General features: G+C 46.6%; 1 protein-coding gene across 1 annotated transcript; it reads left to right on the top strand.

Moving 5' to 3' along the window:
* Window positions 1–43125: 43125 nt before the first annotated feature.
* FSTL1 (follistatin like 1) lies at window positions 43126–123510 on the top strand. The gene is made up of 11 exons (XM_073309556.1): window positions 43126–43286; window positions 43446–43502; window positions 104047–104151; window positions 105619–105748; window positions 106852–106884; window positions 110618–110748; window positions 114516–114634; window positions 115840–115952; window positions 117629–117739; window positions 119431–119528; window positions 119852–123510. Exons 1-11 carry the CDS (start codon window positions 43284–43286, stop codon window positions 119894–119896), a joined length of 945 nt encoding a protein of 314 aa, XP_073165657.1. The 5' UTR covers window positions 43126–43283; the 3' UTR covers window positions 119897–123510.
* Window positions 123511–125483: the final 1973 nt, after the last annotated feature.

The following is a 125483-nucleotide window of genomic DNA, read 5'->3' as shown; positions in this document are numbered from 1 at the left end:
GCGTGTGTGTGTGCGCTATATGGAGTCATGTACATTAAGATTAAACAAACCATAGCAGCTTCCAAGAGACAAAGCTTAAGGGGCTTGAAAGCTTTGTGACAAAATGAATATAGCAGAAGGTCCTAGGTTATGATTTTTATTAAAATGCATGTAAACACGATGTGTGCGTATTGGTGATTTGAGTTTGCAGAGGTAAGTTTTGGTTTTGGGTGTGGGTTTTTTTTTTCCTGGTGGGGTCAGGAGCCCCCCTAAGGAAAGGAGCTTTGTGGAAGTGCATATTGGTTAATCTGGGCCTATGGATGGGGAGACTGGAAGTGGCAGGACCCTCACCTGTGATTAACAATCCAAAGGCCTTGGATTTGGTCTCCTCAGTCAGCTGCTTCGTCTTAATCAGAAAGCACAGGACAGAGATATTGGGAATGAGCATGGCCACATTCTGCTCCTCACAGGTGAAGGGCATCTAGAAAGCTGATGCAGGTTCTGGGTGGCTGTGCCAAGAATATTGCCTGTGGAAGGGGAGAGACAAAGTGTGAGTGCTGCTCAGAGCATACACCAGATGTAAATATCACAGCTCCATTGAAGTCAATGGTATCTAGACAACACCAGTGTTCAAAGGCTCTGAGACTTGTGGTGGCCAGGAATCCCAGGCTGAAGGGGCCTTTTCATGGAAGCAGAGTTATGTGGATACTTCTCCTTCATATAAGGAACTTGTGAGCAAGACGTGCTGCTTTGTGGAGACACTCTGTCCCAGCCATTCAAGACTTTGTGAACACACCACCTTCCCAATGAGACACTTGATGTCTTGAGGTGTCAGAACCTTCTTTTGCCCCTTGTGACAGGGTCAGGCCAGATGGCTACAGGAGAGTGTTAGAAGGCAGATATATTAGTCCCAGATTAAGCAGGTCCATTTTCCCTGAGTAAGGTAACGGGGCAGTTCCAGAACAAGAAGGAACTTGCTGGAATAAATTCAGGCAAGCAGGCTAATTAGGACACCTGGAGCCAATTAAGAAGCTGCTAGAATCAATTAGGGCAGGCTGGCTAATCAGGGCACCTGAGTTTAAAAAGGACCTCACTTCAGTTTGTGGCGTGCATGCGAGGAGCTGGGAGCAAGAGGCACTAGGAGCTGAGAGTGAGAAGGCATACTACTGGAGGACTGAGGAGTACAAGCATTATCAGGCACCAGGAGGAAGATCCTGTGGTGAGGATAAAGAAGGTGTTGGGAGGAGGCCATGGGGAAGTAGCCCAGGGAGTTGTAGCTGTCACGCAGCTGTTCCAGGAGGCACTGTAGACCAGTGCTTCTCAAACTATCTAATGTGGTGGACCAGCAATTTTTTTCCAATGTGCCAGGGACCAGTACTATATTTGTGCCATATTATTATCGTATTCGCATAGGCACGTAGCACATCAGATCAGAAAAACTAACATTCTTCACTGTATTAATTGGAATGGGAGTGAGCATACAAAGTGTAGTGCACTCGTGGAGATGTTCCCATTTAAATATATTGAAGACTGACTGAAAGGCTGTGCATCTGTGCAGATAGTATAAAATGACTATTATTCATTTACGATCCAAGAAAATATTATTTGAACATTCGTAGTAATATTAATTTATATCGGAAACGATATAATGAATATAATAAAAGTTGGCAGACATTTTTATTTTATGTTTATTTTGTAAACAAATAATACATTACAATACAAATAAAAAAAATTAAAAAATCAAACCAGCAAAGTCTCCTAACAAAGATATTATTAAAATAATTATATATAAGTAATAAAATCAAAAATTATAATGAATAAAGCAAAGGTTAAAAAAATTTTAAAAAATAAGATTGAAAGGAATAGGTAACATTAAATTGAAGACATAATAATTTTGAAAATGTGTCATAAACCTTAACCTTTACTAATGTGAAAGGTGAGCCTGCTTCTTCTTTGTCAGCTTATCCAGTCGTGGTTCAAATGAGGACAGTGCCACGCACAATGGAGAATGAATATCCATACTATTCCTGTACTTTGTCTTAATGACACTCATGGTTGAGAAGCCAGTCTCACAGAAGTATGTTGAAGGAAATGGGAGAAGAGTTTTCAGAGCAATTTCAGTAAGCTCAGGATATTCTGCTTTCACTTTTATCCAAAAGGAAGCAAGTGATGTTGTAGTTTCGAAACTCATCTTCAATCCTTCGTCAGCAGCCAGCTCCAACAATTTATCCTCCATAGTGACAGTTAAGTCATCTTTCAATGGAATAAACGGATTTCGGATCCATCCAGTCCCTTTCTGTGGATCTTCTTCTGCTGGAAAGTAAAATTCAAAACGTTCTGCCAAATTTGTCAGGTGTTCACTGGTGACCTTTTGTAGAGATGTAACATTAACGTCTTCGCCTGCATCGGCGATGATTGGCGCTAATTTGTGAAACATGTCATAACAATCTCTTGACACTCGACTCTTCCATGCTTCTAGCTTTTGTTTTTGTCCGTCGATCTTGTCTATCATTGTAAGACACAAAGCCATCGTTCCCTGCATGGAGGTGTTGAGATCATTAAAGATGGCAAAGATATCTGCCAAATAAGTCAGCTTGGCTATCCAATCCGCATCTCGGAACAATTGTGACCAATTTGGTTTTTTTGTCCTGAAGAAACTCGGCAAGCTCGTTTCGGAGCTCAAATACTCTTGACAGGACTTTTCCCCTCGATAACCAACGTACATCGGCATGCAATAGGAGCCGTTTATGATCAGCTCCCATATCATCACATAATGCAGCGAATAGTCTTGAATTTGAAGCTTTCGCCTTTACACAGTTCACAATTTTTATGACCTCACTGAGCACACTGTTTAGTTCTGTTGACATTTTTTTTGTTGCAAGACTTTCTCGGTGAAGGAAGCAGTGCATTGACTTGCACTCGGCTGCAAGCGCCTTAATCTGGGTAACCACTCCAGAATGCCGTCCTGTCATTGCAGCAGCACCATCAGAACATATGCCTACACAAAACTTGAAATCCAACCCACATTTGTTAACAATGTAGTCGCTCACAGTCTTGAACACCTCAGAACTAGTTGTTTTTGTTGGTAGCGAAGCAGAAAACAAAAACTCTTCCTTCAAATCACCCTCATGTTCAAAGCGCACATACACCATCAGAATTGCCGTAATCTTGGACCCCAAGTGGCATGGGGCCGGGAAGTGGCTTGGCTTCAGCCCTTAACAGAAGCGAAATACAGCCTCCTGCATGTAATTTCTTTCCAAACAATAATTGCATTGGTCAGAGCCCAGCAAATCCTCCCATTAATGCTGCGATTCCAAAAACTAAATATATCAGATGCCACTTAATAGGATCTGGATCCTGCTGCCTGCTGCATTGCCACATCCTCACCAGCCCCATCCTTAAACAGGTCTTCTGAATGTGGGTCCCCAGCCAATCTGCCCACATGGCCTGAGGTCCACTCCTGAACCTCCAGCCCCTTTGCCACTGGGTTCTCCTCCGGTGGTGTCCCAGTCCTCTCTGCCTCTGCTCTGAAAAAACATACTGTCCCAGCTCAGGAGATGGTCACTCCTGACTGTGGGCTCTATGCTGGGGGCAGTCGCCAGCACCTGGTTGAATTCCTCATAGTAGGGCAGGTAGCTGGGAAGTTCCCAGACTTATCATTCCCGTTCTTTGCCCTGGGGTAGGTGGAACTGAGGTGTTTAATCCTCTCTCTGCACCACCCAACAGTTTTGTTGATCTCCAACACTGCAGCTCTTGGAGATTGTCATGGAAATGCAGGTTTCTGCTGATTCTGCTAAATGTCATGGGCCTTGCACACTTCACCCCACAGATTGCCCAGAACCTTGTTTCCATCCTCTGGCCAACTAGCAGCACATTGGCTGGTGTGCATCTTTCCTCTGCTTCAACCAGTTAGACATAGCTATGCTGAAAGTTGAGCAGACCACAAGCAAAAAAGGGTTAAACGCCAAGTAGCTGTATTTGAACCAGGAGGTTGCTTCCAGTGCATGGGAGGCAAGTGGGAAGTTGGAAGGGATAGAACACACAGGCCCTGGGAATTGTGGGAGAGCATTGCAGGGCTATCCAGACACAAGCCCAGCTACATGTGCTTTAGCTAAATCTTCACTGCAAGTGGGAAAGCAGAGACATTCGCAACAGCAGGACATGAGTCTATACCGATGTTACTGAAATAACAGGTGAAGAAAATAAGGTATATATCCTTGCTCTTAGTTCACCCCCTTAATTCAGCATCTATCATCTGTAGGTAAATTTCCCAGCTCTCCCACCCTAAACAGACCCACCTCAGACCTTCAGATCCCTGCTTTAAGCAATGATCCTATCACAGCAGTAAGATCAAAACAGGAAACATTTATTAACAACAGTACTTATATTACAACATCATACATGGTACACTCTATGATATAGTCTATGCTCAGATTAACTTCACAAGGCCTGAAGTCTGGACCCAGATTACCTCACCAGGGGTCGCAACACTTAACAATAATAAAGGATTTCTTCCACCTTATTTCTGCACAGGATACCAGGAACAGCATCCAGACAATAGGAATCAGGACTGGAACTGAACCCTCAGGAATCAGGAACAACTGACAGCAGCCAGCGAAGATCTTCTGGAACAGGTAAGTCTTCTTCTGTGTCTTGATCCAACGAGCGGCAATGGTGCACAGGCACTGGCTGGCACTATGACGGACAACACAGAGCAACATGTGCTGAATCCATATATGCACTTTCTATTACCAGGCAGATTACACACTCAGGTCACATGATGTTTCCCCCTCTTGGGTTGCCTGGCAGACTACAACTGTCACTGAGCATTTTTCAAAAGCTTTTAGCCAATTAAACATTAGCACCAAAAAGGACGCCAACCATGGCAACAACAAGAAAGCCCAAGATGGAGGATGAACTGACTGCAGCCTAAACAAAATGGCTAAACCAGGCTACAGATCCCCTCCTTGGTGGCCAAGAGGTTACAAGTTCTTGAGCCACCACATCATTTTAAACACTAGTTGTTAGGATGTACTGGGCATTAACCTATAATTGGTTTTCTTAACACTTTTAATTTGCCTTATTACACAGAACACTAGTAAAATTGTGATACAATTATCACAAATTGAATGAGTGGAACCACTACAACTGGGTGTAACAAGATATTCCAAACCTTGGATTTGTGCACAGACCAATCAAACAACACTTCCCACCAATGACTAAAGGCGGATTCCTTAGATACCAGTTTAAGAATCTTTTCAGTTTGTTTAGTGGAGTGATGGATTGTTAACATCACTTCTAAACCATCCTTTTTCAACTGTTCAGGATGCTTCTTGAGGTCAGGATGGTGCATTATTTGGTTGAGCAAGGAAATATTAATACTCAAATGAACTGGCTTTACAGAGTCATACAAAGCCTAATGTACATTTACAGTCTGCACAGATATCTCAGCTAAAATCTCCATCACACCCCTTTATTGCAATTACAGAACATAAACACAAATTTACATGGAGATCACGTGATACCTTGTAGAAATGGTATACCAAGAATTCAGTACACCAACTGCGCAAGCAAACACATTTGGTATCTGCAAAAACAATGACAGAATGGTTTACATTACTGGGTTTTAAACTGTAATGGCATTTACTTTCAGAAGGGTTCAAACACAGATGCGACATTTCAATGACTCCAGAACCACGTGTATAGCTTATCCCATTCTCTTCAACACAAGAATTTAGGTTGACATTACTATATATGCCATCTTTTTTGTGTACCCACTTATTCAAGTCTGGAGGATTAAAACAGACTGATTCACATTTAGCCCCAATGGAATTAAGGGATAGACCCACTCGTCCTGTGCCTTCACTATGGTTAACACAAAGGCAGTAATGGTGGGTTGATAATTGAAAATGAAAAATTTACCAGCCTCCACCAATCCTGATGTCTTTGCTCAAAGGGAGCAGTGGAATTTTCCCAGAGAGCTTTTCTTATCTCTACAGGAAAGACTCCATTTAAACCTTCTCTAATAACGTTTTTAGCTACTCCTAGGACCCAGTACTGTGCCTGCATACATGAAAGGGCCATGGACACATTTGACTGCAACACATTAAGAGCATGAATGATATGAAGGTGGTCTACCTGTTCGTTGCACCTGTAACCAGCCACGTAATACATTTGCTATCTTGTATTCCATAATGCAAAGCTGATTGAAAGAGGTAATTAAGGGATGAGGCTACATCTTGACCTATCGCCCCAATTTTACTTGCTAGAACTTGCTCTTTATCTATGGTGTTTAGGGTGCTCGATCCTGTGCCCATCCGTCCTAGAATGATAGCTACTGAATTCCTCTTCTGATATTTGGGCTGCACTGGAAGTACACTATCTAGCCAAGCATACTACCCAACATGTAATGTGAAGACATAAGGTACACATTTGGGCTGCACTCATGACAAATCTAACTGCAGAGGCATAATAACCTTTTTCAAGGCATACATGGGATTTACCATTAACAACTTTTTCACATCCCTTTTTACCATTACAGGCCCAATAACACTTTTCTGTGGTTCAGGAACCACTACAATTTCTTTGATCACTGTAGTCCCATATGGACTTGTAACTGTCCAGTTACCAGTGTCATTAACATTAACAGTGATTTTAACATTTCCAGTACACTTTACATGAAATGTTACATTTTTTCTGTCACAAAACTGGTTTAACCCTTGATATTTATCTAAACAAGTTTCATTATGCATTACACATTGCAACTCACTTTCATAGCTCTTAGTGGGGGTGACCAAATTAATTTCAATAGATTCCAAGTAATACTGCAGGCCCATTACTACACTGATATTTCTGGCTTCTACCCGAATCCATTGACCAACCTGGAGCTCAACGTATCAACATTTGGAGGAGTTTGTAGTCATTGCCACATTAGTACAATTATTCATAAAATTGTCATTGAGGAAACAAATACATTTAACATCAGATTTTTGGATAAAGGGGAATACCTCTCCATTACCCTCAACATGGTTACATTTTGTTCCCCTGCCTTCTCTGTAAAGGAAAGGACACTTTCCCCAGTGGCTTTTTCCTCCCACACTGTATAACAGGCTGTGAATTGTTCATACGAGTACACCCATACCTTTCCTTTAAACCGGAGAGGTATCCAGTCTGATACATAACTTTCATTAGCCATACAAGTGAGATGGTCTCCATTTCTAACAACTACAGAGTCTGACATATATAACAATACCCAAGAACATATCCAGGTATACATTCTGTAGTCATTCCTAAAAGAAAAAGGAAAGAAAAGAACAAATACCATACTGTTCACTACACTTAAGTTACAAAGCCTTTCCAGGTCTTTAACTGGCTCAAATGGAACCATTTCAGCACTCTTTTTCTTTCCTTTAATTTCCACTTGATACACAGTGGGACTTGCTTTATTAGTTATAACTACAGGTCCCAACCACTATGGGCTCAAAACATGGTTCTTCTCTGAAAAGAACCTGTACAACACCTTGTCACCTATATTCAATTCTTTAGGACTTAGGTCATTTCCTAATATTTGTTCCATATGCTTTACATTACTTTTAAAATTGATTACCACTTGCGTTTGGATAGTGATCTTTGTTTGGTACCCCCCACCCCATCCCCTTCTAAAATACTAATCAGATAAAATTAATAACCACACGCCCCCTGGGCATGCTTTTGAGACATGTGACTCCTTTGAGGAAAAAGAGTATAAGAATCAAGCAAAATAAATTACTGTTAGAGAGAGTTGGGGGATTCCTTAATTGATGCTTGAAGAAGCTACTAGACAGAATAGCCAAAACTCTGCTCCGTGGGCTCGAGTAGGACTGTGACCAGAGGGGTTTCCAGGCAGCCATGGCCTTGCCTCGAGGGAATCCAAGACAGACCAGAGTGTCTGCAACACTGAGGTAGAATAACTTCCTGATATTGAGGTGGGCGCCTGTATCTGTGGAGGATTGGGGAGCTGGGAGGGCTGGGAGCAGCGAAGGGAAGGGGCCGGAGAACCTGTTAAACACAATTCTCTGACACAACCTTAGCTATAGTTTTTCTGCCTCTCCATCATAATAACTTGGGGGTATTCATGCATCAAACAACACCGACTCAGCAGGAATAGTAACTTCCTTAATAAACATCACTATAGGTGGAGCTGACAACCCCTACATTGAAGTTGCTGGGCACTCCCTATTATAATCCCGTTTTCAATTCCTTCTAACTGCCAAACTTGATGTGGCTGTCCCTCAATCTGTCCTGTTGAAGCTGTTCCACTTTGTGTAAATAGAGTTACTGGAGCAGGGGAGACTGGACTGAGGGCACCCAGCTGGGAGGTGGGAAACATTGGGTATATCTACGCTGCAGCTGGGATCATGCCTTCCAGCCCAGGTAGACAGACTCATGTTAGCTCACTAAACATAGCGGTATGGATGTTGTGGCACAGGCAGAGGTTCAAACTAGCCCCCTGAGCTCAGACCTAGGGGGTCAAGTGGATCTGAACTCAGGTGCACAAGTCCATTCACCCAGGCTGGGAGGCATGCTCCGAGCTGCAGTGTAGACATACCCAATGTCTCCCAGCTCCGAGGTGGGTGCCCTAAACACCAGGCTATAGGTTCATTCTCTTACTCTGTGCCCCAGTGACTATTTAAATAGTTATAAAAAGTGGGACAGCTTCAAAAGGAGAGTTTGCGGGAGTTCCACACCAGAATATCCCATAGTTCAGTGGCAAAAGCACTCTCCTGAGAGGTGGGAGAACCCTGTTCACATCCTCTCTCCCCATCAGGCAAAGAGAGGAATTTAATATGGGTCTTCTACATCCTTGGTGAGCATGCTAACCACTGGGCTAATTGTTATAAAGGAAACACCTCCCCCAGCTGGATTTTGAATGGGACCCAATCTGATAGGCTTGCTCAGAGCACAGCCACCAGATAGTGTCTTGCAGACAAGATAGGTTTTCCTCCACCTATCTTCCCCTGGTTTGCAGCTCACACAATGAGATAGGCTTGCAGACGCCTAGAGTGAGGCAGCAGTGCGCATGCCCAAGGGCAGAAACGTAGGTACCCAGGGAACCTGTACTGGAAAAACTTAGGCACCCAGTGAGTTTAGATGCCTACAGGTTAGGCAGCAGCCAAACTGAGTTTTCGTGGATTACAGTGGTGCCTAAAACTGGGTTTAGGCACCTGAGTCCCTATGTGGATCTGTGACACCAGCTCTTAGAAAGAACCTGTCAAATCTTTATGCTTAGGAATGATGTCCGAAAAGGGGGTAATTTCTGTGGATATAACCCACTGTTTTATGTACTGTGTATCTCCCACTAGTAGCTGGTCCACAGAGGATAACAGTCTACTGCTGTAGCCAGGTAATGGGATTAGCCCCTCAGAGGAAGTGTTAGAAATCTGTGTTGTAGTGAGGAAGGTCCTGTTCAAACCTGCTGATGAGTTATGTGGCGGGTTGTTACAGTTGCATGAGATAATTTGCATATTTTAATAACCTAGGAAAAGAGACAAAAACCAGTATTAACAGAACATTAAGTCTGCAAAAGACTAGCATTCAGAAGTTAGGTAATGCCAGAATGAATGTTGCCTGTGCAATTAATCCCATTTTTCCAACTGAAATGCTGACTCATAGTAACCAATCGCAAATTGGTTTTTGTGAGAAATTTTGTGAGATTTTGTGAGAAATCACCTGAGATCACAAGGGATATTCAACTAATAGATTATGTTCCCTTTGTATTTTTGATTAATTGATGTATTTCCTGTGTCTTTCTTTCATAGATATCTTGCTACATTTACTGTTTTTCTGTAGCTTCCATAGTGCAAATTCATTCTAATGATTGTCTCCCTTCTTGTTTACATGTCTAATGATCAAGTTCAGCAGTTAAGGTCCTAGTGGTCAGATATACCAGTGATGTTTTCGTAGCATGATGAGGTGCACAGACCCAAGTCTGGGCTAGCAGGGAAACAGTTAACACATCTTTCTAGGGAAAGACCACAGCTGTCTTTCATTGCTCCAGAGACAGTCAGGAGGGGACAGAGACAAAAGGGATCAGATGTTGAATGGAAAGCATGTGGGTGGATGGAGTGCGAGTGGGTAGGTCTCTTTGTGAGGCTATCAGGAGGGACTGAAGCCTGAGCTGAAAGCCACACTGAGAGTCTGAGGGCGGGCAGCAGCCTGCAGACTTGGACTGTTTACTTCTGAAATCTGGGCTGAAGTGAAACTCAATGTGCTGGGCCCTTTACGAACCCCTGTATTTTGATGAGGTGGCGTTAAAACCAATTCTCTTTGGACTGTGGATTACTGACAGAATGTATTGACTGTTGCGCGCTCCTCCCATATGATTCTTTTTTGGTGGCGTATGAACACAACTCAGTTGACGGTGATAGTTTCAAACTCCTCTATTTTTACAGGGGAGTTGGCAACCTAGTCGGTCACTGCCTAACACATTCTTTTATTTAAAAATTCTTATGACTTTTTTTGTTGTTTAAAAAAACAACCCCCAAACCTCTGAGACTTCCTGATTTCCAACAAGACTGAAATTTGACAGGGGGGGGTACCTTTTTGCTGGTCTCATAAAAATCTGTTCAGATTGGGCTGAACTACACAATGTCAAAAATCTCTACTTCCCATCTCTGCCTTGCAGAGTACAGGTTTCAAAGTAACAGCCGTGTTAGTCTGTATTTGCAAAAAGAAAAGGAGTACTTGTGGCACCTTAGAGACTAATCAATTTATTTGAGCATAAGCTTTCGTGAGCTACAGCTCACTTCATCGGAGGCATACTGTGGAAAATACAGAAGACTTTTTTATACACACAAACCATGAAAAAATGGGTGATTATCACTAAAAAAGGTTTTCTCTCCCCCCACCCCACTCTCCTGCTGGTAATAGCTTATGTAAAGTGATCACTCTCCTTACAATGTGTATGATAATCAAGGTGGGCCATTTCCAGCACAAATCCAGGGTTTAACAAGAACGTCTGAGGAAGGAGAGCGGGGGGGGAGGAAAAAACAAGGGGAAATGGGTTACCTTGCATAATGACTTAGCCACTCCCAGTCTCTATTCAAGCCTAAGTTAATTGTATCCAATTTGCAAATGAATTCCAATTCAGCAGTCTCTCGCTGGAGTCTGGATTTGAAGTTTTTCTGTTGTAATATCGCAACTTTCATGTCTGTAATCGCGTGACCAGAGAGATTGAAGTGTTTTCCGACTGATTTATGAATGTTATAATTCTTGACATCTGATTTGTGTCCATTTATTCTTTTACGTAGAGACTGTCCAGTTTGACCAATGTACATGGCAGAGGGGCATTGCTGGCACATGATGGCATATATCACATTGGTAGATGTGCAGGTGAACGAGCCTCTGATAGTGTGGCTGATGTTATTAGGCCCTGTGATGGTGTCCCTGAATAGATATGTGGGCACAGTTGGCAACGGGCTTTGTTGCAAGGATAGGTTCCTGTGTTAGTGGTTCTATTGTGTGATATGTGGTTGCTGGTGAGTATTCACTTCAGGTTGGAGGGCTGTCTGTAGGCAAGGACTGGCCTGTCTCCCAAGATTTGTGAGAGTGATGGGTCATCCTTCAGGATAGGTTGTAGATCCTTGATAATGCGTTGGAGGGGTTTTAGTTGGGGGCTGAAGGTGACAGCTAGTGGCGTTCTATTATTTTCTTTGTTAGGCCTGTCCTGTAGTAGGTGACTTCTGGGACCTCTTCTGGCTCTATCAATCTGTTTCTTCACTTCTGCAGGTGGGTATTGTATTTGTAAGAATGCTTGATAGAGATCTTGTAGGTGTTTGTCTCTGTCTGAGGGGTTAGAGCAAATGCGGTTGTATTGCAGAGCTTGGCTGTAGACAATGGATCATGTGGTGTGGTCAGGGTGAAAGCTGGAGGCATGTAGGTAGGAATAGCGGTCAGTAAGTTTCCGGTATAGGGTGGTGTTTATGTGACCATCGTTTATTATCACTGTAGTGTCCAGGAAGTGGATCTCTTGTGTGGACTGATCCAGGCTGAGGTTGATGGTGGGATGGAAATTGTTGAAATCATGGTGGAATTCCTCAAGGGCTTCTTTTCCATGGGTCCAGATGATGAAGATGTAAACACCACCCTATACCGAAAACCTACTGACCGCTATTCCTACCTACATGCCTCCAGCTTTCACCCTGACCACACCACACGATCCATGTCTTGGTAGCATGCCACTACATCTTTACACTTCAATAGTATTATGCATGTACTGCCCTTGTGGCTCGCTCTAGCACTTCCCATGGAGCTTAACTTCAATGGAACACAGTAAGACTTGCTGATGGGATACATGGTGGGCTCTTCAGCTCTTGGTTTTTTGCCACCCCAAGCTCCGAGAACGCAACTGCCCAAGCAACAAAAAAAAAAAAAGGATGGCTGGAATGCCACCCCTGGGATTGTGCCACCCCAAGCACGTGCTTGCTTTGCTGGTGCCTAGAGCTGGTCCTGTCTTTGCCCATCTACCCCATTCCCCTCAAATATATATTCAGAACAATTTTTTTGGACAACTGGAACATGCACAGCACTGGGAACCAGGAGGCCAGGACATCTTGACTATCTCTATTGACTAATGTTTCATATCTTCCTAGACTTCTCCTTAGCCCAGCTATCTCTGTATTGAGCCCTGTAACCTATGCTTGACTAAAGCATCGTCCAGAAAGGCATTCAGTCTTGATCTGAAGACAGCAAGGGATGGAGAATTCACCACTGGCTGACTACCCCATTGTGTAAGATCACCAGCTTGTTGCGAGTGGACCCAACTGCTGGGTCCCACATGCGTCCAGGCCAAGGGTGTCCATGTAGAGTCTAGTCACTGTTTCTAGCTCTGGGACTCTAGGTGTTCTCAGGCTCAGATTTCTTGTCTGACACCCTTCCTTGGGACATGAGTTGCTGTTGTCCAGCCACCCTACATGCCAAAACTAGTGTCTCAGACCTCCCAAGTCCCCCATGCTTACTCATGATCCCCTAGAGTTCCACCTAGGCTGCTGGCACCTGGGCTTCTAGTTTAAGCCCTTTGAGGACAATGTGGCAGGAAAGCAGAGAACACAGGCTTAGCAAACAAATTTCTTAAACACATTGACTTTGCTCTCAGGGTATGTCTACAGTGTGGGTCTGACCAGGGCCGGATTTACACCTTATGCACAGCATCTTCAGTGCTACCTCTGCCTACAGCTGACCTTCATGTTTTCTGTAAAAAAATGAAATGAAAAGAAATATAAACACAGCCTCCCCGGGAAGGCACAAGACCCTTCACTGCGCACGGCACTCCCACCCAGAGGTGAGGCGCAGCCCACCAGCCATAGATGAGGTGCAAAGTGGGGACTGTACCTCTCCCCACACGAGCTGTCCCTGGGTGTCTTCCATTCCTCCTGCAGCCTGGCGTGGCAGCTGCGCTCTGGCTCTGCCCAAGCAAGTTAATGGGGTATCGGCCATGTTCCTCCCTCTTCCTTCCCAGCATGGGGCAGAGGCAGGGAGATGGCAGAGATTGGGAAGGGGCAGGGATGCTCCAAGTACCTTCAGCTGCCACCCCACCTAGCTGCGGCTTACAACGCCCCCAGGCAGGCTGATTCAGATGCTCACCCTGCTCCAGCCCCACATGCTGGGTGGCCACCAACTTGTGCCAGGAGCAAGCTAGCTGTACGTTTTAACTTTTAACCCACATTTAATTTTTAGGCACCCCAAGGCACATACCTACTGTGCCTAATTGGAAATCCAGCCCTAGGTCTGACAAGTTTAGGCTCCAGTCTCCACCCCTTAGCCCCCATGCTCTTCCATCCATACTTACAGTCCTCAAACACATGCCTGTATGTCCTTAGAACATGTGCTTCCTGGCTCATCCATGGGATAGGTGTAGCCTGGTTTAGCAATTTTGTTTAGGCTGCAGTCAGTTCATCCTCCATCTTGGGCTTCCTTCTTGTTACCATGGTTGGCGCCCTTTTTGGTGCTAATGTTTAGTTGGTGAAAAGCTTTTGAAAATGCTCAGTGAGAGTTGTAGTCTGCCAGGCAACCCAAGAGGGGGAAACATCATGTGACCTGAGTGTGTAATCTGCCTGATAACAGAAAGTGCATATAAGGTCTCAGCACTTTGCTCTGTGCTGTCCGTCATAGTGACAGCCAGTGCCTGTGCACCATCGACACTCATCAGATCAAGACACAGACGAAGACTTACCTGTTCCAGAAGATCTTTGGTCCTGTTGGCAACTTCTTGGCTGGTGGCTCCTGTCCGTGGTTCCTGTGTTCCTAATTCCTGAGGGTTTGGTTCCAGTCCTGGTTCCTGTTGTCTGGCTATTGTTCCTGGTATCCCGCGCAGAAATAAGTTGGAAGAAATCCTTGTTATTGTTAAGGTTTGTGGCCCTGGGTGGGGTAATTTGGGTCCAGACTTCAGGCCTTGTGAAGTTAACTTGAGCATGGAATATAGCATAGAGTGTACTGTGTATGAAGTTGTAATATAAGTACCATTGTTAATAAATGTTTCCTGTTTTGATCTTACTGCTGTGACAGGATTATTGCTTAAAGCAGGGATCTGAGGCACAGTTGCCAACTTTCACAAACATGGTAAATAAGCACCCCGATTTTCACAATAAACCAAAAATCAAGCTAATCCCATTTCAAAACAAGCCAATCCCTAAGAACCCCAAAACTCTATATGAATATATCCCCCTTGCGTGCAGTCTGGGACTATGGTGGGCCCCGTGTGCACCCCTGACTCTCTCCCCACCTTGCTCCTGCTTGCTGGGAGCCGATCAAAAAAAACAAAAACAAAAAAGCCAGCAAGCTACAAACCAAACAAGCAACAAGCAAAAACTAGCCAACAAGCAACTCTCAAGCCAATTAAGGCAAAAGCAAGCCCAATTTCTGCATTTTTTTCATGGGTTTGGCATATCTGATCTGATGGTCTGAGGTGGGAAATTTACCTAGAGATGATAGATGTTGAATTAAGGAGATGAACTAAGAGCAAGGATATTTAAGTTATCTTGCTCACCTGTTATTTTGTTAACAGTTTTGGCACCACAAAGGGACCCTTAAAGGGAAATCCCTTAAAAAGGAATCCCCTAAAAGTAAAGCTTCTAGAGACAAGATCCTAATAGTACTGTAGTACTGTTTATTGTCTATTTGCTCAGAAAGTTAACTAGGTCCACAGACCCTGTGAGTGGGAGTCGCTGGCGTGGCCAGTGATATTCTATCTGGGATCCAAAAGTGTGCAGTGTGAGTGCTGCAGTGTTTTAGCAGATAGCGTGTTTTAGCGGTAGCCATGTTAGTCTGTATCAGCAAAAACAATGAGGAGTTCTTGTGGCACCTTAGAGACTAACAAATTTATTTGGGCATAAGCTTTCGTGGGCTAAAACCCACCTCACCAGATGCACTGAGTGAAAAACACAGCAAGCAGAATATATATTCTAGCACATGTAAAGATGGGAGCTGCCTTCCCTGTTTGCCAAGCAGGAACTGTGAGGCTAGCACAGGGCCTGTTTGTGTATGTTTATGAAAGAGAGGCTCGGTAAGAGGAATGTATAGTTCTTAATGTCTAACACAGGAATTATGTGCTTAATGTAACCCTTTACTGCTTGTGTAACTCCTTCTCAAATACACTGCTGTGTATGCAAGATAATTACTGTGGACCTTTTTCACTAGAGATGAAAGCATCTCCTGTCGACATAGTACCAGTGTGGACAGTGTGAAACTTGCGTCGCTCAGGGGAGGGAGAGGTTCACACTCCTGAGCATCGTAAGTTAGTGTAGACCTGCCCTCAGCGTCCAGTGCATTAGCAAACGTAATAAATATTCTACATGTGAGAACATGTCCCCTTTCACCCCTCCCACTCCCCTATGGTCTGACATCAATTACAGGTAAGGAATCCTGTAGGGTGGGTCAATTACATAGTAAGGATTAGAACTAGAAACAGTTTGAAAATAAAAAGAATGATCTAATTTTCTTCTTTCTTCCTTCCGTCACAAAAAAAGGACTTTTATGTGAACAAGAAAAGCAAACAGAGAACATACAGCTGTGTGTATTGACTCAGTGGAAGTTATCAGTGTCCTGTGAATTAGGGAACAATCCTCCGTTTTGCCATTTTAAAAGAAAGCTGGCAACTTTTTTTATTGAGAAACTCGAGTGTCCTCGTGATTTGGAATATGAGCTGGAAAATTGGCAGTGAGATGGCTTTTGTATCAGGGATGTGTTATTTGCCAAGTTTTAAGCCTGTATCTTATAACTTGGATATTAGAAAAAACTGTTAGGAGGGTGGTGAAGCACTGGAAAGGGTTACTTAGGAAGGTGGTGGAATCTCCTTCCTTAGAGGTTTTTAAGGCCCAGTTTGACAAAGCCCTGGCTGGGATGATGTAGTTGGGGTTGGTCCTGCTTTGAGCAGGGGGTTGGACGAGATGACCTCCTGAGGTCTCTTCCAACCGTTATCTTCTATGATTGTGGAAAAATTGGAAAGCGTCCAGTAGAGGGCAACAAAAATGATTTGGGGACTGGAACACATGACTTAGGAGGAGAGGCTGAGGGAACTGGGATTGTTTAGTCTGCAGAAGAGAAGAATGAGGGGAGATTTGATAGCTGCTTTCAACTACTTGAAAGAGGGTTCCAAAGAGGATGGATCTAGACTGTTCTCAGTGGTAGCAGATGACAGAACAAGGAGCAATGGTCTCAAGTTGCAGTGCGGGAGGTTTAGATTGGATATTAGGACAAACTCTTTCAATAGGAGGGTGGTGAAGTACTGGAATGCGTTACCTAGGGAGGTGGTGGAATCTCCTTCCTTTGGGGTTTTTAAGGCCAGGCTTGACAAAACCCTGTCTGGGATGATTTAGTTGGGGATTGGTCCTGCTTTGAGCAGGGGGTTGGACTAGATGACCTCCTCGGGTCCTTTCCAACCCTGATATTCTATGAGTCTATGAATCTATCTCAGTTCACACGTGCTCAGTAGAGACTTCAGAGATTTTAGCTGCTGAACTCTAAGAAGATTTTGTCTTCACTGAGCATGTTCCAACCCCTCATGGCTCCTACGTGTACCTGGATTGCTCATGCGCCATCCCCACAGAGTGTGTTCAAGTCACAGGCAACTGGGGCAAAGCAGGATTTTCCCTATAATGGCTGTGTGCAAGCTGCTCCAGGTCACAGTGAGGTTGGGCACTGGCTCTGAGAGCAAGTAGCCTGGCTCTCCTCTGCTCTTAATAACCCCCATGTTTGCTCCCAGGCAGCATGGAGGAGGAAGCTGTCTGATTTGAAGGGGACAAGAGCCAGACCTGGGGAGGGGGGAATGGAAAGAAGTAGATCTGGGCACAGAGTTAGGTGATGCTGGGACTGGAGGTGGGTAAAAAAAACACTGTGACTGGAAAAGTGGTGAGGGGAGAGACTAGGCAAGGAGACTGGAACTGGGAACCAGTGGGTTGGGGAATGGGGTGGTGGGTGGAAAAATACATCCAACAAGGAGCTGTAATGCAGAAGAACTGTTGCTGGCTGGACAAAGAGCCAGAGAAGGTGGGGGGGGGGGACTGAGATTGGATGAGGAGCCCATGGAAGGAGATTTGAACTAGGAGCCAATAAAGGGGGAGGAGGGGGGAAACACGAGTAAGGAGGGGATGAGGGTCCGGGGGAAGGGAGAGTTAACTCAGACAAGTAGCCCGGAGTGGGGGTACTGGGACTGGCTGGGCAGAAAGAATAGGGACAAGGAGTCGAGGATGGGAAGAACTGGGACTGGTTGGGTTTGGAGACTAGGATTGGAGAGGGAGACTGGGACTTGGACAGGGAGCCTGGAGGGGCAGCCTAGGACTGGCTGAGCAAGGGAACTAAGATGAGACGCCTGAGGAGTAGAAACTGGACCTAGACAGAGAAGGCTAATGGGATGGGATGAGGAGCCAGCAGTGGGGAGGAGACAAGACTGGGACAGGGATAGTTTGGAGGGGACAGGGCAGAAAAGGTCAAGTTTGTGAGGAAGAGGCAAAACATCTGTGGTCACCAAAGCACAATCCTCTCCCAAGCCTGGAATGGAAATCAAGATTCCTGAGTCTCATCATTCCTCTGCTGCCAGCAGATATTTGTGAAACCCACTGGCAGACAGTGTCTCATCTTGTGCTGTTCCACACAGAGGATGACAACCTACTATTGCTATCCCTTCCTTAGTTAGCTCAAGTGGCAGAGGACTGTGTGGTGGAGCTAAAGGTTCCAACCCTCCTGATGACGTATGTGGAAAATTACTCCAGGAGAAAATTACAATACTGTGTTGAAAGAACATTGTTGAAAGAACAAAGTCAAGCACTCAAAAGCTATGAAATGCCAGAATTAAGGTTTCCTGTGCAACTTCTATTCAGCCCCCTTGTGCATATGTGTTATGATACACGATCACATACTGTGTTTTCCACAGGCACTCCAGATCAGATATTACTATTCCAGCTTTCCTTTCCCTTTCTTTGTCTTCTTCATGGGCTGATATTTGTCTTCTTTTAATCTACACACTCATCTTCCACGCTGTCGGGGGATTGTGTGTTTCCATATCGTGGACTAAATCACAAACTGTTACCAAGCCAACCTGTAATGCTTGTGATTACAGTGTGGGCCCTCTGCTTTCTTGTTAGTTGCTTAGTCCAGTGTTTGAGATTTATGAAAGCTTGAGAAAAGTGAAAACAAATGTGACCCCCTTCCCTCCCACACAACCCCACCATGTGTGTTAAAGGCCTGCCCATCATAATGTATGCACTTTCCATGCTCCCCAGCAGGCTCTTCTTGCCCCCCTATTTTGAGAAATGCTGGTGCATAGCTCTTCCTGATATGACACTTCCTCTTCTTCTTGACATGCTGTGATAAGCAGTGAAATAGTTAACATTTCCACTTCAAGCATCATTACTGGCACCCACTGAAATGAATGAGGCAGATTCCACCTCAGCTGTTGTTTCAGACTCTGCAAATTCAGGCAGAGGTCTCCACATCAGTTATACTCCCTTAACATTCTGATTTTTCCATCTTTACTCACATGAGTAGTCCTGAATGAGTTCAATGGGGATTAACGGGACCACTCATGTAGATACTACCCAACATGAGTGAGCGGGGGAGGATCAGGGCCTTGGTTTGTTTTTATATGGCCTAGTGGTTAAAATCAATTTTTAAAAAAGAAAATTGCAAAGAATAAAGCAGCACTTTGGGTAGATCATGTCTAATCTGCAACACACAGGCACTCATCTGTTAACTATGCTCTTGGTTCACTCAATATCACATGCCTGCTTGTGGACAGATAAAGCCATTTTCATCCTTCACGTCCCTCGACTTTTATTGTCGTTACCCATCCAGAACAGTCTTTGATATATTCCACTATATATGAATTGTTAGTTTATGTGCCTTAAGTCTGGCATGGTATTACTCAAACATCACGGTTTCTTCTTTTGTTTGTCCTCTGCTCTTGCTTTTTCTTTGTCACGATCTAAACTCTCGCCCTGGGCTTCCTGTATCACTGTTTAAACTTGTTTGAACTGACAACTGATCCATTGCCTCCTTAGTGGAGTATCTCATCCATTCAAAAAAGACTTCAATCAATTGGCATTCTTAACAGCGAGGGAAAGGTCACTGTTACTTCGCGGAAACCACCTGATCTTCACTCTGACTTTGGACAATGCAGCTAAAATGTGTTTAATTTTATTTACTGTTGCAATGTCTTATTTGCAGGGGATGGATGAACCAGATATATCCCTGGAGAGGAAAGCAAATGAGCCAGGTGAAGCACTATAACATTATTCTTTAGATAAACAGTCACTTTTTCGTGTGTCTTCAACATACCAGTGCATGAAAAAGGACTGGGACCTGTAACCCTGTTTTCTTCATACCATGCTCATTGCATGAGGAAAACAATCAATGAGGACTTATGTGTTTGGGTGTGGTGGGCTACATCTTAATCCGCTATTAACGAGACAAAACACAGTGGAGGAATTTAAATAATAAAATTAATGCAGTTATTTATGTGTTTGGAGGAAACATTTTTGGTTACTTTGAGGCTGTTTAGACTGCAGAACACTTACAGTGTTAGGGCCTTAATGTGCAATTTTAGGATCAGTTGTAAATAAACAGAGCATACTTCCTTTTATGATGTGAGCCAGTAAGCTTTCCACTGACTGTCTTAAGGGAACATAATTGGTTTTGTTTACCGAAATTGACAAAATAGACCACATTTCATGAGCCCTTGAACTGACCTTTAGGGTCTGAAAATCCTGCATCCTTGACCTACACTGTATAGATCTGCAAGTGGAAAAGCTGATCTGCTCTTTCCCTGAAAAAGCGTTTCAAGCCCTTTTTGCCACAAAGGGTATGTCTACACTGCAAAAAACCAACCAAACAAAAAAACCCAGATGAACACAGCAGCAAGTCCCAGAGCGCAGATCTACAAACTCAGGTTCATGCTACGGCACTAAAAATAACAATATAGACATTCCCACTCAGGCTGGAGTTTGGATTTTGAGAACCACCCCTCTTGCCAGGTTTCACAGCCCAGGCTCCAGCCTGTGTGGGAATGGCTAGAATTCTAGCGCTGCAGCTCAGGCCCCTCAAGCCTGAGTTTGTAGACCTGAGCTCTGAAACTCATTGCCATGGGTGTTTCTTTGCAGTGTGGACACACCTGTAGGGCCTTGAAAATATAACTCAGTTGCCAGCATGGAAGGTTTAACATTGTGATTTTTTTTGGGTAAAGCTCGAAAGTTACAGCCTCTTGCAGGTGCCCAGGACAGGCTTTTGAAGCTCATGAAATCCACAGCCACTGGACACTTGAATTTTGGGGGAACTGCAGACTAATTAGCAGATGAGGAGAATAGAATGATGCTACCTGGGTCACCGCTCTAATGATGTCAATAGGCACTTGATCAGACCTCCATGCAAACGTCCGTCCTCAAAGTGATCCTGCCCAAGAGAATCAGATTAAAAAAGGAAGCTATGAATTGTTTTTATTTCCTTCTTATTGAATTGCATATTTGAAGCAGACTGCATCTAAACATAGCCTTAACTCCAGACATACAAATAAATCCCCTGAGTATGTTTTTACTTTCAATATTTAATATGCATGGAGATTCGTTAATGCATACAGTTCACTGATCATTAGTTTCAAGATTAAAAATACAGGCTTAAGTGGGTATAGTCAAGACATGAGTTTAAATTGTGGGTGCCTGCCCTATCTTTTTCCTTTTCATCCAAGGGTCCCAGAGTGCTTTGCAAACATGAATTAAGGAATCACAAATTCCTTGTGAGGCAGTGTGATGGGGTGTGTCTACCCCGCACTGGCCCCACAGGGGTTAACTGTGCATTGCCAGCTGAGGAAGCCACCACCCCTCTGTCCCTGCTGGGCATGCTTAGCCTGGAGACAGGGTATAAAGGGAAGCAGCCCAGCTCAGTTGGGCCGGACTGCCTAGGAGGACTGACTGTATTGTGAGCTCCCTCCACAGAGCTGCAGGAGCCCCAGTTCACAGAGGCCAGGCATGCCAAACCCCAGGTGGACATTTTTAGATGGCCAGCGGAGACCTGGGAAGGGACTGAGTCTCCTCAGACCTTGCCAGCAGATGACCCCAGAGAACCCATGGATTGCTGCACTGGGAGACCAGGAAGGATCCTTTAATCTGCCACACACACATTCTATGGTCGTTCTGTACCTGCTGAGCCTGTTGTAGAAGTGCTCCTTGCTGCTGTCAAGGTTTCCGGTGTACGGCTTCATGAGCCACAGGAGTAAAGGGTAGGCTGGGTCTCCCAGGATCACTGTGAGCATTTCAAAGTCCCCCACTGGCATCTTTTGGTCTGGAAAGGAAGTCCCTGAATGCAGCTTTCTATACAGGCCAGTGTTCCTGAAGATGCCTACGTCATGCACCTTCCCTAACCACCCCACACTGATGTCAGTGAAACAACATCAGCGATCCACCAGCACCTGCAGTACCACAGGGAAGAAGCCCTTTCTGTTGATGTACTCCGTCACAAGAGGATCTAGGGCCAAAATTGGGATATGCATGCCATCTATCGCCCTGTTGCAGTTAGGGAATCCCATTGCTGCAAAACCATCCACTATTTCCCACGTTTCAGAGTAGCAGCCGTGTTAGTCTGTATTCGCAAAAAGAAAAGGAGTACTTGTGGCACCTTAGAGACTAACCAATTTATTTGAGCATAAGCTTTCGTGAGCTACAGCCCACTTCATCGGATGCATACTGTGGAAAGTAGCTCACGAAAGCTTATGCTCAAATAAATTGGTTAGTCTCTAAGGTGCCACAAGTACTCCTTTTCTATTTCCCACGTGTTGCCCAGAGGCACCATCCTTCTTAGCAGAAGATGGCCCTGCACACTTGCATCATCACAACCCGCACAGTGGCCTTCCCAACTCCAAACTGATTTGCAGCTGACCAGTAACAGGCTGGAGTTTCCAGGTTCCACACAGCGATCGCCACTCGCTTCTCCAGCCTTAGGGCAGCTCTCATTTTGGTGTCCTTGTGCTGCAGGGTGGGGGCAAGCTGCACATAGAGTACAAGGAAGGTGGCTTTGTGCATACGAAAGTTCTGCAGCAACTGCTTGTCATCCCATACCTGTATCATAATCGGATCCCACCACTCGGTGCTTGTTTCCTGAGCCCAATAGTGAAGGTCCACCATGTGCAGCTGCTCCTTGATCAGCCACCTTGTGTTCACAACGCTTATCACAGACTGTTGAGCATGCTCTGAGACAGAGATGGCAGGCGCAAAGTTTACAGAGGCAGTTGAAAAATGGCACGAAACACAGTCAGAAGCCCTTGGAATGATGGATGGAGAAAACTGCGTTATGGGATGGTGATTCCACCCGCACAATGGACTGCGATCCATTCCCAGAACTCGTAGCAGGAGAAGGTGGCGAGTAGCACAGTGGGATAGCTACCCACCATGCACTGCTCTCTCTGCTAGAGCATGAACTGTGCACACACCCCATTGACACAAGGAGCATTGTGTGAACATGCACGAGCTCTGTAATTACAGTGGGTTATTATCATCAATGTAACTTAAGTCGACTTAACTCTGTAGAGTAGATGTGGCCTTAGTTTGTTTTTACATAAACTGATTCCTAATCAATTTAGGCTAAACTGACCTGGTTTAAACTGAAATGTCCTCACAGGGGCTTGCACTGCTTTAACTAAACCGATTTAAAATCACCCCTTTACTTAAATTGGTGCAACTTTCTCATGTGCATAAATTTCCATGTGGAAACTGGGTGGGAGGTAATACAGCTGCTGCTGTGAAGTTGGGCCGGGGAGCAGCCAATGGCTGTGTGGCTTCCTTTGTAACCATGCTGCCAGTGGAAAGGGAAGGGAGCAGAGACAGCTGCTCTGTAGTTATTTTCTGTTTCTAGCCCAAAGTCTTTAAGGAAGAGGCGTGGGAGGGGGAGCTCCAAAATCCATTGCACCCTGAGAAAATCCCTTCAGCAGACAGCATGTTTCAAGGAAAACTCAGAGGGGAATCTTACAGAGTTGCCTTCCCCTCCTCAGGCCCTCTCTTGCAGGTTTTCCACAAGAGAGGGCAATCTGGTCCTAAAACACCAAGGAGTCATTTGATCTCACCAATTATAAATAAGTCTGATGAGAGTGGACAAGGGCTCTGTTGTGATAGATACATCAGTGCTAATTATCAGTCACAATTGTCCCCTATCACCCTAGTGTATTTTGTGCAGTATAATTATACCACTAAGCAGAGCTGATATGCAGTTTGAAAGAACTTACAATATATTCATGTGAGTGCCAGCTTCCCTCGAGTAACTTTTCCAACTGTTACCCTGGAAGAAGAACTCAGCAGTTTGGGTGGTCTTGCCTACATTCTGCAATACAAGCCTTGCGAGCAGCCTGGAAAATGGTCTCTCTAACCAGACCACTGGCTCCTTTTCTCGGCCTGTGGTCACAGAAGCCTCTGGAAAATGGATTGGAGGACAAGAGGCAGTCTTGTTAATGGGAAACATCTGAAGTATTTGAGTGCTGGCTTGCATTCCATAGACTAAATGTTGCCTCATTTAGAAAAAAACAATAGAACTACAATTTTCATTCATTTGGTTAAATGAACATACACAATTTTCTTTGTGGCAGCAAAGCCAAGTTTGCCATGGGTTAGTGCTGTTGTTAGGGGTGGGTAGCCACAGCCTGTGGCATAAAGGGGTTAAAGGTACGTATATGCTATTTTAAGTTTGTCACTTCCAGCTGTTAATAAATGGTCTAGTTGATTGCTCAACCACACTTTGGTTCATTATGAAATATATTCCAGAGACCAAATAAACAATATCAGTCAGGTTTATTGCAATAAGCCAATAATAATATCGTATAGGGAAAAGGTTCTATATGGTACTAGTCTTCAGGAAGCCATCTTGTTCAGCAGTGTTACGTTCACCTTATGCAGAAGGTGAGCTCCCAAAGTTTCACAGTTCAGTTAGGACTAGTTATAAGATATTTTACAAGTTATAAAACTCTTTACACATCTCTGAAGCACAACCCATCCGTGCATCCCAGTTCCTTGACTTGTTGCTCTGTTCCTTTCCTTATCTTTGTTTTGGATACTAGCGCTGCAAGTGTTGTCTGTGACGGTACCACCCTCACTTGTACGAAGACAGAAAAAAATGTATCTGTTTATGCCAAAAGCTGAGCTGTACTATTGCAGGGTATTGTGGGGTGTAGTTTAGCATGAGTGAACAGAACTCTAAGAAGAACGTAGGCCAGTTCCGCTCTTATAACTGCCAGACATTTGTATAATGCAGAGATCGGCAACCTTCGGCACGCGGCCCGTCAGGGAAATCTGCTGACGGGCTGGGGCGGTTTCTTTACCTGCAGCGTTCAGCTGATTTTCGCTCCCACTGTCCGCAGTTTGCCGCTCCAGGCAATGGGGGCTGCAGAAAGCAGCGGCCAGCACATACCTCGGCCCATGCTGCTTCCTGCAGTCTCCATTGGCCTGGATCAGCCGGGGGGAGCTGCAATCAGCCAAACGCTGCAAGTAAACAAACCGTCCTGGCTTGCCAACGGATTTCCCTGATGGGCCGCATGCCAAATGTTGCTGGTATAATGTGTTATATGCTAATCTAACATATGTTTTAGGTAACAGGTCCCCACTTGTCACTCTATTGTTATATCAGGGCGACACCTTTGCTAAATTAATATATGACGCAGAGATAAGAACTTTTGTTTGGAACTTATACTCTTTTAGCAAAATGTGTAAGAGGCTGTATGTAATTAGTACAATTAAAACTAAATATTTTTTGTAATACAAGCAAAGCTTTAAATGCAACTTCTATCCTCGCGTGATAAATTATTTTGAATTTATTTTGAAAACGTGGATTTAAGCATTATTATAGTCTGACCCATAATGCTACCTAAATGAGGAGTAAAACAGAAATTAGTGACATTACAAGCGAGGTAAATTTCTTGTAATTAGTTACTACACAGGTCCATCCATATTAGAAGTTACCTTTACTGCTGGTTGTCACTAGTAAGCTTTGCCAGGCAGGAGACAGGAGCAGCTAGCTTCTGTGTCTCATTGTACTAGTCTGAGTCATAGTGGCCACACACTGGAGTCTCTGTGTTATAAGTATCACATTGGCATACATATCAATATCCCTTAGTGGAACATCAAACCATGTGTGGTATTCTTTAGGTTTGCATTACTGAGTGATACACCAGTAGTTGAGGTAGATCCCAACGTTCCTTGGAGATGCTGTCCATTTGGTAGCAATTAAACATTAGTTAAATATTTGAAAGCATGAATTTTAATAACCAATACTTCTTTTTTAAACATAGCACAAAGGAAAAGAGTATAAAGTTAAAGCAAAATGAAATTTAAATGTAGGTTTATGCAAACACTTTGAGGGTAATAAGCTTTCATGACATTTGCTTGTGCTTGTCAGTATTCTGGACAGCCTGTGTCCCCTGGCTGACAGTCCAAACTAATGATGGCTTCTCACCTTCTGGGAGTAGAGGACAATGGTGAATGCCAACAATAGTTAAAACCTAGACTTGGGGCTGTTATCAAGGCAGATGGTTCATCTTGTACAGCAACATATGACCATGGATCTGGCCAACTAAAGTTAGGTATGAGCTTGTGCAGGGTGCAAGACATCAGACATCTGGGTCTCGTCAGTGGGGAGACAGTTTATTCACAGCAACAATTATGTCCTAATTTTTCTGGGCACTAAAGGGGCCTGTTACTACTAGTTAAAGGACCAGCAGCTGTTGCTGTAGCAGGAAATCATGGTACAGACCATGGAACAGTGTACTCATTGAAGGCGCATCCCCTCATAGCTGGGCATGGTGTAGTGGCTCTTCTCCTATTTGGCACCCTCTGCTGACTGATGCTCTGGCCCCACAGTGGACTGCCTCTTCCTGTGTCTTGGCCCTCCAGCCTAGTCACTTTGGGTATATCTACACAGCAAGTAGACACCTGTGGCTAACCTGAGGCAGCTGACTCGGGCTAAGGGGCTGTTTAATTGCAGTGTAGACTTCCAGGCCTGGGCTGGAGTCCAGGTTCCAGGATCCTGCGGGGTGGGAGGGTCCCAGAGTTCAGGCTTCAGCCACAGCCTAGAAATCCACACTGCAATGAAACAGCCCCACAGCTGGAGCCCCACGAGACTGAATCAGCTGCCCTGAGCCAGCCCTGGGGTTTTCTTTGCTGTGTAGACATATCCTTTTAGTCCAGCCTCTTCCAGGGAAACTTGAGTCCAACACACCACTGGCCTGGCAGCACCACAGCAGGGTTTGGTCCAGCCTCAGGCTTTTGGGCCTGCCAGCCACTTGCTTTAGGGTCTTCACACCCCAGTCCTAACTGGGCCAGTAGGGGAACCCAGATCTGCCCTCTACACTGAGTTCCAGCCCAGGGACCCTGTATGAAGCAGAAGAGAAGTTTGTTTAGACCCTCTGCTGGATCCTTGGGCTGCTTCCTACTGTGGCTGGCAGCTAGGACTTCCTCACAGTCTCTTCCCCAACTGACTCTTCTGCTAATCCCAAAACAAAGAGGATCCGGACTAGTTATGAGAAACAACAGAACGGCTGCACCAGGCCTACCTGTCCCAAGGAGGCTCTGACCCTTAGGAGTCTCTAGTTAGGCCCTGCCCCAGCTGATCCTTCCAGGCAGCTTCAAGCAGTCTCTGGTTAGACTCTGGCCCCAGCGAGGCCTTCCTTCACAGGGCTCTCTCACAAGGTCGCTCTCTCCCAATCAGTCACCATTGACCTGGGTTTTCCTCTTTTATCTCCTCCCCCCAGGCGTGACACTTTACACATGTGTAATGGCGTGGGGCTGACTAGGCTTACAGGCTCTCATTAACCCCTTCTTGGTCAGTGTGTGGTCCGTATACCCCATCTCCAGACATTTCAGTAAAGGCAGAGACTCAAGTTCAATGAACCCTGTGTTCACTTTCTGCACTATGGGGCTAGAACCTGTGGGTTCAGATGAAGTCCTACTGTTGGATCTAGAAATGGGAGCGCTGCACTTCTACTGCAAATAGTTGCCCTACCTCATCCTTCCAGCAACTGTTAGGCCCCATCCCAAAGTTACCTCCGTAACCTGTCTGCCCTCCTTTCCAGTTCTCCTCTTGTGAGGGCGCTTTCATTATTGCCTTTTACTCCTGTTTTTCTTCCCTCCTCTGTTCCAATCTGGTTGGCTGTCAGAAATGTTACCTCTCATCTCCCCCATCCAGTCATCATACATAGCCCATTAGTGCTTCCTGGAGCATTGTGCTGACCCTGCACTGTGAGCATCATATTAGAACTCCATTTCCTGCAATGCCTGTTCGCTGATGGCAACTTGTCCAAAGTTAGGAATTGCAGCTCCTCATCTGTATTACATCCTGTCACCAGTGTCTCCAATCCAAGATGCTGGCTGCAGCCTCTTCATTTTCCTCCACAGTTGGAAGCTGTGACCGGTTTTTCTTTTACAAATACTTGCTCTGCTCTTGGGTTTAAATGCTCAAAAAAATCTGTGACCATCCAGTCTAATTGAGCAGTCTGGCTTTAATAAACAAAGGCCACCATTTTCAAATGGGGCTGTCTAAAGTTAGACTCTTCATCCATTCTTAGCCCCCTAAATAAGTGGCCTGATTTCCAGATGTGCTAAGCGCCTACAGTTCCCAGTCACTTTAGTGGGAATTGAGGGGGGTCAGCATCCCACAGGATGAGACCCTAAATAACCTTTCTGACAGCACCAAAGACATTCCTTCAGGGATCTTAAGTTTGCAGCTGTCCCACTCTATGGAAAAAAAGGGAGATATATAAACCTTTGGCTCTCACTGAGCTACATGGTGTTGGAAGGAAACATTATGCTCTCCTAGAACTGCTAAACAATGACACATACTTGTCTCTTGGGTGAGCTGAGTTCACTCACACATTTGCCTGATTAGCAGTGGCCAGTTACTTGAACATTATATAACTGTTAATGTGCTAATACACACAGTCCTAGACTGAATTGGTTTAGACCAGTCGATGGCTAAACCCGCTTTCATTTAGCTGACCTCATTGTAGCCTGCAAAAGGCTTTGAGTTGCCTCAAAGCCTGATGTCCCAACAAACACCCTAAGCAGCACTGAGGGCTAGAGTACTGTCTAGGTGTGTCTGAACATGTCTCCAGCTAGTGGCTGGCCCACACAGAGGCTTAAAGCCTGCTAATGGCTTTTAGCTCAGGTAGAGGAGCCCTGGGGTTTTTCAGTGCTAATGGTTTTGGGTTCTGCTGATAATCCATGGGAGGGCTGGGGACAGTTATCATAGGTGCACAGTTAAACAACAGACAGTGGGGAGCCTTGAGTAACAGTCACAGAAGCTCACTCTGACAGTACTGGTAGGTGTAACAGTAGCTGTGACTTGTTACAAATGTTTGATCTTTGTGTAGTTTCTTTTTTGGTTTGTTTTTCATCATTATACACAGTTCCTTCATGCAGTCAATTTGAGGAAGTTAACTTCCCTTGGCCAAACTATCACCATTAGACCATGGCCCCACCCCTCCTCTCCACCTGTGCTCCACTCCAAGGTCCCACCCCCAGCCTTCCATGCAGCCTCTTTCCCCCAAGGCCCTGACCACTGCTCACTCCTTTCTGCCCCCTCCCCGCCCCGTTCTCCCACCTGCTGCTTGCTTCTCTTTGCCTCCTGCCCCTTGGGGGGGCAGAGCACAGGTGAAGTCGGGATGGGGCCTCAGGGCAGAGCAGGGGGTGGGGCTATGGTCCAGGCGCCGGGCCCCACAAAAGGTTACTTGAGCCCTGCCACTAGCATGAGTCTCAACATGTCGTTGAAGCAATAACCTCAGGAGGGTTTCTTTGCAGCAGCAACACTGGCTGAGCACCTCCTCCCCGGAGCATTCAGGGTATGTCTGTGCTGCAATGTAAGCCCAGGGTTAGTAGAATTTGAGTTAGCAGACATGGGGTTTGTTCACCTAGAGCTCAAACATCTCTACTCATTTGTAACCCCAGGTTAGGAGTTGTTGACCCCTGGATCTCAACCTGGGGCTCCAGTGTCTACACTGCATTTTGCAAGCTGGAGTCAAACCAGCCATATCCCAGGCTTCCTAGCGTTCTTCCAAAATGTAGCTGCTCTAGCCCTTTTTTTGTGGGGCAGTGTGGGAAAACCTGACTGTCTCCCAAACCTGACTGTCCTGAGGACAAATAAAATTGGCCTGTGGAATACTTCTGGCAGAGTCCCAGAGCATAAGTCCAGTGGGACTGCATCTACACTGCAAAGCAATAGGGCTTGAGCCCTGGGGTCCTCGCATGACAAAGGCTCAGCCCCTCCACACCCGCAGGATGCTGGGACATTAAATCCAAGTCCTGGGTTAGTGCAGTTTGCATGTAGATGAGAAGGGGGTTTAGGCTTGAACCTGAGTTCAAACCTGTGCTTATGTTGCAGTGTAGACATACCCTTAAATAGCACTTCAGCTGTGGCTGCAAGCTGCATTGAAGTGGCACAAAAGGAGAAGTGATGCCACGGGCGGGAAAGGAGGCCAGATTATTGGGGAGGGAGATTCAAATCATTTTCTCAGCTCCAGTGGGAGTGGAAGAAAATTAGACCATTTCGGAGGTGGCAACTCATGGCGAGTGAGAACAGCATCACATAGCATAATCACAACAGCTTTGGCTTTTCCTTTCAGAGATGGACTACACTAGACCTTGGGGTGGCTGAAGTCTTTGGCAAAGCAGCTTTGCTCAATGCACAATCTTATGTTAGTTGCCGGCAGAGCCATTTTTCTTTTGTTACTGTGTTCACCAGGCTCTTGCATTCTATAAAAGGACAAATGTACAAGCCCACACTTCACCCAACTAGCTCTCTGACACAGCATCTAAGAGCCACAAGCACCAATAGCAGAGCCATTAGCAAAAACCTTCGTCTGGTTAAGGGGGTTATTTTTTCCCCTTGTACCTGTAACCCTTCTGCCCGTCAGAGTTGTCAGCAACAAGGGCCGGGTTCAATATCTAGGGGATCCATTCCAAAAACACAATGCAAACTAGCTCGAGCCCCCACCCAGTGACCTGGGACAAATATATACCACCCCCGCTGGGCGCCTCCAAGAGGCAATACTTCCCCTCTCGCAAGCACATAGTCTGAGTGTAGCAAAAAGCCTTTTAATAACAGAGAGAAACAATGTGGCATTATGTTGGGGAAACACCACCAACAGGATTCATAACACAACCCATGAGCAAAAAACCCACCCCAAGCAAATTGGGGCATGCCCTTTCCCTTTTGTTCTTGAGTCCAGCAACCCCAAATCACCCAAAGTCCCAAAAGTCCAATGACCCAAAAGTCTCTGTCCTTGGTCAGGGCATCCCCAGAGTTCAAAAGTTTATCTGCAGAGCTTTACCTCCCAACCTGGGTGGAGATGGGGGCGGAGGTAAGAGGCACCTTACGTGATCTGAAGCTGACCGTCCCACAGCTCCATAGGCCTTCGCTCCACTCCGCCAGCCACCCCACAAACTGCTTCACTCAGCTCTGCGGCCCACACACAGCTCCCACCGTCCCACAAACTGCTCCGCATCCCACCAGCAGCTCCCACTGTCCTATGAACTGCTCCACCAGCCTGTCCACAAGGCACTCCAGCCATCCCGCAAACTGCTCCACAATATATCTTCAGGCTCCCTCACTACTTAACACAAGGCTCAGTGATTTCAGCTTTTAGTCAGTTCAGCTCTTTGGTGAATTCAGCTTGTAGTAGGGGAGCCTCAGTGCTGGTGCACCATTAGCCTAAAGTGACCTCAGCAGCCTGTAACTAGACTTCTAATGAAATCAAAATTAGCTCTGATATTCCACAGTGGAGAGAGGAGGAAGTGCAATTAGCATGTAAGGCCCTCACCCAGGGGCCCATGCCACCAAGTATTAATACTTGTCCCCAGCCTTTCTCCAGTCACAGAGTTTTGGAACCCATGACCCTTGCCTAGTGAGTACTACTTAGTTGATGGTGAGTCCCTCCAGCATAACAAAAGGCCAAGTACAGTTCCAAGCACAGTTCCCATAATCAGGATAATAACAATTTATTCTTCCTGCCCCAATAACAGAGACACTGGGGATCTCACAGCAGCCAAAGTGACCACTTGGGCAGCTATGGCCTCATTCTAGGCGGGGTGGGTGTGCCTATGCAAATGAGATCGGCCCCTGAAGTTCTTTTCCACAACTTGCCACACCTCACCACCAGATGTCAGGGTGGAGCTCATCCTGACACTGCTTACATATCAAAACAGGAGGTCAGACTTTAGCATCCTGATGGGAGATGCCTGACTATTCTGCTGACCATACCTTTCAAATGGCAAATGTGACAACAGCAGCTGGCAGTGTGATACATGGCGGATATGTGGAACATTTGTATTTTGTTGCAGATCACACCACAACTGACAGATTATAGTAGATTTAAAATCTGTTTTAAAAGATGTTTTCTTGTTGTATGAATTAAATAAATCAGTTGTTTTAAAAGAACACTGGACAAACCAGAAATTTTATGATATGCAATCATAAGGATGGCTGTATGGATTCACAGCAGGGTTTGAACCCCTCACCACAGACCCCTTCTGCTTGTGCCAAAGGAGGAATTTTTACCATATATGAGAACTACAATTTGTCCATGTGTTATACAATTATTTGCTAGTCAGCAACACAATGTTGGGAATAAGGATTTCTGCGATCTACTCCTGCCCCTGGAAGGGGAATGTGGTCTAGTGGTTAAAACAGTCCTTACATACAGGCGAGCTAAGTACATTATTTTAGCAGACTTACTCTGAGAGGCTGAGGGGGGTCAAACTTGGGCCTGTCCTAATAGAATCTTGGAATCTAATCTACTAGAAGTGACCTTATGCAACCTCTCAACTAACTTATTTGTAAAATGAGCGGGTGTGGGAAATGATCCTGATCGTCTACCTAAGGCATGAGTATAAAGTCATGTTTAATAAAAAGTGCTATGAAGCACACAAAAATATAAACAGCAATGTGTAGAAGAAGTGAGCTTAGAGCTTCTCACTGCCAGCGTAGAAAGCCTTTTGATAACCTACTGAGTGTGAGAAAGGGGAACAAATGAATACACACCCACCCCTGAAACACGGAATGTTCCACAAAATCTAGAACAGTTGAGTGGTTTGCTGCTGACTTGCTGTAGCAACCAGAGCAGGTAGATCTCATTAGCTCTAGCCAGGGGCTGGGAGGTGTATGGGCCCGTGGTGCCCGGGATCCAGGAATATTCAGGGCTGGGGGCCCTGCTCCACCAATGTTTGGAGCTGGGTCTCTCCCCTGGCCCTGCCTGGAGCATCCCCCCCCAGAGCATCCCCCCGAGCACCCCTACCTGCTGGCGCTGGCTGCTGCTGCTGCTGCCTCAGGCTATAGCGCAGCACAAGAGCAGCACTGGCGGCGGGCGGAAGCAGCTGACGGCTGCTGCACCTCAGGAGGGGGAGGAGGAGGAGGAGGGGGAGGCACACACATGCTCCCCTCCCCCGGCACCCACCAGGAGGAGACCTCGAGGGGGCTTCCTGCGGGAGACGTCTGGAGTGGACCTCACTCACCTGAGCAGCTGCTGGGGCTTCAGTGAGTGTTTGACCCTGTGATCCCCGCCCCGCAGCCACCACTCCTGCCCAACGCTGGGCAAGGGGCAGCCCCATCCCCTACCCCCAGTGAGGCTATGGTGAGGGGCAGCAGGGGAGGAAGGAAGCCACGTGTGATGGCAGTCCCCTCCCCGTGAGCGCCACACACCCCTGCCCCCTTCCAGAGCCTGCACCCCCACCCCTTTCCCACCCCACCCCCCTCCAATCCCCAAACTCCCTCCCAGAGCCTGCACCCCTCACCCCCTCCTGCACCCCCTGCCCCAGCCCAGAGCCTGCGCCCCCACCCCACCCCCCTCCAATCCCCAAACTCCCTCCCAGAGCCTGCACCCCTCACCCCCTCCTGTACCCCCTGCCCCAGCCCAGAGCCTGCACCCAGCACCCAAACTCTGTCCCACAGCCTGTACCCCCACCCCCTTCCCACACACCCCTCCTGCACCCAAACTCCCTCCTACACCCCCACCCCTTGCCCCAGCCCAGAGCCTACACCCAAACTCTGTTCCAGAGCCTACACCCCCTCCCTCCACACCGCCTCTCATCCCCAAACTCCCTCCCAGAGCCTGCACCCCTGATCCCCTCGTGCACACCCACCCCCTGCCCTAGCCTGGAGGATGCATCCAGCACCCAAACTCCATCCCAGAGCCTGCATCCCCACCCCCTTCCTACACACCCTCTCCTGCCCCCAAACTCCCTCCCAGAGCCTGCACCCCTCACCCCCTGCCCCAGCCTGCACCCAGCACCCAAGTTCCATCCCAGAGCCTGCACCCCAGACCATAGGCACCGACTCCGTGGGTGCTCTGGGGCTGGAGCATCCACGGGAAAAATTGGTGGGTGCTCTGCACCCACCGGCAGCTCCCCACCCCTCCCCTCCGCCCTAGCTCACCTCCGCCTTCGCTCCGCCTCTGCCCCGAGCGTGCCGCTGCATCCTGCTTCTCCCCCGTCACTCCCAGCGCTGGTGCTGCGAAACAGCTGTTTCGCTCAGCAAGCCTGGGAGGGAGGGGGGAGGAGGGGGAACACGGCACGCTTGAGGGAGGAGGCGGGGCTGGGGTGAGGATTCGGGGAGGGGTCCAATGGGGCAGGGAGGGGCAGAGTTAGGGCGGGGACTTTGGGGTGGGGGCAGTGCGCGAGCAGAAAAATGTTGGTGCCTCTGCCCCAGAGTCCATCCCAGAGCCCAACCTCTCAACCGTCCTACACCCCAATCTCCTGCCCCAGCCAGGGCCTGCAGGTCAGACCTTCTCCCCCGACCCAAACTCCCTCGCAGAGCCTTAGGCAGGTGCGGGGCAGAGTTCGGGGGGGGAGGGGGCAGGCTCTGGGCATTCTGGGCACCACCAAAATTTCTACAAACCTGCCACCCCTGGCTCCAGCTAAGGCATATAAAAGGCTGGGAGTCTTTCAGAGGCTAAAAGAATAAACTCTAAGAACAGTCAGCTCAGGAGAGAGGCTGGAGATAAAGTGTCAGATTTTTAGAGGCATTAGGTGCCTAAAGATACAGCAAGATGCCTAGTGGGAGTTTTGAAAGTATCAGTGAGTCAATCAAATATATCAACCACTAACAAATGCATTTTACATGGACCACATTACTTGCAGTGCCAGACTGATAATAAAAGGGCAGACAATGCCCCCAATAAAACCTGTTAAAATGAAGACATCTGCTGTGCACAGAAAAACAATCACTCAATCTTGTTGAAAAGAATAGATTGCGCATGCCCTTAAATACAGCATTAGAATCATAGAATCATAGAATATCAGGGTTGGAAGGGACCTCAAGAGGTCATCTAGTCCAACCCCCGGCTCAAAGCAGGACCAATCCCCAATTAAATCATCCCAGGCAGGGCTTTGTCAAGCCTGACCTTAAAAACTTCTAAGGAAGGAGATTCTACCACCTCCCTAGGTAACGCATTCCAGTGTTTCACCACCCTCCTAGTGAAAAAGTTTTTCCTAATATCCAACCTAAACCTCCCCCACTGCAACTTGAGACCATTACTCCTTGTCCTGTCCTCTTCTACCACTGAGAATAGTCTAGAACCATCCTCTCTGGAACCACCTCTCAGGTAGTTGAAAGCAGCTATCAAATCCCCCCTCATTCTTCTCTTCTGCAGACTAAACAATCCCAGTTCCCTCAGCCTCTCCTCATAAGTCATGTGTTCCAGACCCCTAATCATTTTTGTTGCCCTTCGCTGGACTCTTTCCAATTTATCCACATCCTTCTTGTAGCGTGGGGCCCAAAACTGGACACAGTACTCCAGATGAGGCCTCACCAATGTCGAATAGAGGGGGACGATCGCGTCCCTCGATCTGCTCGCTATGCCCCTATTTATACATCCCAAAACGCCATTGGCCTTCTTGGCAACAAGGGCACACTGCTGACTCATATCCAGCTTCTCGTCCACTGTCACCCCTAGGTCCTTTTCCGCAACTGCTGCCTAGCCATTCGGTCCCTAGTCTGTAGCTGTGCATTGGGTTCTTCCGTCCTAAGTGCAGGACCCTGCACTTATCCTCATTGAACCTCATCAGATTTCTTTTGGACCAATCCTCCAATTTGTCTAGGTCCCTCTGTATGCTATCCCTGCCCTCCAGCGTATCTACCACTCCTCCCAGTTTAGTATCATCCGCAAATTTGCTGAGAGTGCAATCCACACCATCCTCCAGATCATTTATGAAGATATTGAACAAAACCGGCCCCAGGACCGACCCCTGGGGCACTCCACTTGACACCGGCTGCCAACTAGGCATGGAGCCATTGATCACTACCCGTTGAGCCCGACAATCTAGCCAACTTTCTACCCACCTTATAGTGCATTCATCCAGCCCATACTTCTTTAACTTGCTGACAAGAGTACTGTGGGAGACCGTGTCAAAAGCTTTGCTAAAGTCAAGAAACAATACATCCACTGCTTTCCCTTCATCCACAGAACCAGTAATCTCATCATAGAAGGCGATTAGATTAGTCAGGCATGACCTTCCCTTGGTGAATCCATGCTGACTGTTCCTGATCACTTTCCTCTCATGTAAGTGCTTCAGGATTGATTCTTTGAGGACCTGCTCCATGATTTTTCCGGGGACTGAGGTGAGGCTGACTGGCCTGTAGTTCCCAGGATCCTCCTTCTTCCCTTTTTTAAAGATTGGCACTACATTAGCCTTTTTCCAGTCATCCGGGACTTCCCCCGTTCGCCACGTGCTTTCAAAGATAATGGCCAATGGCTCTGCAATCACAGCCGCCAATTCCTTTAGCGCTCTCGGATGCAACTTGTCTGGCCCCATGGACTTGTGCACGTCCAGCTTTTCTAAATAGTCCCTAACCACCTCTTCCTCCACAGAGGGCTGGCCATCTATTCCCCATGTTGTGGTGCCCAGCGCAGCAGTCTGGGAGCTGACCTTGTTTGTGAAGACAGAGGCAAAAAAAGCATTGAGTACATTAGCTTTTTCCACATCCTCTGTCACTAGGTTGCCTCCCTCATTCATTAAGGGGCCCACACTTTCCTTGGCTTTCTTCTTGTTGCCAACATACCTGAAGAAACCCTTCTTGTTACTCTTAACATCCCTCACTAGCTGCAACTCCAGGTGTGATTTGGCCCTCCTGATTTCATTCCTACATGCTCGAGCAATATTTTTATACTCTTCCCTGGTCATATGTCCAACCTTCCACTTCTTGTAAGCTTTTTTATGTTTAAGATCCGCTAGGATTTCACCGTTAAGCCAAGCTGGTCACCTGCCATATTTACTATTCTTTCGACACATCGGGATGGTTTGTCCCTGTAACCTCAACAGGGATTCCTTGAAATACAGCCAGCTCTCCTGGGCTCCTTTCCCCTTCATGGGGACATCAAGATCAGTACAGCTGCTATAGCTGGGGAAGGAGAAGGATCTGGAGAAGACACAGTGTGTGTGTGGGGGGAGGATTAAAAGAGGCTGAAATTAAGCAAAAAATTAAACTGAAAAAGGAAAAAATTGTTACATTACAATATTTAACTACGGAAAGCAGAGAACCACATATTGAAAGATGACTTAACTTCAGGGAAGTGATATCAGTGACAGAAAGAAATACACTATAAAAGGGGGGTGTAAATAGTCTAGACTCTATGGTATGTCTTCATTGCAGAGTTAACCCAGGCTCTGATCTGGTTTTACCCCTAAGTCCCCTACCAGTCACACAAAACCCTCTGCCCTGGGTTTGGAAATGCTTTAAACCCAGAGTTGCTGGGGATATACATTAACACCCAGATTCCACTTAAACTCTAACACCCATTTTGCAGAGTGGATGCAGGCTATATTTAACTCAGGGCCTGATCGTCATCCAATGACTTCCCACAATTCCCTTGGGGCCCTATTTTCCTGCCCTTCTACCTACTTCCTTCTGCACCAGCAGTCACCTCCCAGTTTATGTATCAGTGTTTAAACCCTACATTTCATGCATCTTGCTACAGTTCTACACAGTACTTGAACAGAGATGCCATTTGGGAAATCATCCTCCCAGCATGCCAGCTCACCAGAAGCTGACATGAAGGCTCCGGTGAACCTCTCGGGTGAGGTGAGTAAGAAGCCTCATTTGGGGAGATACACCAGAAATCATCACGTCTAAGCTGGCAGAGGAGGGGATTCAGGGATAGCAAGTCACTGCAGGGAAAGAATCAAAAACCTAAAGAGCATATACCACAAGGCCAAAGACTCTAGTGGACAGTCCAACAACTATCAACCTGCCCCTACCACAAGGAGTTTGACCAGGTACTTTGTGCTGCTCTGGAGCTCCATGCTGTGCTGGACAGGCTTTTGAAAGCAGTTGGTGATATTACTGGACTAGGGGCTCGTGAATGAGAGGAGCCAGAAGAGACCCTGAGGGAAGATAATCCAGAGGAGATGGGATAGATCCATGGGACAGATGAACTAGAGGAGATGGGACAGATATTTACTGCTTTGGGGCCCAGCCATTATGAACTCAGCCCAAAGTCCCAGGAACTTTTTGGGATGGAGGCAGAGGACTAGCCAGGAGAGGAAGCAGCATCACAATAGCTGGGTAAGATGCAACTGCCATCATTGTTATGGGAAAGATGGGCACTACATTAGCCTTTTTCCAGTCATCTGGGACCTCCCCTGATCACCATGAGTTTTCAGAGATAATGCCCAATGGCTCTGCAATCACATCCGCCAACTCCTTTAGCACTCTCGGATGCAGCACATCCGGCCCCATGGACTTGTGCTCGTCCAGCTTTTCTAAATAGTCCCGAACGACTTCTTTCTCCACAGAGGGCTGGTCACCTCCTCCCCATGCTGTGCTGCCCAGTGCAGTAGTCTGGGAGCTGATCTTGTTCATGAAGGCAGGCAAAAAAAGCATTGAGTACATTAACTTTTTTCAGGCCCTAGCTATCAGAGGGATGCTTGCTGGTTGCCTGTACTGGGCATGTAAACCAGCACTGTATTTGACTCTTTCCTGGCACAAGCTTTCCCTCTTCTCCTCACACATGTTCAGCAGTGAATGACAGGCCCACATAACATGAATGGCATTGGACACACTGGCATCCAAAGAGGGGAACAAGCAGCACCATCTCACATTCAGTCGGCCAAATGCAGACTCCATCCCCGGCCTGCAACTGTTCAGGGTGGAATTAAGGCACCTTCTGCTGTGTACTCTTAAACGGGGTAAGGTGTCATGAGCCAGGATAGTAGAGAACAGCCTGGGTACCCTAAAATGACTGTGGGCACACACACATCCCATGGATATTCATATTACTGTGAGGAAATAAAGTCCCTTCTTGTCCAATTTTGAAGATGCCAGCTCTCCAGAGTACCCTAGAGTCATGCATCCTCCCCGTGCATCGGGCATTGGTGTTTATGAACTTCCCTCAGTGGTCGACCAAGGCCTGCATAATGAGGGAGTTGTAGCCTTTCTGGTTGACGTACCCATGTGCAGCTTGAGGGGGCAAGGGCAGACAGGGGGCACATGTGTGCCATCAGTGGCCCCTGCACAGTTCAGAAATCCATTAAGTCAAAGCCAGCTACTAGCAATCTTCACCACCTGTAGGGTAAATCACATCACTAATTGTCTTGCAAACCTCCATCACCACAGCAGTGACAGTTGCCTTGTCAACATCACTCTTACTAGCCATGGACCGGTAGCGATCTGGGGTAGCCAGTGCCAGTTTGTAGATGGCTATAGCAACCTGCTTCTGTATTAGTACCGCCTCCCTCATTTGCATATTCTGGCTCTGCGGGATTGGGGAAAGCTCCTCACACAGTTCCATGAAGGTCTGCTTTCTCATGTGGCAGTTCTGGAGCCACTGCTGGTCATCCCAGGTCTACATGATGATGTAATTCTACCACTTTGGCTTTGTGATCCTGTTCCAGAACTGCCGGCCAGCAAAGGGGGAATCCATAGCTATTAAAACCTGCATAAGCTGTCCCCACTACACTATATCTGTATGCAGCCTGTGTGATCTCAACAGGGCCTGCCATTGCCTTCTCAGGGAGGCAAACCACCTCCAAAATACCCTCCACCATCTTTCATGCCCTTCATTTTCCTGCTGTTGCCAAAATGAGAGTTGCATTAGTGCCAACACCTAGAAGAGGCCATTGTTCTGAGCTGGCTCCATGCCTTAGCACCAGTTGGAACGAAAGCTGCAGACAGGAATCTAGAGTGTGGGAAGCCGGAAGTGCTGCACTTTACTGAGTTGTCAGGCTAAGAACACTTCCACCTTGCTGCCTAGGAAGGACAGTCAAGTTCTCTCATAGTACACTGTGAAACAATCCATAGAGCAGCACAGTTTAGTGCAATATTAAGACCCATAGAATATGCCCCTACAGGTCCTAGTGCCTCACCTGGGCTATTGCAGCACCAGTGTGGATGTGGCTACACAGGTATCATTCAAGTGTGATGTAACAGGGTGGATGATCACACCCAGACTATGCTAACACAGGTGCCGAGACCTGGGTACCCAATCCTGGAACACTCTGGAGTGAAGGCATACTCCATGAGACACAGAGAGCCTCATTTACATGTCTCAGAGTTCCAGTCTGGTTCCTGTCCTGGGGAAGCATAGCTATATGCTGTCCCTTCCTCAGGATGGCTTGTAGGGTTATAATCCAACCCCTAAAAAGTTCATTTGCTAATTCAGGATAACACAAATACCTCCACTTGTGCACAAAATGTGCCCCCTAACTACAACCATAAACATCAGCTATGGAAAAAACAATCCACAACACCATATTTCCTCATTACATCATCTAAACAACACTGTTTCAAATTTCAGAGTAACAGCCGTGTTAGTCTGTCTTTGCAAAAAGAAAAGGAGTACTTGTGGCACCTTAGAGACTAACCAATTTATTTGAGCATGAGCTTTCGTGCTGTAGCTGTAGCTCACGAAAGCTCATGCTCAAATAAATTGGTTAGTCTCTAAGGTGCCACAAGTCCTCCTGTTCTTTTTACTATTTCAAATGTTATAAACAGTAACTTCCCAACATGACAAACTATTTCCACTTAAAAAACAAAGAATTCCTTTAATTACCAATCATCCAATTAACCATCAGCCAAAAATGTGCCCCATACACACTAACCATCAGCTTCTGCACAACAGCACCCCAATGCTCCAGACAATTAGAAATCACCCATTTCTAACCACTGCACACAGCCATGGTTAATGTGTGCACGTTTTGTATGGGGGTAGAAGGCAGAGGCATATGTGTGGTGGATCTGACTGAGGTAACGTGGAGAAGATGATATCATGGTTATAGGCTACAAGGGTTTGGGTGAGGACTTAACTCATGATTTCCTGACTCTTTTATAGTTGTCTTGGTAACATATGCCCTGGCCTTGAGCAATATCAACTGGCTTTTAACAATGTTAGTGCTTGGGGAAATATGTACATAATTTGTGGTCCTTTGTGACTCAGATACTATAGCTGTAAGAAGGAGTTTGGATTAATAGCAACAGTGATTGGAAATACTGATGTATTTAATTTTATTTCTGTAGAGGCAATAGCTTTCCTCTCTCTAATGCTTCTGATCCAAACTCTTTGTTATATATACAATACATAAACCACAAGGATTCCTGACTGATTATGTTCTTGAGTACAGTATTTAGCTGTTATGTGCCCCTCACCCATGGTTTGCATTGTTAAATGTTAAGTTTTGAATTTTCAGCTATAGAAGTGAAAAGTATATCAGCGTGCTGTAGTCAGTTATGTGACTGTTATGAGTTTGTTTTCTGTGTGCAGCAGTTTTAAATTTTTAAGGACTATGCTGTCTGTGGAGGCCATCAGCCATTTTCTGTACATTCTATGCAGACTGTGACAGAGAGGTGCACACTGTACTCTCAGTGAGTTTACTTTTGTTCTTTTTTGTTTGTTCTCTTAATCTAAAGCAAATGTCATTTAGACTGAATGTATATGGCTGGTCTTTGTGTATAGAAAAACATAATAGTACCATTATTTATTCCTGAAACATTATTGAGAGCCACAGTAGAGTGTTGAGGGTCTTTGCATTTTTCATACACACCCCTACACCTCCAGACACTCAAGGCCCATATCACAGACACCATCTTTCCACTGTGTTATCTCTGTTAAGCCAAAACATAAAGGAATCGGAGAGAAGGAGGCCATGGCTGGCACTTACTGCACCCCAAGGGTGTAGGCACAGGTGGGTCTGGGTAGTCCACATTCTTCCCCCAATTACCACCAAAGCCTGTGAGTCTGCACCACTGCCGCCATCGAAACTACTGATTCCTCCCTGGAGGAGTCACCACCTCCACTGGAAGAACCCAGCTCCCATCGGTTCCTGTGGGCACACAGCATAAGGCAGAAGGGGGCTTGAGGGCAGCCAGGGGCTGATGCCGGGTTTGTGCCCCAGAAGCTCGAGGCACCTGTACCAGAGCAGCCCTGGTCCCGCTATGTGTGATGTGTGGGCTGAGCCACACCAGCCATGGGGCCTGAGAGCCACCAGCACCACTTCCTTCCTGGAGAGGCCCTGAGCAGCCATGCTGAATCCAGTCCCTCCTCGACACATGCAGCTAAGGCGTGTGCTGCTACCTGAGCCTGGCTGCTGCTGTCACGTGGAGACCTGAGCCCAGGTGTGAGCAGTGCCAGCAGGCCAGTCGTGGCCTTTGCCTGGGGTGGGGCATTGTAGCCGTTTGCAGCAGTGGAATCTGTGAAGCTGTTTTGCTGCAGGTCGGAAAGCCCGCGAGCATGTGGCGCCGGGCTGGGAGGTGGGAGGGCACTGATCATATTCCTGGAGGTTTCATCACATGACATAATTCTTACTAACATTCCTGGAGACTCCAGGATAAACCCTGGAGGGTTGGCAACCCTACTTGGAGCCCCCACCGCAAGACGTCCGGCATCTCTGGGCCTGGCCCCACAGGGCCTCTTACTTGCAGGGCGGGTGTGACTGCCCCTCTGCCCACCAGGGAGCCAGCAGGAGCCTCCGTGCCCCTGGGGCGCCTCACACCGTGGGTCCAGCTAGCGTGACTGCCCATCTACCAGAAGTTGGGTCTCCCCCACCCCCCCAAATTCAACTCCTAGCTATGTCATTGCTACACCCCCTCTCCCTTTGTGCAGCTCCCACCCACCCAGATCGGAGCAGCCTCGCTTCATTGCTGGGGGAGACACAGGTGAGGACTCATCCCCTGCACCCCGCTTTCTTCCCCCTTCCAGCTGCTCGGCAACTCCCCCCACACCCCTCCCCGGACCGGAGAGCACCTTCCTCTCCTTGTAGGGTTGCCAGGTGTGGTTGGACATGTTCCTGGAAGTCTCATCCCATGACAGCATCTTTAATTAAAGATTCATCTTTAATTCCTGGAGACTCCGGGCCAACCCTGGAGGGGGTTGGCAACGCTGACTCCGTGGCACAGCCTGAAGCCCCCCAGGAGGGGCTGGCAGGCTCGGGAGGGCCTGTGCCTGCACGTTGTAGGGATGCATGGAAAGCCTCCCTCAGCCCCATGGCTCCTAGCCCCATAGCAGCGCTGTGTGCCTCCCACCGAGGGAGCCGGAGCCGGAGCCGGAGCCGGAGCGGGAGGAGTCAGCTGCGGCTCACACACGCGCCGCGGGCCCCGGGTTAGCAGCCGCCGGGACGCACATGGGGGGGCGGGGCGGGGCGGGGGGAGGAGCGGGTGAAGGGGGCTGGCCGGGGGGGGCGGAGCTGGAGGCAGATGCGGGGAGCAGAGCGCTTCCCTCCCAGCGCCCTGATCAAATTTCCAGAAGAAGAAGAAGGAAAAAGCAGCAAAGGTCCCTTCTCCGCTTCTCGCCCAGCCCGCCCCACTCGCGCCCCTCTGCCCGAGCCACGAGCAACATGGTGAGCGGGGCGGCGGCTGGGGAGGGAGAGGCTGGTGGTAGGAGGGGTGGGGAAGGGGACCTCAGAAGAGGGGATCCTGGGGAAGTTTTCTGGGGCGCCTCTTTCTTTCCCAGCCCCCCCTCACACGCATCTCTCTCTCTCTCTCTCTCTCTTTTGCAGATTTGGAAAAGTCTCTCGCTTTTTGCCCTTGTGGCCGTCGCCCGGCTGCACGCTGAGGTATGTGCGGGGCTCCGGGCTCCCCTGGGCGCTTTTTACGAGGACTAGATTGCCAGCTCGCGCACGAACACGACATGTTCTTAAGTGTAGCTGCAAACACAGACGAGAGCCCAGGGATAGTTGGGGGTGGCTCGTGTTCGTGGTCCACCGACTTGTGAGCTGTTTTGATCCGCTGCAAAGTTGGGAGCAGAAATCTAGGCAGCGGATGCGCGTGAAAGCAAATGATTGCCTTTACCAGGGGAGACAAAGCATCCAGCGCAGGGGGATTTGGGGAAAGAATAGATGGCGGGGATGGGTATTTGGAGGAAGTAATGGATCTGGGGGGTTCAGAAAAGCGCCCTGGATGATTTACACTTTCCTTCGAGCAATTTAAACAATTAACAGTTTCTCCCTCCATAGCTTTTCAAGCAGTTTCATTTGGTGAAAAATACACCCACAGTTGGGAAAAGTAATTTTTTTTCCCTTGGGGTGAAAGTTTCAGCATATAAGTGTGAATGGAAATCCTTGTTATGTATTCCTTTGGGAGCTAAAGTTACATCTGTCTGGTTTACTGTTAGTGCGTTTTCATATTTTAAAAAGCTTAACAGAATTTTGTTCCCATGAGGTATATTAGATCTGAAATCTAATTAGACCTCTGCCAAAACCTAAGTCCTGTCGTGTGATCAGCTTGTGTTTATATTACTGCATTTTCATGCTTTCAAGTTTTAAAGTGAGACTGTACTTTTTCTGAACATTTCCTTTTTTACTGCATTGACCTTCTTCAGGAATTAAAAGCCATTAACTCCAAACTCATAAACCCAAAAGTCTGGTGATAGAAAATAAGCGGTATCTGAATTCCCAGTGCTACAGCCTTTGTGAAAGTGAGGTCTGAAACCAACTATTTTATAATTGCAGCAGGAAAATGTGGAAGTGATTTAAAGAAAATGAACTCAAGCTGCACTAGGGAGAGAAACAGAATGTGTGTTTATGAAGAAAAGAGATCCCTGGGGGGGAATTTTCTTTCCACTTGCATTTTATCCCCCTTCACATTTGTTACAGATGGCTAGCCGCACCCTGAAGCATCACAATTTGGCTCTGCCTAAAAATGTATAAACACATCTGATTTCCAACAAAACAGCTGATTTTTTTGCCTCCCATCCATTGTCCTCTCTACCATGGTTATGGCAGAGACAGGATTTAGAATAATACAAAAGATTTTTAAAAACCCAGAAACTAAAGCTCTCCAGTAAACTCCCCCACATATCAGCATCTTGCTGAGGAGATGAAAAATTCAGAGTACTGTGGCATGCCAGGAATGGAGGCGATATGGAAAGGTGATGGGGTCACAGCTAACACTGCCAAACCAGCCTTAGTGCAGCGTCCATGAAAACTGAGAGGGTGTGGATTTGAGCTATAGCATGTATTAACATTTCACATGTGTATGTGCATAATAATACAGTAATACTAGCCTTCTCTTAGTGCCGGACATACTTACACAGTCACTATTTCCATACATCAAGAAGCTGCAATTCAAACAGGAAGCAGTTTTGTTCATCTTCTTAGGCACGTCTACACTTGGAGCTGGGGGTGTGATTCCCTGCTCATGTAACCATACTTGCAATAGCTCTCATCAAGTTAGTGTGCTGAAAAGAGTAGTGTAGCTGTGGCAGCACGAGTTGTGGCAATCAGTGGCATAGACTGTTTGCCTTGAGTACAAACCTCCCCGGATCCTGCAGGTACATACTCGGGGAAGCTAACGCACGCTGCTACTGCGGCTGCCCGTGCTACTGCAGCTACGCTATTGTTTTTAATGCACTAACTTGATGAGAGCTGGCACAAGTATGTCTCTGTGAGCTGGGAATCACGCCCCTAGCTCCCAGTGAAGATGTAGCCACAGGGTAGGTCAACACTAAGGCTATGTCTACACTACCGTGGTAAGTTGACCTACACTACGCAACTCTAGCTACGTACCTTAGGTCGAGTTACCGCAGGGTCTACACCACGGGGGGTTGTCGGGAGAAACTCTTCCGTCGACTGCCCGTACTCTACCCCCGACGAGAAGAGTAAGGTGTCGACTGGAGAGCGATCTGCTGTTGATTTGGCGGGTCTTCACTAGACCCGCTAAATTGACTGACAGTGGATCTGTCTCAGAGCATCAATCCCAGCTATAGTGTAGACATAGCCTTAGAGTGGCGTGTAGAGTACAGATAATACATGCCCAGATATCATGGGTATAAATAGCAGGGTAGATGGTGAGGCACTGCTTAGGTGAGTAGCATAGAGTGCCATACATGCATGACCCCCAGGGTATATATTCTACATGGTTCTCTAGAGTCTAAACACCCAAGCAGTGCTTCCCAAGTCTACACTGCCTTTTTTAGCAGTGTAGTGTCCCGCTGTCGGAGCCTTTCCTCACTGCCTCCCCAGGCCGGAGCCTTCCACGTGTAGGTACACACTGCAGTGAATGTGGACTCAGCCTGCCTACGTCACTATGATGTATAGCTACGTGTACCCTACACGCCGCCACAAGGGTAAACAAGTGTGGACAAGGCCTAAATAATAGTAAACAAACTGTAATTAATTCTGGTCAATGTATAAGTCAAAATCTCTTTGTAAGACGGTGTGCATTGGTACAACTGCAACATAAATGTTAAATAATAACCACGATAGTGGTCTGTGCACAAGAGTAGGAGCTAGTGGATTTGGATCAGGGATGAATTTGGACCCTGATGCCAGCTGTGCTACTAGTATTCTGGGTAGCCCAGGGGTTCTCAAACTGGGGGATCAGAAACCCTCAGAGAGTCGCAAAGTTATTATGTGGGGGGTCATGAGCTGTCAGCCTCTTCTCCAAACCCCGCTTTGCCACCAACATTTATAATGGTGTTAAATATATTAAAACATTTTTAATTTATAAGGGGGGGGGGTCACACTCAGAGGCTTGCTAATGTGAAAGGATTTGTAGGTGCCTTAATTTTTTTGATGCCCAAATTTAGGCACCGTAATATCTCTGTGCCTTAATCTTCCCATATATAAAATTGGGATAATAAAAACTTAATGGCCAAAATTTTCAAAACCAGGTTTAAAGTTAGGCTGTTCAGTGGGATTTAGGTATCTGAATAGATGGTTTGATTTTCAAAAGTGCCAGGCACCTTGCATTTCCACTTCAGTCTATGGAAGCTGGTGAGTGCTTAGCTCTTTTGAAAATCAAACCCTTTAGATACCTATATATGACTGGCACACACTATGGGATATCTTGGCCTACCTGTCTTATGAAGAGCTGGTTGTGTTTGAAGACTAACTAGTTAGTGTTTAGAAAACACTATGAAGTTAAAACCCCTTATCTAAGTGCTATGTATTATTATTATGTCTGTGACATGCAATAATATTGTATAAATATAAGTATGTTTTGTTCTGCAGTTAAGTACACATCATAGAAACATATTGTGTGCCTCTTTTAGATTTCAGAGATGATCACTTCTCTAGCTGTTGTCTGCTTTTGGTGGATTCTGTGTTCAGTGCCATTCAGTGTATTCATAAATTAACACTGGGCATTAAAACCTGTAGTCCCTATGTAGGCAAAATTGCTACTAAGCTCCACTGGAGTATAGGTCTCCCTACCTGTCTAGATTTTTATCCTCTGCTCACCCCAGTGCTATTGTTAGGCCCATTAGTAATCTTCCGTGAGAAGAAATTGCTTCGAAAAAGGTTCCTGGGATTCTTTTGTGAAGACTGAAAAATTGTAGACTTGCCAAACCGTGGGAGATTTTCTTGGCCAAGCTCCGTAACAATCACAAGAGCAATAGATTCTGAGCCCTACCACCCAGATGGAATCCAGCTATCAAGCTCATGTAGTTCTGTTTATCTTTCTCTTCTGGGGTCAGCATCTGGAATCCCCCTCCTGCCCCTGGTCGTGTTGGATGATTCAGTTGGAGGGATCAGGATCTCAGTGCAAGATTTGTATGCTAGTGTCACAGGGGCTGCCATGAAAATAGGCCAGCTATGAACCCAAGCAGTCCCTTTTCTGGGTACAGGGGATGGTTCTGGGAAGCAGAGTTTATAGTGAGGTGACTGGATAGGATAAAAGAGAGGAGAGAGAGAGAGAGACTCAAAATATCTTTTTCCTTCTCCATATCCTCTCCCATGGGAAAGAAAATGAGTGTATTAAAAGTTAATCCTTAAGCCTCTAAGTCTCCTATATGATGCACATCTCATCCCTGGGTGCTGAAGGAATAGTATGTAAATACCCAGTTAACAAGAAATAAATCCAGACACTCTGTTTGGTTGTCTTTACGGGGTCCGAGGACTTGTATATATCGGAAAGTTTTACCAGGTTTTAACATACAGTATAACTATGACATGTTAAAACCCTATTGTAGACAGGACAATTTGTATTTGAACATGTGTTAGCTGGCAGGGGTCAACCCTAGTAGTTTACCTTCACCAGCTAATGCGTGTCAGAACTACAGCATGCCTTTGTCTACTGGTATAGACATGGCTTCAAGCTAATTGGAATGTTGCCATTGACTTCCCGGGAAGCAATATCAGACTCAACATTTATCTGAATTTTGTCCTGTCTGATATTTGTGCTCTGACACCATCCACTGCCTTGGAATCCTACCTTTAAATTTCTATTTGGCAGGTAGTTGGACCTACATGTCCATGGTGATGAGCACATTATAAATGCATTAGACAGAAAGAGAGAAGTGACTTAGCAAGTGCCACACAGCAAGTGCTCAGGCCTGCAGGGTGTTGAATCCTTTGGCCCAATCCAGCAAAACACTTAAGCATGTGCTTAACTTTAAGTGCTGTGCTGTATTAGGCCAGAGAGCTGAGCACCTTGCAGGACTGAGGTCTAAATCGGCAGGTGAGTCAGCACTAGAACCTCGGAGCTCTGTCCCAAGAACCCAGTGCCATGCTCTAACCCCTACACCATACTGCCTACATGTAGGGATGTTACCAAGCATGAATTCAGCAGCCTAAATTCATGGAAGGGTTGATATTGCAAGCTTCAGAATATGACAAATGTAAGGTGTGTAATGCATGAGTGTATGTGACTCTGTGGCATCTCTCTGCAAACAAAGCTGCTGTTTACTGACAAGTCTGGGCTGTGCAAATTCACCAGCATGCAGTGAGGGCCTTCATCTGCCAGAGCACAAATTCTTTGCTTGTAATTAACAGGGAGCTGCTGGTGAGAGGCAGCGTAGTGTGCAGATCCCCTCCCCACACAAGACAAGGGGAGTGATTGAAACTCTTAGTGTTGCCTACTGCTTGGGCTCCAGCTGCTGTTATTGGAGCAGCTGCTTCCCCATCAGGAGGGACTGGGGCACCTTTGATCTTTCTTGTGTGGTGTTACATGTTGAGGAACATTTTTCTTTGAACAGATGAAAGTTTGTGACAAAACTCTGCCAGATGCATCCTTCCAAAGTAATGTGACTCCTGTTAACCAGACTTTGTTTTCACATCCCATCCCATGAGCCAGATGAGATTCCCAGAAGTGCCTCGTTCAGCCAGATTGTGTCTGTCTCCACAGGGGCCTCTGTTATAGACGTTTCTGCCATATTCCAGAGTCTGAGCTGATCTAAGAATAAAGTGAACATTCTTTGTAAAGGTTTATCCCTCAGGCTGGTGTCTTTAGTGTTATCAAAAGAAAAGACTAAAACTGTTAATACTCTGGTTTATTTTAGAGACGGGTCTGAACAGCAGAGTTGTATCTAGATCTAAACTTTTGCAGAGTTTGTGGGTGCTCTGAGCTGTGGATATGGGTTCTTATGTATTCTATGTCATCCTGTGTGTCCTATCAGTTATGAGTTCTCTGGAGCTGGAACTGTCCTCTTTGTACATATCTGTACATAGCCCAGCACAGTGGGACCCTGATCCTTGATTGCAGTTCCTAGGCGCTACTACCATAGTATAAATAACTAGCAACTGAAAACCCTGGCTGTCACAGGGGTGTAAGTCATAAAGTCATGTGTTTTAAAAAAAAAAAGGGCCAAAATGGTTGAGAACTTAAAAATTAGATGGTAACGGACCGCAAATCCCAGTGACAATTGAACCTGGTGATATTCTGAACAGAGAGAGTGCTCAGCCATGCGTGTGGCTGTTTCCATCACTTCACACTGATTGAGCAGACGTAACAGTGACACACAGACCGACAATCTTGGAATCTTTTTATGTAGATAATGAATAAGGTGCTGGATTACCAGGCCTAGAGGCTTATGTCCTGTGTTTAAGCACAGACAAAACACAGTATGGGCTGTGGCGGTGCAAGCTTTTCCCACCTGTCACTCCATCAATGTGCCTCAATCCTGACCTTCTTTAGTGGTCAGAGGGGAGTTCCAGCCTGTGACCCATTCAGTCCTTGATCTTTCTGCTGGAACTGCCAGTTCAGATTCCAAGGTGCTTTAAACGCATGGTGATGGGCACCATAGAAGACATATAAGATAATCATTGTCATTTGTGCTGGCACTGATAGCAATATGAGCTCCTAACAACTCTGAATTGGGCTGAGACCAGGCTACTGAGCAGACATCAGATAGTAATAATTGATTATTATTTGCTTGGTCTGCAACTCAAACCAGCTACTTAGAGGTCAATGTCTGCAGAGCCTATTCCCAATCCCCTGAGCCCTGTGAAGTATGATTTCCTATTCCACTCCTTAGTTCCCTAACTCCAGCAGTAAATACTTGGAGGCCAAGAATGTTGTTGCTGATTATTGTTAGTTACTGTACAGTTAAATTAAAGAATAGCCTTTGTGACCAGTCAGTCACAGCAAAGGTATTGGGACTCACTGGGCTAGGACTCACGCTGAAGGCTCCTTTGTGACGAGCTGGCTAGGAAAGGGTAAGGGGTCAGGTGGATTTGCAGGGAAGGGGATCTCATGTCTCCTTAGCTCAGCTGTATCTGGATCCCTCAATCCCATTCTCAAGCATCTGAGCAAATGTGGTGGTGAAGCAAACTAAAGGCTGGTTTGAAAGCAGGAGCTGGCTTAATGGCTTTCATATCACTGGGGAGTAAACTACTCCTCCCTTGCTCCCTGAAACACACCCATAATGCAACCAGACAGCCAAGAGATAGGAGTTACAGATGGAAAAGATCTGTTAGGTCCCATCCAGTCCATCTCCTGCTGAGTAGCACTGGTTGGTTCCCCATAGTGTGTGCTCCGGGGCTGTACCCAGTCCACTTTTGTCCCAAATGGTATGACTCCAACCATTCCCTTGAAACACTATTATACTGTCTAATGTTCTCATAGGTAGCAGGCTTTTCCTGCTGGTCAGCCTAAATTTTCCTTTGCTTATTTCATCCCATTACTCCGAGTAATACCACCCTAAAACTGTAAGCTCTCTGGCGTGGAGATTATCTTTTGGTTATGTGTGTATACAGTACCTAACCCAGTGAGGCCTTGATCCCTGACCTGGATCTCTAGGTAGGTGCTCCTGCAATTCTAATAGATAGGGGGCGATCAGTGCAGACAGAGGATTTGAAAGACTAGGTAACATGACAAGAGAAAGGGGAAGGTTTCAGAGTAGGAATGCAGGGTGACTGTGCACGCCTCGTGCTCCACCATAGCTGTCCCAAGCTAGGCTAGGGCAGGGTTTGGAGCAGGCCAGAGGAGGGACTGAGGTGTGACCAGGGAGTCCATGAACTTTGAAGCATGGGCACCTAATCTTCATCCATTGACAGGAGATCATCAGTCACCATCACCAGTGCAGTGTCTGCACAGCTCCCAGACCAGAACCTCAACTAAATAGGTCAGAGACATTTGGACTCTAGATACTGCTGGAGTTATCTTGTTCTTGATGATTTTCCCCAGAAATTGGCTTTCAAGATATGCTGATGGCTGGAAAGATTATCTGCAGCCAAAGGTGGTTTCTTCGTAATTTTACACTCTAGGTCACACAGAATCTGTGACAGAGCTAAGACTAGAAGCCAAAATTCTTGATGAGGTAGCTAGTAGGTCACACTCACTCCCTGCAGATTGCCTGTAAATTTGTGTGAGTATTTCTTTAACTGGCCTTCACTGGTAAATATTGGTGAGAACTCAAAACCATAAGCCTTCATCACAAAGCTCCATTCACTGTTGATTTCATAGTTAAGTCTTCTCAGGTGCCTGTCCTGCCAAGTAGGAAAGTCCGTGGAGATTCAGAATGTCAGTTGGAGTGGGAGGTAGAGTAGCTTGATGCGAGACTGAAGCCTGGAGAGATATGTGCCAGTCTAAGAAATCTGTCCATCCTCAGGACACAGTATGGGACAATAAATATCCATCTATAGCAGTGGTCCAACAAACTGCAACCTCAGGGCCAAATCTGGCTCTCAGGATCCTGTAATACAGCCCTTGGCTCGTTCCTCCTTGTAACTTCTGCACAAGGATAAAGCTGATCAGCTCCTAAGACTTCAGGTGAAAAACGAGGAGTTTCTACGCGTACATCAGGACAGATACAAATGAGGCAGAGCCCTCAAGTTGCTGGCACATTGCCAGCATGGCCCTTGGTGGTGCACAGTTTGGGTGTTGCTCCAGGTGTACAGTCTGGGGCTGTTTACTAGATGACTAATCAGTCTGGAAAGCAATTCCTAGAGGCCTTTCTGTGCCACTGGGACCCCTGCCATTTGAGCACAGGTAATTGTAGCCCGAAGCCAACTGCTTTCCTGCTGCATGATGTAACTCTTCACAGCTGTGCCAAGCTACCTTTGGGCTTTCTTCTTCTGCCTTGTCTTTGGCTGCTCTTTTCCTTTGTGGTTGAGGAAAGGGCGCTGTATACGAAGAACTGGTTTCCAGCCTTCAAAGCTCAGGGGTCATGTTGGCCACCTCTGGAGTGTTGTCTGTGCTTGGGAGAAGGAACATCCTGCAGGGACAGTGGGAATGGATGATTTGAAAGGATTGTAATCCAGTTCCAAAGGGGGTAGACCCATGTTGGAGAACAGTTCATTGAATCCAGGAATCTGGACAGCTTAGTAGTGAAACTGGACCATTCATCTTAGGTCACTATTTGGCCTGTAACAGCAGAAACTGTAATATCTTACTGACGGGCAGACCAGTGTCAAGATAAAACCTTTTATTATGAACAGGGACTACGTACAGGAATGAGGTAACAAACTTCCTACTACCCTATATACTGTAGCTTGTGACTGCCCTGCCCTGGACTGCTTTGTTTCTGACCCAGCAGGAAGTATGTCCCAGGAAACCCAAAGACTGCATGAGAGTGTACAGGAACCCTTGTAAGTGCATTACTACACTTCCTGGAGGACGTAGACCTTGTCTACATTGCGGGGACTCCTGTTGTATAGCTAGGTCGGTGTAGCTATGCTGGCATAACTCTGTAAACATAGCCTACGGTGATGGAAGGGGTGTTCCCATCGCTGTAGGAACATCACTTCCTCGAGTGACAGTAGGTAGGTTGACAGAAGCATTCTTCCGTCACCCTGGCTGTGTCAACACCAGGGGTTAGGTTGGCTTAACTACGGCACCCGGGCGGTGGATTTGTCACGTGAGTGCTGCAGCCTCACCAACCTAAGTTTTACAGGTGGACCAGGCCTGGCACTGTAGGAGAGAAACTGCAAGTTACTCTCCTCTGATGGCTGTTTGGTTGCTGCATGTGATGTGAGCTGGTGAGCTCGTTCCTATCCCTAGAGGTGGTGGTAGGAGGCATAATAAAATAACCTTCCATATAGGGTACTCATGGGGGCCGTCTCAGCAGAGAGGCCAAGCACTGAATTGCCACAGAGACTCCATTTCCCTTTCGCCCCTGCAGGTGAGGCTCCAGGTGGGGCTAAGTCATGTCACGTCAGAAGCTTGCTCTGACATTGCCCAGGCTGCACCTATTCTGTGGCCAAAGAAGGGACTTCAGTGTTCAGGGTTGTCAGCTACAGCACTATATCCACCCAGATAAAACCAGCTTCACCTGGGAAGAGATCTGATTATTGTTACCTTGTGAAAACAACACTGTGGGCCGCTACCACTGTGAGTGTCCCAGCTCACCAGGAGCGGGTGTGTGTGTGTGGTCTTGCTGCCAGCCCCTTGCTAGTCCAGTAACAGTTAATAGACGTTCATCTCAAAAATGGCCACCTGGACTTTTAACTCCATGTAGCAGAGTGTGGCAGGGCCCCCTTGGCTTCTGCCTCTGCTAGGTTCATAAAGTCACTCTGAGACCCTGGGTTTAGTAACCACTGGTGCACATTATTTCAGGCTTGTTCCCACCACTGTTTCACCATGTACAAGTAACCCTTCACTATCTGCAGGGAGGGGAGAGCTACCTCTGTGCTTCCATTCCCTGCCTTTTCCCTTTCCTCCTGCTCTCCCCTGGCTTCCTTCCCCTGAGGCTTTGATGCAGCCCCAGGGTAATTAGCAGCTGTCTCTGCCTCCCCAATTAGGGTCAGGTTACCTCCAGCTGCTCTAGTTTGTTCCCCTAATGAGGAATAGGGGTGACAGAGGGCTGAATATGCAACCCTCTGCCCAGCACCCTGTCACAATCCACAACAGAGAAAGTTTGTCACACATTGTAATTGAAGGTGCAGTCAGATTGTCAGGCCATGACTTGGGGCTGGGTTTTCTGAGTTAGGCCCAGTGAGCTTCTCTGCTGCCCCAGCACCACCTCTTAGGAGAAGCGGGCAAACTTTTTTATGTCACCTAAGGAGTCTGGATTGCTAATGCCTGATGGAAGTGCTTGGAGACCTAAGTTCACTGCCCTTCTTTCCCAGGTGACACAGTTCTTTGGACAGGTGTGTCAGGGTGGGGGCACCTCCAGCAGGGGGCAGAGAAGAGGTATTGTACTCCTCGTCATGCTGTTACACATCCCCGACTCACTCGCACTGTCTGTATTGTGCTCTTGAAAGAATCCTTGTGCAGGTCTCTGTGGTCGCTATGTTGAAGAGTCAGGACTCTAATAAGGGTGTGCAGATGGCTGGGTTTGTTGTGTTTTCTCAGTCCTGTTACCTACAGAGCAGCCAAGTTAATTATAGGGCAGCCTGACAATCTGGTGGTGCAGGGCTGGCTCTGATTAGCCGAGAGGGCCTGTTTGGAGTATAATAAACATGGCCTCATGCTTTAGAGGCAGGATGGCCTAATGTTTTCAGTCACCCAAGAAGTGTGTGTAGACAGGATAAGCACACTCTCTCTCATACAGCATTGTTCCCTACAGTGCACTTATTAAGCCACACTTTTCAAATGTGGCTACTGCCCAACCTGAGACTCTTTAAAGGGGCCTGAGATTCAGAATTTGCCAAGCATCCACCTGCTGAAAAACTGACCCTTTCACAGTGTCTCAAGTTGGTGCCAAGAACCAGTAGTCACTTTTGCAAATCCTGGTCATTAGTGTCTTGTCCAGTCTAGCTTTCTGTGTCCCATTTTATGCTGCCTCCTTCCTATTCTTTGCAGAGACAATGCCACAACCTAATATCTCTCCAAAGTTTTTTTTCTTCTTCTCAAATAAATAAATAAATAAATAAATAAGGTAAATAAATAATCCCTTTCCTTATTTCATCCCATTAGTCTTCGTTATAGCCCTAGGCTCATGAATACATACCGTAATTCCCCTCCCTCCCTCTCTCTTATCTCCACCCTTCAGATATTACAGACCTATGTTGCCTCCACTGCTCCAACCCGTACATGTTTAGCTCTTTAATGTCCTCATAGCACAATCCCTGCCAAAGAATGGTAGTGTCTTTCAAGTGTCTCCAATTTGGCCATATCTTTTTGGTAATGTGGTGCCCAGAACTGAACAAAACTGTCCAAGTGCATATAATGGTCTCTCCAAACACTGTGGAGGAAAGTGATCGGAGGTGCAGTTAGTCATGGGGCAGTGGGGGATGACATGTCAACCAGATGCCTGCATGGCAATGAAGTAAAGTGGGTTCCTCCCCCCTAGCTCTGTTATCCAATGTTTTGCCATTGACTGAAAAATCTCAGATGCTCTAACAGCCTAGGAGTGTATGAGACACCAGCATAGAGTCCTTGGAGAGGTGAATTAGCTGGGGTCATCATGATTTTTATCAGGACAGGTTTACATTCCGTCCACAGTATTACATTGTATGGGGCCCCTCTGCTGAAGCCTATAGCCAGGACTTGCCAGAATCACAAATGCATCTGAGGAAGTGAGCTGTAGCTCACGAAAGCTTATGCTCTAATAAATTGGGTAGTCTCTAAGGTGCCACAAGTACTCCTTTTCTTTTTGCGAATACAGACTAACACGGCTGTTACTCTGAAATGCATTACCGTTAGTGAAGCTCTTTGAGACCCTTGGATGGAAGGTGCAGTAGACATGCAAAGGACTATTATTACTTGTTTTATATTATCTGTTGTTATATTAATAACATTTTCCCAGCCCAACTGTGGGCTAAATTATTGACAAATGAACAGATGCACATGGGGAGTAACAATGAAATCAAGTTCTAAAATGGGGACGCCCCTCATTTGTGGATGGGATGGGGTATACTTGAATGCTGTCGACTGACCCAGAGATAGAGACAGACATCCATGGAGGCAGAGCTGAGGTAGTGTATGGGGGGGAGATGCGTTTTCAAAGCTTGCTTCCTCTCTGAGGGGAGCAGGAAGCAGCTCTCATGGCTTATCACTTATTCATGGCTTTTGTTAGTAGCACAGAGATAACAAATGGAGACATGCTGTAGGGATGGCACTTGACATTATGATAATGTAGATTCTCCATTAATTTAATGTTGTAGTTAGACAGCAGCTCTATGCAGAATTGCTCACTTTCCTTGACAGGTCTATCTAAGGTTGACAGGAGAAGAAGATGGGTTAGCGATTCCCATTAGTTGCTATGGCAACCAACGGAAATTACTTTCCTTCCTCCACTTTTTTCCTCCCCCTCTCCCCCAGCAGTGAAGATGTTGTTAAAACAACACGGTAACATTTTTTAAATATTTCAGCTGCTGTCTTCTGATTTTAAAAAGTGTGTTTGTATTTTTATAGCAAAATCTTTGTGTATAGGAAAGTAGAGGCTATAGACTAATGATTGGAGCAAACAGCTACTTTTCAGAGACTCTGTTCCATGCCTGGCTCTGCTACCGATTCACTGTATAACCTTATGCAAGTCACTTATATCCAAATTTTTCAACTTGGAGGCCTAAAAGAAGGCATGAAAAGCCATGCTTAGGCACCCAAGTAAAAATGGTCTGATTTTTTTAAAGGCGCTGCAGATCATAGAAGATTAGGGTTGGACAAGACCTCAGGAGGTCAGCTAGTCCAACCCCCTGCTCAAAGCAGGACCAATCCCCAACTAAATTATCCCAGCCAGATGATTAGTACTTTGAAAATATTTCCACGCGTAAGAAAGGAGAATACTCATACTTGCCTACTGCACAGTAGATTTTGAGGATTAATAAATTAGTGATTGTAAAATGCTTTGAGAAATTCAGATAAAAACACTAGCAAAATACCAAGTGTTGTTATTACTGTTTTATGTAAATAAATATATAATCCTACCTCTAAAAACAGAAGTAATGCTGTGCAGAAAAGTGACTGTGAAAGTAGTACTTTTATATTTGTACACTGCTACTATCTATGCTCTATGAGATTCCAGAAGTAATCTGCTAAATTTAATATAATTAAATGCAAAAATCCTCTGTTAATGTAATACTGAGCCCATATACATAAACACTCAAAACTCAAGAAATACAAATGCTGACATTTTCCTAATAATGTGAACTCACCCATCTTGCACATATATACTATTTTCGTATTAATTAGGATCTGCAAATCATAGCACAGTATGTGTGACTTTAAGCACACGTGTTTTCCCATTAAAGACAATAGGAATAGTCACATGCTTAAAGTTAAACAGATCTGTAATTGTTTGTAAGGGTCCTTAAAGCTGTTAAAAGCTACCTTTACTAACGTTAGTGAGCCCTTATTCACACAAGCAGTTAAAGCACAGTCTAGCCCAAGATGAACATCTAAATATATTGTTGCCCTTCTGACCTTAGTATCCCATTTGTTACACCATGTTGCCCCTCTGCTGACTGGTAGCAGAGTTTTGGGGCCATACAGGTTGGCTTCCCAGGACCATGGAGTCTGGGTATATTCTAAGTGTATCTTGTTTTATTTATACACATGCACCAGTCCTCCTGGAATAGAGGTGGTCACAAACAGCATGCAGACAGTCTCCTCTCACAGAAATCTCAGTGGAACACCAATGACAGGTTCCTACCAAGATGCGCTGGCTCCCAGATTGACTCTAATTAGCAAGATTCAGGTAGAGAGCAAGTTCTCGTGCTGCTCCCCAGTGCTCTCAGAGGATTCTTATATAACCAAACTGACAACCATACAAGCATTTCTTCTAAGACTGAAAACTTGCTTGTATGCTGAGACAAAGAACTTGGAAGGCTATGTATGACCGGGTCACTTGGGGACACCTAGCAGAACAATATACAATATTTGCAATGTGAGTAAATGAATAATTTCTTCAGCGCGCAGATCTTATCTTCAGATGTGTTTGTGCAGTGCCTAGCACAATGGGACCCTGTCTAGACGGAGGCCTCTGGGCACCATTATCATGTGTGTATATATATGATACAGGTACTAACGTCACTAGGACAACCTTTGTTTTTGCCTTCCCTGACTTTGTGTTTAAGTCTATAACTTTAATACTGTATCATTTTAGGGTTTGGCATTCAATTACCTTGTTTTTCCTTTTAAAGAAAGCAAAGGTAGAAAAGAGAAATTGCCCGTGCATGTTGGCATTTAAATGGACCCTGTCGGGCTCTCTGAGGGGAATAGGGAGGCATGACCGTACATTCCCCCCCATTGTTGCTGCTTTTGTTTGGTTGGCAGCATCTTTCTGCAAGGCTAGGTTAACAGGACAGCGCTATGAGTCAAGGGGCAGATCACAAGTAACATAAGGCGATGCCATTTTTACGTTTTTCTTACTAGTGGTGGCATGAATTTTTTGAACTGGGAAGCCTCTCATTTCTGGTTATGAAGCAACATTTTCAATATGTGCTCAGGATGTGAGCTCAAGACCCAGGATGTGAGCGCCTAATGCTTATCTGGCAGGAAGGGCGAAGGCCTGGTTTCTCAGAGAGACTTATGAATGCCATGCTGAGCATCATGGTGCCTAACTTTTAGGCACCTAGAAAATCACAGGAACAACACTGTGATCCATAAAGCCTGCATTAGACACCTAGGCTCCTATACAATGCATGGGGAGAGATAGGCGCCTTAGCTTCGAATGCGATCTACAAAAGCCAGCACACTAAGCAGGGAGACACCTAAACTACCCAGTGAGAGATGCCGATGACGGAGGTGTGTCCTTAGCCCTGCCCTTTTCATGGAGTTCAACCCCTTTGTCCAAACTGCAGGGAGGAACCTAGCTCTGCTAGCAATCCACAATCAGGAACCCCTCTCCTGGAGCCAGGCGACTTAGGTGTCCAAATTCATTCTTGTGAGAATGAGTGAGTCACCTGCCTCGCTCCACACAAAACAGCTGGAGAAGAAGGAAGTAGTCATGCTGGTAACTTTTAGTCCAGTGGTTAGAGCGCTACCTGGGATCCAGGTTCAATTTGCCCCTCTGCCTGAGGGGGAGAGAGGATTTGAACAGGGGGGTCTGGCCCCTCTCAAAGGGTGCTCTAACCATGGAACAATGAGTTAGTTTGGTGTTAGGCTCCCTCCGTCTCTCTTGTTGAAGCTGTTCAACTGTGGATTAAATATTTAGAGACATTGGACCAGAGAGAGAGAGAATGACTCTCCAGTCCAGTGGTTAGGGCACCCATGTGAGAGGTTGGAGACCCAGGGTTCAGTTCCCCTTCTCCAATGACTGTTTAAGTATTTATCCACAGAGAAACAGCTTCAGCAGGACAGCCTGAGGGAATCCCCCCCAGACTAGCCCATTGCTCGCTGGTTAGAGCACACTCCTTGGAGCAGGGGGGAAGCAACTCCCTTGTTCAAATCCTTTCTCTCCTCAGGCAGAGGGGAGAATTGAACCTGGGTCCCCCACATCCCAGGTGAGTGCTCTAACCACTTGGATAAAGCTTATTAGGTGAGTGGTGGACCACCACCACCACCTCCTCTAGCCAGCTTTTGAAAGTTTCCCAGTCTGCTGGTAGGTGGCCTCTGAGCACATCTACCGGGTCAGGCCCTGCCCGTGAGGTAGGCAGATAAATGCTTGATCTTCCCCTGGTTTGTGGATTTATGCAAGAGGTAGGCCCCCGGATGCCTAGTGGGGCAGCAATATGCATGCACCTAGGCGGCTTTTACTGCGAAAACTTAGGCACCAAGTGAATTTGGGTGCTACAGGGTTCAACAGCAGCCAAGTGGGAGTTTTGTGGATTGCAGTGGAGCCTAAAACAGGGACTTAGGCACCGAAGTACCTTTGTGGATCTTGGCGGGGTCTGAAGTGCTGTGTTACTGTGACAGCCATTTCCAAACCGTGGGACCAACGATTCTTCTCTGACTTATGGCCAAACAGAACTAGGACCCAGCACCGAGAGCGCTGATCCAAGCTCTGTCACTGACTGTCTGTATGACCCTGGGCAGATCACTTAACTGCTCTGTGCCTTGGTTTCTGCTTCTGTACGCTGGGGATAGTATCACTTTCCTACCTCACAGCACAGGTTGCACGACTAAATTACCTAACGTTTGTGTGGTGCTTTGAGATCCATGGAGGGAAGGTGCTTTCTCTCTGTCAGATCCAATTAATTGCGGTCTTTATCAGCTGCTGTTTTCCTCCAGAATAGAGTTTGGATGTTGTCTGTACTGTTGTTCTTCTAATAAATGGTGCTTATAAGAAAATAAGAGCCCCAGTTCTTGTCACAGTGAACAGTCTGACTCCACAAAAGTGACCCTCCCTCTTTGTCCTCTGGCAGCTGAACCCCAGCATACAGGAAACTGTGTTTTAGAAATGAGCCCATTTACCTATAGAAATGACCTATTGGCGGGTGCTGAACATAGATTGAGATTCTTTTGCTGGCCCCTGCTACTCCTCCACCCTCTGTGTGTCTCAACGCTTCTCGGACTCCTTGGGGTGAGGTTAGTTAAAGTCTAGACAGTTTCTGCTGAGCTCTGCATTCCTTCCATGCAAACCGCTCAGTCCAGCCATCTGAACGCCCTTCCCTTTTCCCCCCATACAGTGAAACTGCAGGATAGGCATGGTTCTCCCAGAGAAGCTGGGATTGATCTCGGGTTTGCCTGTGATACTGAGGGGGGGTTAGTAGTAGCTCTGCTACTGGTAAAATGAGAGAATAATCTTCCCACACACACCCGGGTAAAAATAGAGCGAGCTTGGCCTCCACTTAGTTTACAAGAACCTCTGAGAGAAGCTGGCAGGCCTCATTTTCTCAGCAGGGGACGGCTGAGGTAATAATTGAAAAACCTGGAGATTGGAGGGGGCACATTGAACCTAGTGGCTTAGCCCAGCTCAAAGAGATGTAATAATCTGGTGATGGATGCTCAGCCCTCTCTGTAAGGGATGACATGTAGCTGTGCCCCCGAGGGAAAGCCCTGAGAGTTGTCACTTCCAAGACTCAGAAAAACCAGCCCCCCCCCCCCCCGACCAACAAAAAGGGTCCTTGCGTCGACTCTAGCTAATTATTCCTAAAATGTTTTAGAGAATCATTTGACACACAAAATAACACAACCTGTGTATTTTTATGTTGGTCTATCATTTTTCTTCTCTTATCCTACCATGGCACTGCAATCTGGACTATTGGGATCTGTACTGTGGAGACCTCTGATCTGTCCCAGTGGGGGAAAAAGAAAGCCAGCATGTTAAATCTGTTCACCGGCAAGGCAATACAGAAACCAGGCAGGCCAGTTAAAAATCGAAGTCCTGGGATTAAGCCTCAGTTGTGACTCAGGGGGTTGCTGCCCCACAGCACATCACTAGCCTATGCTCCTCATTTCCTGATGAGGTCACAGGGCAGCAGTGGTTTGCATCACCTTGGGATTTGCCGTCACGCTGTTTGTCATTGGCTTGCACTCCCCATCACCCCCCACACTGTGGAGGGTGCAGCTGCCCTGGCTACACAAGGGCAGGGCTACAACAATCCTTGAATTCTCACTAAGCTGCCTGAACTAGTGAGAGTGCAACCAGGTGGGCTTTTCCCAGATCCTTTCCAACAGTGCTCATCCTGATCCCCATTCCATTAGCATAGGATGTCACCAGAACGACACCACCAGGCTCTTGGGAAAGGGCTATAAGGGTTTCAGCAGCTTTAGCTGCCCTGCGAGCGTCCTCCCTCCCTAAGCCCGGCAAGCAGATGCTGAGTTTAATTAGGGGAGATGAGAAGCGTATCCAGAATAGTCTCAGGCTTTGCAGCAGCACGTCCTGGCATTGATCCAAAGAACATTCACTCACCCCCGGAGCAATTCGATCAGCACAGTGCAACATTTTGAGAACCCCCTAGTGCAGGGCTTGGAAGGGGCCATGAGAAGGTCCTTTCTGAAGAATGAAACAGCAGGGAAGCCAGGGATTTCCTTCCTTCCCCTTTAATCTTTTTCTGTTTCCTTCCTCTTACCATGATGTGCAAAGAATCCAGATGCATAAATAAGCCTAGAGGTGGGGCCAATCCCTCTGCACTGCACTGCCTGCAGCAAACTTATTCATCCCACACACAAACTCCACATTGTGTATTTCCCAGTCTAGGTGACTTAATCCATATTCAGGAAAACCACAAACAAAGGAAGAACAAAAATAAAGGGCCTGATTCTCCAGTGCTTTGCACTTTGTCTCATCAGTTATACCTGTGAAAAATGAGTGTACAATGTTATCAGTGATGCACATGTGAGAGGAAGGATGGTCCAGTAGTTTGGGCTGTAGCCTGGGACTTGTGAGGCCTAGGATTTATTCCCTGATCCATTACAGGCTTCCTGTATGACAAGTCACTTAACCTCTTTGTGCCTCAGTTCTCCATCTGTAAAATGGGATAATAGCACTTCCCTATCCTACAGGGGTGTTGTGAGGATAAATACATTACAGCTTGTGTGGTGCTCAGATATTATGGTAATAGGGACCATATATGTATCTAAAATCAAATTCTGATGGGGTAATACTTTATTCAAGTGTAAAGAAAAGGCATAAAACAAAAGAGTCAGGCCCTATGTCTCTAGCTGCCATGCTCCTATTCCAGATACGGACTTGTTACACACATGGGCGGCAGGTATAATAGACCAGGTCTCCCCTGGCCAGCTGCCGCTAACCCTGCCACCAGATGCCTGTGCTTTGGTGGCCCCTTCCTACTGGGAATGGGTTTCTGGCAGAAGTTTTTGCTTATTTATTATGCACCATGCAGGTTCCCAGGAGGCTGAGGAGGCGGTATCTGCTACTCAGCTTTGTGGGTCCCTTGGACTCCCAGGGAGATTACTAATGAACCCGGGAAGCTGAGCAGCAGATAGCGCCTGCTCAGCTGCCAGGAAACCTGTATGACGCATATAAAAGCTCAGCGTTCTCCACCCGCCGCTGCCTGGCTGCTCCTCTCCAGCACTTCACCCAGCTCTCCAGAGGTCCCCGCCGCCGCTCGACAGTTACTCCTCTCCTTCCCGCTTGGCCCTCTCACCATGTGCGTCCCTCCTCTCCTTTCCCCTGCTCAGGCCCCCCCCCATTGCCACTCGAGCAGGGAGGCGGGGGGAGGAGAGGAAGACAAATGCATCCGGGCGGGGAGGAGAGGAGGGATGTGAGCGGGGAGGGCAGGGGAGGAGAAGAGGGACACACACTGAGCGGTGGGGGGGCAGAGTGAGGAGGAAGGAGAGGAGGGATGCACATGGTGAGTGGGGAGGGGGCTGAGCGAGGCTTGGAGCAGAGCAGAGGTTGAGTGTGGGCAGAAGAGGTGGGATTGGGAGCTAGCCTCTCCGAGGGGAAGCTTCACTTGCCACCCATGATTACACAGAGCTTGTTTATAACACCAGATGTATTTATCAACATCCTTTAATGCTCTGCCAGGTACCTTTAAGTAAGGTATTTTACACACAGTGTCACCCAATACAGTTTAGCATTCCATTACATCTCTCCCTTTAAGTTCTACTTTCCTACCATTTACAGTACTTGCACTGTCATGCTGATTTGAAGTTCAGTACATATCAATCTGTTAAGTGTCTCTGAATTGTACTGGTTTTCTAATTACGTGACCCGAATACGTAACACTTGGTCATCTGGCTGTCCATTAGTTGCAACGACTGACTCTGGTATCTTTTTTGTCTGATTTAGCTACTCTCTTCATGTCTGGCCACAATGGAAATAAGTTCTTTTCCGTAGTTGGAACAGTAGTTCTGAGTTGTCTTCCCATCAGGAGTTGTGTTGGACTATATCCAATAGCCACTCTTGTTGTTGATCTGTAACTCAAAAGTGCAAGGAATGGATGTAGGATTTTCTTGGCTACATCTCTCTCAGCTTCTCCATTCACTTGTGGGTAATGTGGGTTGCTAATAATATGACCAAAATCATATTTTGTTTGGAATGACTTAAATTCTGCTGCAGTGAATTGTGGTCCGTTGTCAGTCACTAGATGTTCTGGAATACTGAAGTGATCAAAAGTTCACTTCAGTTTCTCAATAACACTGCGATATGTTATGTTTTTCAAGTTCATTATTTCTATATACCTGTAAAAATAGTCCACTACGACCAGCTAATGATGTCTTCTGAATTCACATACATCTGCAGCTAGTCTATTCCAAGGCCTTTCTGGTAGGGGTGTTTTTACGTTGTATGGTTCAGCATTGTCTCTTAAGTTGATTTATACTGGATCTCATTTCAAAAATCCAATGTCATCAAATTCTCCATCAAGTTCTTCCACCTTTCTCATTAAGCCCATCATGGCTGCAACGTTGCAGCAGGGAACACTGTTGGTCTGTGATCCTTTGATCACATACGCTCTGAATGCATAGCTTTTGTCTTTGTAAGTTATTTCTGTGGTGAACTGCCCATGCAGTTCAGAATACCTCCAGCTAGTCAGAGCTGTGTCAGGTGATTTCAGCTCAGGTAGTGGTTCAAGGTGACTGCAAGTCTCTTCTGAGATGACTGTGACATCAGCTCCTGGGTCAGTTTTAAAGTCAGTAGTCTTGCCATGAATATTCAATTTCACTCTCCAGGCAGACTCTGTCTTCATAAGTGATAGATTCCAAAAACAATGGCTCTTGATTGTAATATGAGCCAACTCCATGACTGCTTTGGTGCAGCAAACAACTGCAAAATGTCTGCATTTTATGCCTGTATTACACTGTGTGCCTCTGGCTAGACATGCATCATCTCTTGGGATATTACTTTTTCCACACCTTGGGCATATAGGCTGGCATTTGTCCTTCTTAGGGCTTATCATAGAATCATAGAATATCAGGGTTGGAAGGCACCTCAGGAGGTCATCTAGTCCAACCCCCTGCTCAAAAGCAGGACCAATCCCCAATTAAATCATCCCAGCCAGGGCTTTGTCAAGCCTGACCTTAAAAACTTCTAAGGAAGGAGATTCCACCACCTCCCTAGGCAACGCATTCCAGTGTTTCACCACCCTCCTAGTGAAAAAGTTTTTCCTAATATCCAACCTAAACCTCCCCCACTGCAACTTGAGACCATTACTCCTTGTCCTGTCCTCTTCTACCACTGAGAATAGTCTAGAACCTTGTCTACACTTACAGTGCTATGCTGTTGTAACGCTTAGTGAAGACACTACTTACACCGATGGGAGAGCTTCTCCCATTGGTGTAGGTACTCCACCTCCCTGAAAGCCTGTAGCTATGTTGACAGGAGAAGACCTCCCATCGACATAGAGCTGTCTATAGTGGAAGTTATGTCAGTATAAATGCATTGCTCAGAGGTGTGGATTTTCCACACCTCTGAGTGATGTCGTTGTATCAACATAAATTTGTCCAGGCTTAGCCTGGGAGTTCTCTCTCCTTTCCTCAGGGGTTTTATGATGATGACACGGCTGCTACTCTGAAACACTCATGTGTCTGTCTGTTTATAGCTTCTAAGCTGGTTTCAGGTTTTTCAATTGCTCCTGCCTTTTGTTTTGTTGTTTGATTAATTCCGACTGTTTTGCTATCTGTACAGCTGTGGTTGGGGTTAAATCTCTCTTCAATCATAACTATTATGAAAGGTTTTTATCTTTTATCAATAACTAGCCCCTGTCTGTGATGTTTTCATATTTTGTATTCCCAAAATCAGTTTTCAGTCAATATATGCAGGGCTCTTATAAAATATTCAGCATTTTCCCCTGGTTCTTGAATTCTCTTGTGAAAACGTGTTCTTTCATAATCCACATTTCTCTGAGGTATAACGTATGCATTAAACATAGCCAGAATCTTTTCATAGTCATCTTTGTGACTGTCTTCAATAAAGACAAAGGAGTTAAAGATATACTCCGCCTGTTTCCCCATAGCATACATTAAAAACGATACCTGTATATCTCCAGTTTCTTTGTGAAGCTTGGTAGCAATGTGAAATCTTCCAAAATATTGTGTCCAATCTGTCCATTCTGAATACTGAAGTTCTCTGGGGCATTGAAGAGCAGCCTGTTGATGAGATCCTGCCATGTTTGTTGCTGTTCCTTCTGTCTGCAAACTTTGTTGCTTTGTTCTTTCTATTTTTTTTCTTGTTTACTCCTGACACCATGTCATGTAGCAGAAATGGACTGGTTACACAGAGCTTGCTTATACACATCAGATGTGTTCATTGTAAGATCCTTTAATGCTCTCTCAGGCATAATGCGGCTGAGGGTCATTTAAAAAAGGTGTTTTACACACACTGCCACCTAGTGGCTGAACTGTATAGTGCAGTTTAACATTCCATTACACCTGGGGTTCTCAAACTTCATTGTACCGCGACCTCCTTCTGACAACAAAAATTATTTCACAACCCCAAGATAGGGGATCGAAGCCTGAGCCTCCCAAGCCCGAGCCCCACCGCTCTGGGCAGCGGGGGCCAAAGCTGAAGCTCAAGGGCTTTGGCCCTGGGCAGTGGGGCTCGGGCTTCAGCTCCAGGCCCCATAAAGTCTAAGCCAGCCCTGGTGACCCCATTCAAAGTGGATCATGACCCACTTTGGGGTCCCGGCACACAGGCTGAGAACCGCTGCATTACGCTATCCCAGAGAGAGTGAGCACACTGTCTCTGTGCTATTCTGCTTTGGAACTGCAACACAAAATGACATCACAGCTGCCGCTTCGGCATACAGTGACACTTCTCTACATTTAAAGGAGTGGTACACAGAAAATAGAAAGACATTTCCTTTCAGTTACATAGCCTCAGTGAAACTATAGCTCCACCTTAATTTTGTTTTATTGCTGGGTTTTCCTTTTGTCTCACTTGAAGGGTTTTATACCTCTGTCTTTTAGATGAAATATAACATCAAGATCTTCAGACATTTTTTGCAGTGCTAATGCAGTCCTTGTCACGTTACAGCTCAGTTAATTCCATGCAGTCTCCCTAAATTCCTCCTCACTTCCTGCCCTAAACTTTTGTATAGTTTTGGGCAGAATGGGAGAACTTTCCACCCCAGAGATGGTTGCATATCAGTGGTGGGTGAAATGATCCTTGTGTATTTGATTTGTTGAGAACTTTGGGATTTCTGGAGGAGAGGGACTCTCCATATGCCAGTCGTCATTATTCATGGTGTTGAGCAATAGATTGTCGGGCACCCCATATGCTGCTGGCTGCCTTCCCAGTGTTAGTGTAGCCTGATCCTTCTGCACTGTAGTGTTTCAAGAAAATGACAATGAGTTGGCTCAAGTGGGGGTAGAAGACTAGGAAAAAGGCAGAGAAATATAGAAAATTCCAGCACTGAAGTGTGTAGGAGATTAGTGTTTGTTTCTTGGAGTGTTGCTTAGTACATTTGCTGAGGGATTAGGAGAGCAGAGAGGGGTCCAACTAACTGCTTACACTTCTGTGCATTGAAAGAGCCTGCGTTCTGTGGCAGAACTGCACTGATACTTTGGTTTGTCAGAGCATGTTAGGCATTTAAAGCTTGGTGGATTTGTGCTCGACTGAGCACTCATCTTATCCTGCAAACGCTTACTGCTGAGAGTAGCCTTTACTCATGTAGCAATCCCATAGCGTCAAAGGGACTACTTGCATGAATAAGAAATGTTTGATGACCAAGGGTTAGGCAGATTGTGTGCTAAATTAATATCATAGCCAACATACCAAAATGAAAGTTTTCAGCATATCCAAACAGATTCTCTGTGCTTTTCTACTGTAAAAGATATAGGATTTGCAGTAAGGAGCTTCTTTTCTCTCTTTTTATTATTATTATTTATTAAAGAAATAGCTCAAATTATTTTAAATCACCCAGAGTTAAGGATGACTGGGCTCAAGATGCCAAAATTAAGTTAAGCTAGATTCTGGAGACTCTGATTTGAGTGAGCTGGACTTGAGAAGCCTGCTCAAGGGTAGCTAGGTTTGGAAGGTTTGAAATCAAATCACCCCAGAATGATAAAACTTACATCCTTTATAAGTGATTGTCTTTGTCTTTGTTTTCTTGTGAAAAACAAGCAAACAAGGATATTGCTAGCAAAAAAGGCTATGTTACTGCCCATTCGAAAGTCAGGCAAAAGCTACAGCTACAGCTGTCCACACAACCACCGCTCCGCCCCATTAGGGTATGCATTGTGGTTCCATCTGTAAGTACTGTAATTATACTATTTCTCAAATCACATTAAGTGTACCAGATCTATTTCCCTGCAAACTTACATACATGTGTAGCAATCTGTATTACTCCCATGTGTACAACCATGTGTATGTAGCACAGAGTATGAAAATGATTGCTGTGAAGAATGTGCTTAAGCAGTGTCAAATCCTCAGTATTCAAAGGGTTACCACCTAATATCCTAGCTCTGATTCACAGCCAGCTCCAGAAATATATTTTAATAGATGCTTTGTGTGTGTGAATTTCCGTGTTTGTTTTTTTAAATGTTTGTGTGTGGGGGGGGGAAATCCTCTTGTACCTCCTGAGTTTCCTGGCTCAGATTCTTTAAAACTGCCTGAGTACACTAAAAACTCTCCCTCGGCCAAGAAAGCTTGACATGATGGAGTAGAGGATGTACTGAGCTAGATTTTAAAAAACACTGTTTATCTGTTCAGTTGATCACAGAGTGTCTGAAGCCGAGTGCCAGAAATTAGAGGGCACTTTTGAAAATACAGGCCTTGTGGCCAAATTCTCCTCTTCGGTTTGTGCACTTGCACTGGAGTCCATGGAAGATGCTCATTCACAACCAAGGGCAAAAGTTGGGCCCTCAGTTTATAATTAAAACTTATAACTACAAAGCACTTTTAATTCTAAGATCCCAAAGTGCTTTACAAACAGGGGACCCTTGTCACAGTTATTGGGCTAACAGCCTCTGACCCTTCCTGGTCTCTTCAGGTGGATTCCCTCAGGCATTGAGCTGTCACCTCTCTTAGTGTGGAATCATGCAGTTCTCCCACTCTCAGCCCAGGCCCCCTAGGCTTTACTCCATGTGTTCAATTGTGATTACCTCAGCGGTTCAGTTCCCTCAGGGACAATGACAGTGATACCCAGTGACCAAACAGCCTAGTTAAAGCAAAGTATTATTTATTTAGAACAAAAGCATTCAAGAGAAAACAGATCTTACAACAATAAACAGACTGCGTGCATGTCTAGCTTACCAGGTGTCTGTCCATCCTCCACGGGGCATTCCTGGTAGGTCTAAGCTTGCTATAGAACTCCCAAGACAGCGAGGGTCTGGGTGACATAATCTGTTCCCTTAACTCATAAGCCAGTTCTCTTGCCAGTGTTGAGAGAATGTCTTTTAAAAGCTGCTTAGTGCTTTTTATCAGCCCAGTGTATTTCAAGTGTATGCCAAGATGTTCTTATCTGGGTATCCATTGTGTGATCCTCCTATTTGTTCTGCCAACAGCCCTCATTGAGTTAAAGAGATAAAAGTCTGTAATAAATGTTCTGCCCCCTACCCCCTCTATATATGTTGTACAGTCTATCTCAGTAACTAGGGTACATATCAGTATGCTTAGATTATTACATAGCAGATCCATGCCTGTCAGAGTCCAATTCTCCTGTCGAACACTATAGCAAAACTCCCATTGGCTTCAGTGGATGCAAAATTGGATCTTATCTTCTCACAGGAATTCCTTCACCTGCCACTGAAATGTAGCTACTTCTGTGAAGGAACACAGCAGCTTTTAACAGTGTGTAGTAACACTGCACACAGTTTAGCACAGGGAGTAGAGTATCCTGATTTAGCTGAAACTGCAGGAGAGATTTAGGAAGGTAGATGTAATTATCAGAGGTGGAATGTGACCAGATCATGCTAACACTGCACAAAAAAGCCAGATATTTTGTTAATGGCCACAAGTGGTCAGGGCCTTAGTTTTAGGTCTCATCCCACAGTACTGTAGAAGGTATGCCATAGGCACGTGGGGCCTTGGCATACTGCTGCCATGTGTCACAGCATTGATGCCATATTGCAAAAATAGAGCAGACTCTTTTCATAGTTATTTGTCTTGGTCATTGATTGGGATGTTTTCTCTTCTCTGTCAAATATCAAAGTTTACACTACATTAAACACTAAGAACTTGCCAAATATTTTACACTTGTTAGCTTAAAATATGTCCAGACTTTTTTCTTAACTCTTCGATTGATCTCAGCATGAACTATGTAAATGCTAAGTTTCAGCCTAGAGCAAATGTTTCCATGGCAGTTATAAAACTCCACAAACAGGGGATTGGAACAGAAATATTAACTAAGCCATTACTATAACCTGCTTAGGCTTTATGGAACTGAGTGCTCTGAAATTTAGGGGGAATTATCCAATTTTAGGTTGCCACAGATGGCCTGATTTGCAGAGATGATTGATACCCACATCTCCTATTGACGTCAGTGGGAATTATAGGTGCTCAGCATCTCTGAAAATCAGGTTATTTAAGGGAAAATCCTGACTTAGCAGCAGAACCAATATGGCTCCACTGAGTAAGGAGAGACATGATTTGTGGGGGTCTTGCAAGAATGTATACAGGGGGGCTAGAAGTGAGAGGGCAAAGGACTGCCACACTGTCAATCTTCCAGTCTGTGACATGGCTACTTAAGGGGAATGGAAGGCTATTTCAGCCAATAAGCAAGGCTACATCAGGTGTGGGGAAGAATGGTACATGGTAGCTATGTTAACTATGTTGTGGCCACAAACCATGGCCCTAACTGGTTATAATCTTTGTTTAAAGGAGCCTAAGACAGCTCCCATTCATTGCTGCCTACACTAGGAAATTGAAAAGCCCCCACTGCCACCTTTTTCCTCCCTGTCACTAGGGAAAGTAAATTGACCTGGAATAAACAATTTAAAAAAACAGAACATGAAAGTAATATCTCCTGTAGTGTAAGTGAAGCTGGGTAGAGGTCAAGCTCAGTAATTCAAGAGCTGTTGTCTTTGCAGGAGCCAACTGTGTTCGAAGTGCCATTGAAAGTCCTATGATTTCAATCCCCTGTAAGCCAGAGGCAGTGGCCGGTATGGCCACCCATTCACTCTGACCGCTTGGACAACGTGAACTGCTGAGTAAATGTTGTAAACGCCCATGTGAGCCAAGGATTTGTCACCATCTTTCTCCATCTCCCCCACCCTGCCTAGGATGCCGCTTGTGGCACAATGACATACTCCAGAGTTCCAGGACAGACATGAGCTGCAGCTGCTTTTTCATGAAAAATGCATTTCTTCTGGGAGTTGTACACAGCTGAGGCATGGCTTGTTTGGTGGTTGCTGTTTATGTAGCTGGGGCACAGGAGTGAATTGCTTCCAACTGACAAAGCCTGACTGCCCAGATGGACCCTGAGCCGTAGAGACAGCAGTGCAGAACTGTGGACCAGGGGATACTGTCATCTTACAAAGGCAGAGGTGAATGGACCATCAGGAGGGCAAAGATCCCAGAGAAGAGACTCAGGGATGCTGCAATACAGTAGTTTGTATAGCATTCTTCATAGACATGCCATCCCAAAATGCTTTAAGTGACACAATAACAGAGGCAAACAGTTGTGATTATACTTTGCCTTCCAGAGCACCTTCCACCTCAGTATCTCAAAGTACTTTGCAAACTAACTAATTAAGCCTCATCCCAACCTCTATGAGGTAAGTCAGCCTTAATCCCTTTTTAGCATTGAGGAACACGAGGGACAAATAAGTGAAGTGACCTTTCCAAGGTCACAAAGTAGGTTTGGTAGAAAGCTGGAATGAGAACCCAGGATTCCTGATTCTTAGTCTCTGCTCCGACTACGAAACCGCACTTCTCTTCTAGAGATGTCAACAGAACCCTACAGTCCTGACTCCCAGTCTCCCCTTTTCTAACCCTGAAATAACATTTTCTTTCAAAAAAATACATAGAGAACAATAGCAGAGGGGGGGAGAGTAGCATCACAGTTACTTTGGCAGAGAGAATTGCTGAGCCAGGGATGCTGTAAAAATTCCTAAGACATCCCCTCTTCGTTCAGTACATAGGATAGATGGGGCTCACTGCATGAGGAACTAGTTTGCTTTTTCCTCATTGTTCAAGGTGTGGCCCCAGGCCTCCCTTAGTGTACACTATTGAAACCCTGCTCTGAAGACAGAATTATTTATTTCTTCGTGGATTTTTCTATAGCACTCATTGCTTTTTATGAGTATTTGAATGCTTCGTGAACATTAATTAGTTTATCTTCACCACATTCCTGAGCGGTGTGGGGTTGCATTATCCCCATTTTACAAATAGGAAACAGATACAAAGAAATTTAAGGTCAAAAGTGTCCTCACCTAATCTGGGGTGCCCAATTTGAAAAATCAGGCTTTAGATATGAGTATTTAGCATTCTATAGTACTTTACATGTTCAAAGCACAACTCCCATTGACTTAATTGCTGTGAGCACTCAGCACATCTGCAAATCAGACCCCAGAGTCATGAGTTGAGCATCCAGAAAATGAAGAACACGCAGTTAGTGACCACCTGTGGAAAGTTTGGTTTAGTCTAGGCTTTTTTAAAAGCACACTGAAAAACATAAATTCACATGACATCATATTGACATCCACAAGAATCATCAGCAGGGTTTGGACCTTTAGATCCACAGCACAGATTTCTGCTACTTGAGCTGTCAGAGACTTACTGATAGCAGTAATAAGTTATCCTCCTCTATGTGGACCAGCACCAGAGGGAGATGGGATACTCTGCTGGTGGGTTGCACAGCTATTTGCTGACAGCAGAGGAATGAGGAGACTCAGGAATCTTGGATTCCATTCCAGACTGTGGAGGGGAGTGAGCTAGGGCTACAAGCCTTATCTCTTCCACCCTGTCCCCTCCAGCCTTCCATTGTCTCTGTCCAGTCTCTTCCATCCCCCTCCAACCTTGACTCCTCATCCCAATCCCCCTGACTGGCCAATCCCATCTTTCCCTCCTAGTTCCCTGTCAGAGATCCAGTCTCCCTGCACCCCTCCTGCTCCTTATCCAGTCTCCCACCCCTAAGTAGCTCCCAGTCCCCTACGGCCTCTGTTCCTCTCCCTACCACAAGTTCCTGGCCTGGCCAGCTCTATTCTCTCCTGCCACTCCCAGCTCCCCATTCAATTCCAGTCTCTCCCGTGATCCCTGATTCCAGCCCCCACCTTTGGCTCCCTGTCCTAGTGTTCTTGCCCAGCTGGTGCCAGTCTCCCCTGCCCCTCCAGCTCCCAGTCCCACTTTCCACTTCACCACCCTGCCTGCCTTAGAACTGGACTCATCTCCTGAAGCCATGAGGATGTCTCATAATTTGTTAGTCTCTAAGGTGCCACAAGTACTCCTTTTCTTTTTGTGGATACAGACTAACATGGCTGCTACTCTGAAACCTGTCATAAATGTTGAATACTAAGAAAAGAATGATTTGGATTTGACTTTATGGTTTTCTCTTTTGTGAGCTTTATCAGAATTAACTCTCTCTTTTGGCAAACATGATGATTATTGGAAAATGTTAACAAAATAATTGCAGAAAAATACTTAAATACTTATTTAAAAATATACTCTGAATATATATTCTTTGTTACATTAAGACATGATGAGATTGTAAGTGTATGGATGTGTTTGCATTCCATTCCTCTTACTTCTGCTTATTGTCCAGGCTTGGTTTCCTGGCCTGTATTTCATGGTAAAAGTGTGTAGCGTTCTCAGGAAAGGTGTACAGCTAGAAAGTGCTGGACACTGCAGTACAACCTTCCCCTGCACCACTCCAGTCCGTATCCCTCTGGAGGCACCACTTTTACGGCTCAAAGGGAGATTCAGTCTCCACAGCCCATTCAAATTTTGGCTTCTCTTCTATGGTTGCCAGCCAAGGGGGTCAGATGGTGCCAATGAGTTCAATGCCATGAATCAGCCCTCAGATGGATATGACTTCTGGTTTCCAGTGACCTGGGCCACATTTGAAAACTGTGACCTAAAGGGTAAAGGATGCATAACTCAATCCATTGTGACAACTACCTTTTCCATGTCCTTCACCTTTTTCTGTGTATTTCTAAACACTGCAGATCTATGTGTAGGAGCACATCTCCTGTTAGAGTTCATCTTGTCCTTCTGTCTGTTCATGCAAAATACTCAAACGCTCACTGTGTCAAGGACAACGTTGCCTAGCTCAGAGATTTAATATTATAGGATTTGCCCTGGGAAATCCATATAATTTATTTTAAAAACAAAGCCATTATGTTGTCAAAAGTTTCTGTTTCTGTGTGTTATCCAGCAGCCAGCAGTGATGGCTAGGGAAGGAAAGTGATTAGTTTTAAATTTTTCCCTAGCAAGAAAAATGGGATGAAAAGAAAATGAATCTATGATGAAATGGATTTATTAGCAGGTTGGATTGATGGAGGTTTTCTGGTTGCTGCTGCTGGTTTTTGTTGTTTTTTTTTTGTTTTTTTTAAACTTAGTGAATTTAGTGCCAGATTGGACGTTAGTCTCCAGGGCGGCCATTATTTCCCCAAAGAACAGACACAGAACAGGCATCAGTAATGCAAGCTTCCCCAACGCTGTTCCCAAAACATTCCTCAACTCCTGGTCTGGAGGGGTCATCTCAACTGGGGAGAGGGAAATTCAGATTCCATGGTCCATTCACCCTCTCTGCTAAGGATGCCAACAAGAGCAAGTGATTTGCCCAAGGTCACACAGCAAGTCAGTGACAGAGCTGGGAATGGAACCCAAATCTTCTGACTCCCAATCCCAGGACTATAATGCCCCTCTAGATAGCAGCATTTTGTGGGGAGGGGCAGGACTTGGATCCATTTTCACTTGACCAATTTTCTCAGTATTACCTGGAAAGATGTTAGGGTTGAGGTCACCATGGCTGTTGTGGGAATGTAGAGAAGAATGACTATATGTCTATACTGATTTCATATGAAGAGGGTTTGTGAGAAACCGCAAGTAAAAAACGGTTCCTTTCTGTGGGAGTTAGGGATAGGGAAGCAAAGTGTGAAAGCCAGATGTGAATTGGTCTGTGGCAGCTTGTACCCCTCCCTCCCTTCCCTCTCTTTCTAAGGAGTGGTTCTGGAGTCTTGAACACATTCCATTGGTCTGCGCCTGTGAGCTTAAATATGTGAAGAAATCCCAGGCCGCAACAGCAATTACCGCATGCAGAATGGTGATTTGAATTGCAGGCTGTGTAGCTCTGGTCATTAGGGAGGGGGGAACAATGTTGGTAAATGCTGCTTTTCTTCTTTGGGTACTGGCTGAGATCGTGGGGTAACTAACAGTGCATACCCACTTGCAAAAAGAAGGGTAATGTATTGTGGTGGACTGCTAGACCTTCACAGTTTATGGCTGAAGCTTGCTTCCCAATATAAGCCCTGTTTCTAATCACTCCCATAATAATGTCCTCAAAACCAAACCAATCCCCCTGAAATTTTACATGCTGCTTCTTGTTTCAGGGTAGAGGTTTTCTCTTGGAAAATTTGGGCCAAATCAGAAATTTGGGGGATATGGTTGATTTATTCTTCACTTTTGAAATTTTGGTTAAACTTTTTTTGTTGATGTTGCTTGTTGTAGGTCTAAAATGGCTTAATCTGAAAACTTCAAACCTGATTTATATTATGGTCCCTTACTAATAGCCATGCCTTTGACTGATATGCAGGGGTTTTGGATAACAATTATTTCTATATTTAAAGGTGTTACCAGGTAAAAAGCAAAACAAAGATGATCCTGAAACATAAGAACAGCCATATTGGGTCAGATCAATGGTCCATCTAACCCAGTATCCTGTTCTCCAGCTCTGACCAATGCCAGATGCTTCAGAGGGAATGCACAGAACAGGGTAATTATCGAGTGATCCATCTCCTGTTGTCCAGTCTCAGCATCTGGTAGCCAAAGGCCTAGGGATACCCAGAGCATGGTGTTGCATCCCTGACAATCTTATCTAATTCTTTTTTTAATCCAGTTATAGGTTTGGCCTTCACAACATCCTCTGGCAATGAGTTCCACAGATTGACTGTGTGTTGTGTGAAGAATTACTTCCTTATGTTTGTTTTAAACCTGCTGCCTATTAATTTCATTAGGTGACCCCTGGTTCTTGCATTATGTAAAGGGATAAATAACACTTCCTTATTTGCTTTCTCTACATCATTCATGATTTTGTAGACATCTATCATATCCCCTCTTAGTCATCTCCTTTCCAAGCTGAATTGTCCCAGTCTTCTTAATTTCTCCTTGTATGGAAGCAATTCCATACCCTTAATCACTTTTATTGCCCTTCTCTGTACCTTTTCCATTTCTAATATATCTTTTTTGAGCTGGGGTGAACAGAACTGCATGAAGTATTCAATGTGTAGGTGTACTATGGCTTTGTATAGTGGCATTATGATATTTAGTGTCTTACTATCTATCCCTTTCCTAACAGATCTGAACATTCTGTTCGCTTTTTTGACTGTCGCTGCACATTGTGTGGATATTTTCAAAGAACTATCCACAATGACTTCAAGATCTCTTTCTTGAGTGGTAGCAACTAATTAAGACCCCATCACTTTGTATTTATAGTTGGGATTATGTTTTCAAATGTGCATTAGTTTGCATTTATCAATACTGAACTTTGCATTTATCAATATTGCCATAATCTATACATATTAGTCAGTTTGCGAACCCCACAGGGAAATTTCTAGGCATAAAAAAGTTGATTAAACTGGAATTCAGGTTGAAAGAACCTATCACTTAATCCAAAATACCCTTGAGAGAACACTGCAGCTTTCTCAAAATCACAGGCATTAGGAAGTGCAGGAAATATAAGTTAAGGTTCCATTTTTTACCAGGAAGACCAAAATTCAAGCCATAAATTCCCAAATATTCAAATATATACAAAGACCAGATCACCCAATCAATCTTAATGCTCCACCTTGAAAACAGCCAGTAATTGCAGAATAATGTATCTAACTGCCATGCCAAAAACAGCAGGGCAAGAAAAACATCAGAGTAAACCAAACTCTCCAAACTGGATGTAACTCAGCACCACACACATCACAAAAAGGAGTTTATTTTCATTTGGGGCCCAACTGGGGCCCCGTAATACTAGTCCAGTGGCATAAAGGGACTGCAACAGGGTAGTGTAAGCTGTTTTATGCAGCTCTGCTCTTCTTCAAAGCCTTCAGCACAGGAGAGTCCTGAAGGCAGGAAAAGGAGTGGTCAGAGTGCTCTGTATTCCAGGAATATCAGGCTGTAAAGCAGCTCACAGGCAGCCTGGACAAGGCCGCTGTAAGCAGAAGTGATTCTCAGCCTTTCCAGACTACTCTACCCCTCTTGGGAGTCTGATTTGTCTTGTGTACCCCAAGTTTCACCTCACTTAAAAACGACTTGCTTATAAAATCAGACCTAAAAATACAACTGTGTCTCAGTGCACTATTACGGAAAAATTGCTTCCTTTTTCATTTTGTCTGTATGAAATTTTAGTTTGTACTCACTTCGCTAGTGCTTTTTATGTAGCCTGTTGTAAAACTAGGCAAATACCTAGATGAGTTGATGTACCCCCTGGAAGACCTCTGTGAACCCCCCTGGGGTACACATACCCCTGATTGAGAACCACTGAGTTACAGCAGTGTCTAGAGCTGTTCTGATTTGTGCCAGGGGATGGGACAGCCACTGGACCAGCCCAGAATTTGGGATGTACAAAGGTGGCATAAAATGACTCCACTCCCCACTGCACTATGATTTTTGTACTGCACCCCTCATAGGTATACCACAGAATCTGGCCCTTTGACTCCTTAACACACCCTAACATTACTCTAACGAAGTGCTGTAGCTGGCACAGGGAAACTGTGGAGTTGCATAAGCGGGGGGAAGGAATCTTGATCTTAAGGAGTGGTCCAGAAAGAGCCACTGCATGACCGGATCTGAAAAAGCTTCCCTGTGCAGGGAGGCTGTTATAGTGACCTGAGCGTGTGGTGTACAACCTGTATAGAAACACAGATTTTAGTGCGTGAAGCTTCACAAAGAGAATACACAATGAGCCAAATGCTCCCCTCTGCCCAGCTGACTTCAGTGGAGTTCCACTCATGGACCTTAAGGGAGAACTTGGCTTTATCACTATTGTTTTACACACAAAATATATAGTGTTACTTTACAGCACATCACACAAAATGGGAACCGTGCTTCTCCCGGGAGAGACTGACCCCTTGCACAGAAAAAAATTCAGGCTGGAAATAAGGCACAAATTTTTAACAGCAAGAGTATTTAACCATTGGAACAGTTTACCAAGGGTTGTGGTGGGTTCTCCATCACTGACCATTTGTAAATCAAGATTGGATGTTTTTCTAAAAGATCTGCATGAGGAATTATTTCGAGGATGTTCTATGGCCTGTGTTATGCAGGAGGTCAGACTATGAAATCAGCAGCTGGGACGGAGTGGCCAGGAAACTCTGTATTCCCTTGGCAGTTTCTAAGGTTATGTCTACACTAGAGACCTTACAGCAGCACAGCTGTACCGCTGTAAGATTTCTTGAGTAGCCACTTTGTGGTAACGGGAGAGAGCTCTCCCATCAGCATAATTAAACTACCTCTAACGAGTGGCGGTAGCTATGTCGGCAGGAGAAGCTCTCTTGCCAACATTGCGTTGTGCACACTACCACTTATGCCCGCGAAGCTTATGTTGCTTGGGGGTGGTATCTTCACACCCTTGACTGACATAAAGTTTTGCCAACATAAGTGGTAATGTAGCCATGGCCTAAGTAATCATACCTCCAAGTGAGAGAAGCTTACAGGTGTGAAGCAATAAGAAGGCATGTCCCTGCTATTCCCGGCCCCTGCGGTTCCTGGGTGAAGTCTTGTCCCTACTGAAGTAAATGAGAGTTTTGCCTTTAGACTCAGATTTTAAGACCAGAAGGGAACATTGTGGTCATTTAGTCTGACTTCCTCTTTCATTTCAGTGGGGCCTGGGTATCACCCCCTGGGTCCAGTTGATGCAGAGTGTCCTCACCCCTGGACTGCTCTGCATGCTGTTTTTTCTAGCGTTAGTAATCTCCTGTCTTCATTTGTGGGGGGGAAGGCTGTTGTAAACGAATGGGTTCGGCACCATGATCTGAAGTCAGCCAGGTTTTGGTTCACTTTTATCTCTGCGAGAAACTTGTTCCAGACAGGGGCGTTCCTCAAGAACAATCTCTGACTCTCCTGAACTTGATCCTAAACTGTGTTAACTGCATTCTGCCAGAGGAGCAGAGCTGTTTCAGAGGTCATGGAAGGTCTCTGATGTAGAGGTGGTCATGGAGGTCCATTCTATTGATGACTTTGAAAGTTAAGACCAAGACCTTAAAATGGCATTGGGGGCTGTCTATAAATTCCATAAGACATTTTTTGGTGATTTTTTTCAAGCTCCACTAACTCCTTGTAACACTTTGTAACAATGAAACAAGCATGCAAAATTAAGTCCCGTCCCGTGTCGTCGTCCCCCCCCCGCCCCAATGCATTATGGAATTTATGGACAGCCCCTTGGAAGTGAACTGGGAACCAGGGAAGGGTGGGCACATTGCTGTGAAATCCTGCAGAATGCTTCAGAAATTCCCCTTTGTCTGTAGAGATGGGCTTGAACTACAAAATTTGGAACCAGAATGAGATCTGGATCTGAATTTCCTGGAAGTGTTCGGATTCAAGGTTCTGATTTGGCCTATTACAAAGCTGGGCCCAGGATTTGAAGTATGGACTAGTAATTGAATTTGAGCTTCCCTAGTGTTCAGGGGTGTTCATTCTCAAAGTTCTAGTGTAATTCAAGGTTTCAAATCTCTGTTTGGGGCTCATCCATAATTTTCATATGCAAAAGGAAAAGCTTCAAGGACTTTTGGGAGTGCCAATATTTACAATGCTGGGTTAGTGGAGGTGGTTGGGCAGACACCTACCACAATTCATCGCAAAGGCTGCATTTCATTAGTAGGCAAATGATACATACATACATAGTCTGTGAAGTGCTTTGGGAACCTTGGGGACAAAAGAAATAGAAATGTAACTGACTGTTAGGTAAGATTGCTTGCAACGAGCACCATGCCTTGTACATTTCTGTACACGGTCTCTTTAAGGCCATTCCAGTCCTCAGACAAAGTAGAGAGCAATGTTTTCTGCTCCATTAGTTCAGCCAGCAGGTCCCAGGGGGTCGCTGCAGTTTTAAAGCAGAACTTTCAACTCCAGCCTTGTAGTTTCTGGCATACTCTGATTGGTCAGCCTCTCGGAGATGCTGAAGTCTGATTGGGTGCCTGGTTTCTTTTCCTCCTCCAGCTGTGCATTTGCAGCTGCTTCAGGGAAAGTATGTGAGCGAAGAATGTGTAAGGAGGATGGAATCTGCATGAGGCCTTTTATCTTTGAAACAGCGTCTGGCCAGGCCCTGGGGCAGAAAGAAAAACAGGGCAGGAAAAGTTTAAGAAACATTTGTGAATACTTTGTGCGTTTGGGCCTTACTGAAACATTTGTCAGGTGATCTCCTTGCATAGAATGAGGGGATCATGAGCTCCAGGAGAAGTTAGGTGGCTTGGGGCATTGGTAATGGGACTCCAAGCCTTTTTTCTGTAGGACACTGCCGCAAATCCAGTGCCAGTTAATAGAGTAAAAATCATTAGTGTCTGATGGCCATTCTGAAAAAAGAGAGGTTGGTGATCTCTTCTTGGGCAAGTATCCACATCGCAACAATAAACATTGCAGCTAGCACTAGCTGGTTCCCTGGCTTGTCAGTCTCAGCAGAGATGTCGAGGTTTGAATGGGCCATGGAGGTGCTGAGCCTATTTCTCTGGTTGACTGACTTCAGTGGGAACTGCTGGGTATCATACAATATCAGGATTGGAAGGGACCTCAGGAGGTCATCTAGCCTACCCCCCTGCTCAAAGCAGATTCAATCCCCAATTTTTGCACCAAATCCCTAAATGGCTCCCTCAAGGATTGAGCTCACAACCCTGGGTTTAGCAGGCCAAGGCTCAAACCACTGAGCTATCGCTCCCTTCCTGCCCCTGCATCTTTGCAATTCAAGCCACCTATAAAGGTGCTCATATATGGATTTAAGAGTCAAACTTTAGGCAAGATAGAAAATTCTGGTCTGAGTGGATCACTGAAGGTCGCACAACAGGGAATGAAAAAGCTGGGAATAGAACCCAGGAGTCCTGACTCTTTCTCCTGATCTAACTTCTAGACATACTGTCTCTTAACATACAAACTTAATGTCATCCGAAATAAATGGGAGTGTGAATTGTTGCAGGACAATGCCAAACAAAACAATTTCTCCCTTTTTTTCCTCAAAGCTACTAGCACAGACTTCTAAGGAAACTGGGCATGGGAAAAGGGGAGGGGGAGGGAATGAATGTTTGGGAGGGGGTTGTGATGGAGCAGAAGATGGGGGGCCTTGCAGCCCAGACAGAATTTTGACAGAGTTGCCTGGTTATAACAGCGCTTGTACACTTAACTCAGTGGGTCTCAAACTTTTTTACTGGTGACCCCTTTCACACAGCAAGACTCTGAGTGCAACCCCCCTAATAGATGAAACATACTTTTTAATATATTTAACACCATGATAAATGCTGGATGCAAGAGGGGTTTGGGGTGGAGGTTGACAGCCTGTGACCCCCAGTTTGAGAACTCCTGACTTAACTGAAGTGAGTCAGAGGAGAGCTGCTCCCACTGCAGCACAATTGAGTTTGTTTTTTAAAGAGAACCATAGAAATGTGCATCAAAATTATTTTAAGTGGCTAATAGACATTCCAAAGCCCGTGATGAGAGAGGGAGATGCTGGAGTCCTAGATGAGTTATTATTAGTTACATACCCACTATGGTGGGAAGGCCCAGATTCTTGCAGGGGCAGAAGGAATGAGGAAAGAATATCTCCACTTTAAACACGAAGTGGTGATGTTTTAGGAGTTATTAGAGGTCAGTATACCCTAGGTTTATTCCTTAAACAATCACAAAACTCCTGCTCTTGAGCCCCCAGGCCTACCCAGTCCCATGCTTCATGTTCTCAGTGGCACATAATCCACATAGGATGGTTCTACGTAAGTTAGAGCAGGGAACTAGAGGCTATTCCCAGTCCTGTGAGGGATTGTGACTGAGGGGAGAGAGCAGGCGGCTGGGAATCAGGAATCCTGGGGTTTACTGCAAAATTACTCTTTCTAATTAACACCGAGAACAATGTAGCTGGCATCCTTTGGGCATGTTTCTGCTCCCGCTTACATTTTCTGGTGTAAATCAGGAGTAACTCCTGGGAAAGCAATAGAGATACACCAGGGTAAATCAGGGCAGAATCCAGCTCTTCAGGTTTCCCTTGAGCTCATTGTTTAAAACCCCCTACCCTCCAATAGGCTTTATTTTTTAAAATTAGCTTCATTCTGCAGGTCTTAAGAGCTGGGTCCTGAAGTTCTCATTGCAAGCTCTGTTCCCATGAGGCTAAATCCTCTGTTCCTTTCTCTGTTGCTGCTCAGTCCTCACACAGAAGTGTGTCCTTTGGGGAGTGCTTGTGCATTTAGTGGGTATTCATCTAATGAATACCCACTAAATCGACCGCAGATGGCTCTTTTGTCGACTTCTGTACTCCCCCGGATCGAGAAGAGTAGGGGGGGTCGATGGGAGAGTGTCTCCCGTTGCGTAGTGTGGACCCTGGGGTGAGTAGGTCTAAGCTACGTCGATTTGAGTTACGTTATTCACATAACTGAAATTGCATAGCTTAGATCGGATTTCCCCTGTTGTGTAGACAGAGCAGTTTGCCTGAGTCAGGCCCTCAGGATTTAGCCCAATGTTCAGCTTGAGAGAGTCCTATCTGGTGCAGTCTGTGGCTGCAGAGCTCAGAGTACAAGGCGAAGGGGATCCTGGGTGCCAATGTGTGGTTCGTGACCCCACCCCACTCCCATATCCATAGGCATTTCCTGGGAAGACTAGACCTTTTCCTCTGACCAGCAGTTGCCATAGTTACAGAGTGCAGGAGCACATTTCATTCCATCTGCCTTCTTCCATTGGACATCCCCCTCCCCCGCAGTCACCACAGACTCCATGCAGGCCCCTGTCGCCCACTGTGTGTGCACTAACTCTGAAGTACAGATCACTGGGAGGTCTGGGCACTTTGCATTGCAGGAATGAGAAGAGCTTACAGTCAGTCACTGAAAGGATTTCTAGAGGATTATGAGTATTAACTCATTCAGCTCTGCCATTTCCAGTTCTGGGCTCCCCACTCAGTTCTGCCAATGCCCCTTGCTCCTGACCTGCAGCCCCTTCCTACTATCCCAGACCTGGGCCTCATCTGAGCTGAGGCTGACGGTAGTTCTAAATTCTATACAGTGCTTTATACTAGAGCTGTCAAGCGATTAAAAAAATTAATCACAATTAATCACACTGTTAATAATAGAATACCATTTATTTAAATATTTTTGGATGTTTTCTACATTTTCAAATATATTGATTTCAGTTACAACACAGAATACAAAGTGTACAGTGCTCAATTTATACTTATTTTTATTACAAATATTCGCACTGTAAAAAACAGAAGAAATAGTATTTTTCAATTCACCTCATACATGTACTGTAGTGCAATCTCTTTATCATGAAAGTTTAACTTACAAATGTAGAATTTTGTACAAAATATAACTGCACTCAAAAATAAAACAATGTAAAATTGTAGAGGCTGCAAGTCCACTCAGTCCTACTTCTTGTTCAGCCAATCGCTCAGACAAACAAGTTTGTTTACATTTGCAGGAAATAATGCTGCCAGCTTCTTATTGACAATGTCACCTGAAAGTGAGAACAGGCGTTCGCATGGCATGGTTGTAGCCAACATTACAAGATATTTATGTTCCAGATGCTCAAAAGATTTATATGTTCCTTCATGCTTCGACAACTATTCCAGAAAACATGTGTCCATGCTGATGACAGGTTCTGCTCAATAACAATCTAAAACAGAGTGGACCGATGCATGTTCATTTTCATCATCTGAGTCAGATTCCACCAGCAGAAGGTTGATTTTCTTTTTTGGTGGGTCGGGTTCTGTAGTTTCTGCATTGGAGTATTGTCCTTTTAAAACTTCTGAAAGCATGCTCCACACCTCATCCCTCTCAGATTTTGGAAGGTACTTCAGATTCTTAAATCTTAGGTCAAGCGCTGTAACTATCTCTAGAAATCTCACACTGGTACCTTCTTTGCGTTTTGTTAAATCTGCAGCAAAAGTGTTCTTAAAACGAATGACATGCCATCAACTGAGACTGCTATAACATGAAATATATGGCAGAATGTGGGTAAAGCACGGAGCAGGAGACATAGAATTCTCCCCCAAGAAGTTCAGTCAAATTTAATTAACGCGTTATTTTTTTCAACGAGTGTCATCAGCATGCAAGCGTGTCCTCTGGAATGGTGTCCAAAGCACGAAGGGGCATATGAATGTTTAGCATATGTGGCACGTAAATACCTTGCAATGCCAGCTACAGCAGTGCCATGTGAAAGCCAGTTCTTACTTTCAGGTGACATCTTAAATAAGAAGCGGGCAGCATTATCTCCCGTAAATGTAAACAAACTTGTTTGTCTTAGCAATTGGCTGAACAAGAAGTAGGACTGAGTGGACTTTTAGGTGCTAAAGTTTTACGTTGTTTTGTTTTTGAGTGCAGTTATGTAACAAAAAAAAATCTACATTCGTAAGTTGCACTTTCACCATGAAGAGATTGAACTGCAGTACTTGTATGAGGTGAACTGAAAAATACTTTTTCTTTTACCATTTTTACAGTGCAAATATTTATAATAAAAAATAGTATAAAGTGAGCACTGTACACTTAGCATTCTGTGTTGTAATAGAAATCAATATATTTGCAAATGTAGAAAAACATCCAAAATATTTAATAAACAATAGACTACCAATTGAAATTTAACAGTGCGATTAAAACTGCAATTAATCATGATTAATTTTTGAGTTAATCACGTGAGTTAACTGCGATTAATTGACAGCCCTACTTTACACTGTCACCAATTTTCATCTCCTCTTCCCTGCCAGATCCTTCACCCTATCACAGCTCCCCTGTTGTCAGTGTCAGCAAAGAGGCCAAGGATCAAATGGGACACAAAGATTTAACTCCCCACTCACTGCTAGAAGGGCCCCCTCCTGGCTAACAATGGTCTGTTTCCAAGGCTGTCAGTTTGGCAGCATTAACTGAAGGAAAATAGCCAGTAGTAACTCAGGGTTCACAGTTCCTCTTGTGCTGGTCCCCAAATGGCCCAACTATGCTGTTCTGTGGTTATGCAGGGGAATCAACTGCCCTTTTAAATTGGGGGATCAGCTTGCCACTGGTTCGCTGTTTCTAGACCCTTGTGAGAAGAGGAAAGTGTCCCTCTCTGAAGCATTGTATCCTTGGGAAGTCCCTTCTGCTCTTCTTGTGATGATTCGTCACTTCACTGAGCTCTTATAGCTAGGTTTTAACTCCCCTCCATCTCTCTCCCAAACCCACACACTTTCATTTGCTCCCCAGTCATCAGGACTTCAGTAGAAAAAATATCACATTGTAAAAGCCAAGAGAGCCTCCTTCACTCCTGTCATTACACAACTGCCCACCCCTCAAAAGCTGGCCCCCTTGCTGAGGGAGATTATATGGCAAAGCTTTACAGCACTGGCATTCCTGCCTGAAACCCCATATATCTGCAGACCTTTTCCCCTGCACTCCCCTTCTTGGCAAGCCCCACCTCTCAGCAGAGCCCTGTCCTTCCCCAGATCCTTGATCTTGGGCAGCCCCCTCACCAGTGTCCTAACAGATGCTGTGTGTCCATAGCAGAGCTACACTCTCCCCCAGACTCCCATACTTTAGCAGATTCCTCTTACTCCATCCCTTTTCAGAACCTTCCCATTGGCTGTTCACACACCCCAGCCTCCAGCCTGGGCACCCACAACCCTTAAAGTGAGTGCCACCCATCGGAGACTGAAGTTGTAGAAGAGTTAAGACTAAATACCCCCAACTCTTGGTGTTATTTCCCATATGTTTTCTTTCCTTCTGAAGGAAATATCAGAGGGGGAAGATGGGAGCAGCTAAGAGAGTTCTTTGGGTCCCTTAAAGCTAGTCTGGGGGCTATTCTTTAGGCTACATTGACTCACTGTGTGACCTTAGGCAAGTTATTTCACCTCTTTGTACTTTAGTTTCCACCTTGTAAGATGGAGATAGTGTTCTGGATTCTCCGTCCTGCCCTGACCTGACCCCTCTGCTGTGCCCCAGACAATTGGGGGCAGGAGTGGACTCTCACAAGTAGTCCTAGTGGAAGGGGACTGCCTGGGTGGCAAAGAGTTGCCAGAATGTTTTTTTGGTGGCCCACCGGCAGAAGGAACATTTCAAAGAAGGGTGGGGACAAGGCAGGTAGGAGGGAGCCACTGCTGCTTCAGCTCCCTGTCCTTTCCCACCAAACCCAGAGAAATTACAGCCTTGTGGACTACCGTGTCCGTGAATGAACTAGCCCTAAGGGGAGAGTTCCTACCTCTCTCATATGCAGCCAAGGGCTCGGTCTGGCAGCAATTAAGATTGTCATTTAAGCTCTTGCCAGCTCAGGCACCCACCCATGTGCAAAATTCCCAAGTGTCATAAATCATGGGTATTTTTTTAAAAAGCAAACAAAAAGGACGTGAAAATCATAGATTCCATAAACCCAGGCATGACAACATGGGACCTTCCTCAATTGATCTGGGAACTAGAATTGCCACCCACTAAGAATAGGGAAACATGTCAGATTATTGTCCTTTGGATATGAAAGGGGCTTACACAGCCCATCCACCATCTGGTCTTGTCACTGGTTCAGGGCACTGAATATTTTTGTTCTGTTCCCAGCTCTGCCTAGTCACTGTGTGACATTGGGCAAGTCATGTCACCTCTGTGCCTCTGTTTCCCTATCTGTAACAGGGGTATAATGGCCTAATAAAAACAGGGACTGTGAGGCTAAATTCATTAATGCCTGTAAAGTGCTTTCAGATCCTCAGATTGAAGTGCCGGATGTTTTTGATTAAGTGCAATACAAAATAAAACATGCTATGTGTCCCTCCCCACAGTATTCAAGCACATGATTATGGCCAGCAGAGTGACTCTGCAGCAGTGGTATCTTGCTGTCTCATAGCTCTTCCCTTCTGTGACAGGTTGGATCACAGAAGCCCCCTTGGGACTGCCAGCTGATGTGCTGGGACTACCTCTAAGCCCCACTTTCCCTCTGGCAGCTTGGGACTTCAGAACCCTGCCTGGTTGAGCCAGACATGCTAGTCTGCTACAAACACAGACCTGGGTCTGAACCATGTCCCCCGGCAGCTGCAGGCTTAACTGAAAACCGCTCAAGAAGTACTTGTGGCACCTTAGAGACTAACCAATATATTTGAGCATAAACTCACGAAAGCTTATGCTCAAATAAATTGGTTAGTCTCTAAGGTGCCACAAGTACTCCTTTTCTTTTTGTGAATACAGACTAACACGGCTGCTACTCTGAAACCAGCTTAAGAAGTGTTTCTGTTTCTAACACTTAGATGCTCAGCTCCCAATGGGGTTCAAACCCAAATAAATCCGTTTTATCCTGTATAAAGCTTATACAGAATAAACTCATAAATTGTTCACCCTCTATAACACTGATAGAGAGAGATGCACAGCTGTTCCCCCCCCCCAAGTTATTAATACATACTCTGGGTTAATTAATAAGTAAAAAGTGATTTTATTAAATACAAAAAGTAGGATTTAAGTGGTTCCAAGTAGTAACAGACAGAACAAAGTAAATTACCAAACAAAATAAAATAAAACGGGCAAGTCTATGCCTAATACAGTAAGAAAGTGATTATAGATGAAATCTCACCCTCAGAGATGTTCCAGTAAGCTTCTTTTAAAGACTAGCCTCCTTGTAGTCTGGGTCCAGCAATCACTCACTCACTCCTGTGGTTACTGTACAGTCTCTTTCAGGTAACCTTTGGGGGTGGAGAGGCTATCTCTTGAGCCAGCTGAAGACAAAGTGGAAGGGTTTCCAGGGGCTTAAATAGACTTTCTCTTGAGGGTGGTCTCCCTCCTCTCTCCTATCCAGAATTCAGCTCCAAGATGGAGTTTTGGAGTCACATGGGCAAGTCACATGTCCATGCATGACTGACTTCCTTACCAGCCAGGCCACATTCCTGGGAAAGCTCAGATGTGGATTGGCATCTCCAAGTTCATTGTTGGCTTAAGTGTTTCTTGACTGGGCACTTAGTGAGACTAGTCTTTTCTCAGGAAGCTGACCAACTGCTTCACTGCGGCTACTTAAAATGAAACAAGTACATAGCCAATATTCATAACTTTGAATGCAAAAATGATACATGCATACAAATAGGATGAATATGTTCAGTAGATCATAACCTTTACAGAGATATGTTACATAGCATATGTAGCTGTCATAAATATAAAGGGAAGGGTAAACCCCTTTGAAATCCCTCCTGGCCAGGGGAAAGCTCCTCTCACCTGTAAAGGGTTAAGAAGCTAAAGGTAACCTCGCTGGCACCTGACCAAAATGACCAATGAGGAGACAAGATACTTTCAAAAGCTGGGAGGAGGGAGAGAAACAAAGGGTCTGGGTCTGTCTGTAGTCGTCTTGGCCAGGGACAGAACAGGAATGGAGTCTTAGAACTTTTAGTAAGTAATCTAGCTAGGTATGTGTTAGATTATGATTTCTTTAAATGGCTGAGAAAAGAATTGTGCTGAATAGAATAACTATTTCTGTCTGTGTATCTTTTTTGTAACTTAAGGTTTTGCCTAGAGGGGTTCTCTATGTTTTTGAATCTAATTACCCTGTAAGATATCTACCATCCTGATTTTACAGGGGGGATTTCTTTATTTCTATTTACTTCTATTTTTCATTAAAAGTCTTCTTGTAAAACACTGAATGCTTTTTCATTGTTCTCAGATCCAAGGGTTTGGGTCTGTGGTCACCTATGCAAATTGGTGAGGCTTTTTATCCAACATTTCCCAGGAAAGGGGGGGTGCAAGTGTTGGGAGGATTGTTCATTGTTCTTAAGATCCAAGGGTCTGGGTCTGTAGTCACCAAGCAAATTGGTGAGGCTTTTTACCAAACCTTGTCCAGGAAGTGGGGTGCAAGGTTTTGGGAAGTATTTTGGGGGGAAGGACGCGTCCAAACAGCTCTTCCCCAGTAACCAGTATTAGTTTGGTGGTGGTAGCGGCCAGTCCAAGGATAACGGATGTAATATTTTGTACCTTGGGGAAGTTTTGACCTAAGCTGGTAAAGATAAGCTTAGGAGGTTTTTCATGCAGGTCCCCACATCTGTACCCTAGAGTTCAGAGTGGGGGAGGAACCATGACAGTAGCATAAAACATATTTCAGTTATGTCATATGTACATTCATAAGCATATTCCCATAAAGCATTATGGGGTGCAACGTCACACCTTCCTTTGGGATCAAATCTGCTACCTCAACAGCTGAGACTGCAAGCTCAGCTTGGTGCCTGCAAATCAGTTTTCGCTCTTGCTCTCCGATGCCTTGTCCCTAACCAGCACTGACAAGGAAGTTCTTGCAGTGAGAGTTGGCTGGCAGTTTTGTTGCATGGAGTGGCACAGTGCAATCCAGCTCCCTGCTCTATAGATGCTGCAGTGCCAGCTGGAGGAAAGGAAAAAGGCACTGTGGTTTTGGCCATTAAACTGCAGTTACTATGGTTCAAAGAGGTTCCCAGGAGAGAGATGAGCAGAGCCAGGGGTAGGAGGAAGAGTGGTGCAGACAGAATCATTCTCTTCCTCCTATCAGTCACTTTCCAGATCAGTTTTTTTTCGCCTAGGAATGGCCTCCTGCTCAAGAATCTCTTGTGTCCTTGTCCCATCTTCAGGGCATCACAGAATGTTCCTTTGGGATTTTAGATTTAAAATAGGAGTTCCCAAAGCTTATGAGGCATTGATCAGATATTCCTGCTAGCTTAAAAGAAAAGCCAGAATCTTGTTACCATGGAGCCTCTGATAGTGACATGTCCTTCTCTACAAAAATAATCTCTAGAAGCAGAATTTCACTATAAAGGAGAAGGTCTGCCTGGCAAAAGATTCTCTCCTCTTCACTAGAGGGTTGGGGCCTGGGCTCCGTTCACCTCTGCGGTTGGAAATGGATGCCATATCTTTATGGATGCCAGTGGGAGCTGTAACAAGACCAGCTCCTCCTCACTCCCCACTGGGAGCACATGCAACAAGACTAGGTGTGGGTGTATGCTTGTCAGAATTACTGTGTCTTGTAATGCACCTGTGACATGTCTAAGGATTCTCTCTGCTGTGAGGCCCTCCATTTTGGAGATCAGTTTCATTTCAAGAGAGCAGCTGTTACAGAGTGAGTCACACGGACTGGGCCAGATTACATGTTCAATGGGGGCTGCACAAGAATGCAACATAGAGCTATGTGGATCAGCCCTACTCTGCTCCTGCTCTGGGGGAATTCTCCCAGGGAGCACTGTGGCCTCTTTGCATTGCTGTGAGCATTACATGTTAGTTAACATGTTTTCTAACAGGATACATTTCTGCAGTGTGGACATGGCCTATGTCTTATCTCCTACTAGAAATACAGTGGAGTCGCATCTTATGCGGGGGTTAGGTTCTAAAGTCCGCGCATAAGGCGAAAATCATGTATAGTCAAAATTACCCTTGAAAATCCCTTAAATCGCCAATAAAGTACAGTATACTGTACGTGGTTTTGTGTATACAACCCTGTACAGTAATATGTATAATGTATACAGTAATGTACAGTATATAATAGAGTACATATGCAAAATATAATTTTACAGTACTCTATTTTTAATTACAGGGGGTAATTACAGGGGGGTAATTACAGGGTGTCGTCAGGGCTTGATGTCGATCCAGGAGACGGAGGTGACGGAGAGCGAGTCGTAGACAAAGTGGTTGGTCTGGTTCAGCTCGAGAAGTTGATTTGCGTAGGCTCGTCTGCTGCTGGTTGTTTTTCCTTGAAAAACATGGTGATCGGCAACTGTCGCTGTTGTCTCTTGAGCTGATCAAACATTTCTTGATATCGTCTCAAATCATCCATAATACTACATGTGATTTTGAGGCTTCATTCCATAGAGGGATCGTATTCAGAAATTAAATCATTCAAGTGTTTCGCTGCTTGGAACACTTCAGCAAATTTATGAAGATTCCAACTTGCTGGCTCTTCCTGTTCGTCGTCGTCATCTTCGTCTTCTGTAGATGATTTTATCAGTTCCTCTAACTCTTCATTAGTCAGTGTTTCTCTATGGCTCTCAATTAATTCTTCAATTTCTTCCTCAAGGATGTTGACAAAGCCATCACCACCCACTTGCCTGGACACCTGAACAATGTGTTTCATGTCTTTGTTAACGGTCAGGAAACTCTTAAAATCATTTACACATTCTTTCCATAGGTTTTGGCAACATGCATTGACTGTTTCAGGCTTGATTGCATCCATTGCCTGTTTAATATAAGTGATGCAATCAGCAACGTTGAAGGACTTCCAATGCTCCATCACATTAAGATTGGGATCAGCATCCATAGCGCTATGTATCCATGAGAACATAAGCCTTGTGTACGTGGCCTTGAAACAGCGAATCATGCCTTGGTCGAGAGGCTGGAGGATGGAGGTGGCATTGGGTGGGGAGAAAGACTACTTCAATGTCAATATGCGCAAACTGGAGTGCCGCAGGGTGGCCAGGAGCATTGTCTACAATCAACAACACTTTAGAGTAAAGTCCTTTCTCTTCAAGGTACCGCTTGACCTCCGGAATGAAACTCTTGTGGAACCAATCCAGAAATAATGCTGCCGTCACCCAAGCCTTTTTATTTGATTCCCGGAACACAGGCAGGAGATTTTTGTTCTTGCCTTTTAGGGCACGGGGCTGTGCAGCCCTGTAGAGTAAGCCCAGCTTTATTAAATACCCAGCCGCAGAGCCACAAAGCAACACGGTCTTTCGCTGCTTTGAAGCCAGGGGCTTGTCTTTCTGATTTCGAAATGTAAGTGCGGTTGAGCATTTTTTTCCACAAGAGCCCAGTCTTGTCAGCATTAAAAACTTGTTCCAGAAGAGAGCACAAGAGAGCACACTTTTCTTCTATGATTTTCTTTAATTGTTTGGGGTAGGCTTTTTCTGCCCCTTCATTGGCAGATGCAGCTTCACCAGTAGTCTGCACGTTTTTGAGGTTGAAGTGGTTCCTAAAACTGTTAAGCCAACCTTGGCTGGCTTTGAATTCCTTCTCATCAGAAGGCTGTCCCTCCGGGAGGTTTGAACAGCGCGTAGAGACTAAGGGCCTTTTCTCACAACGTGTTGCTATCCATAGGCACATGTTTACGGTTCATGTCTTCCAGCCATAAGTTTAATGCCTTTTCAGTCTTCTTTAAAGTCTTATCACGCACATGGCTCGTCAGCTTAGCAGTTATTGGAGCACTTGATGCCATGGCTTGACGAATTTCTCTCTCTCGAATCTTGATGGCACGGAATCTAGATTCGTTGCAGTCATATTTACACGCCAAGTTGGAGACAAACATACCGTCTCTCAATAAGTCCAACACAGTCAGTTTTTCCTCCAGCAGTGGAACAGATTGCTGTTTCTTCGGTTGAGCACCAGATGAAGTAGTTGGCTTGCGTTTAGGGGCCATGTTGTACGAAAAATACGTATCTTTAAACACTAGAATCACAGTCAGTGCGGCGAGACACTCCCACTATGAGAGGCACACAGGAACTGAGATCGACTGAGGAAATAGCAGATTCACATCTCCCATTTCACGCTCACTCCGGGGCATATGCTCATTGAGTGGAATGGTGGGCGGAATCACCTGCACTATTTACAGGTATCTTGTTATTTTTCCTTTTTTCTTGCCGAGCGCATATAGTTGTATTCGCATAAGTTAAATGCGCGTATGATGCGACTCACCTGTACTACCAGGGCAGCCTTTTTTGCAGTATTACAGCACTTCTACTCCCTGATGGAACAAAGAACTAAAGGCCAAAAATGGAGGGGCAGAAACAAGAAATATTCTCCTTTGAGTCCTAAGAATTTCAGGCCAGTTCTTTCCTGGCCCGTCTGCCTCTACTTTTAGGCTGGGAACATGATTTCCAGCATAGTTAGAAATGCCTCCCTTTGTCTTCCATTTGCAAAACCTAGCCTCAATTAAATATTCATATTTTAAGCATTAAAAATCTTCCAGGAGCTGCATTTTATTGTGTGTTTCATTTATAACAACTGAAACAATCCCCTGGTGTTAGCTGAGAACAGGAGCTGCAGGAAGTGATTTAGGTGGCTCACATGCATTGTTGCAGTTGGATTGATGGATTTGGGGCACAGGCTTCTCTGCAGTTGGGGCTTTCCCAAAGAAGGGCTTCCATTCCTGGCACCGTGGCATACTGGCTGTTAGCAGCCCCTCTGCATTGCCAAGCACCCATCCACTTCTGTTGGAACTTTGCTGATCAGTGAAGAATGAAACAAAATGTTTTGACGATGGAGGTGGTGTTAGAGGCAGATTAAGTAGGGCTGCCAACTTTCTAATCGCACAAAACCGAACACCCCCACTCCGCCTCTTCCCCGAGGCCCCATCCCTGCCCTGTCCCTTCTCCGAGGCCCCGCTCCCACTCATGCTATCCCCCCTCCCTACATCGCTTTACTCTCCCCACCCTCACTCACTTTCACCGGGCTGGGGCAGGGGTTTTGGGTGCAGGAGGGGGTGAGGGCTCTGGCTGCGGGTGCCAGCTCTGCGGTGGGGCCAGGGATGAAGGGTTTGGGGTGCGGGATCAGGCTCCAGGCTGGGACAGGGGGTTGGGGTGCAGTAGGGTGTGGGCTCTGGGTGGGACCAGAAATGAGGGGTTCAGGGTGTGGGAGATGGCTCCGGGCAGGCGGTTGGGGTGCGGGGGGAGGTGAGGACTCCAGCTGGGGGTGCAGGCTGTTGGGTGGGGGGTACAGGAGGGTGCTCCAGGCTGGGGCAGGTGGTTGTGGTGCAAGAGAGTGAGGGTTCTGGCTGGGGGGGTGGGCTCTGGGGTGGGACCGGGGATGAGGGGTTTGGGTTGCAGGAGGGGGATCAGGGCTGGGGCAGGGTGTTGGTGTGGGGTCGCGGACTCTGGGAGGGAGTTTGGGTGTGGGAGGGGACTCCTGGCTGGGGCAGGGAGTTGGGGTGCTGGGTCCCAACGGCGCTTATTGTAGGTCCCAAGAAGCATCAGCCAGGTCCCTACCACCCCTAGGCAGAGGTGCAGCCAGGCGGCTTTGTGCCGTGTGTGCTCTCCTCGCACCCACAGACGCCGCCTTCACAGCTTCCGTTTGTCGCGGTTCCTGGCCAATGGGAGCTGCAGTGGCAGCACTAGGGGCAGGGGCAACACGCGGCACCTCCCTGGCTGCCGAGGGGCCGCAGGGACCTGGTGACCGCTTCCGGGAGCCACAGATTGTGAGCCTGCCTTAGCCCCCCGCTGCGCCACCTACTGGACTTTTAACAACCCAGTCAGAGGTGCCGACCGGAGCCACCAGGGTCTCTTTTCAACTGGGCCTTCACAAGCTCCACAATGGGTAAGGCCCATGACTGAGAGTCAGGAGATCTGGATTCTTTTTCTGGATCTGTGTGTCTTTGATCCAGTGATTCCACCTCTAAGGATCTGTTTGCAGTGAGAGGAAACTGTTACAGAGGCATCCCTTGGAAGAAATGTTTAGTTCCCTCACATGTCCTTGAGATGGTTGAGCAACTTCACAGCACAGCTTACAAATGTGGATGTGCCAGTGCATTCTGGGACTCCTGATACAGCTCACGGTGCTCATCACCACTAGCAGGAGAAGAGTCTTTTGAGTACTTTCCAAACGCAGAGCACTGCTTTGTGAGAAGTGGGAGGAGGACTGGCTGAACCAACATAGCTGCAATGTTTATTTTCTCCTGTCTGTCTGGAGAGAGACTGTTGTAAATTGCACTGATTACACCTAAACTACAACTTTGTCCCAGGTGTTGCAACCGACTGATGCAACCACCTGTGGACTCAAGGGGCTGCATAAACTTTGTAAATGCAGGATGTTCCAACCAACATTTTGTTGCAACTTACTTTTGTCTGCAGGTTCGGCTGATCACAGCTCCCACTGGCTGCCCTTCCTGCAGCCCCCATTGGCCTGGGACAGCGAACCGCGGCCAGTGGGAGCTGCGATCGGCCAAACCTGCAGAAGCTGCAGGTAAACAAACCGTCCCAGCCAGCCAGTGGATTTCCCTGGCAGGCCACGTGCCAAAGGTTGCTGATCCCTGGTCTAGTGTATGCAGGAGCGTCTGTGCCTCATTTTTCCCCTGTATAAAATGGGCATAATCTTGAACTGCTTCCCAGGAAGGCTTGATTCATTAACATCTGTAAAGCACAGTGACCTCCTTGGATTTTGAGCAGGACAGAAATGCAGTCTTGTTATTACAGTGAGCAGTACAGAGCCTTGTATAAGGGGGTCTGGGAATTTTACTAAATTCCGGAACTAATTTTGGCAGAGAGGAGAAAAAGAAAGAAAGCCCAAAGCTACCCGTTGATGTCAATTGCTGCAGGATTGGGTCCCAACTGAATAGCGTGAATTCCCTTCCCATTGTAGCCAGGAGTAGGTAAGGGGGTAAGGAGAACAGAGAAGATTTTACAGTGTAAATATCTACACCAAATTATCTGAGTGGTTTGTTTTCTAGCTTGTTATTAAGGCCCCCCAATGTAATGTGTTGGTTTCCTTGCCAATTTCTCATAGCATGTGTGCCATTGGGAATACCTGCCTTACCACAGGACAGGTTTGCAGGGGGGCAGAGTGGACATAGGGTTACCTGCACTGTACTGCTTGTACCCACCATTCTCCCCTCCATACATCCGTTTTTGTGGTAGAACTGCTCACGTTTCTGCCTTCCCCAGATGTCACATTCATTGTGAGAAAGTCCCCACATCTAATTTGGAAGTTTGTAAAATGACAGTGGCTAATGTGGCCCAGCTCCTAGCACAGGTGTGAGCACCAGGCAAAGCAAGGAAAGGTGCAGTGCATACAGGCTTCCCGGAAGAACATGTTAGGCTAATACTGCCCGTATCTTGAGATAGTTGCCTGTCTTTAATATAAAAAGAAAAGGAGTACTTGTGGCACCTTTCTTGCATCCGATGAAGTGAGCTGTAGCTCACGAAAACTTATGCTCAAATAAATTGGTTAGTCTCTAAGATGCCACAAGTCCTCCTTTTCTTTTTGCGAATACAGACTAACACGGCTGTTACTCTGCAACCTGTCTTTAATATACAACTATAGCTCCTCCTGCAGACTTAAGCTCACATCCACATGCACCTACAGTCACGGACACGCTCATGTACACACACATGTGCACCCTTCCATGCCATTCCTACACCGAGAGACACGCTTTTGCTAGCGCGCGCATGCAGGTATGGTGCCCCTCCCTCCGTACTTGGGAGAGAGGCCATGAAATGCTCCCATGGAAATCCTGTGCGCTTCAGACACTTTCATCGCTTAGTTTGTGCTGAAGAAGAGAAGCCAAAAATATAAACCCAGCTGCCTAAGTTTAGAAATCCACCTTGAAGCCCGGCATTGTCTGTTGCCATGGTGATTCCTTGTAGCAGCACATGACTGCTAAGCACCATTTGCCTTCAGGTACCTGGTAGATGTCACTTCCCTGCCCACTCACTTTCTGCAGCTTGGGAAGCGGCTGCTGAGGAAGGAGGCATTTTATGTGTCTCGCTGCAGGCCTTCCTCTGCAGTACCAGGCCCTGTGCACAGCACAGCACTGCCCTCCTGACTGAACCATTCTTAGACCCCACCCCCTTGCAAGAGTGCTTGCTAAATGCTCTTTAAATAGAGCTTGTTCCCATCCACACTGCCCAGCCTTCCTTGAAACCAGCTAGATAGGTAGGTTTCCTGGCCCAGTGTCGATAGTCTTGGATAATCTTGGCTGTGTGTGAAGCTGACCAGGACATGGCTGCTTTGGGTTTTGTCCCTTCCACTCCGTATACACTGATGGTAGTAGCAAGCAGCCTTCCCCATGATCTCTGAAAAAATAGCGAGTGAGTTTATTGCCACTGCAGCACACAGGAAGAGACAGATAGTCCTGGGTCCCGCTTCCCAGAAACACTGGGGTCTGTACTCCGTGGAGAATGAGAATCTAGAAGGATTTCAGTCCCCATGCTGGGCTCCTCCCTGCTTCCTCCAGGCAGATGAAATGTGGTAATTTACTGACTGCTGCTGAGCTGTAACTAGGTGTCTTGGCTGCAGTGACTGAGGTGCCTGTCTGACCTGAGTCTGAAAAGGAAAACTGGCTTCTTATGGGTTACCTTGTAAATGTCGCCACACAGCAGTTAATAACCCACTGCCCTTTGCTTTCTCTCTATCCAAGCACTTTCTAGACGTTAATTAGTTAACCCTCATAAACCCACTGTGATAGATGAGGAAACTGATGCACAGAGAGGATGCAGTCTCACCAATCCCAAGTGTTCAGAAATCACCAGTCAGGCCTACAAATATGAGATTAGTTTAACTATCATAACGTTCCAAAAATATACTCTGCGTTCTTTTTATTTGCCTTCTGGTGTTTGTGCCTTGACTGGTCATGTTTTCAAGCTTTTCTCTGCAACCATGAGGGCTAACTTTGTACTACTGAATGAAAGCTGGGATTCTCACTTATTCACATGACTCCAGGAGTTGGGGCTTTAAGACAAACACCAAATACCACCAGACTCAAGATACAATTATGAGAATTTATATCACTGGGAAAGTACTTACCCAGTGTCATCAGGAAGTCTGAGGCAGAGCCAGAGTAGAACCCAGAAGTCCTAATTCCCATGTCTAAGCTGTAACCACTAACCCATTATTTACGTTCCCCTGAGTTGCTCCTCAGACTCCACTTAGGGGATCCATGCAGATGATAGCCCAAAATGTAGTCGGGGGTGCAACTGGCTGAGTGGAAGCTGGAGGAAGAATACATCATAGTCATAGCTGGGCAGGCAAATCGGATTTTTTTCAGTCATTCAGTAATTTCTACAAAGAAACCATTCTGTTTTCATTTTCAGTGTCACGCCTGAGGGGCCCCTCAGTCAGTGCAGTAGGGATTTAAATGCTGCTCCTCAGCCTGCCACGAACTAGGGGTGTATGGACACAGGACTGGAAAGGACCTTTTGGGTCATGGAGTCTAGTCCCTAGCTATGAACAATACGGGTTAATTCAAAACATACACAAAATACCTCACTTCGATTGAAAATTAAAATCAGAGCAACTGGATTTTCTATTCTGGCAGCTCCATTTGAGAGGCAGGTTGTCCTTGGACAAGTTGCCTTAAAAGATCATTTCCTGCTGTGTCATCCTGCCAACATTCCTGTCCCACGCCTGGCGAGCAGCAGCCCTTCTTCTGGGGTACAAGGAAGGTGTTGCTGCCAAGGGTGGGATATTGCCAGCCCACAGCGGGGTGGTTTGAGGAGGTCTGAGAATTCCAGCTAGCTTGGCTGTGCCCCCTTCAGGCACCTATAGCTTCATCTCCGGTTCTAAACCGCAGCTTAATGAGAACAGGAGACTGGTTTGAATTTCAGAGGAGGCACATACAGAGCACACATGCCGCAGCACACTGGAGAAGCAGCTAGGGAGAGGGAGGATACTGCCACCTGTTGCTAGACACTTGAATTGCAAATCTGGTGGATTTAATTTCAAAATAACATACAGCACAACTCTATTTCTTTTTGTTCTGGAATCTGGTCTTGTGTGCTCCTTAGTATGGTGCAGTGCTTGGCACTATATATAAAAACCTAAGATAGATTATTAAGGATCCTACAGCATATTTTCAAAGAGTAGATACCCTATCTAAATTCCAGCTTGGGTAGCTCCATTTTGCTCTCCTAACACCATTCCAGAGGACATGCATCCATGCTATGACAGATTCTGCTCGATAACCATCCAAAGCAGTGCGGACTGATGCGTGTTCATTTTCATCATCTGAGTCAGAGGCCACCAGCCGAAGGTTGATTTTCTTTTTTGATGGTTCGGATTCTGCATTTTCCGCATCAGAGTGTTGCTCTTTTAAGACTTCTGAAAGCATGCTCCACACATTGTCCCTCTCAGATTTTGGACAGCACTTCAGATTCTTAAATATTGAGTCGAGTGCTATAGCTGTCTTCAGAAATGTCACATTGGTATCTTGTTTGCATTTTGTCAAATCTTCAGTGAAAGTGTTCTTACAATGAACGACGTGTGCTGGGTCATCATCCGAGACTGCTATCACATGAAATATATGGCAGAATGCAGGTAAAACAGAGCAGGAGACATACAATTCTCCCCCAAGGAGTTCAGTCACAAATTTAATTAGCGCATTATATTTTTAACGAGCATCAGCAGCATGAACGCATGTCCTCTGGAATGGCGGTTGAAGCATAAAGGGACATATGAATCTTTAGCACATCCGGAATGCAAATATCTTGCAACAGCGGCTACAACAGTGCCATGCAAACGCCTGTTCTCATTTTCAGGTGACATTGTAAACAAGGAGAGGGCAGCATTATCTCCTGCATATGTAAACAAACTCGTTTGTCTGAGCGATTGGCTGAACAAGATGTAGAACTGAATGGACTTGTAGGCTCTAAAGTTTTACATTGTTTTGTTTTTTGAGTGCAGTTATGTAATAAAAAAAATCTACATTTATAAGTTGCACTTTCACAATAAAGAGATTGCACTGCAGTACTTGTATTAGGTGAATTGAAAAATACCATTTCTTTTGTTTTATCATTTTTACAGTGCAAATATTTGTAATAAAAAAATAATATAAAGTGAGCACCTTACACTCTGTATTCTGTGTTGTAATTTAAATCAATATATTTGAAAATGATGAAAAACATCCACAAATATTTAATACATTTCAATTGTTTAATAGTGCGATTAATCACGATTCATTTTTTTGAGTTAATCGCATGAGTTAACTGTGATTAATCAACAGTCCTATTAAAAATATTGTTGTCAGCTCAATAAGAACATCAGCTATTTGTGCAGCTGTGGTTTAAAAACACAACAACAAAATGTTAGCATGTATAAGCAATGGGATAGAAAATAGTACTGAACATATTAGAAGGCCACTATATACACATCAGTAGAACAGTCTCATCTGGAATAGTGTGTTCAGTTGTGGTCAGCTCATCTCCAAAACAATTAGAGGCATGGAAAGACTTTCAGATAAGAGGCTAACAAGATTAGAACTACATAGTTTAATAAGGAGAATAACAGACAGGATGTGATTTAGAGAAATAAAATAAAGAATGGACTAGATAGAGTAAATGGGAATGTCCAATTGATTTATTTTTAAGGTACTTGTATGGCCCCTATTACTATAGTACTAAGTGTCTGTGAAGGGGTCCACTCACTGCAAGTGCGCCTCCTTGAGGCTAGGTCTAGGAATTAGCTGTCACCTCATCTAGCACCCCCTGCTGTCAGTTGCTCACACTGTGGCCTCTCTCTTTCTCCATGTCTCAGGGTGTTCCCTCTTCATGACTCAGCTCTCCAGCCAGGTCATGATATAGTCCTCTCCTTCTGGGGTATCAGACTCACACTGGACAAGCTATTTTAGGCAGTCTTCCAGTTCAAGTCTAGGTCCAGTGTCACTTTCCCAGTGGCAGGTTGGGGATCCCAGGCCCACCCACCACTGCGGGCTCCAGTCCAGGTACCCTGTGACTAGCAACCTAGGTCTCTACTCACGATCAGATCCTGTTGCTGGTTCCCTAGGCTCCTTCCTATCTCACCTCTCTATCTCCTTGTCCATGTCTAGACTTCACCACCAGGGCTTCCTCCACTTCCCACGGCTACTTTGCCCCACTCAGCCTCTTGTCAAATTACCTACTTGAGGGCAGGACCCAGGGCTTATTCTCCCCCTGAATTTCCTCCTTGACCCTGGCCAATTCCCTTCCCTTTAGGGCAGGGTTCTCCAAAGTGTGGGGCACACCCCCCCTAGGGGGGCATGGAGGACCATCCAGCAGGCCAGCCTCCACGGGGGTGGGGAGGGAGCGCCACCCAGCCCATCCCCACCCCCAGCTCCCGTCTCCATCCCCAGCCTCAGCGCAGCTCTGCTCCCAGCCCTGCAGCAGCCTCAGCCACTGGCCATGGCTCCATTCCGGCCTGGGACCGAGGCTGGGGACAAGTCTGGGAGCAGAGTCACACCTGGCCATGGGCCTGGCTGCCAGCCCTCACCACAGCCTGGCTGCGGCTCCGCTTCCACCTCAGCCTTGGCCCCTGGCTATGGCCCTGCTCCCAGACCCACCCTCAGCTGCGGTCCCAGCCTCAGACCCCTTACCCGGTCTGCGTCCACCCCCTCAGCTGTGGCCCCACTCCTGGGGGATGGAGGGGCACAGACAGGGGTAAGGGGGGGTGACCCTCAAAAGATTGGGGACCGCTGCTTTAGGAAGTGACTGCAGACCTCATTCCTGCAGCCCATCTTTCCTGCTTTCAGTTCCTGGGTTATAATCCTATCCCAGCTCCTCCTCCTGCTGGGCTTTATCTGCCATTAAACCCTATCCAACCCTGGTTCCCCTCCAGGTGTAGCATATGGGGTGAATTGGTCCCTTCTGGCCCATGTTAACCCATTCAGGCCTTGTGTGAGGTGGACCAGTATTCAGGAACGTGGGCCTGGCTCCACCAATGTTTGGGTTTATATTTTTAGAGCCGTCCCGTCCATAGGATGGACCGGGGCAACCACCCCAGGCCCGGCACTTCAGGGGGACACGGGTTCCAGGGTGGCCTGGGGGGTTAGCAGGGTGGTTTGGTGCCGGCAGTGGCGACTGACCCAGCCCACCCCACTCCACTCCGCCCCTCCGGCTTCCAGCATCGCTTGGGGGAAGGGGTGGAATGGGGGTGGAGCAGGGGTGGGAAGAGGTGGGGCAGGACAGGGCGGGCTGGGTCTGGGTCTCTCGCTGCTGCTGGCTCCAGGCCCCCCACTAATCCCCTAGACTGCCCTGGACCCCACATCCTCCTGAAGCACAGGGCCCGGGGCGGTTGCCCTGGTCCATCCTATGGACGGGAAGGCTCTGCTTGGACCCGTTCTGGGCACCATGAAAAATTATACAAACCTGGTGCCCATGCACCCCATCACAGTGCCTGGTAACTAAGGCTACGATTTTGTCATGGATATTTTTAGTAAAAATCAGGGACAGGTCATAGGCTTCCGTGATTTTTTGTTTCTTGCCCGTGACCTGTCCCTGACTTTTACTAAAACCATCCCTGACAAAATGGGGAGGGAGGATTTGGGGATGTAGGGGATAGTCATCTGAACATGAGCTCCCAGTGTGGACAAAAAAGCTAATGCAATCCTGGAATGCATAAACAGGGGAATCTAGAGTAGGAATAGAAAGATTATTTTACCTCTGTATTTGACACTAGAAGACTGTGTACTGTTCTGGTGCCCACAATTCAAGAAGGATTGGAGAGAGTTCAGAGAAGAGCCACAAAAATGAGTAAAGGATTAGAAAACATGCCTTATAGTTAAGGTTAAGATTTTGTTACAAGTATTTTTAATGACAGTCACGGACAGGTCATGGGCAAAATTTCATGGAAAATTTATGGAAGCCCATGACCAGTCTGTGACTTTTACTAAAAATGCCTGGAAGGGCCAGAGAGGACTAACAGTGGGAGCCCCACCGAGGCTGACTGCCAGCCACTGCTCCAGCCCTGTTGCTGCTCCTGCACTGGAGGCTGACTGCTGGTTGCTGAGCCAGTCCTACTGCTGCTCAAGGCATGCCGCTGAAGCAGGCTGAAGCTGAAGAAATCACAGAGGTCTGTTAAAGTCACAGAATCTGAGACCTCTGTGACACAATCATATCCTTACGTATAGTGACAGACTCAAAGCGCTCAGTCTATTTAGCTTAACAAAGGGAAGATTAATGGGTGACTTGATCTCAGTCTATAGGTATCTACGCAGGGAACAAATATTTAATAATGGGCTTTTCAGTTGAGCAGACAAAGGTATACCATGATCCAATGCACAGAAGCTGAAGCTAGATGAATTCAGACTGGATAAAGGCATAGATTTTTAACAGTGACAGTAATTAACCATTGGAACAACTTACCAAGTGTTGTGGTGGATTCTCCATCACTGACTATTTTTAAGTCAGGATTGGATGTTTTTCTAAAACATCTGCTCTAGGAATTATTTTGGGGAACTTCTATGGCCTGTGTTCTACAGGAGGTCAGTCTAGGTGATCACAGCAGTCCCTTCTGGCCTTGGCATCTATGATCCCATTTTACAAATGGAGAACTGATGCACAGAGAAATTCAGTGACTTGCCCAAGGTCATTCAGGAAGTCTGGTAGAAAGGGAGCTGAACCTGGGACACCCAAGTTCCAAGCTAGTGTCCTAACCAAGGAACCATCCATCTTCCTCTCTCATAGTACAAGAACAAGGGGTCCTGCAATGAAATTAAAAGGCAGCAAACTAAAAACTGATAAAAGCAAATACACTTTTATAGAGTGCATCACAAACCAGTGGCAACCATTGCCTTTAGTTGTCATTGAGTTCAAGAGCTTAATAGTATACAGAAAAGGACTGGACACTTGTAATAGTAACAAGAATATTTGCAGTGACATTGGATAAGATAAAAATGTATTAGACAAATAAACCTCATGCTTCAGGTCATAGGACAACTAATAACTGTCTGGGGCTAGGAAGACATTTCCCCCATGGGAAAGTTATTGCATAGTTATCCATTATGGAATTTCTTCCTGTGACGCACCCTGACACTGAGCTACTAGGGGAGGCAGGATCCTGGGCTACATGTGCTGGTGTAGTGTTGCAGAGAGACACTGGGACAAGTAAGCCATTGGTCTTATCCGTGGTGATTTCTCTGTTACTGTTCAGGATTGAACTCTAGAGTGTGTTCTCGCCAGGGCGTTGTCCAACTTACTTTTAAGGCTCCCACACAAGAAAGCTTCCACCCCTTCCCTTGGGAGATGATTTCACAGCCTAATAAGTCTCACTGCCAGGAATTTATTCCTGGTATTCAGACTAGATCTTCTGCTCAGATTCACCCCATTCCTCATTATATCCCCTTGCATCACTCTGAGCAGATCCTCCGTTCTTGGAATTTGCACCCTCTGGAGCAGTGTCAGGTTCTCACAAGCTCTCAGTCGCTGGCTGGCTGAGCTGCACAGAAAGATTGGTCATTTCCTTCTCATTCATCCATCTATGAGATGCCAGTTTGTGCAATTTGGTTCAGTCTAAAATGTGCATGAACTTTGCAAAAAGCTATGACCCACTGTGAGCTGAAGGTGGGACTGTTTTCAGTAACACTGTCTCTGTCTCTCACTTTGTATCCTGAAGGAAGAGCCAAAGAGCAAATCCAAAATCTGTGCCAACGTTTTCTGTGGAGCCGGGCGGGAGTGCGCAGTGACGGAGAAGGGGGAGCCCACCTGCCTCTGCATCGAGGTAGGACATAGAGCAGCTTCCAGATGACCGGAGGTAGAGAGGAGATGGGGAGAGGGGACTTCTTGAGGTCGAAGGGATCCAGATAAAATACACTAGGGCACTAGCCAATAGAGTTTCAATGGGAGTTGCTCTTGAGCAGCCCCAAACCAAGAGGAGCCCTTCAGTCTCCAGCCCCTTTCCTTCCCAGCCCTCCCCTGCCAATTCCTCCTCCCCAGTCACTCACACTATCTCTACCTCTGTCATCCTCTCTGATACACTCCCCCGGCGCACCCAGAACTGGCTCCTTTTTCTCCCCTCATGAGCCCCCAGTGCCCTGCCACAACCTGGTGCTCTCGTCTAGTGCATTGCAGCACAGATGCCAACCCATGCCAGGAAGTGCCAGTGTGGCTGAGCTGCCTATACCCTCGCCACTTACCTCACAGCCCAGAGTGTCAAACTAGGCAGGGGAGAGCTGGCTGGAGCACTCCTCATGTGGGGAAGGTGTGCCAGGGTGTCAGCACACAGTTGGACTGGTGTGGGGAGGTGCACATGCTCTCAGCAAGCCAGCTGTCAGCATAGCCAGTCTGCATGAGTTACAGAAACCAGCACTAAGCACTTTTTTAAAATAAAAAAATCTCTACAGGTATACTGAGATGGACCTTGAGAGAAGGGACAGTTTTAGGGACACGGAACCTGCCCATTTTGCTGTTCTCTTCCCCTTACAAAAAGCCATACGTTCTTACACCAATGGAACACTGTTTTTTAAAGAACCCCTCCTGTCCCCCCGCCTCAGTGTTCGCAACCCGGATGCTGCCATCCTGGGAACTGGAAAGTGAAAGGAGCTGTAAGCAAACTGACTGGGTTGATTACCTTTACCCAAGCTAAAAGAAACACAAAAAGGAAACCCCCAGCCCAAACGTTGTCAACGCTAAATTCCTTCTCTTTGGATAATCTACTGTGTCCCTTCCAGACAAAGCCCCAGGTTCTCAGCTGCGAGCCTACCTTCAGTTCCCCAGCAGAAACCTTGAGATGGTGTCTGCAGCCCATGCAGACAGATCCACCCAAAGAAAGACTTACACATACACACACACACACACACAAAGTCACTTAGAGACACACAGGTTTGTGCACACACGCAAACTCACACACCCAGAAGCAGAGACAAACATAGTATAGATACTAGTGATTAACTTCTGTGTTCTTCAGTAAATCTGCTTTCATTAAGTCACCTGAATGGTGGTAGTGCGGGGGGCTGGGGAAACCGATGTTTCCGGGTGAGGGAGTCCCCATTTTACAGACCACTCGGCTCCTGCACAAGATCTTATAGGTTCTGGGTAGTTAGTATCTCTCAGTCCCTACTTGCGCTGAGGGAGATGTGCACAGTGCCCATGAGCTGGGCTGATGCTGGGGCTTACACACTGCCTCCCTCCAGCCATCCTGGGATCCGTGGCGGTGGGTAAAGCTCTTCTCTTTCTGGCTCTTTTTCAGCAATGCAAACCTCATAAGAGGCCTGTGTGTGGCAGCAATGGCAAGACGTACCTGAACCACTGCGAGTTGCACCGTGATGCCTGCCTTACTGGCTCCAAAATCCAGGTGGACTATGATGGCCACTGTAAAGGTAAAGCCAGCCCTGAGGGCTTTGGGCCTACTGTCACTCAAACAAGACCCTGGGAGGAGGTGCAATGGAGGAGAAAACAACCGTGTGCCTTCTGCTCCCTGACAGAGATCACAAATGAGATCAAGGGGCCCCCATAACATGGCTTCTAGCTGCCTCTTCCTTCCAACAACCAACACAATCAACATGCCCTTTCCATCCACCTGTCAAGGAACGTCCAGGTCCACTAAATGATGTGGAGAATTGGACAGTTCCAAAAGCCCTTCCTGAATCCTTGCCCAGGCAGAACTCTCACTGACTCCAGAAGACAGAACTCACTTTATGTCTACACTACCGCAGTAAGTCAGCCTAAGTTACACAACTCCAGCTTCCTGAATAACATAGCTGGAGTCGATGTAGCTTAGGTCAACTTACTGAGGTGTCTTCACCGCAGTGGGTTGATGGGAGACACTCTCCCATCGACTTATCTTACTCTTCTTGTTCAGGGTGGAGTTCTGAGGTCGACTGGAGAGCCATCTGCAGTCGCTTTGGTGGGTCTTCACTGGACCCGTTAAATCGACCCCTAATGTATCAATCCCTGGAGCATCGATCCTGCTGTAGTGTAGATATAGCTTAGGGTTTTGCTTACTTGAGTGTTGCTCTTGGGCTCCTAGCCAGTTGTCCACATGGTCCTCTGTGTGGGTGCCCTGAGCTACAAGAAATCTGTGCCCATGTCCCATGTTCTGACACCACCTGCACCAACGAGGGACAAGAGGAGTCCTGACCTTTCAAAGGACTCACTCTCTCTATGGTAACACTGGTCTTTTAAAGGAGCAACTCCAAAGAGGAATATGAGGGAATGTGCTAGGGAGCGCAATCCAGAACTACCTGATATCCTTCCTGCTGAGATAAGCCCCACCATCACCAAAGGTACCCTGTTGCTAGGAAGTAACAGGGGCCTTCAGAGACCGCAAACTCACAGAGCTGAATCCCTCCCCGCTCACCATTTGTTTCACGCGAGGGAGAGTCTCATGTCACTCTGATACACCATGTCAGGACGTAAATGAAATAGTGAAACCTTTTTTTTTCCTGCTCATTAACATCTGTTCCCATGTTTCCACTGACAGAGAAGAAGTCTGAGAATCCAGTCGCAAGCCCAGGTAAGAAACCATCTCCTCCCCCGCCACACCTGAGAGCTCTGAATTCCTCCCAGCGTATTTGCATGGTGGAAGAATGGGCAGTTTGACAGGGAACTGCACAGCTTTAAGGTGGAATGAATAGAAAAACACATCTGTTCCCAGAGTGGGGACAGAATTTACCTGCAGACTTTCACATTACAGAGCCTGTGCCTGGCTAAGGGACAGGGAGATTGAGAGGTGCAACGTAGTGGGCGGAGCATAGGACTGGGAACCAGGAGTTTTCATGTCTATTCCTAGCTCTAATGCTGATTCCCTATGTGGCCTTGATCAAGACACTTCACTTTCCTGTGCCTCAGCTTCTCTGTTTGTAAAATGGGGGTGATAATACTAATGGTGGTAAAGCACTTCGAGGATCGATAAACATACATAATTGCGAATAATAATAATAGATTGCTGTTTATTTTCAGATCGAAGATAGGTTAGAAAAATGACTAAGTAAAACTGGTCCCTCCTTACTCCCCAGATGAGCTACCTGGATGTAGCACAGTCCAAGCTGCTGAATCTACTGACTGAAATGTGATCTGACTGATTTTTACTCCTGTTAGCCATGCAGAGCTCTGTGTTGGTGAGGATAATACCTTTTAATGGGATAACTTCTGCTGGTGAGAGAGACGAGCTTTTGAGCTTACACACAGCTCTCCTTCAGATCTGAGAAAGGTACTCACAGGGTATGTCTACACAGCAAAGAAAGACCCATGGCTGGTGCATGCCAGCCAACTCAGGCTTGGGCTCGGGCTACGGGGCTGTTTCATTGCAGTGTAGACTTCTGGGCTGTGGCTGGAGCCCCAACTCTGGGACCCTCCCATCCCACTTGGTCCTAGAGCCTGGACTCCAGCCCAAGCCCAGAAATCCACACAGCAAATGAAACAGTCCCTTAGCCCAAGCCCTGCAAGCCTGAGTCCACTAGCATGGGCCAGCTGCGGGTTTTTCTTTGCTGTGTAGACATACCCACCGTGTCACAACTACATACAAGGTGGAACCAATTGTTTAGCATAAGTAGTTAACACACATTTCAAAAAAGCTAGTGGGGAGGCTTTACCACCACCCCCAGCCTTTCCCCCTTACAACTGGAGAGGTGTTAACTGGCCACTTCACCTTGAATGGCCCTTTGAAATACGTGTTAACTACTTATGCTAAAGTTGGGGTTCTCAAACTTCATTACACCACAACCCCCTTCGGATAACAAAAATTACTACACGACCCCAGGACGGGGGACCGAAGTCCGAGCCCACCCAAGCCCTGCCGCCTCGGGACTGGGGAGCAAAGCTGAAGGGCTTCAGCCACAGACAGTGGGACTCGCACTTTGGCCCCGAGTGGTAGGGCTTGGGCTTTGGCCCTGGCCCTGGGCCCCAGCAAGTCTAATGCCAGCCCTGGCAACCCCATTGAAATGGGGTTGCGACCCACTTTGGGGTCCCGACCCACAGTTTGAGAACTGTGCTAAACACTGTTTCACCTTGTATTTAGCTATGACTCTGAGTACATTTCCCAGATCTGAGGGCAAGTCTACACTACAAAATTAAGTCAACCTAAATTATGTTGACGTACAGCCACTGCGGTAACTGAATTGGTTTTACACGTCCACACTACACTTCTTGTGGCAGCAGTGCGCGGCCTCACCAGGAATGCTTGCACCGATTTAACTGTCAGCGTGGGGCATTGTGGGATGGCTTCTGAAAGGTAGCAACGATCGATGTAAGCAACGCGGTGTCTACACTGACACTGCATCGACCTAACTACATCGAACTAAGCACTACGTTTCTGGTGGAGGTGGAGTTATTAAGTCTGTGTAGTGGGAGAGGTACATTGTGGGAGTTGCCTTACGTCAACTTAACTGTAGTGTAGGCCAGGCCTGAGTGAAGAAGAGCTTTGTGTAAGCTCAAAAGCTTTTGTCATACCAACAGCAGTTCGTCCATTAAAAGCTATTACCTCACCCACCTCGTCACTTTAATATCCTGAGACCAACACGGCTACAACAGCACTGCATACAGAGCTCATACAGCTTTGGTAAAGGGAGTCAGATGCTCCTGAGGCTTGTGCAGAATTGTTAGCATCAGCAGAATTGTTAACAAAGTTCCCATTGCAGAATCTTTAGTGTGAGGGGTACGGAGGCAGACTGCTCAACTGCACATTGATGGTCAGGGTTACTGGTGATGATGCACAAGATGAAAAGAACCCAGCTTGACTCTCAGAAACCGGGCTGAGTTGGTAGTGCTGATAGATAAAGCAGCCATCCTGTTCCCTGAGCACATTTGATGTAGAGTCAGATACACAGTAAAACATGTAGTCCCATGTCCCATTTTTATGCAGACGCTTTCCAAAGTATGCTTCAAGGATGGCTAGGTTATTATGCCATTGAAACAGGGCAGCACTGTTTTGTGAATAGGGCACTGGACTGAGTCAGGAGACCTGGGTTCTCTTCCACCAACCTGCTGTGTGATTTTAGGCAGGCCTTAACCTCCCTGCACCCCCCATTTCCCCTCCCATTCTTTCTTTGTTTTGTCTGTCTATACTGTAAGCTCTTCAAAGCATGGACTATCTTTTACTATGTGTATGTACAGTGCTTAGTACAATGGGGTCTTGATGTCAGTGAAGGCCTCTAGGAGCTGTCATAATACAAATAATAAATAATAATAATCCTTATAAGACAAATCAATTCCTGAATGCAAACCTAAGACAAAGGACCTTCTCGGGGCGTGACAATCACATCATAACGACCAAAGAATTCATAGCTGACCTTACAGAACCCCCAGCTACTCTCTCCCTGTCTGTCTGGTTATGGGAGGTTTTCTTTTCAGCCATAAGGACTAGCTCCTTAGGGCCAGATCCTCAGCTGGGGTAAACTGTCATAGCTCCATTGACTTTAATGGATATGTGACAATTTACACAAGTTGAGGGCCTGGCCCTAAATTTTTGGTTTTCTTAAATAAAAGATCAGATTCTGGCACATACGACTGCAGCCACCATGGGAGAGTAGTGGCTTAGCAAACAAACTCAGTTCAATCTCTGATGAGCACTTACTCTCTTCCTTTTTGTATGCAGTGGTGTCATAGCCATGACAGACATAGTGGAGAGGCTTGGAGACTGAAATCCCCTCCCCCTGAGAGATGGGCTTCTCAAGTTCAGTGCTGGGGGACACTGGCAGAGGGTGTAGTAAGGGAAGTTTGCTCAGCCCAGGCTATCCCAAGACTGTGGATGGAGATCTTTATTCTCTCCATGGCTGCCAATCTGGTGCCCTTCGCCAGTGCTAAATACATTTGCTCTCCCCATGGCACAAGAGACTGGGGGGACCAGGATGGTCAGCCTCCTTCCCTCCTCAGGCTGGGTGTTCTGTCAGCCCCCTGGAGGATAACATTGTGTATGACCAGAGAGGAGTCGGCTCTGGATCCATCTTTGTCATCTTCCACCTGCCGCATGACAAGAGGGAGAGGAAATCACCAAAGCAAAGGGGATTGAGGGGATTAAGTCGTTACCATTCTCCTGCCTTTCCACTGGGTGTCACCCTCATCCCAAACATTGCTCACCACTCAGCACCTCCAGCTGGGTTTGGAGATTGCTGATCTCGGTTCACACCCCTTCTGTGATAAAGGGAAACTCTGTCACTTGTAACCTGGTGTTGGTTTTTCAATTGTTTCTTTATGTTCTCTCAGTTGCATTTCTTCTTCGCTCACCCTTTCTTTCACTTCTTCCTGAGCAGTTGTCTGCTACCAGTCTGACAGGGATGAGCTCCGGCGCCGCATTATCCAATGGCTTGAGGCTGAGATCATTCCAGATGGCTGGTTCTCCAAGGGCAGTAACTACAGCGAAGTCCTGGACAAGTATTTCAAGGTAAAGAGGGCTGGGGCAGCCCTAGAGATGAGCCCTTGTTTCCTGCCCTACGCTGTTATGCAGTGCTGCTGGCACTTTTCAGTGACATGCCAGGTGGCTATAGTAAGTGAAGCCCCTGCAGTGTGAGTAAGACCAGAGTGTCTGGGGCGGTTCTTATGTAATACAAAGAGTGACCAAGTACAGGCCCGAAGCTGCCTGCAGCAGCACCTCCCGCCTCCCCCTTTCCCTCCCCCCCTGCCCACCCACACACAGGCAGCTGCCCCCCCTCTTCGGGTAGGTGGGGGTGGGGAACTGCAGAGGGAAAACTGAGGAAAAGGGAGAGGAAGATGTAAGTGCTGAGCCTTCAGAGACAAGAAACGCAGCAGGGAGGGGCAAGTGGAAGTGAGGCACAGGGAAGAGGTTGGGGGTGGTCCTAGCCCTTTGCCCCAATTCAGATTGGGGTGGGAGGCATGTGGGGGCTTTTCCTTGGGAGCCCAATCTCAAAGGATAAAGCCCCTGATGCGGCAAGAGACTCGGCTCAAATCCCCAGCCAGGAAGAGAGAGAATAGCCTCTTACACTTCGCAGCCTTTTCATTCAGTGCCTTCCTTGGAGTCAGTAAACTCCCGTCCCTCCCTCCTTCCCTCCCCTTGTGTAACTGGCAGATCCCACACTCCCTGCTTGCTTCTGCCACCCTCAGCACATTCCCCCCCCCCCCTCCCCATCCTGCCGTGGCCCAGAGCCTGCGGGGAGCTGGGGACCAGATGGTTTAAATAAGGAGGTGTTGACAGTGAGAGATTAATGGCACCTGGCAGGAGTTAGCTCTGAAATTTGCCATGGCGATGGGACCCCCTGGTGGGACCCGAGAAGCCAGCCTCTTTGCTCCTTCCCTGCCCCAAGCTCTCAGCCTTTATAGCCATTAACACTGGTGCCTTTTATGGAAGCCCTCCAGTGATTCACTGCCTCAGGCTCACCCTTGGGCACCTGCCGTCACCCCAAATGATGGGGTGACCTGCAGGGTAGAGCTACGCAATCCCTCCCCCCCACAAACACACCGCCCCGAGCTCCCTCCTCAAAGGGCCGCCCTGTGCCACAGGCTGTGATGTATTATCCAGAGCCAGCCATGTGCTCACTCCGCTGATGTCAGCACTCTGAGGAGCACTCCCCCTGCTATGAGCCCAATGAAAACCCGTGTCTGCAGCACAGAGGCAAACCAGCTCCTGCTCACTTGATTGAGCATCTCACAGTTTCCTCTTTCCTTTGTCCGCTGATTCCAGCCTCAGGCTGGGGAATGCTCCCGTGACAAAGCCATAGCCTTTCTCAGCAGGAAAGCAAAAGCTAACACCCCTTGCCCCCAGTTTATCCTGGGCATTTAATGGCATCCACCAGGTAACACCCATTCCCCAGGGGCTTTACAATATTTTGGGATGAAATTTAGTCCGGGTGAGAACTGGGGACTAACAGGGCTGATGTGAGTGAGGCATAATAAATGGTGGCGGAGATTGTGCAAATATTCCTACATAGCTTGACAAATACATCTCAACCCTGACCTGTCGGAATTCTGCTGTAGCCATGGGAACCTCACCCAGTATTGGCCCTCACTCCTGCCCTGCAGTCCCCCAGGCTATCCCAGTCCTGGGCTCCCCACACAGTTCTGCCAATGCCCCTTACTCCTGCCCTGCAGCCCCCCCACCCCCCAGGCTATCCCAGTCCTGGGCTCCCCACACAGCTCTGCCAATGCCCCTCACTCCTGCTCTGCAGTTGTTCTTCCCCCCCACCCCCTGCTATCACAGTCCTGGGTTCCCCACACTGCTCGGCCAGTGCACCTCAGTCCTGCCCTGCAGCACCACCTCTTCGTTCACTGTGGATACTGCAACTCATTTTTGCTGAATTCAGTAGCAGGGAGTGTCGGAGGCAACTCGTTTCCTCTTCTCTTTCAGTAGTGGTCAGCAGTTAGGGGGCTCAGCCATTTCCCTTATGAGACCCTGTCTTGTGAGATTCATTAGTGTGACTCAAGTATGGGACATGAGCCACCAAGGGCTAGACCTGCAAAGGGATTTGTGTCAAGTGCTATTAGGCCTCTTGATCCCATACAGGGACCTCAGGGCAGCAGGGGGACATGCAGTGCTGGACAAAGCAGACTTCACTGAACCTGATTCTGTGGAAACTGTGGCCCTCCTTGTAAACAATGTTGGGGGACATGTGATGTTCAGAGCCCATGGAGCTGGAGACACATTAGCAGGACCGTTATGCACTGGCTGCAGAGAGGATAATAATTTTCCCTGCCCTACCACTTTTCATCTGGGGGTCTCAAAGCAATCTACAGGCACTGATGAATGGAGCCTCAGGACACCAGAGGGAACTAAGACACAAGGAGTGGAAGTGTCTTGACCCAGCCACAGAGCAAAATTTCTCCAGCACCCCTTATAGCATTCAGTAAACAGGATTCTTTTCTTCCACCTCTGCATTGCAACCGCCTGAGTTGGGAAGGGACACAGCAGCTGCTGAAAAGTACACTGCAACACTATGCACCAGTTTAGGATAGGAAGTGAAAAGGAATCCTGAAACTGCAGAAGGAATTTATGAAGGTAGAGTGTAAGTACTCTCCTTGGAATTTAGCTAGGACACTGTGGCTAAACACTCCACTCTTAAGTGACATGGGATCTTCATGGCCTAATGTGGCTACTGTGAAAATATCGGTTCTTTTTCTTTAAATCAATAGCTGGAAGACAGGCACATGGGGCCGAGGATGGTTCTAGGCAGAAGCTCTGCAGTGAAGCAGAGGGAGACAGAGCAGCTTGAGGGATAATCCTCGTTTCCTTATTCTAATGAAGTCTCTTGTTCAGAGTTAGCAGAAAGTGACTTTTCCTGTGATTCTTTGCCATTAGCACATGACAGTCAAGACCCTGGTTTTACACCTGTCTGAAAGTTTGCACCAACCCAGCACCGCTAAAACATAATTGGTCCATTTCATGCCAGAAAATGTATGGAAGCTAAGGGCCACCTGGAACAAAGGAAGGAAATGATGTGATCATGCTGTGGCTATAAAGCAAGCAGCCAGAGGTGAATGAGAATCAGTGTGGACCAGCGGCCAGTGCAGAGGAGTGGGAATCAGGACTCCTACATTCTCATCCCAGCTCTAACACCAACTCTCTGGGTGGTATAGATAAGTCACTTCCTATCTACAAGCCTCGGTTTCCTTTTCTGCAGAATACGGGGGTATGATATCTGCCCCACAAAAAAGTTGGGATTTGAAGATGCAAAGTGCTACACAGTGCTAAGTATTCGCAAATAGAGCTGGGTGAAAGTTTTTGGACTTCTAGTTTATTTGATGAAAATTGTAGTTTGGGGTGACCAAAACTATTCAGAAATTTTACCCAAATAGTTTCAGCCATTGACAAAATGGCCAGAGGAAGAGGAAGAGATGGTGCTGCAGCTGCTGGCACTTCCGCTTTCTTTCCTTCTCTCCCTTTCCATCCCTTTCTTCCCCCCACCCTATAACCTTTAGCCCAGTGAGAAGGGCACTCACTTGGGATGTGGAAGACCCAGGTGTGAATCCCGGCTGTAGAGCAGACCCAAAAGGGCTTTGTCAATTCACCGGAAATTCCAAACTATTTCTGATTCAGTTCAGCCCACACCAAACTTTGTTTTTCCAATTTATTGGCATTGCCACTGAGCCAAAGAATCGGTCATTCACCTAGCTCCATTTGCAAGTGTGTGTGGAAAAGGGAAAGGAATGGGAACAGGACAATGCCTCAGCCCTCTTGTGTCCATCTTCTCACCCCTATAGAGCTTCGATGGTGGGGATTCTCGCCTGGACTCCAATGAGTTCCTGAAGTTTGTGGAACAGAATGAAACTGCTATTAACATCACCACCTATGTGGACCAAGAGACCAACAAGCTACTCAGGTAACCTGGGGCAGGGAGGCAAGCGGGAGGGGCAGCAGACGTGAAGGGAGAGCTAGCTGCCAATCATTAGTCAAACAACCATTGGGAAGTAACGCTCAAAATGTCAAGAGAATTCACACCAACCTCAAGTATCAGAGGGGTAGCCATGTTAGTCTGTATCCACAAAAACAACGACGAGTCTGGTGGCACCTTAAAGTCTAACAGATTTATTTGTGCATAAGCTTTTGTGGCTAAAAAACCCACTTCATCAGATGCATGGAGTGAAAATTACAGATACAGGCATAAATATACTGGCACATGAAGAGAAGGGAGTTACCTCACAAGTGGAGAACCAATGTTGACAAGGCCAATTCAGTCAGGGTGGATGTGATCCACTCCCAATAACTGATGAGGAGGTGTCAATACCAAGAGAGGGAAAATTGCTTCTGTAGTGAGCCAGCCACTCCCAGTCCCTATTCAACCCCAAATTGATGGTGATGGTGTTAAGTTCGCAAATGAATTGTAACTCTGCAGTTTCTCTTTGAAGTCTGTTTTTGAAGTTTTTTTTGTGAAGGATGGCTACTTTTAAATCTATTATTGAATGTCCAGGGAGATTGAAGTGTTCTCCTACTGGCTTCAACCTCAGTGTCTTGCAAATCCAGTCCTCCTTGCTTTCCAAACTGCCTGAAATAAAACAAAAATCATGTCAGGATTAAACATTTAACCTGACTTGAAATTTTTTCAACTTTTCAATTCACCATAAATTGAGAAAAACATGTGTTTTCGGTTTGACTCAAAAGGAAACTTTTTTTTTGTTTTTTCAGAGTTGCCAGCAAAATGAAAAGTCCATTCCGGGCCCATTTCTACCTGGGGTGCTGATGGGCGGGAGGAGGGGAGGCAGAAGTTCACAGCAATGCCTTCGTTCTGCAGTGAAACTAACAATAAAATAGCATTGATAAGGCTGAGCTGGAGATTTGCTTCTGCTACTAACTTGTTCAGAATAATCCCCCATTCCCTGCCTTCCCCAGCAAAGTAGCAATCGGAGCCTGTTTCTCCTTTCTATATGTGGTAGAGTCTGTTACAACAGTCATTTTGCTGGCCTGGCCCCGAGTCCCAGCGCTTACTGCCCTGCGCTTCCTTGTCCAGATCCCTGCACCGGGAAGAGCAGGGGCCATAGCAGAGACAGTACCCTGAGCCCCATGCCCATTGTATCTGTTTCCTTTCAGGGGACTCTGTGTGGACGCCCTCATTGAGCTGTCTGATGAGAATGCCGACTGGAAACTCAGCTTCAATGAGTTCCTCAAGTGCCTCAACCCGTCCTTCAACCCACCAGAGAAAAGTATGATCTTCTCCCCTGCACCAGGGAACAAACTGGGGCTCCAGAAAGCAGGGAAAGAATAGAAGGGCTTAGAGCCAGACAGAGAAGGCAGGCACTCCACAGCACGTCCAATACACCTCACTCCTGCCCTGCAGCCCCTCCTGCTATTCCAGCCCTGGGCTCCCCACACAGCTCTGCCAATGCCCCTCAGTCCTGCCCTGCAGCTTCCCCTTGTATTAGGGTGTATGGGATGTGGGTTTCAGAAAGGCATGTCAGTGGGGAATGTATGTTTGGGTGATCAAGTAAGGGGTTCAGCAGTGGGGAGATGGGTCATGTGAGGAGAAGTGCGTGTCTGAACAATTGAGGAGGCAGGGCACTGGGCAGGTCTCAGTCCAGAGAGAAGCCTTGCCTTGCTCTGGCTTTCAATTGCCAGATGCCCTCCCTGATCAACTTCCTGTAGCTCACAAGCCATCTGAACCCAATGTAGATTTGCAATTTACATGGAAACGGCTCAGCGTTCTAAGGATTAAACATAATGTAGCAGCTGATCTAATTGTCTCACTAGGGAGTATGCTCACCAATAGGCCAGGAGGGTCTGGGTTCATAGAATCATAGACTTTAAGGTCAGAAGGGACCATTATGATCATCTAGTCTGACCTCCTGCACAATGCAGGTCACGGAATCTCACCCACCAGGCTCTAGGATTTTTGCCACCCCAAGCAAAAAAATCCCCCCCCCCCCCCGCTTTTTTTTTCATGCTCTCTCCTCCAACCATTTCCCCAAATCCCCGGCCCTGCCTCCTCCCCCAGGCTTGCCGGATTCCCACCCCCACCCCCATTGCTTCGTGCGGCTCCCCACACACACACACACACAACCCCCCGCCCTAGGTCACCTCCGCTCTGCCTACTCCCCTGAACAGGCCGCCGCTCCGCTTCTCCCCCCCCCTCAGGCGAGGGAGAGGCAGCGCCTTCAGGGGAGCAGACAGAGCGGAGGTGAGCGAGGGTGGGGGGAGCGCAGGAAGTAACGGGGGGAAGGGGAATAGGAACTGCTCCCCGCCCCAGCTCGCCTCTGCTCCACCCGAGCTGTTTCCCGCGCGGCAAGCCTGGGAGGGAGGGGGGAGAAGCGGAGCGGCGGCGGCGGCGGCGGCGTGCTCGGGAGCAGGCAGAGCGGAAGCGAGCGGGGGCACATTTCTAGGGGCGGGATGGCCGGCGCCGGGATGCTGCCCCTAGAAATGTGCCACCCCAAGCACCTGCTTGTTTTGCTGGTGCCTAGAGCCGGCCCTGCCACCAACTCCTGTAACAAACCCCTAACTTATGTCTGCGCTATTGAAGTCCTCAAGTCGTGGTTTAAAGACTTCAAGTCCTACACCAAGGCTTATTCTCAGTGGTGCTGATACAGTGCAGGCCATGGTGATACTGCTGGTAGAACAGTAAACTGAACTCCCTCCTGCCCCTTCCAGTGGAAAGTCAGACATCCCACAAGCACTCCCTGAAAATGCTGTCCGTGGTGCTCTTCGACAGAAGATGGGGCTTCATGTCCCAGGGCGGGTGGGAGTGATGAATAGAGGCTGTGACGGCCCCTGCAGTCACTGTACTAACTCACAAGTGCTTTGGGGGAAACAAAGAACTCCCAGAATCCAATTGCCTGTATCTGCCCTGTACATCAAAGCCAATGCCCCTTGTTCTTGCTCCTTCTAGAATGTGCCCTTGAAGATGAAACCTATGAAGATGGAGCTGAGACCCAAGTGGAGTGCAACCGCTGTGTCTGTGCCTGTGGGAACTGGGTGTGCACTGCCATGACCTGTGAGGGTAGGTACAACCTGCAAAGGGCTGGGGCAAGTAGGAAGTTACAGAGGAAGTTTTGTCTTCTGGTTTATGCAAGGCACTGGGTTTCTGGGCCTGTGACTTCTATTCCCAGCTCTTCCTCGCAATCACTGTAAGACCTTGGGCAAGTCACTTGCCCTCTATGTGCCTCAGTCTCCCCAGCTTCTGTAAAATAGGGATTATGATGCTGTCCTACTCCAGAGAGAGGTTAGGAGACTTAATTTATGACGGTTAGAGAAGAGCCTTGAGAGCCTTCAAATAAAAGCTCTTACAGAAGGAAAAAGAATTATTATTTGTGTGAAGAGAAGTATCCTTTATAATGAAACTTGACTGATCATCCATCTCTTGTCCCTTGTGGTGTCTCCTCATATCAGTTTCAAGCTCTGAGAGCAGAGCTACAGATGGGGAAGCCCCAGTGGGTTTCTTAATTGGACGCCTTACGTCAGGAGGATCAACTCATCTCACAGAGTTCGTTGCGCATTGGAAGCCAGTTGGTCCCCCTGTGTAAGACTTTGGGAAATGCTTTATTCTCTTGATAAACTGGGCTCTCCCTCACAGCGCTGCTCTGCATTCTTCTGGCCTCCCTGCTGCTTCTGAAGGGCCTTTGCATGGAAACAGCACCTCTGTTTCTTAAGAACACATTACCTCTTAAGACTGTCGGTAGCATGGTAGCTCCCACTGAGAGAGATGCCAGCACCATGAACAGATGTGGAGATAGTAAAACAGTAACAAGTGTTAACAGAATTACTTCAAAAATTAATTCAGTGCTACACAGTAGAGGCCTCTGAATTGATTCACCCCAATGAGCAGTTTCCTTTTGCCCCTAGTAACAAGAATTCCTGATTCAGAGAAGATGCTGTTTTAGTCCTGATGCTGTTGCTTAGGGAGTTGTGGATCCCATTGTGTTATGAGGCAGGCCCACACGGTTGGGTGGCTGGGAGAGAGACTGTACCTGCTGCCTGCCCAGTGCTAGCATCAGAGGTGGCTGCAAGACACCCAGCATGGCCACCTAGCATGGGTCGTTGAAGTGGAGGGAGAAAACAAGTAGCTTGCAATGGGCTAACAATTCTCACCCTTTCTGCCTGTGTCATAGCTGTGGTGGGACCAAAGGCTGCTGTCAGAGGAGTAAGCAGACCAAAGGGGCATGAGAGTCAGGCAGATCTGAATACCAATAAATGAGCAGAAAGCATGTCCATTAAGTGAAATTAAATATCATTGGGCTTCGCTACATTCCCTGAGAGAGGTCCTGAATAAGCAGATGTGCCAATTACATGGAGTGTGTCGTGTGTATTTCTATCTGCCCAAGATTTGTTTAGCCAGAGAAGGCGTCAGAACTAGCCACTGGCTTTCTTTTTCAATAATAAGCAGGGAGGGTAGAGCCTAGTTCATTTCTGATGTATTTATCTTTTACTCTTGGGGGAGTTGTATGAATGCACACCTCATGTACCCCAGGATGGGACAGACTCCTTCCTCTTTCCTGACAGCAAAGAAGAAGGGGTCAGAGCTCATCAGCTCTCACTTCTCCAGACAAAGCAAGCCCCAGTGAGCCTGAGATCTGTTGTAGCATGACACAGGCTGAACCCACCCTGGCTCTCTCCTGGCCTCCCACCTCTGTATCACCATCTGAGAGCTGTCCTAACACCTGGGATGGCTCTAAACTTCACTTGTGTTTGCAGGGAAGAACCAGAAGGTGCCTGTAGGGGGGCAGCAACCCGAGGAGGAGCTGACTGAGGAGGAGCTGGCCAGATACGTTCAAGAACTGCAAAAGCATCAGGTTAGGATGGAATCTCTTTGTCCAGAATCTGTGTTGGAAATTTCTCCTTGCTAGAGACCTTCTTCCTCTGGATCTCAGATATTTCCTAGCAAAGACGGGGAGTGCACTGGCTCATGGTAAGGGGAACTCCCTATCTCCCTTTGGGATGGTCCCTCCACGGCAGGGGTGAGGCACATTTGATGGAGGTAGTTTGAGGGGTGAGCCTGCTGCTGCCCATGTTGTACTGTCCTATAGAGAAACAGAAGCCTTCAGTCTGCTGGCACCTCTCACCAGCATTAATGTGGAACCGCAGGGCCTCAATCTAATGCTCTCTCTCTCTGCAGGAGACGGCTGAGAAGACCAAGCGAATGAGCACCAAAGAGATGTAAGGGGCCTCCTCACTGGAGGAGCCCAAGGGACAGGCCAGATCCACTGCCCTGTCCTTCAGCGCCGAGCTCAGTATGCACAAGTGTCTGCTACAGTTGCCCAGTCACGGATATTTACGTTGTTTAGCGATGAGGTTTTTGTTTTGTTATTAAAAAAGGAAGCAGGGGAGGGGAGCACAGTCCACCTGGTCGGGGGAGTCACTGCTGGAGGCTGGTGAGGACAGGAGGGAATTACAGCAGCCTCCAGAATACCCCTCACAGAGGACGTCTTAAGGCAATGAGCAGGGAATTCTGTGCCAAAAGGAAAACCTGGGGAAGGGGGAGGTAAGTGCTGGGGGGGGTGTTAACCTCCTGGGAATCTTCCAATTTCTAGGGTTTAGTGTGCACCCGCCTTGGCAGCAGGAACATGTAAGGGAAAGTTCTGTGGCTGAGCATGCATCCTGTGGGGAACAATCAGCCAGGGATGTGGCCTCAGGTCACCACCATCTTCTTGTCTTACCTGTACCTTTCTGCCTTCTCCCAACCTCCTCCTCTCCTGTTCTCCTTTCTGTCCTTTCCCCATCCTCCCTGTCCACCTGGCACTGTCCTTCCCCTTCCAGCTTCCATGGGCCTCACCTCAGGCATCTCCCCTTGGGCTAATTGACTTTACTTGACTCCTGGAGTTCCTAGTGAGCTGCCCAGCATCCTCCTCCCTGCCTGCAGCCAGCCAATCCCTAGCAGCTCCTCCAACGCCTTGTGGGCTCCAAAGTCACACTATTCCCTTTGTTGTCCTCCTAGCCCCCTATCTCTCCAGTCCTCTCACAAAGGTGCTACATTACCGTATTTTCCCTTATCACACATCCTTTTTTTTTTTTTTTTTACAACTTTATTTTCTAGGGTAGCAACTGAGCTTTTGTATTTTTAGGCAGTAGCTTTAGATCTTTCAAGAAAGCAAAACCATTGGTTTTGCTGGTTGCTTTTGAAAGTGCTGCGATTCCTGTGCACGGTTTGCATTTGCCTGTATCCAGTATGTACAATCAGAACAGCTTCTAAGCCCAAAGCTTCAGGGCACTTCTCAGCTTGGTGCTGCAGTGTCCCTCACAGTGGACAGGGTATAGTAAATATAAAGGGGTTTCTTCATTGAGGCTGCTGGACGCAGACAGACCCTGTGGGTCTTTCTCTGGTTCTCTAGTTTGCAGACTATCCCATCCTGTGCTGCCAGGTTTTACTGCACGAGGTCTCCCTAAATCACATGAATGCCTGGAAGGGAGTACAGGCTAATACACTAAACAAAGGACAGAGGGACTGTCCAATATTTAGTTTGCTATCTAGCTAGCCCTTTTAATACATCTATCAGCTGCAGCCTGCAATGTGAGTGATCATCTCTCTCCCTCTGTCAAATTCAAGGGTAAATCAGCCAGATTGTCTCTGGCCTGTATTCTGAGGTTCCACCTGAATTGGGTTAAGATCAGGGACCTGCGCACATCCCCCTCTGGCAGCCTGCCAGGCCTGTGTGCTCAGATCAGTCCATCTCTGACCATTGTAGCTTCCCTTTCTGGATCATTTTCTTTTGGCCACTTTTTTTCTTCTCTGAACACTGGGCCTAGTTACAACTGTGATACTCTTTGAGGGAATGGTATTGTGTCAGTGACCCCGTCCCCTCAAGCCCAATGGGTTCTCCTGTTATATTCAACTTTACTTCATATACACACACATACACACCCATTTCCCTGTTCCAGTTATGCTTTGGTGCACATTCCCAGTCATTACACTTAGGCTGAGTCAAGATGATTCTGGCTTCAGTCTTCTCCCTTTGAATAAGCTGAACAATCACCTCATGCCCGGCACTCCCTAGTGATTACTCAAGCAAACCTCCCATTGGCCTCAGTTAGAGTTAGTTCTGCTTGAGGCAAGATGAGCAAAGTTGAGCTGTAGCCTTCCCTTTATTCAAAGCACTTTCCAGGCAGAGAAGGGGAAGAGTCAGTTAGTGTAGGGAAAGAAGAAAGCTTGAACTGTGGTACAGTTATCGGCTAGTCTCTTGTACTGTTGTCTTGGTCTTGATATTGCCACTGTCTCTTCATACCATGGACTTCAGAGAGACAGGGCCAGACGCTGATCTCAGTTATACCTGTGTAACTCTAAGGTATCTCCATTGACTTCAGTGCAGTTACTCCAGATTTACACCAGCAGGAGATCAGAATCTGCCCACAGTGCTTCGAGGCTTTGGAGTAACTAAGACAGTGAGCTGATTCTGACTCATGTTGGTGTAAATCAGGAGCAATGTCAATGGCATTACATCAGATTTACACTGGAGTAGGTGAGAAGTGAATTAGTCCCTAGAACGCAGGGGGGGATGACACCCAGTTTGAGGGGGGGAAAATGCTACTCTGGGAATTCAGAGTGAAATGATTTTTGTTCCCTCTCCCTCATTAGTGGTATCAGAGGAATTGGTGAAATGGGAGTACCCGATGGACATGTCCCCTACTCTTCCCACCTACTCTACAAATGGATGTATAGAGCACATTGGGTCTGGAGTCACTGGCACACTGTTTTAATTCTTTGCCTTAGTCTGAAATAGTGAAAGTAGCTCATACCTCCCACCTCCTTTCCTACCACCTTCCAGCTGAGACCACTTACCCCATTAAAGTGCCTTAGGGAAAATGCAACAACATGCCTTAAAAAGCAAACATTTTCATCAGTGGGAAGAACAGCTTATTTCCCAACCAGTAAGATCCCAAAGTAGGAAGGGTCAGCTGAGGAGCCAAGTATGTGCAGTGAGGAGGGGGGGCATCAAACTGTGGCTGAAGGCGTTATGCAGTTTGCAGAGTTTTATGCAACATGGCCTGTGAGAATCCTCCAATTTACTGTAGGTGTGTAGGCTGTGAAGACTACAGGTCCCAGCATGCAATGCAGTCAGGCTGCTCAGGTCAACGTGGAACATTGCATGCTGTGATCTGTAGTCTCAACAGCATGATCCTAATAAAACAGTAGCCGCAATCTGCTCCAGTTTATGCAAAATATGTGGTACCCCCTGACAAGCCACAAGAGTGACCCTTGGTGAGGCAAAGTCTGGGAGATTTCACTGCCACACAGATCAAAGCAGGACAACTGGGCCATAGTTAATTGCTCTCTGTAGAGACAGGGCTGCCTCCTACAGAACCTTTTCATTTCCTTTGTGTTCCCTAAGAAGAAAAATATCATTTAAGATGTAACGTGTTGAAAACACTGCTGGTTTCAAGGGCTGTTGTACCCACATGGTGCATGAACATCTCGCAAGTCGAAGGGTGTGGCCCCAGTATGCTATATAAGGAACAGCCCTACCCAGGCTGAGTGGTAAAAAACCGTATCACACAACAGACTTTTCTATCTCGAATTCCTAGGGTGTGATCTGGCCAGTGAGTCAGGAAAATGCCAGTTCTCTAGGATATTCGCTGTAGAGTCTGCAAGGGGCGGGAAAGGCATTTTTTACAAAGGCCAACACAAAATAACCCCTTCTTTCTTTCTCTCTCCCTTGTGTATGTGTGTGAAATTTATCAGTATTCTGTAGGTTTCATTCGTGCACTTATGTTACTTGGTTTTGTATTTTTTGTGGGGAGGGAGTTGGATATAACTGCCAAATAAACAAAACAAAATCATAATGTTTCATTTGTTCCTTTTTTTTATTTTAAATAAGACCAAAGTACAATCCGCTTTAGGGTTTCTGAGCTCCCTTGACAGTCCTCCCAATCGCTCTTCCTTTCTCAGCAATAAAGATAAGAGTGTTCATTATTTGCACTTGCAGACTGTAACTGCTTTCCAACAAGGCTCAAAGCACTTTACAAGGTGAGTCACTATCATTACCCCATGTTATAAATGGGGAAGCTGAGGAAGGGATTTGCCCACAGTCATGCAGAGAGTCGAGGGTAGAGAAGGGAATAGAACCTAGAAGTCCTGAGTCCCAGTCACTTGCTCTAGTCATTAGTTGCTGCTGCCTCCCAGTCTGCTCCATGCCCCCTTCCCAATCTGCTCGTTCAGTTACTCATGCAATGGAGTCAAAAAAGGAGGCCAGCAAATTTCTCACCATGATGTGTCTGTACAGTACCAAGCATGAGGGGGCCCAGCCGGGATGTGACCACAAGATCCGTATTTAGTAAGGATCCAAGGGCCTCCCTTCTCCATGCGCTGTGGGTGGGTTGGTCGGGCAGAACAAACCCATGGCCAAACGGCGCAGGATTTTTACTCCTAGCACTGACATTGATTCACTGTTGTGTTTGGAGGACAGTACAAAAGACTCCATGCCACTATCGAGCATTCAGTACCACACACAGCATGGCTACGTGACCTTGAGCAAGTCACTGCATCGTTCTGTGCTGGGGGTGATCAAAGTACCCTACATGCGGGTTGGCGGGATCAATGAATTGATGTTTGTAAAATGCGTATTATTCTCTCCCCCCTTCTCCACGTCGGGGTAGTTCTCCCGGACCTGAGACAGAGCTTTACATAGCTAGCAGAGTGCATGTACCAGCCCCACCACCCCATCTCACACTTGCAGCTGTCCCGCACAGCAGGGGCCCCCGTAGTCACAGGTTTCATAGCTCCTGAAGCAGGCTCTGACCTGTAGGGGTTTGCATCCATTCTGTGTCTTGTGCACCAAGGTACTGTTGTGAAACTACAGGCATCGTTGGTGCCTGCTGCTTGCAAAGGCAGGTCTGAAGTCGGCACCTCATCCTTGTAGTGCTGTAAGCTGCAGGGAGTATTCGAAAGAATCCACAGCAGGCACATGAGAGGGAAAATCATGTGGCAAAGCCACTTTCCAGCCCATCATCCCAAAACTATTGCTCCAAAACTCAGCCACGCTGGAGCCATTTGTGTACTCAGTGGGCAAAAGTCTCAATGTGCACGAACTCTCTATTTCCTCCAGCTGCCATGGCCACGCCTCCTTCCAGGCCAACCATGCCCATTTTTGTCTGTACTGCCGCCCAGTGGAGGGCAAGTTGCAGCCCCTTATGCCACAGCCAGTGCCTGCTCGCTGCGTTTCTATCACCAGGGCCCATGTGTCCTGTCAGAAAATGAGGTGAACCCATCCCTTGACTTATGCCACTGTGCTTCACTGTCACTTTTCCCTATTGGTGTCACTTACCCTCATCCTGCCGGCTCTCCCAGTGTGTTTAAGTCCCTCTGGAATTTCACATGATCCACTGTAGTTTTTACCAGGTGAAGCTACATTGTGCGAGTAACAAACATCACCAGCTCAATGGCCAGTCCCCCCCTCCAAATGATTCAAAAATGTACAATAGATAACATATTCAACCCCCTTCCACTCCATGGAGCAACTCAATACATGCCTTTCTTTACTGTCACCTAACCAAGTGTCATTTACAGAAGTTGTTGTTCCTTACCCAGCAGTTATGCAGGTCCCTTAATACCCACTTTTGAGGAACCTTATCAAAAGCTTCATGAAATCTCAGGTAAATTATGTCTAGTTGGTCACTTTTATCTATCTTATTAACATTTTAAAAAAGCAAAAATACCCTTTAATGGGCTTAAGGGGTGCAATAATCACAGATGCCAGGCTGGTTTGCCTCTATCAAACTATACTTACCAAAATGTTTAACTACTCTTTACAGCTGTT

The sequence above is a fragment of the Lepidochelys kempii genome, chromosome 1 (assembly GCF_965140265.1).
Source record: "Lepidochelys kempii isolate rLepKem1 chromosome 1, rLepKem1.hap2, whole genome shotgun sequence".
Lineage (NCBI taxonomy): Eukaryota > Metazoa > Chordata > Testudines > Cheloniidae > Lepidochelys > Lepidochelys kempii.
The sequence above is the reverse complement of the archived record's forward strand: the minus strand, read 5'-3'. Positions and strand labels throughout refer to the sequence as shown.

Excerpts from the sequence above, each read along its gene's own strand:
- FSTL1 (XM_073309556.1), top strand. Across the intron at positions 114,635-115,839 it reads GAGACCAACAAGCTACTCAG|GGGACTCTGTGTGGACGCCC; the intron begins GTAACCTGGGGC and ends GTTTCCTTTCAG. Across the intron at positions 117,740-119,430 it reads CACTGCCATGACCTGTGAGG|GGAAGAACCAGAAGGTGCCT; the intron begins GTAGGTACAACC and ends TTGTGTTTGCAG.